The sequence below is a fragment of the Mesoplodon mirus genome, assembly GCF_964341445.2.
Source record: "Mesoplodon mirus genome assembly, chromosome: 2".
Lineage (NCBI taxonomy): Eukaryota > Metazoa > Chordata > Mammalia > Artiodactyla > Ziphiidae > Mesoplodon > Mesoplodon mirus.
Window position 1 is genome coordinate 46,339,307 of NC_138977.1, and position 144,179 is coordinate 46,483,485.

The window sequence follows — 144,179 nt, forward strand, 5'->3', positions numbered from 1 at the left end:
TCAGCTAGGGTAGCCCACACCAGAAACTGTTTCCTGTCATCATTTCTTCACGCCCTGTCTCACTCTACCCACCCCCTCACTGCTGCTTCCAACCAAATAATCGACCTGCACTAACAGCCTTATTCAGGCCTGCTTCCAGGTAAACGCAAACTGAAGTGCAGACAAGTCCACCCAGAGGGCTCAGCAAGATCAGAGAGCTGTTGGAGAAATACCAGACCTTTGTTTCTGTGGACATTTGGACTGAAGTTACTAGTCCAAAAGTTTAGATTACCTTTAAAACCTTTCCCATCCCAATAATATTGCAACTTATTTCTGAAGTCACAGCAAATCCAGGTCAATCATAAAATATTTAGTTCAGTGTTACAAATGTCCTTATGTATTAAGGACACTTGAACCTCAGCATAAGTACTTCCTAGGAATCCCAAATCTGCTTAACTGGCTCCTGTCATAGGAGAAGCTCCTTGTTTGCTCAGAAATGTAAACTTTCAGCTAAGTTTCATGATGCTCTGGGAACCTGACTCGGAGTTGAGGAAAGGCTTGCCCAAGGAAGTAACATTTAACTGAGACTGAAGAATCGGTGTTAATGAGGCAAAGCGAAGCATTTCAGACAGAGGTAGCAGGAGGTGCCCAGGAACATGTTACAAGCGACTGAGAAAATATTTGGCTGGGATTCAGAGAAGGAAGAAGAATAGTGGGAGATGAGGCTGAAGAGAAAGGCAGCCTTACTGAGCCATGTCAAAGGTTTTGGTCCTTTTGGCAAACGGGAAACCATTGAAGTATTGTGAACTGGGTTGTTGGTCAGTGTGTGTGTGCGTGTGTGTGTGTAGCGGGGGGTGGAATGGGAGATATGACAGGTTTGTTTAGAAAGACTCACTCTAGTTGCAGGGTGAATAAATTGGAAGACAGCGTGGATACAGGGAGGTCAGTTAGGAGCCTGTTGTGTTAGGTGGTTCCTTTAGGGTCCCCACTGGATCTTGTCTGGGTGTCATGCACCAGCCTGCAGGGTGAATTCCACAAAGCCACATACATAGCACAGGTCAAGTAATGGCTTTAATGGGGGAAAAAAATTCTGGAAAAAGGAAGGCACAGACCCTCCGTCTTCCTGTCATCCCATGGTGAGGCAAGCTGAGGGCCAGGGCACTGTTTGGTCTCAGTGCAGAGGGCATATTCCTTCTAGTCCACCTTTTTATAGGGCAAAGTATTGTCAATGGAGGAATACACAAGCGACTGAACAAGCGGCAGTTTCGACTTGGGCTGCCCATGGAACGTTGCAACCTCCACTGCTGGGGTGAAGAAGACACCAGTTACGTGGGACAAAAGGTTGGCTGCAGCCCCTTCCCCTCCCCTAGGAGAAGGGGGAACCCCCAGCCACAGCTAGCTCATTTGCCAGGCAACCTAGAATGAATCTTGCTCATTGCACTGTGGTAGTCTAGGTAGGAGCTGGCAAACTTGTTTTCTGTAAAGGGCCACTTAGAAAATAGTTTTGGCTTCGCAAGCCTCTCTGTCACAACTACTCAACTCTGTACTTGTAGCATGACAGCAGTCATAGACAACACGTAAGCAAATGCATATGTCTGTGTTCCAACAAAACTGTGTACAAAATAGGCAGCACCCCACATTCGGCTCATGCACTGTCTGCTGATGCCTGGCCTAGGCAGGAGATTACGGTAATTTGAATCAGGAAGATGGCAGTGGAAATGAAATATTTTAGAAATATTTAAAAGATAAAATATATAGGACTTGGAGATGAAAATGGGAAAGGCAAGGGAGAGAAACATGTCAAGGAAACCATTCATTCATTCCACAGTACTGAATAAGGGCCTATCATGTGGGTGGGCACTCTGCCAGCACCAGGGACACAGCCAGTAAATAAAGTTTGCTGCCCTCATGTAGCTAACATTAAATGGGGGCTGGGGGGCAGTAAATAGGTGGTGGTTATGCTAAGAATATTAAAGCAGCCAGTGCCAGGAGTGGGATGTGCAGTTTTAGAAAGGGTGATCAGGGATGGCTTCCTACTGAAGAAACAATCACCCATTCTTTTCCACCTGAGATCGTTCTCCCCTTCCACCCATAATTTCTGTGATTTGGCTTGGCTGCTGCTGCTTCTTTCTCGCAGGCTCTCTTGAGGGCTGTCTCCTGTGGTCTAATTACTGATGCTCAGCTGCATCTTCTCACTTGATCCTCTCTCCCTGACAATCTCATTGGCACCCAGACTTCAATTACACCCTAAACATGGGCCTCTCTGTTCCACCTCAGTCCCACATATCCAAGTGCCAGCTGGATATCCTCAGTCAGTTTGTCCTCAAATCCAGTAAGTAAAGAAAGGAACTCATTTTTTCTTGTCTCCCTCCCAAATTCCAATGGCATCACAGTGTACAAGCCAGGAACCAGGGACCCTTGCTAGACTCCTCTTTGCCTGCCTCTCCACACCCCATCAATCAAGTCCACCTGCTCCTCAGTCTTTATTCCTGCTGTCCTCATCCGTATATCAGCGTTCTCACTGGGACTTCTGCAATGACCACTACTAGCATTATTTAATTGTATGAGTAGGTAACCCATTTACATTTTCAAAAACTAAACGGGGTTTATACTGCAAAGTCCTCCTCCACCCATCTTCTTGCCACCCAATTCATCCTCTCAGAGGCAACCGATGTTATTCATTTAAAAAATGTATCTTTCAGGCTTCCCTGGTGGCACAGTGGTTGAGAATCCGCCTGCCGATGCAGGGGATACAGGTTCGTGCCCCGGTCCGAGAAGATCCCACGTGACGCGGAGCAGCTAGGCCCGTGAGCCATGGCCGCTGAGCCTGCGCGTCCGGAGCCTGTGCTCCGCAATGGGAGAGGCCACAACAGTGAGAGGCCCGCGTACCGCAAAAAAAAAAAAAAAAAAGTATCTTTCCAGGAATATTTCATACAAATGTATGTAATTACATATTCTAGCCCTCTTTTTTTCCCACCCAAATTGTAGCATACCATATAGTGTTCTGAATTGTGTTTATATAATTTACCTTTGAGATCTTTCTTTTCAGTACATAAAGAGCTTTACTTGGCTGAATAGTATTCCTTTGTATAAATGCAACTATTTAAGCAGAACACTGTTTCCAATCATTTGTTATTATGAATAATGCTGTAACCTATAACCTTGTATTCCATTAATTTTGCCAAATCATTTACAAGATAAATTCCTATTAGTAGCATTGCTAGGTCCAAAGAAAATTTTAATTTCGATAGACACAATGACTTTGTTTTTATTTTTATTAAAGTTACAGAAGCACATTGATTTAAGAAGCAAATAATTCTACAAAGCTTCTACCAAGAATTCTACAAAGCCAAAAACCTAAATGGACATCATTCTCAGAGGCACTTCTTTTAGCCTTCTTTTTTCTTTCTTTCTTTCTTCTTCTTTTCCCCACCATTACCCATGACTTTAAGGGACATGCTGCTTCGTGAATTTTCAGTTTTAGTGTTATCCACTGTCTCTCCACTATGGAGAATGAGGATTTAGCTTTCTTTCCTACCCTGTCTTCATTGGACACTGGTATTCAGCCTGCTGCACATCTTTTCCAAGGGGTCTCCCTAAAGCAAGTTTTTAAGGGCTCTCAGGCACCACGCCACGGCGAGCTTCCCAGAATCTCACATTGGTTGCGACACTCCACACCACGTGAAGCCACAGGCCCCCGGAAGCAAGCCCGGCCGGGGGCGTTCCCTCTCCACGCTCCACCCCCTACGCCTTTCAAGCGTTCCGGCTTCTTAGGCTAGGCCGGAAAAGAGGCGGAACTCCGAGATCCGGGGGTGGTTTCCCCACGGATCGAAGAGCGGCGTGCACCGAGTGCCGCGGGAGCGGCACCCTGGTCCGCTGCTCCCGCGACATGGCCTTCAACTTTGGGGCTCCCTCAGGCACCTCTGGTACCGCTGCAGCCACCGCGGCCCCCGCGGGTGAGTGAGTCCCCCGGGCCTTCTCCCGGGGAGGAGGGAAGGCCTTTGGTCCAGCCCTTCGGTCCGAGATTCTTCGGCTTGGGGATCCTGGGGTCTCCTGCCCGCGCGGAGACTTTAGGGGCTTCGGAAAAGGGCGGGCGGCAGCAGAGCGGGCGGAGGCGGCTCCTGAGGAGGCCGCGGGGAGAATGGAGGCCCAACCTGGAGCTCGCGCGCTGCGGTTGGGTCCCCGCAGGGCCCTCTCCTCCTAGGGCTCGTTTCCCGCCGCCCGGGAGTTGGACTCGGAGAGACCGGAGGCGGCTCCTCTCACCCTTTGCCGGAGACCCATCCTACCCTCCCCAACCCTACTCACCCCTCCCCACCTCAGCGTCCGGGACGGGCGCGAACGCTCGCTTGGTTCCCGCTGCTGGGCTCGGCGAGGACAGGGCTGGGGAGCCTTGGGCGCTGCTCTGCAGCTCCCTCGGCCCTGGCCCCTTCGGTTCTTGCTGCGGGACTACACGTTCCTGCTCCTGCTTCCCGTCCCCGCCTCCTCGGCTTTCTTAACTCGTGGAGCAAAGTCAGGGTTTGTCTTTGTTCACTTCTTTGAAACCTCCTGCAAACTCTTCCTTACCTTGCTTTCTTTTCTTTTTCTTCTTTCTTCTTCCCCCCTCCCCCTTTTAAAATTCTGTTTGTTTCTTTGCCTACACGCCTATCAGGATTTGGTGGGCTTGAGACTGCCAACTCCACCGCCAGTGGGTTTAATTTTGGGGGTTTCGGATTAACTGCTAATCCTGCAGTGAACTTTAATATTGGGAATTTCGGTGTTTCTACTACCTCGGCGACTCCGTTCAATTTTGGTAACAGTCTGGCAAGTGCAGGTAGATATGCGGGTCGTCTGTGTAACGAATGTTGGGAGCTGGAGTCCAAGAATATTTTGTGGTTCCAGAGTTTGGGAAAGAACAGCGACTTGTCTAACAAGGAAAGGAAATTCATTTCCTAATGTCGAATCAAAAACATTTGTACCAAGTTTTGACTCTCTTAAAAGATTTGGTTTGGGAAGTCTTGCAAGTTATAAAGTTCCTGTGTTAAATTTGCATTTAACTGAACAGAATATACCTTCCAAGTGATAAGTATCTGGAATGGATTTTTATTTTGAGTAGAATATGGCTTCCAAATTATTAGATATCTCTTTCGAAGTATAAGCTCAACAGTCAGGCCCATTTTCCTGGAATTCTTGGACTCCTGCGGTCATTTTTTTCCATTTTTCCTGCATCTTTCATTGGAATTTCATTTGATTGTCCTTGTGTTTCCTGAGAGAAACAAGTCTTATACGAACAGCAGCAACCTGTCTTGTTTTTTAACCTGTACAATAATAATAATGTGTTTCTTTGGCCAACTGAGCAGATTAGGATACATTTCTATAAGATAACGCAATTATAGAAAGAATCCCCAGTTCTTTACTGGATTTTTTGAGAAATGATCAGAGAGAGCAATTTAATTTATTGTCAGATAGTATTAGCTTCTAAAAGATAGGCTAGATGTCTCTGTACTCAAAAAGGTAATTATGAAGATTCTGGTATCTATATGGATTGTTTGAAGCTCGTTGGAAATTCTGCAAAACACAAACTAACGTGTGTGTGTGTGTGTGTGTGTGTGTGTATATATATATATATATATATAAATTTAAAATAGGTCTATATGTACCTTGCATACAGTGACCCTATAGAAAAGCCTTGTTCCTCAGCTGCTCGTATATGAATTTATTATTCATATTCTCTTACATATGCCGCTTATGCCCATGCCAATTATATGCATTTGGTAAGCATGATTTATTCCCTATGACATATTTGGGAAGTCTGGCATTTTGTGCAGTTACTTGTTACTGCAGTATGAATATGACCTTGGCAATCTGATTCGAAAACGTTTTGAAGAATACTCGAAATTCCAAAGATTAAACAATCCATTATCACTAAGGTATATTTAAAGTGATCACATACCACTGTTGTTTGGTATGTTTACTTTTCCCTGTTTGCTTAAAATTGGCACTGGGTAAAACAGAAACATTATTTTGAAGTTTGTGTTTCCGAACAAACCCACCCAGCTCATAATTCAACAGTAATAAATAAACCTGTTGGTATTTGCTTGATTTCATGTTCATTTGGAGTTATCACTGTGAAGTTTTGAGTTGTGACAATATAACTATTTTAACTACTTTTATGTATGTTTATGTATGTTGATCAACTTTGGCAAAAGGCTGATTGAAATTCTCGTTTACTTTTTTATTTTATATCCTTGCGGATCCATTTTTACTAATAAACATGTTCATATTATGGAGCATGTTAATATACCAATGTCTTTATTGTATAGCCAATTCAGAATATATCTTAGTTTTTCTGTGAAAATTAGAAGTAATGAAAAAGATTAGGAACAATGTTCAGTACTTTAGGTGATTTTTATCAAAATGTTTACAGTTTGCAGTACTGCAATAGAACCTACAAGTAAATAGAGTATTTGGTTGTGCCTGCATGCAGCATGTAGTCTATTCTTGAGTAATTTTCCAAGTCAGAGTCATATGATGACTGTCAGTGGGTTGGGTTTTTTTCCTTCTTATATCTTTTATGTTACAATATTGATGAATCTCTGTCTCTTATGCCAGAAATATATGAGACTAAAAGTTAGAATCCCAGAGAGTCTGCAGCATATTTCAGCACTAATCGTTCAAACATTTGTCTTAAAAGTCTTTTTTGACACCACATTGGTAATCAGGTAAAGACTGACAGTAAGGGGAAAAAAGCCCTTGTGTATTGGCCAGACTTCCATTCCATTCCTATGTCAGCTTCGATATGGTTAAGATTAATTTTGTCTCTCGACTTATCTAAAAGTGAACTTTGTGGACCTGTCAGTGTTGTGGCGCAGGGCCCTGTGATAGCTCTGCTCTCCTTGCTGGCCGCTGCTGCCTTGTGATTTTTTCCCCCTTATGTCTTCAAGAAACACATGCTTGTTTGCATACCAATATAAGGGTCAGTATATTGGTATGTTTCATTTGAAAAGTTGCTCAGTCTTGATGGAGACTAAGTAGAAATATAAGCTAAAGTAGAGTATAAATTAAATCACTGAAGCCAGGGTTGCACACTGGCAGCACAGTCTGCCAGTGTGATCTGTTTGTCACTGTTTTAAAAATATTTGAATTAGTTGCAAAAAAATCAATTGACTTCAGGTTTAAAATTGTGTAAATTTCACACAGAAAATCTAGATTTTCTATTTCTCGGGAAAAATGGGAATGTATAACACTACTAAACTACTGCTACTAAATTCTAAATTCTAAGGCCTGCGCACTACTAAATTCTCCTGCAGCAGTGATTTGCTGGAATTTAGGAACTACTGCCATTTAAAAAAAACTTCACACTGATCCGTTCTGGCAGTCAATAAACACCGTCTATTTCATTCATGAATGTTATCAGCCTGTATCTTGTAGGCATTTGAATTTGCAACCCCTGCTGTAAAAATACACAGTCATTTTAGCGTTAACACTATGGCAATAGGCTTATTAACATGTTTACTCAGCTGTAGCTTAATCACCTCTTTAGTTGAAAGGTATATATTGCGTTGTGGTATTTCTACTTTAAATACTTGGTGGCTCATTTCTTGCAACATATTGACTTCTTGATTAGTAGTATAGTTTTTTTAAAATTGACATTAAAGTAGAGAAAGGAAGAGTTAGACCAATATATTTTGTCTTTATATGGAGCAATTGCTTATTATGTAATTTGAAAAGGAGATTACCTCATATGTATACAAAAGATTCTTCCTTGCTATTTTATTTATCCTTTTTTAATTAGGTGGGTTTAGTGGATTTGGGACACCATCTACAACAGCAGGTTCTGCATTCAGCTTTTCTGCTCCAGCTAACACGGGCACTACCGGTAAGAGGACATCGTTGTTTTTTTTTTTTTTTTAATTTTATTTTTTATTTGGCTGTGTTGGGTCCTCGTTGCTGCGTGCAGCCTTTCTCTGGTTGTGGCGACCTGGGGCTACTCTTCGTTGCCGTGCGCGGGCTTCTTATCGCGGTGGCTTCTCTTGTTGCAGAGCACAAGCTCTAGAGCGCGGGCTCAATAGTTGTGGCTCGCGGGCTCTAGAGCGCAGGCTCAGTAGTTGTGGCTCACGGGCCCAGCCACTCTGCAGCATGTGGGATCTTCCCAGACTAGGGCTCGAACCTGTGTCCCCTGCATTGGCAGGTGGATTCTTAACCACTGCGCCACAAGGGAAGCCCAAGAGGACATCTTATATCATTTGTAGAAGCAAATGAACTACGAGTCAGCTTTTTTATGCCTTAAACAATTTAAATTTTTCATTCAAAGGACTCTTTGGTGGTGCTCAGAACAAAGGTTTTGGATTTGGCACTGGCTTTGGCACAACAGCTGGAACTAGTACTGGTTTAGGTACTGGTTTGGGAACTGGACTTGGATTTGGAGGATTTCATACACAGCAGCAGCAGCAGCAACAAACTAGTAAGTATAAGAGGTTTTCATTTTCAGATATAAAACCATAACAATGTAGGCAACATTGTTGAGTGCGCTGTTCAAAACACTTTTGTGGATATCTTTTTTTTTTTTTTGGAGGAATTATAAAGTATTCCAAAAGCTACTTCTTGTGTTTATATATGATGACAGCACCTGGGAAAGAGACAGGTTGGCATGATTCTGATTATAAGGCCTCTTGTGTTTAGTATCATTCCTTTAAAATTTTTGTTGTTGTTGAGAAAAATAACACAAATATAGAAAGCGGCACAAAAGTACAGCTTCGTGAATTGTATATAAGATGAACGCCATTGTAGCCACTGCCCATGTCAGGAGGTAGACCCTGGCCAGGCACTTCAGAAGCCCTCCACGTTTCCCTCCTAGTCACTTCCCCATCAGAGGAAATATAGTTTTGCCTTTTGTGTTGATCACTTCCTTACTTTTCTTTATGGTTTTGTCTTGTATTGTTTAGTTTCATTTGTCTTAAATCTCTGTAAGTTCCCCTTTTAGCTCTTTCTTTTTTATTTATTTTTCAATTTGTTGAAGAAATCAGATCATTTGTCCTGTAGAGGTTGTCAGTCAGAACTTTACTGATTGCATTCCTATTGTAGAGTTAGCATATCCCTTTGTATAGTTAGCATATCCCTTTGTCCTCTGTATTTCTTGTAAATTGGGTTGAATCTAGGGGCTTATTTATGTTGATAGTTCAGTTTTTTGTTTGTTTGCAAGACTACTTTATAGGTAGTGTTGTATTTTTATCAAGAGGCATATAATGTCTGATTCTCTCTATTTTTTGTGATGTTAGCAGCAGCCATTGGTGATCATTACCTAGATCCATTAATTCGTTAGGGGTGTAAAATGGTATTATTCCAACCGTCTGATTCCTTTGTCATTTATTTGTTGAAATACTTCTATAAAGAGAAACTTTACCTCATCCACTATTTGGTTGATTCTTTCCCTTTATTCTTAGCTTTCAAAATAAAGAGTTGGTTCCCTGTCATTCTCCAGAGGTAACCAATTTTTTTTTTTTATGTCAGGAATTCAAGTGTTTAAATTATTTGATATTTTTCAGTCCATTGCAGTTTTCCATATTGATGTTTAAATTGTTCCATCTTTGGCCAGTGTAAGCCTCTTTAGGTTGGTTCCCAGGTCCTTTCAGACAAGTGTAGAATTAGTCTTTGATAGCTTCCTTACTAGCTGGTCTGGCAGTATGTTCCAGGGTTATCTTGTACGGATTAGTTTATTTAATTATCACAAGAACTCTATGAAATAGAACTCTTGTTACCTCCATTTTATAGGTGAAGAGAGGTAACTGAGAAAATTGTGACATTTCCATATATCTTCCAAGATGTAGTATAGGAACATAAATTCAAGTTCCTCGACTTCCTTTGTAATGCTTCTTTTGCTTTTCCATAGTTTGCTACCTCTTAAAATCACTTTTGTTTCATTTTTCTTAGGTAAGTTGATTGATTGGCTGAAATTCACCCTACTCAGTCATTGAAGATTAGTAACATATTAAACATGAATTTCAAGAATTATCTAACCAATAGGATGAAGATAATAGAATTATTCTTTCTGGTATTACAATTATATCTTTCTTACTGTCCTCCTGCAACAATACAAAGTTTGATGGAAATCCAAGTAGTTAAGGAGAAGAAAGGAAAAGTGAAGTTTTTTCTTTGTTTCTTGACATAAAGTCTCTTCAACTATAAGTTATTATAGTTGTGCTTACTCTTGTTAGGAAAAATGGGAATTTGAATCTGGTGCTGTTCATTTTCAGAATGAAAAGGGCTCATTCTGCTGAGTTTCTGTTTTATGTCAGGCACTGGGTATATAAGGTATAGATACTGGGTATATAAGGTATAGGTACTGGGTATATAAGGTATATGTACTGGATATATAAGGTATATGTACTAGGTATATAAGGTATATGTACTGGGTATATAAGGTTGCTCATAGTCTATAAGGAGATAGAATAACAAACATCCAATTAGATAGAATAATAAACATTCAATTATAAAAAATATATATGTGTGAAAGCACTAAAATAGACCCATACAAGGTGCTTTGGAATGTAGAGAAAGAATTGAATCTTAAGGGAATTAGCCAGTTGGATAAAGTCAGGAAAGGGTATTCCAGGCAGAGGGAATAACAGTGACAAAGGCACGAATGCATGGCATGGCATGATGAATTTGGGACCTGCTGTTGAAAGGAGTTTGAGTTTAATCTGCAAAGATTGTGGAGCTTTTGCCTCATTTTTAAAAACTCCTGCTTATATGAGGTGCTTGCTGTCTGGTTACACCATCTCTGATATGTCTAATCTCTGTTATCTGCTGATTTCCTGGACAGTACCTTTTGTTCATTGAACACTTTGGCAGCTGGCTCTGAGTCCTGCTTTTCTTTCCAACTTGTACTATCAATCTGGGTTATTTTAGCATTCACATGGCTGTGTACTCAGACGGCCATACCATCTACCTTTTATTCCAAAGACCTTCTCCATTTCACTTTAGCCACACTTCTTACCTTGGACTTTGGCAACATCTGAAACTGTTCTAATTCCATAATCAATCAATAATCTAATTCCAATCATCAATAATAATCCATAATCAAACATCCCACAACCTATTGCTCTTTTAGCCTGCCTTTTCAACTACTTCCAACATAGCTGTTCTTAGACCTCATTAGGATCTTAGAGCACTGACACTTTCTGCTCTTCCATCAGCTCCTTCCTGTCTCACTGTCCTTTCTAATTAGCTTAGAGCCCTTGTCCTTCCATTTCAGTCACTCTTGCCAGTATGGTAAACTTCCTTACCCTTGTATCATGTCTGCTGGAAAAAACAACCCCAAGCCTCTGTAAGCCCAACTGTCTGTCTAGATACTGCTTGAGAAAATCATACAGTACAGAAGATTGAATCTCTAAATTCTTTTTTTTTTTTTTTTTTTTTTGCGGTACGCGGGCCTCTCACTGTTGCGGCCTCTCCCGCTGTGGAGCACAGGCTCCAGATGCGCAGGCTCAGCGGCCGTGGCTCACGGGCCCAGCCGCTCCGCGGCATGTGGGATCTTCCCGGACCGGTGCACGAACCCGTGTCCCCTGCATCGGCAGGCGGACTCTCAACCACTGCGCCGCCAGGGAAGCCCTGAATCTCTAAATTCTTAATCACCAACCCAAGTTGGGGCTCAACATTGCCTGGTAATCCTGTTAAGTTTTTATTTTCAAATTTTTCTCCCACTTTCTGTAAGTTATTTTAAACCTTTATTCTCTTCAAATCTCAAAGTTCTCTGTTCTCACTTTTAGTAGATGGCCTTGACCTCTGCTTCAAAGAGAAAATAGAATCCCTTATTGTAATTCCTTCAGTTGCCCACTACCGAATCTTATTTATCTACCTACCGCTGTAACCCATCCTTTTCTCTTTTCGCCTGTGCTCTGGATCTCATATCCTCCCACCTTCTGGGGCTCCTTGTGCTGTTGATTATTTTTCCCAGCAGACCCCAACCCCATTCCACCTCTCACCCCGCACCAAAAACAAAGTCTTCAGCTTCTCTATCCAAGGATTATTCTCATTCACATTTAAACGTCTGAAGTTTCTTTTTTCTTAAAACAGAAACAAAAAATAAAACTACTTTAATTTCACATCTCACTTCAGTTATCTCTTGCTATCACTCTCTTCTCCCCTTCATAAACTACTTGAAATAGATATAGAAGAATGGGATCCCCTGCTGCTGTCTTCTGTTACCTCTTAGCCCACACTAATCTGTTTTCTACTTTCTTTACCCAGTCAAATAGTTATGGTCATTAATCATCTCAAATCCAATGAACATCTACTGTTCTTTAATTGTGAAAAATTCTAACAGAAAAATAGTAAAATAACCCCATGTTGTACCAAATAGATTCAACAAAAGTCAGAACTTGCCACATTTGTTTTATCTATATCCTCCTTCCTCTCCCCCTCCTTTTTTTTCTGAATTGCTGAAGTATCAGTACTTTAAAGCAAATCCCAAACATGTTATTTCACCCTTACCTTACTGCTTTACTGTGCTTCTCTCTTTAAAAACATGGAGTCATTCCAACTCACAATTACTAATTCCTTGGTATCATCCTTAATCAGATTTCCCCATATGTCTCAGTAAAGTTTTCTTCAGTTGGTTTATTTGAATCATGATCTAAACAAGGTCCACACGTTATGTCTCTTAAGCTTCTTTTTAGTATAGAGAATTCCCTGCTTGGGTTTTTTTTACCCCACTCATGAATTGTTACAGAAACTGGACCAGTTGTCCTGTGAAATATCCCCCAATCTAGATTTGTTTCCTTGTAGAATCATTTGACTTTATGCCCCATATTTCTGGTAAATGAAGTTAGCTTTAGGTACTTTATTAGGTTTAAGTTTGACTTTTTGGCATGAATACTTTGCGGGTGGTGCTGTGTGCTTCCTATTGTATCATGTTATGAGGCCATCTCTTTGAGAGATGCAAAGATTGATCAGTGGGTTCAGGTGGTGAGAGCCAGTCTGTCTTGTAAAGTTCCCCATCAGTCTTTAACCTAATGGTTTCATTCATTGACGGTCATTGCCTCAATCAGTTATTTTATTAGGAGTTGTAAAATTAGGAGTTAGTGATTTTCTAATTCTGCCCTCTCTTCCACACTGAAAGTCTTCTGTAAAAGGAGTTTTTCTTCATTCCCCCCCAAGACTGCTTGGTCACCCTGAAATGAAATCTGTATAGGAAAGGCAGGATAAATTCTTTCTTTTTAACTGACAGTTTTTGTAAGAAGTTGTTGGTGGCCTGATTATTTCCAATGGTGTCCAAGGTGTTGAGATTTTTCTGAATTTTTGATTTTTACTTTTAAAAATTATCATTTTGAATGCATGAGATTTAATAAATTGAATGTGTTTGAGTTGGATGCATTCATTATTCTTTTTGATGCTCAAATTGTCACATTTTTGGCCAGTGTGAGCCCTCAACTTCAATCATAGTCTGGCCTTTTTTTTCTCTTACCCTGTTGTTTAGTACTCCATATTCCTTTTGCCAGCTCATCTTCCCCTCCTCTTTGACACAGAGATTTTGCACATGCTATTCTTCTTTGAAACTACCCCATGGCCTGGCTGACTACTTCCTTTAGACCTTAGCTGAAGTTCTTATGGGACAGCCTTCTCTTAACCTTCCTGCCCCAAGCTTGATTAGCTTCCTCATTTAGGACTCTCAGAGCCTGTACTTCGAGGCACTTATCACAACTGTTAATATTTGTTTGATATGCTCAGTTTGTTTAAAGAACCAGTCTCGTTTACCACTGTATCCTTAGTGTTTGCCTCTATGTCTGACACTTAAGGGGTACTCAGTAAATATTTGTTGAATGAATGCATGGTGAATGAATGAATGAAAATATGCATGTATGTATATATGTATGATATGTAAAACCAGGAGAGACTGTATTGTCAGGAAATCGAAGGGAGAAGAGTTTTTCAAGAAGGATGTGTATTCAGTGAAAGTTGAAGATTTTCTTTGAGGATTGAAGGAATGAATAATCAACAACATGAGGGCCTGAGAAGGTAGAAAGGTGTGAGAAATCTAATATGCTAAGGCTTTAAAAGCGTCTGTTGGATTTTGTTATTTGCGTTTCTCAAATGTCAGCTAGCGAGCTCTGAGTAGACTAGTGTGGTTGGAATCTAGTGTGAAGTGTAAATTAGTATAGATGATAGTTTTGTTAATCTTATTTAAAAGTTGAGGAAGATAAAACCTAGGAATTTCTTGTCGGAAGCTACAAAGTGAGCATGTAGCAAATCAGGATTCAAGTCTTCTGGCTTCTAATCCACTTCTTTACCATTTTCATAAATGCCCATTTGAGAATTAATAATACTCACGTTGAGGGTAATAGCAGCCCCTCTCTAGCCCTGTAGAAGCCGCATTGGCCTTGTGGTACTTGCAATCTTTAAAGCTGAAAGAAAACTTAAATATCATCTAATATAGTGGTCCTAAAACTCAGGTCATTTTGGTATTCATGATTTTTCTTTTATCTACATGCCATTTGTATTATTAGAGAATTTTCTTTAAATCAATTTACTTTTAAACATTAAATGTTTATTTTGAAAGGAAAATCCAAACTATTGCTATAAATGGAAAACCAGTATCACTTGCTATAGCTATTGTTTCTTTCTAAAGAAACAATAATTGAACTTAAGTCCACAGAAAATATAATAGTGTTAATAAATTCTAGCTAGATACCTTTGCTTTAAGCTCCTAGTCTTAGATTTGTTCTCCCCTTTGTTAAAAAGTGAGATAAGTGATGACACGAGGCATTAAAGGCATACTAGCACCAAACTGAGACTTTAAAAATATATATAATCAGATAATTAAATGAGAAGTTTTTGTCATATGATTTAGTCCATCTGGTGACTCAACTGTTGCTTGACAAAATAATTTCATGTACCAAGGTTATTTACTTATCTAGCACTTTGGAAATACTGATCTGATCTAACAACTCAGCCCTTCTTTTATTGGAGAAATTTTAACACAGAATAAGTAACTTGTCCAAAGTTACACAGCCAACTAAAGCTTTAGCTTAGGATTTGCCCATTTGTTGTTGTTTTTTTTTTTTTTCACTATATATTTCTTTGCACTAAGAGAAGGAAATTGTTTATTAAGCTGATATTGACATAACATTGGTATAATGATTCTTTTTGCTTATTTTGTATCCTCCAATTTGTATATATTACACAAATATAACAGTAGTAAAGGTTGTTTAAAAAAATAATTCTGCAACTTCACAGACTTTACCCTTTTTTTGGTGTGGGTCTGATATTAATATCATGGATCTAAATTGTTTAATTGTATTAAGATGATATCAGAAATGCAAGTTTAACATTATAAGGGTGGTTCTGGCGTATTACTTTCCTATTATTGCCATAACAAAGTGTCACAAACTTAGTCACTTAAAACATATTACCTTACAGTTCTGAAATCAGAAATCCAGAACTAAATTTCACTGAGCTAAAATCAAGGTGTTGATAGGACTGCGTTACTTCTGGAGGCTGTGGGGAGAATCCATCCCCTTGCCTTGTCCAGCTTCTAGAGTCTCCATTTCTTAGCTTATAGCTCCTTCCTCCATCTTCAAAGCCAGCAGCATAGCATCTTCAAATCTCACTTCGACTCTGACATCCCTCTTCCCCCCCCCCTTTTTTTTTTTTTTTCTGTCGATACACGGGCCTCTCACTGTTGTGGCCTCTCCCGTTGCGGAGCACAGACTCCGGACGCGCAGGCTCAGCGGCCATGGCTCACGGGCCCAGCCGCTCTGCAGCATGTGGGATCTTCCCGGACCAGGGCACGAACCCGTGTCCCGTGCATCGGCAGGCGGACTTTCAACCACTGCGCCACCAGGGAAGCCCCTCCCTCTTCCCTTTTAAAGAGCCCTTATATTATGTTGAACCCACTCTGATGATCCAGGATAATCTCAGTTTAGTTGATTTAATCACATCTGCAAAGTCCCTTTTGCTATACAAGGTAACATATTTACAGGTTCTGGGGATTAGGATGTGGATCTCTTGGGGCAGGGGATATTATTCTGCTTATCATATCTAGGACCTGAATTGATTGATTCTTTTTTTGAAAAACTAACTTTGGGGTACATTTTTAGCATTAGGTGGTCTCTTCAGCCAGCCTACACAAGCTCCTGCCCAGTCCAACCAACTGATAAATACTGCAAGTGCTCTTTCTGCTCCAACACTACTGGGAGATGAGAGAGATGCTATTTTGGCAAAATGGAATCAACTACAGGCCTTTTGGGGAACAGGAAAAGGATATTTCAACAGTAACATTCCACCTGTGGAATTCACACAAGAAAACCCATTTTGCCGTTTTAAGGTATTAATACTGCTTTTGATCTTCACTTGAAGAGTGTATGAGGAAATGTGATATTTGGATTAAAATAATACTAAGAAAACAATTGCTTGGTTTTTTAGTACTCCTTGAACATGGTACAATAACACTTTCGTTTTAAAAGTACAGAAACTATAAAATTGAAGTGATTTCTTACATATGTGTGTGATTGAGATGACTAGAATATGACTGAAGGAAGATGTGACTAGAATGTAATTTATAGCAGGAAAAAATGTTAACACATTTACCATTAACCAGAAATGGTCTGCTTGGCACCTATAAAGGGGAGACCCAAAACTAGAATTTAGTGGTTTTCATCTAATATTGTCCTGGAAAGTACAATAACCAGCATATCGGAGTAACTCTTCTGCTTGGCATGTATACTGTTGCCACTGTTATAGCTGACTGCCGAAGCCAGTACTACAGCAGCATAGTATGTTTTCTTTGCTCTGATTCCATGCCTACCAAAAAACTGTCTCATTTGAATTTAGCTTCTCAGAGATTCTGCTTATCAGCCAGTGAGATTTAGGTCAATTTGGTGATGTATTTTTCATAAAAAATTAACGCATTTCAATCCAGTTTATACGTCAGCCTCTTTTAAGTTTTGTTGGCCTATGTCAGTCTCTTAAACTTAATTAGTGTGTACATAGGCTGGTGTTTGGAGTTGCAAGGCTGAGGATCAGATCCTTGAACATGGTTAAACAACAGAAGGTGACCAACCCATCTTGTTAGGGAATATCTCTTTATCTCATCACGCTACAAAAAGAAAGTGTACCCTTTGAGTGTATACAGTTAAAATTTTAATGCTTTTGTGTAGGGACTAAGAGGTATATAGTAGACGTAGGTTGAATATAACAATTTAATTTTTTTCTTTTTTAATTGATATATTAACATACATATGGTAAAATGCGTAATGAACTAATACAGAGTGAATTTAAATTCTTTTTAAAAAATTGCATTATAAGTGGTGACAAAAGAGAAAAAAGGCTTCTGTCTAAAAGAGTAATTCTTTAGAAAGGTATAGTTTGTCATTTAATATATGTAAAAAACTAACCTGTTTCATAAAGTTTTATATTACATGAAACCATAAAATAATGTCGACATTGTTTATAGCATTTATAAGTTGACAGTGTTATTATGGTACTTTAAAAGTATTTATTTGGTAAACATTTCTTTATATATCTTTATATAAACTTCGCTTAAGATTCCATGAGTCAAATATATAATCAAGTAAATTACATTTTGGTCCATGACTTCTGCAGTCATTTTTATGGCATTCAGAGTTGTTTCCACAGTGTTCGGAAACACCCAACAATGATGGATATCAAAGTTTTTCAGAGGAGAAAGCTATTTAGTTACTCTGTGGAAGAGGAAATTTTAATTTCTCTCTCTAAGTTTATGTTATTCTTGGGTTAGAAAGTTTCTCTTTATAATTGTGTGACCTCCTAGGGCACAGAGTTGTGGAAAGAATCATTACATATTCCCTTCATTACCAGACATTAAGCTGTTTTAGCAGATGTTAAGCTGTTAATATTAAACACGTGATTTGAGATCTGTACATGTTTTTGATATTGTTTGTTTTGTCATTCCACAGGCAGTAGGTTACAGTTGTATGCCCAATAATAAAGATGAAGATGGGCTAGTGGTTTTAGTTTTCAACAAAAAAGAAACAGATGTTCGAAGCCAGCAACAGCAATTGGTAGAATCATTGCATAAAGTTTTGGGAGGAAACCAGACCCTTACTGTAAATGTAGAGGGTATTAAAACATTGCCAGATGATCAGTAAGTGTACATTAAATATACTATATATTTCTGTGTGCCTTGGTCCAAAGAGAGTAATCAACAGTGTTTTTGTTGCTAAAGCACAAATTAAATCTCAAAGCAGAATATTTCTCAGCTAGTGATTCTTCAGTATTTATAGAAGCATTTGTTTAAAAGCTTTTTTCTTAATCTTGGGTTTCTTGTTAGATGCTAGTAATTTCTTAGATTTCTCATTCAGAAACAGGAGGAAACTTAATTATGGCTGTGTGCAAATTAGGGGCCACAAAGACATTGGAATGTTTTAACTGATTACTGTACATGTTCATTCATGGATAAATATGATTAACTTCCCTTGTCCTATGTATAATTATCATGCTTAGTGGCAAGACATTTGCTTTAGGATATCTTGGGTTAGAAGAATTATTATCATCAGTGAGATATAATAACTGAAATCAGATTTTGCTTTTTGGACTAAATTGCAATGAAGCAACCCATAAACTTCAACAGAATCTCCAAAGTACTTCTCAATTCTGGGAAAAAAAAAAACATTTACATAGGACTTTGCAGCTAAGCATACCTTTTATAGATAATATCTTACTTACCTACCTCATTTTAACTTTATTTAGCACCCTTTAATTTAGAAGGGTGCTTCTGAATTCAGCTAGCACCCTTCTAAAATCACATGCTGCATTGATATTTGTGGCTGTGAGTTAATGTGCTCCATATTTTATAACTTGGTTATCTTTCCCCCAGGACAGAAGTTGTCATTTATGTTGTTGAGCGTTCTCCAAATGGTACTTCAAGAAGAGTTCCAGCTACAACATTATATGCCCATTTTGAACAAACCAATATAAAAACACAGTTGCAGCAACTTGGTGTAACCCTTTCTATGACTAGAACAGAACTTTCTCCTGCACAGATCAAACAGCTTTTACAGAATCCTCCTGCTGGTATGTTTCCAGAGTCATGGAGTTGAGGAAATGAAAAATTTAGAAATACACGCTTCCTCTATTTTGGGAGGTGTTGCTTGGTTATTAATATTAATAACACCAGTGTCAGCTTATTGTGTCTGCTTATTTGGGACATAGTTTTGAATGTTTTTATTGTATTCATTCATTTAGTTTTTTCTATTATGTAGCTAATATGTTTGTTAGAAATTTGGGCAATGATGAACTAAAGAAAAATAGTCCATACTCCATCTACCCAAAGACAATGTAATCTTAGTATTTTATTTTTGTCTAGCTTATCTTATTTTAACTAAGTATTCAAGTAAAACCTGAATGTGTTCTCACCATAAAAGTTTCTAGATTGACTGTGTGATAGATCTTTACCTCTCTTCCATAGAAGTAATTATTATCAATAATTTATTGAACTTTATTAATCCTTTATCTGTAATTTTAATGTAAGCATATGTATACTAAGTCCTTGAAAAAAGTATTCTGCACTATAGCCTTTTTACTTATAGTATTTCTTAGTATTTTCCGTGTCAGTACATAAAGATAAATCTTATTCTTTTTAAAAGCTGTGTGGAATACTGTGGATGTACCTTACTGAATTTAACCTCTAGGTTGTTTCTACCTTTTACTATTATAAACTGTGCAACAATTAACATCCTTGTAAATACGTCTTAGCACACATAGGCGTGTATTTTTTTAGAGTAATCTCTGGTACTGAAATTTTTGAGTCAAGATTATGTATACAGTCAGCCCTCTGTATCTGGGAGTTCCACATCTGCAGGTTCTGCATTTGCACATTCAACTAACCACAGCTCCAAAATAGGAGAAAAAAAAGATTTTAGGAAGTTCCAAAAAAACAAAATTTGAATTGCTGCGCCTTGGCAGCTATTTACAAAGCATTTACATTGTATTAGGTGTAAGTAACCTACAAATGATTTAAAGTGTATGGTAGGATGGCTGTAGATTATTTGCAAATACTACGCTATTTTTTACAAGGGACTTGAGCATCCCCAAGGAGTGGGGTGGGCCTGAACCCTATCCTCTGGATGCCAGAGGCATGACTGTACTTAACATATTGTTAGAACTGCCAAAAGGCTCTCCAGGGGAAGTTCTACCATTTACATTCATAACAGGAATGTGTTACTTTTCCTCATATTTAAAATTTTTCTAATGTTTTCTCATTCTGCTCTATTTTTGCCAACAATGGAGATTATCAGTCTTTAATTTTGCCATTCTGATGGCAAAAAATTAATACTTATTTTCATTTGCATTTCCCTGATTACTACTAAAGTTGACCAGCTTTTTGTATGTTTATTAGTCCCCTGTTTATAATTTTTGTGAATTACCTATTCATGTCATTTGCCCATTTTCTATTAAACTTTTTGTCTTTCTGATTTAGAGGGGCTCTTTCTATATTCTGGAGGTTAATCTATTACCCTATAGGTTATAGATACTTGCTTTCAAGTCACTTTTTTTTTTAGCTTTATCCTACAATTTTTTGTTGTTGTGGTCATATTTTTGGGGTTTTTTTTTTGTGGTACGTGGGCCTCTCACTACTGTGGCCTCTCCCGTTGCAGAGCACAGGCTCCGGACACGCAGGCTCAGCGGCCATGGCTCATGGGCCCAGCCGCTTCGCGGCATGTGGGATCTTCCCGGACTGGGGCACGAACCCGTGTCCCCTGCATCGGCAGGCGGACTCCCAACCACTGTGCCACCAGGGAAGCCCTTGTGGTCATATTTGACAATCATTTTTCATTGCAGCTTCTAGGTTTTGTGTCTTTCTTTAGCAGGGCTTTTCCCATACAAATATAAAAATGGAAAATAGTTCCTTTTAGAAAAAGTATTTCTTCTTTGTGGTAGGTGTTGATCCAATTATCTGGGAACAAGCCAAGGTGGATAACCCTGATTCTGAAAAGTAAGTGTATCTTCATCTTGCTTTCATATAAGAACTAATATATACTACCAAGGAAGCAAACAAATGCAAGCTGTTAACTATAATTCTTACATTCGAGGTGAGTTTATTTTTCTTTTCATTGCTTTTTAAAGAATGTTGATTATGGTAAAGCAGCACAGTGTGGTGAAAACATTAAAATCTGAGTACTAGTGCCCTAATTATATATTTGCATTTAATAATGCAGTTTTTGACCAAACTGTATTTCCTCATTTGTAAAATAAGGTTAGATGAAATCTCTGTGGTGTAACATTATTGATTTCATAGTCATAGATCTGCCTTTGAACCCTAGAAATATAGTGAAATTACATGAGTGTTATTATGAAAACCTTACCGTGTATTTTGTAATAATAGGTTTAGGTCTGAAAATTGACCACTTGTATTTCTTCAGGTTAATTCCTGTACCAATGGTGGGTTTCAGAGAACTTCTTCGAAGACTGAAGGTTCAAGATCAGATGACTAAGCAGCATCAGACCAGATTAGATGTAAGAATCTAGCTTCATTCTCTGGCCCTAGGAGTAGTATAAGGGTTACAGACCTTTATTTTTACCATGTGTTTTAGTTACTGTTCTGTCTTAGGGGAAACAATATAGTGTATACTGCAAATTAACAATTATACTTTTATATAGTTTCTTTATTATGGAGCCTCCAAAAACATGTAAATCTGATTTGATATATTTTAACAATGAATTTAGAATTGTTGGCTTTTTTATATAATATAAATTTATTTATTTATGTATTTATTTTTGGCTGCATTGGGTCTTGGTTGCTGTGTGTGGGCTTTCTCTAGTTGTGGCAAGTGGGGCTACTCTTCTTTGCGGTGCACGGTCTTCTCATTGCGGTGGCTTCTCTTGTTGCGGAGCACAGGCTCTAGGTGCACGGGCTTCAGTAGTTGTGGCTCGCGGGCTCTAGAACGCAGGCTCAGTAGCTGTGGCGCATGGACTTAGTTGCTCTATGGCATGTGGGATCTTCCCGGACCAGGGCTCGAATCTGTGTCCCCTGCATTGGCAGGCGGATTCTTAACCACTGCGCCACCAAGGAAGTCCCAGAATTGTTGGCTTTAACAGATTAATTAGACTGTTATTTTCAATTCCAACCAGAGAATGCATATTATTTTATTAAACACTTTTGAAAATGAAGGCTACAATTATGATTATGTTGTCATAGTGTATTATAATTTGTAGGTTAATGAAGCAAATTTAAATTATTGAATGCTTAAATCTACTTAATATTTTATGAAGTAGACTTTTGTAATCAAATGCCTAAAGGTGCTTAGACATCACCTCCATGTTCTCTTATATGGAATTCCTAATTAGATATTCATTTGGACTCTGTTTGAGTAATGAAAAGCTTACTGTTTTATGAAGCAACCCATTTCATTGTCAGCTCTAATTGATACAAGTTCTCTTTCTTACATTGACCCAGAATCTGCCTTGCTATAATTTACACCCGTTTTCTCTGGCATGTTTTGTAGGTAATCACTATGTTCCTATGATAGCCGTACAGATATTTGAACTTCATAATCGTTCTTCCTTTTTAGTATTATTTTCTCTGGCTAAAAATTCCAGCATGGTTTTTTAATGTGACATGATACCCAGGCCTTATTACCTTAGGCTGGATACACTGAATTTATTGGCATCACTTTTAAAATGAGTTGTCCATAGTACCATAAATGGGGTGTGACCAAAGTTCTTCAAAGTAAAGCCAAAGAAGCTATTATTTCTCTATATTTTTATCAGCCTCGCTAGAGGTTTGTCAATTTTATTGATCTTTTCAAAGAAGAAGTTCTTGGTTTTGTTGATTTTTTTCTTCTTCTGATTTTCTGTTTACAGTTTCATAAATTTTTACTCTTAACCATTTCCTTTATTCTGTTTGCTTTGGGTTTTTCTCTTCCTTTTCTAGTTTCTTAAGGTAGCAACTTAGGTTATTGAGACTTCTAATAAAGGCATTTGGTGCTGTTAATTGCCTTCTAAGCGCTGTTTTACCTGCATCCCCCAAATTTTGATAATGTTCTATTTGTCATCTTTGATTCATTAAAAATATTTACTAATTTCTCATGAGGGTTCTATTTGACTATTGGATTTTTTTGACTAATGGATTTTTTTTATTAGTTTCTGCTTTATAACAAAGTGAATCAGTTATACATATACATCTGTTCCCATATCCCTTCCCTCTTGCGTCTCCCTCCCTCCCACCCTCCCTATCCCACCCCTCCAGGCAGTCACAAAGCACCGAGCTGATCTCCCTGTGCTATGCGGCTGCTTCCCACTACCTATCTACCTTAAGTTTAGTAGTGTATATATGTCCATGCCTCTCTCTCGCTTTGTCACAGCTTACCCTTCCCCCTCCCCATATCCTCAAGTCCATTCTCAAGCAGGTCTGTGTCTTTATTCCTGTTTTACCCCTAGGTTCTTCATGACATTTTTTTTTTCTTAAATTCCATATATATGTGTTAGCATATGGTATTTGTCTTCCTCTTTCTGACTTCACTCTGTATGACAGACTCTAGGTCTAACCACCTCATTACAAATAGCTCAATTTCATTTCTTTTTATGGCTGAGTAATATTCCATTGTATATATGTGCCACATTTTCTTTATCCATTCAGTGGATGATGGACACTTAGGTTGTGTCCATCTCTGGGCTATTGTGAATAGAGCTGCAATGAACATTTTGGTACAGGTCTCTTTTTGAATTATGGTTTTCTCAGGGTATATGCCTAGTAGTGGGATTGCTGGGTCATATGATAGTTCTATTTGTAGTTTTTTAAGGAACCTCCATACCGTTCTCCATAGCGGCTGTACCAATTCACATTCCCCCCAGCAGTGCAAGAGTGTTCCCTTTTCTCCACACCCTCTCCAGCATTTATTGTTTCTAGATTTTTTGATGATGGCCATTCTGACTGGTGTGAGATGATATCTCATTGTAGTTTTGATTTGCATTTCTCTAATGATTAATGATGTTGAGCATTCTTTCATGTGTTTGTTGGCAGTCTGTATATCTTCTTTGGAGAAATGTCTATTTAGGTCTTCTGCCCATTTTTGGATTGGGTTGTTTGTTTTTTTGCTATTGAGCTGCATGAGCTGTTTATAAATTTTGGAGATTAATCCTTTGTCAGTTGCTTCATTTGCAAATATTTTCTCCCATTCTGAGGGTTGTCTTTTGGTCTTGTTTATGGTTTCCTTTGCTGTGCAAAAGCTTTGAAGTTTCATTAGGTCCCATGTGTTTATTTTTGTCTTTATTTCCATTTCTCTAGGAGGTGGGTCAAAAAGGATCTTGCTGTGATTTATGTCATAGAGTGTTCTGCCTATGTTTTCCTCTAAGAGTTTGATAGTGTCTGGCCTTACATTTAGGTCTTTAATCCATTTTGAGCTTATTTTTGTGTATGGTGTTAGGGAGTGATCTAATCTCATACTTTTACATGTCCCTATCCAGTTTTCCCAGCACCACTTATTGAAGAGACTGTCCTTTCTCCACTGTACATTCCTGCCTCCTTTATCAAAGATAAGTTGACCATATGTGCGTGGGTTTATCTCTGGGCTTTCTATCCTGTTCCATTGATCTATCTTTCTGTTTTTGTGCCAGTACCACACTGTCTTGATTACTGTAGCTTTGTAGTATAGTCTGAAATCAGGGAGCCTGATTCCTCCAGCTCCGTTTTTCGTTCTCAAGATTGCTTTGGCTATTTGGGGTCTTTTGTTTTTCCAAACAAATTTTGAAATGTTTTGTTCTAGTTCTGTGAAAAATGCCAGTGGTAATTTGATAGGGATTGCATTGAATCTATAGATTGCTTTGGGTAGTAGAGTCATTTTCACAATATTGATTCTTCCAATCCAAGAACATGGTATATCTCTCCATCTATTTGTATCATCTTTAATTTCTTTCATCAATGTCTTATAATTTTCTGCATACAGGTCTTTTGTCTCTTTAGGTAGGTTTATTCCTAGATATTTTATTCTTTTTGTTGCAATGGTAAATGGGAGTGTTTTCTTGATTTCATTTTCAGATTTTTCATCATTAGTGTACAGGAATGCCAGAGATTTCTGTGCATTATTTTTGTATCCTGCTACTTTACCAAATTTATTGATTAGCTCTAGTAGTTTTCTGGTAGCATCTTTAGGATTCTCTATGTATAGTATCATGTCATCTGCAAACAGTGACAGCTTTACTTCTTCTTTTCCGATTTGGATTCCTTTTATTTCCTTTTCTTCTCTGATTGCTGTGGCTAAAACTTCCAAAACTATGTTGAATAAGAGTGGTGAGAGTGGGCAGCCTTGTCTTCTTCCTGATCTTAGTGGAAATGGTTTCAGTTTTTCACCATCGAGGACGATGTTGGCTGTGGTTTTGTCATATATGGCCTTTATTATGTTGAGGAAAGTTCCCTCTATGCCTACTTTCTGCAGGGTTTTTATCATAAATGGGTGTTGAATTTTGTCTAAAGCTTTCTTTGCATCTATTGAGATGATCATATGGTTTTTCTCCTTCAATTTGTTAATATGGTGTATCACGTTGATTGATTTGCGTATATTGAAGAATCCTTGCATTCCTGGAATAAACCCCACTTGATCATGGTGTATGATCCTTTTAATGTGCTGTTGGATTCTGTTTCCTAGTATTTTGTTGAGGATTTTTGCATCTATGTTCATCAGTGATATTAGCCTGCAGTTTTCTTTCTTTGTGAGATCCTTCTCTGGTTTTGGTAACAGGGTGATGGTGGCCTCATAGAATGAGTTTGGGAGTGTTCCTCCCTCTGCTATATTTTGGAAGAGTTTGAGAAGGATAGGAGTTAGCTCTTCTCTAAATGTTTGATAGAATTCGCCTGTGAAGCCATCTGTTCCTGGGCTTTTGTTTGTTGGAAGATTTTTAATCACACTTTCAATTTCAGTGCTTGTGATTGTCCTGTTCATATTTTCTGTTTCTTCCTGATTCTTTGATTCAGTCTTGGAAGGTTGTGCATTTCTAAGAATTTGTCCATTTTTCCAGGTTGTCCATTTTATTGGCATAGAGTCGCTTGTAGTAATCTCTCATGAACCTTTGTATTTCTGCAGTGTCAGGTGTTACTTCTCCTTTTTCATTTCTAATTCTATTGATCTGAGTCTTCTCCCTTTTTTTCTTGATGAGTCTGGCTAAAGGTTTATCAATTTTGTTTATCTTCTCAAAGAACCAGCTTTTAGTTTTATTGATCTTTGCTATTGTTTCCTTCATTTGTTTTTCATTTATTTCTGATCTGATCTTTATGATTTCTTTCCTTCTGCTAACTTTGGGGTGTTTTTGTTCTTCTTTCTCTAATTGCTTTAGGTTCAAGGTTAGGTTGTTTATTCGAGATGTTTCCTGTTTCTTAAGGTGGGATTGTATTGCTATAAACTTCCCTCTTAGAACTGCTTTTGCTGCATGCCATAGGTTTTGGGTCGTCGTGTCTCCATTGTCATTTGTTTCTAGGTATTTTGTGATTTCCTCTTTGATTTGTTCAGTGATCACTTCGTTATTAAGTAGTGTATTGTTTAGCCTCCAAGTGTTAGTATTTTTTACAGATCTTTTCCTGTAATTGATATCTATTCTCATAGCATTGTGGACGGAAAAGATACTTGATACAATTTCATTTTTCTTAAATTTACCAAGGCTTGATTTGTGACCCAAGATATGATCTATCCTGGAGAATGTTCCATGAGCACTTGAGAAAAATGTATATTCTGTTGTTTTTGGATGGAATGTCCTAGAAATATCAATTAAGTCCATCTTGTTTAATATATCATTTAAAGCTTGTGTTTCCTTATTTATTTTCATTTTGGATGATCTGTCCATTGGTGAAAGTGGGGTGTTAAAGTTCCCTACTATGAATGTGTTGCTGTCAATTTCCCCTTTTATGGCTGTTAGTATTTGCCTTATGTATTGAGGTTGAGTGCATAAATATTTACAATTGTTATATCTTCTTCTTGGATTGATCCCTTGATCATTATGTAGTGTCCTTCTTTGTCTCTTCTAATAGTGTTTATTTTAAAGTCTATTTTGTCTGGTATGAGAATTGCTACTCCAGCTTTCTTTTGATTTCCATTTGCATGGAATATCTTTTTCCATCCCCTTACTTTCAATCTGTATGTGTCTCTAGGTCTGAAGTGGGTCTCTTGGAGACAGCATATATATGGGTCTTGTTTTTGTATCCATTCAGCCACTCTGTGTCTTTTGGTGGGAGCATTTTGTCCATTTACATTTAAGGTAATTATCGATATGTATGTTCCTATTCCCATTTTCTTAATTGTTTTGGGTTTGTTATTGTAGGTCTTTTCCTTCTCTTGTGTTTCTTGCCTAGAGAAGTTCCTTTAGCATTTGTTGTAAAGCTGGTTTGGTGGTGCTGAACTCTCTCAGCTTTTGCTTGTCTGTAAAGGTTTTAATTTCTCCATCAAATCTGAATGAGATCCTTGCTGGGTAGAGTAATCTTGGTTGCAGGTTTTTCTCCTTCATCACTTTAAATATGTCCTGCCACTCCCTTCTGGCTTGTAGAATTTCTGCTGAAAGATCAGCTGTTAACCTGATGGGGATTCCCTTGTGTGTTATATGTTGTTTTTCCCTTGCTGCTTTTAATATGTTTTATTTGTGTTTAATTTTTGACAGTTTGATTAATATGTGTCTTGGCGTATTTCTCTTTGGATTTATTCTGTATGGGACTCTCTGTGCCTCCTGGACTTGATTAACTATTTCCTTTCCCATATTAGGGAAGTTTTCAACTATAATCTCTTCAAATATTTTCTCAGTCCCTTTCTTTTTCTCTTCTTCTTCTGGAACCCCTATAATTCGAATGTTGGTGCGTTTAATGTTGTCCCAGAGGTCTCTGAGACTGTCCTCTGTTCTTTTTATTCTTTTTTCTTTATTCTGCTCTGCAGTAGTTATTTCCACTATTTTATCTTCCACCTCACTTATCCGTTCTTCTGCCTCAGTTATTCTGCTATTGATCCCATCTAGAGTATTTTTAATTTCATTTATTGTGTTTTTAATCGTTGCTTGATTCTTCTTTAGTTCTTCTAGTTCCTTGTTAACTGTTTCTTACATTTTCTCTATTCTATTTCCAAGATCTTGGATCATCTTTACTATCATTATTCTGAATTCTTTTTTAGTTAGACTGCCTATTTCCTCTTCATTTGTTAGGTCTGGTGGGTTTTTATCTTGCTCCTTCTGCTGTGTGTTTTTCTGTCTTCTCATTTTGCTTATCTTACTGTGTTTGGGGTCTCCTTTTTGCAGGCTGCAGGTTCATAGTTCCTGTTTTTTTTGGTGTCTGTCCCCGGTGGCTAAGGTTGTTTCAGTGGGTTGTGTAGGCTTCCTGTTGGAGGGGACTGGTGCCTGTGTTCTGGTGGATGAGGCTCGATCTTGTCTTTCTGGTGGACAGGTCCACGTCTGGTGGTGTGTTTTGGGGTGCCTGTGGCCTTATTATGTTTTTAGGCAGCCTCTCTGCTAATGGGCGGGGTTGTGTTCCTGTCTTGCTAGTTGTTTGGCATAGGGTGTCCAGCACTGTAGCTTGCTGGTCGTTGAGTGAAGCTTGGTGCTGGTGTTGAGATGGAGGTCTCTGGGAGATTTTCGCCATTTGATATTATGTGGAGCTGGGAGGTCTCTTGTGGATCCGTGTCCTGAAGTTGGCTCTCCCACCTCAGAGGCACAGCACTGACTCCTGGCTGCAGCACCAAGAGCCTTTCATACACCCGGCTCAGAATAAAGGGAGGAAAAAGTAGAACGGAAGAATTAGTAGAAGAAGAAAGAAAGAAAGAAAGGGAGGGAGGAAGGAAGGAAGAAAGAAAGAAAGGAGGGAGGGAGGAGGGAAGATAGGAAAAAGAGAAAGAGAGAAGATAAAATAGAATAAAGTATGATAATAGCGTTATTAAAATAAAAAATAATTATTAAAAATTGAAAAATAGAAAAAAAACGGACGGATAGAACCCTGGGAGAAATGGTGGAAGCAAAACTATATAGACAAATTCTCACACAGAAGCATATACATACACATTCACAAAAAGAGGAAACGGGGAAAAAATCGTAAATCTTGCTCTCAAAGTCCACCTCCTCAATTTGGGATGATTCGTCGTCTATTCATGTATTCCACAGATGCAGGGTACATCAAGTTGATTGTGGAGATTTAATCTGCTTCTGAGGCTGCTGGGAGAGATTTCCCTTTCTCTTCTTTATTCTCACAGCTCCCAGATCTCAGCTTTGGATTTGGCCCACCTCTGCGTGTAGGTCACCGGAGGGCGTCTGTTCTTTGCTCAGACAGGATGGGGTTTAAGGAGCAGCTGCTTCGGGGACTCTGGCTCACTCAGGCCGGGGGGAGGGAGGGGTACGGAGTGTGGGGCGAGCCTGCGGCGGCAGAGGCCAGCGTGACGTTGCACCAGCCCGAGGCGCGCCGTGCGCTCTCCCAGGAAAGCCGTCCCTGGATCCCCGGACCCCGGCAGTGGCGGGCTGCACAGGCTCCCCGGAAAGGGGGCGTGGACAGTGACCTGCGCTTGCACACAGGCCTCTTGGCGGCAGCAGCAGCCCCAGCGTCCCACGCCTGCCTCTGGGGTCCACGCTGATAGCTGCGGCTCGCTTCCGTCTCTGGAGCTCCTTTAAGCGGTGCTCTTAATCCCCTCTCCTCGTGCACCAGGAAACAAAGAGGCAAGAAAAAGTCTCTTGCCTCTTCGGCAGGTCCAGACTTTTTCCCGGACTCCCGGCCTGCCATGGTGCACTAATCCCTTCAGGCTGTGTTCACTTCCTGCGCTCCAACAGAAACCCAGCCTCAGCTCCCAGCACCGCCTGCCCCGGCTGCGGAGCAGACAAGCCTCTCGGGCTGGTGAGTGCCGGTCGGCACTGATCCTCTGTGCGGGAATCTCTCCGCTTTGCCCTCCGCACCCCTGTTGCTGCGCTCTCCTCCGCTACTCCGAAGCTTTCCCCCTCCGCCACCCGCAGTCTCCGCCCGCGAAGGGGCTTCTAGTGTGTGGAAACCTTTCCTCCTTCACGGCTCCCTCCCACTGGTGCAGGTCCCGTCCCTATCCTTTTGTCTCTGTTTATTCTTTTTTCTTTTGCCCCACCCAGGTACGTGGGGGAGTTTCTTGCCTTTGGGGGGGTCTGAGGTCTTCTGCCAGCGTTCAGTAGGTGTTCTGTAGGAGTTGTTCCAAGTGTAGATGAATTTCTGGTGTATCTCTGGGGAGGAAGGTGATCTCCGCGTCTTACTCTGCTGCCGTCTTCCCCCAGGGACCTAATGGATTATTTAAACTTGTTTCATATTCAAGTGTCTGGAGATTTTTCTGTTACTCTGTTGTTATCTAGTCTAATTCTGTATGGTCAGAGAACTTTGTATGATTTCAATTCTTTTAACTTTGTAAAGGGTTTTTTTTTTTTAATAAATAAATTTATTTATTTATTTATTTATTTTGGCTGCATTGGGTCTTTGTTGCTGCACACGGGCTTTCTCTAGTTGTGGCGAGCGGGGGCTACTCTTTGTTGCGGTGCGGTGGCTTCTCTTGTTGGGGAGCATGGGCTCTAGGTGTGCGGGCTTCAGTAGTTGTGGCACACGGGCTCAGTAGTTGTGGCTCGCGGGCTCTAGAGCACAGGCTCAGTAGTTGTGGTGCATGTGCTTAGTTGTTCCGTGGCATGTGGGATCTTCCAGGACCAGGGCTTGAACCCATGTCCCCTGAATTGTCAGGCAGATTCTTAACCACTGCGCCACCAGGGAAGTCCTTAACTTTGTAAAGGTTTTTAACCCACATGCCTATGAAAAGAATGTGGATTCTGCTATTCTTGGAGTTTTCTGTTAATGTGAGATCCATTTGATAGATTGTTCAGTTTTTCTATATTCTTACTGAATTTTCTGTCTACTAATTCTATTGTAAGAGGAGAGTTGAAGTCTCCAGCTACAATTATGCATTTGTCTTTTTCTCCTTTCATGTATTTTGAAGGTTTGCTGTTAAGTACCTAAGTATCTAGGATTGTTACATTTTTTTGGCATATATACTTTTTATTATTCCATAATGTTCCTCTTTATCCCTGGGAGTCCTCTTTGCTCGGAAGTCTACTTTCTCTGATATTAACATAAAGCTACTCTAGCTTTCTTTTGATTAGTGTTTGTATGGTATGTCTTCCTCCGTCCTTTTACTTTTAACCTTCGTTTATCATATTTGAAGTACGTTTTCTGTAGACAGCATAAAATTTAGATTTAGACCTACAATCTTATTAACTGTTCGCTCTGTTTTTCCTTCCTCTCTTTCCTCTTTTTTGCATTCTTCTGGGTTATTTGGACATTTTTTAGTATTGTTTTTAATTTATTGTCATTTCAACTATCAGTTTTTTTAGTGGTTGGTCGAGGGCAGTAGTTCTCATTGGGGGTTGTGGTGGTGGTGATTTTGTCCCCCAGGGCACATTTGGCAGTATCTGGAGACTTCTTTGGTTGTTACAGCTGGGGGGTTGGGGGATGCTACAGGCATCTAGTGGGTAGAAACCAGGATTCTGATAAGTATCCTACACTGTACAGAACAGTAGCACTCCAACGAAGAATTATCTGGCCTGAATTAATAGTGTTAAAACTGAGAAACTCTTTTCTAGATACCATAATGTATTTCCTTGCACTAGAGCTAGAGCTGGGTTTCAACACAGCCCAAAACTTCCAGGTTTGGGGCTGTGTTGAAACCAAACTTGGGGGGCTGCCAGAGAGGAAAATAATGGTAAACTCACCACTAGTTCAGTGGTACTTCAAATTCATGTCTTCTTCCTCCTGCCACTTTTCATTTTTCAGAGTCCTCAGGTAGTTGCCCATGCATTCTGTTCATTTTACGGCTGTCTTCAACAGGAGAGATAGAATGGCATGTACCTAGTCTATCTTGTCCAGTTTTTCTATTGAGCCTCATATCTTTCCTTTTTGAATTTCAGGAGCTCATCGTTTATTATAGATTTTAACCCCTAGTCTGTTTATAACATTTTAAATATCTCCTACTTTTCTCATCTCTCTGCTCTGTCTTTAGTGTCCATAGTTGAACAGCAAACCTTTATTTTGTTGTTGTTGTTGATTTACAATGCTGTGTTAATTTCTACTATACAGCAAAGTGATTCAGTGTTACATATATATATATATATATATATATATATTGTTTGTCGTATTCTTTTCCATTATGGTGTATCACAGGATATTGAATATAGTTCCCTGTGCTATACAGTAGGATCTTGTTGTTTATGAAAACCTTAATTTTAATGTAATGATATCCATCGGTTTGTTTTGGCCTTGTGTTTTCTTTTTTGGGAATTTGCTTAAGAAATCATTCCTCACCCAAGGTCTTAGAGTCTCCTACATTTTTTTTTTCTATTATTTTAGACTTTAACCTTTCACATTTGAGTCGTCTGTCCTCATGGAGTTCACTTTATATATACTAAGTGACATGAACCCAACTTTCTCTAAATTGTGGGTCAATTTTTCCAGTGTCATTCACAAAAAAACTATTTTCCTCAATGATTTATCAAAGCATTTATCAAACCAAGTTCCCATATATATGTGATGTAGTCTGTTCTTAAATCAGTTTCACATTATTTTACTCTTATGGCTTTGTAGTATATCTTAAATATGTGTGGTAGAGTGAATCTCCAATCTTCGTTCTTTTCAAATTTTTAAGCTCTTTATGGATCTTCATTCTTCTATAACAGTTTTAGAATGAGTTTGTCAAAATGCTAGAATTTTAATTGGAATTACATTAAATATATAATTTGTAGATAATTGAATCTTAATAATATTAAATTATTCCATCATGAACATGTTTCTTTACTCATTGAGGTCTCCTGTGTCCTTTGTAACAGATTTAAAATAACCTCTTTAAAAATCATAGGCATTTTTTCTTGGTTAATTCCTAGACTGTTTTAGTGTTTGTCAGTAAATACTGGGAGTGGTAACATTTCTATTTTTCTTAGTATTGCTGGTATAGAAGAATAATTACTTTTTTGTCTAGAAGCCCTGCCAACTTTGCAAAACTGAGATGGGGAGGGTGCCTGGGTTACATAATATAAAATATGGTCACCTAATTTTGCCCCTTCAACATGGCCTGGCATTGGAAAGTTTCCTTAAAAGGTGACATGTGTAGGTAGACATGCTAAAATATGTCTTGTACGATCTTCTTACCCTCTTACTTATAACATCTCAATATAAGCCAGTGTCACAGAATGATTAATTATGATAGGAACAATAATGGGGTTAATTTTGATTGGGAAGCTATAATAAAATAGGATTTTAACTCACTCTGTAAGGTTAAGACTTTCATAAGGTGGAACAGTAGGATTTCAGGCTAGGGAAAGAGCAAATCAAAGATCCAGAGACATAAAAATGTCTTCAGTTGTATAATTAATATCCTTCCTTTTCCCCTCCACTGTGAGCATATCCCTCCATAATATTCTGTTACAGTTGATATTGGACTATATACTATATTTTAGGCCCCTCCTGCATGTCACTTTATAGATCTTAACTTTTTCCATTAATGGCCTGGTTGTTGGCTCTGTTCTACAGTATTACTTCAAGTTCCTTAATTATTTCTGAAATATATTATTTTTCTATACACTTTGCCTCATCACTAAATTTTCTGGAGCTCTAAAGAAATTTTTGAATGGTACTTTCTAATTTTTAGATGTACAAAAGGGGAAAAAATATAAAAGGAGATTTAAAGAAAAAGCTTATATTTTGAAAGATGAATCTTAGGCTCATTTTTTGCATATAGGTAAACCTGATAAATAGTTGTGATACCTATATTTGATTTACCTTAAAAATTTTTTTTTAAAAACAGATCATATCTGAAGATATTGGTGAATTACAGAAGAATCAAACTACAACTATGGCCAAAATTGCACAATACAAGAGGAAACTCATGGACCTTTCCCATAGAACCTTACAGGTAGTAATTTGGACTTTTTTCCAATATTTATAAGACTGTATACATGATGGAAATGCTAAATATGGATTTTTGCAATAGAAAAAAACAGACTAAAAGGAAATAATAATAGTCTGAAACTGAAAGTACCAAACTTTCTCATTAAAACCTGGAAGTTGGAGGAGACATCTTACAGGACTGGGTGAAGAACGTGAAAATGTCCTAAAATTAGCATTTTATTGAGAGGGTGGTGGGAAAGCTGTGGAAAAAAAAAATCATCTTGGTGCAAGAAAAGTATGCATCAGATCATTAATATCTGGTTTTCATAAAAATAGTAGAAAAATACAGTTTTGATTTTGAGTGCTAGAAAAGGGAGTGTAACTGTTAATGAATGAAAAGCAATAGAACTTTAAATTAACAAGAGGAAGTAAAAGAATGAATAGCAACAAAAGTTGAAATTATCATGAAAACAAACATTATATAGCAGAATCAATGGGATACAGCAAAAGCTGCACTCAGAGGACAATTTATAACCTTAAAAAGTCTCCATTTTTAAAAGTACAAATGCAAAAAGTAAAGAACTTAGTACTGATCTTAAGTTAGAAAAATACTACTGCTAAGCCAACAGAAACCAATAAGAGAGAAATAAAGATAAAGTGAAATAAGTAAAACAAAAAAAATTAATCATAATAGAAAGATTAAATGGAAAAGCTGTTTCTTTGAAAAGACCATTAAGGGACTTCCCTGGTGGCCCAGGGGCTAAGACTTCCACACTCCCAATGCAGGGGGCCTGGGTTTGATCCCTGGTCAGGGAACTATATCCCATATGCTGCAGCTACGGGTTTGCATGCTGCAACTAAAGATCCTGCATGCTGCAACTAAAAGATCCCACAGGCTGCAACTAAAAGATTCTGCATGCTGCAACTAAGACCCGACGCAGCCAAATAAATAAATAAATAATTTAAGGAAGAAAAAAAGACCATTAAAACGGCGAAACATGAGTCTGAAGAAGGAAAAAAAGACTCATCTCATGAGCCTGAAGAAGGTAAAGAAAAATTAGAAGTGAGAAAGGAGACATTACCACAGATATACCCAAGAGAATAAGAAAATACTGCAATGGAATTCACAGCAGTAAACTGAGAAGTTAGAGAAAACATGATTTTCTAGCAAAATTGATCTACAGAGAAAAATCTTAAATAGACAAATACCATAGAAGCAATTGGGAAAGTTATTAAAGATCAACCATGGAAAAAGCACCAAGGTCAGATAGTTTCATTGCTGAATTTTGTCTAACCATTAGAGCTAATTCCAAAGTTACTTTATTTCAGACAAAATGAAAAGTATAGATTTTTTTTAAACAGTTTCATTGAGATATAATTCACATACCATACAATTCACCTATTCAATGTAATTCAGTGATTTTTAGTATATTCATAGTTTTGTACAACCATCACCACAGTCAGTTTTAGAACATTTTCATCACTCTAAAAACAAACTCCATACCCATTAGCAGCAACTCCCCATTTCATCCCAAACCCCCCCAGCCCTAAGCAACCACTTTTTGTTTGTATGGATTTGCCTCTTTTGGACACTTCATATAAATGAAATCATATGGTATGTGGTTGACTGGCTTTCTCTCACATAGCATAATATTTTCAAGGTTCATTCATGTTGTAGCATGTAACAGCACTTCATTCCTTTTTATTGATGAATAATATTTCATTGTATGACTATACAACATTTTAATTTATTCATCAATTGATAAACATTTTGGTTGTTTCCACTTTTTGGCTAATATGAATAATGTTGCTATTAATGCTTGTGTACAAGTGTTTGTGTGGATGTATGCTTTTACTTCTCTTGGATACATAAACCTAGAATGGGAATTGCTTGGTCATGTGGTAACTCGTATGTTCAACTTTTTGAAGAACTACCAAATTGTTTCTCAGAGCAGTGGCAGCATTTTACATCTCTGTTTTTAGTACCCCAAAACAAAAATGTATAAACAGATAATTCTAGTAGAGATGCAAATTACACTAAGCAAAAGAAGCCAGACTGAAAGGGCTACATATGGTATGATTCCATTTATATGATTCACGCAAAAGGTACAACTGGAGGTGGGAAACAGATCAGTAGTTGCTAGGAGCTGGAGGTAAGGGAGAGGAGGCTACAGGAGGCAGGAGGGAACTTTTTGGGGTGATGGAAATGTTCTGTATCTTGGCTGTGGTGATGGGAACTTGTTTGTCCAAATACATAGAACTGTCCACCTAAAAAGGGTCAATTTTGTTGTATGTGGATTATACCTCAATAAAGCTGACCAAAGAAAACAAATGCAGAAATTCTAAATGAAATACAAGTAAAGAGAATCCAGCTATTTATCAAATTCTAAAGGAATATACTTTGAGTAAGGTTTATTTCAGGAATGGAGGGTTGGTTTTGTAACAGGATATCTAGCAACGTAATTTATCATAGCAACATGTGGAAAATATATAAGTTTTCACAAATGTAATGAGCAGGGTAGTTAACTAGTATAAACATTGAAAAGAGATCATCTCTTTTTGCTGATGACATGATTGTATATCTAGAAAACCCAAGGAAATAAACTATAGAATTAATGTGGCAAGATGGCTCAATATGAGGTAAATGTACAAAAAATCAGTGTTTCTTTATACTATTAATGGAAATAGGAAAATATTTCATTCACTATTATGAAAAAACTGTAAAATACTTAGGAATAAATTTGAGGAAAATATACAATCTGAATTAAGGTTTTCACAAATAGACAGATAAACCATATTCTTAGATGAGAAGACAATATCTACTTTATAAAATTTAAAAATTAATTACAACTTTAAAAAAATTGATTAAAATCTGTCAGTTCATAAATAAAGATAACTGTTTTGAGAATAGCTTCTGGGGGGAAAAAGATAGTGAAGGGGACTTGCCTTATCAAATTTTAGAACCTATTTAAAGCTCTTGTAATCAAATCAGTATGGGTGAAGGATTGGATATAAAGATCCATAGAAAAGAATAGACAATTCAGAAATAGATGCACATGTATCTTAATATGACAAAGGTGGTATTTCAATTCAGTGGGTTTATTTAATAAGTAATGCTAGAGTAATTGGCTATCCATCTGGAAAATAAAATTAGACCACTGTATCACACCATATACAAAAATAAGGTGTATTACAGACTTAACTCTAAGAAATTTATGAGGCTGCATGTACAACCTAGGGACTGGAGAGACTTTTAGCTAGAAAGCCAGAAACTGTAAAACAAAATTGACTGTGTAAGAATTAGAAAATTTTGTATAGTAAAAGGTAACAGAAGCCATTTGTCAATAGTCAAGTGATTTCAGAAAAAGAAAAAATTGAATTTGCAAACAGCACTGATTTCAGTTGTAGTGTTTGTATTATACAGATATCCTATAATTTGACCTAAAAAAACCCCAAGTGAAATACGGGCAAAGAATGTATAAAGGCAGTTCACAGAAGAACAAATGCAAAGTAGTTCTTAACCGTTAAAAGACGATCCTTTAACATTCAAGGGGGGAATTCCTTGGTGGTCCAGTGATTATGACCCTGCGCTTCCACTGCAGAGGGCCCGGGTTTGATCCCTGGTCGGGGAACTAAGATCCTGCTAGCCGATCCCACAGGCCAAGTGGCACGGCCAAAAAAAAAAACAAAAAAACACACATTCAAGGGAATGCAGGTTTTTAAAAAAATTTGTGTGATCTCTTTAATACTCATCAGGAGGATCTTTGGGAAGGCAATCTAGCAGCTTCTAAAGACTGAACACACACACTTTTAAACCCAGCAATCTAATTCCTGGGGGTCTATACAAGTAAATAAAGTTATGTATACAAAAATGTTTATTACAGCATTGTTGATAGTGTCAAAACTAGAAATAAAATATATGCCCCTCAACATAAGAATACTTGAGTTTATTATTAATAATGCATGAAAATTATGTAGTCATTAAAAGTAACAAATTAATGTAACTTGCCTAATAAAAATGGGCAAACATAATTCAAATCTTGAACTGTTAATGATTCTAACTATTGTTAGTGTATTCATCTAATTTCTTTCAACAATTGATGTGTAATAAAATTACTTGCATAACTGAAAAGAGATGATTCTATCGTTATCGGTGGGTTTTCTTTGTATAGGTCCTAATCAAACAGGAAATTCAGAGGAAGAGTGGGTATGCCATCCAAGCTGATGAAGAGCAGTTGCGAGTTCAACTAGATACAATTCAGTGTGAACTAAATGCCCCTACTCAGTTTAAGGTAAGCACTTATAAGACCATAAAGCTAGAATTTGTTTCAGGTGGATCTGCAGAGAAATGTTACTTGGGTCTTCAAAAAGAGGAATTTTGTATACTTGTTTTTTATTAAGTATTTGTTCTCTTTAATCAAAACTTCCTTTTTAAAGTAGACTCTTAATCATGATGTTTTGGGCTTGTATTAGTGTTTCAAATAATGTACAGAGGGAGAATTGACACCTTTAATTATAGTAGTACCTATCCTTTTAAAATAAAACATTCTCTTTTAGAAATGGTTGCTGTTATGAGCAGTTGTAATTCAACTCAGTATTTTTATTTATTTATTTGGTTGTGCCGGGTCTTAGTTGTGGCAAGCAGGCTCCTTAGTTGCGGCTTGCCGGCTCCTTAGTTGCAGCAGGCGGGCTCCTTAGTTTTGGTATGCAAACTCTTAGTTGTGGCAAGCAGGCTCCTTAGTTGCGGCTTGCCGGCTCCTTAGTTGCAGCAGGCGGGCTCCTTAGTTTTGGTATGCAAACTCTTAGTTGCGGCATGCATGTGGGATCTAGTTCTCTGACCAGGGGTCGAACCCAGGCCCCCTGCATTGGGAGTGCCGAGTCCTATCCACCGTGACACCAGGGAAGTCCCTCAACTCTGTATTATTTTTAGGGCCGACTGAATGAACTGATGTCCCAAATCAGGATGCAGAATCATTTTGGAGCAGTCAAATCTGAAGAAAGATACTACATAGATGCAGATCTGTTACGAGAAATCAAGCAGGTAAGTGTTGCACTAGAGTCACCTTTTAAAAAGGTGAATTCACCACTTCACATCCATTAGGATGGCTATTATCCAAAAAAAAAAAAAAAAAAAAAAAAAACCCAGAAAATAACAAGGGTTTAGAAGATGTGAAGAAAATAGAACCCTCATGCATTGCTAGCGGCAATGTAAAAATGGTGCATGCAGGGCTTCCCTGGTGGCGCAGTGGTTGAGAGTCCGCCTGCCGATGCAGGGGATACGGGTTCATGCCCCGGTCTGGGAAGATCCCACATGCCGCGGAGAGGCTGGGCCCGTGAGCCATGGCCGCTGGGCCTGTGCGTCCGGAGCCTGTGCTCCGCAATGGGGGAGGCCACAACAGTGAGAGGCCCGCGTACAGCAAAAAAAAAAATGGTGCATGCAGCCACTGTGAAAAATGATTCCTCAAAAAATTAAACATAGAATTACAATATAGTCCAGCAGTTCTGCTTCTGGGTGCATACCTAAAAGAATTGAAAGTAGGAACTCAAACAGATTATTTGTATAGCCATGTTCATAGAAGCATTCACAGTAGCCAAAGTGGAAGCAATCCAAGTGTGCATAGATGGATGAATAAACAAAATATGGTATATATACAATGGAATATTAGCCTTAAAAAGGAAGGAAATTCTCACATGCACACACTACATGGGTGAATTTTGAAGACATTATGTGAAATAAGCCAGTTTAAAAGGACAAAAGTTGTATGATTCCACTTATATGGAGTACCTAGAGTAGTCCAATTCATAGAGAGTACAGTGGTAGTCGCCAGGGGCTGAGGGGAAGGGGAATGGGGAGCTAGTGTTTAACGGGTACAGAATTTCAGTTTGAGAAGATGAAAAAGTTCTACAGATAGATGGTAGTGATTGTTGCACAACGTGATTTACTCAGTGCTACAGGACTGGACATAAAATGGTTAAAATGGACATGTTATGTATATTTTCCCACCAAAAAAAAGTTAATCGTTCTCTTCCCCTGTCCCCCACATCGATGAATTCCGAGGTAATACAGACAACTGAAGTACCCTAGACCCTGCTGCTGTGTGTGGGCAGCAGCAGCAGCACCTGGGGGTCGTTAGAAATGCAGACGCTCAGTCCGTACTCCGGACGTCCGGAAGCTATATTTTTCAAGATCACAGAGTGATTTGTATGCACAGTTAAAGTTTGAGAAGTAACTGCTCTATATCACATATTCCCAACTTATATGATGCCACATATCAATTATAAATATGTAGAGTTACTGATCCTGTCAGCCCTCAGGGGACCTGGGTGTAGGCTGGGGTAGCCAAAACCTCCAACCACTTGTCTAAGGCTCACTTTCTATGAAGAAGTTGGGACATACTGCTCTAGCTTAGTTTCATTAGTATAAATATAGATTGGTTTAATAAAAGCTATCCAACCATCAACTGTGTCTAAAAATATATATTAAGATGGTAAACTTTGTGGAACATATTAGGTAGGATTAATTGGCGTGGCAGGTTGGTATGACCCTGAGGATCTTAGGTAGTTATAAATGTCATCAACAAATCTGATTTTATTATGTACTTTAGAATGGATATTGCCGTTACATGCAACTAAAAACTAGTTTGGCTTTTGGGTTCTCGAAAAGTATACATACACTTGATTATATTCATATTTACAATAAAATTAACTGAGAAAGATTCCAGCATATTGGAATAAAGAACTATATAAAAGAGTTTATGTATGCAGTAAAATTGGGAATAATATAAACACCTACCTAAAACGATGAAAAGCAGTATATTGTTTTGGAATTGAAGCATCATGGCTCATCACCTGTATCTCAGTTTCTTTATCTGTAGAGAAGAGGTAATAATGGTACCCCCAAAGTGTGTGCTCAAAGGGATTTTAAATGAGTTAATACCCATGAAACTCTTCAAGCTGCCTTAACCTCTGGGAAGGACTCTTCAAAATGCTAGCAATTGTAGTTATCACCATTATCATCAGTTTATACTTTGTACTTTAAAACATGGAAATCCTCAGTTTTCAGAATTATTATTTTGCTAGTCATCTATATTTGAGTACCTTCTTGCATTGTTTTAATATACCTTTGTTTTTAAAGGAACCTTTAAAACTGCATCTTTTGTAAAATTTCTGTTACAGATATTGTTCATTGTATATTTGATTTTATTGCTTTTTACAGTAGTATTTTACTGTATTTAGAAGTGTTAGCAAAAGATATAGTACAAATGTTTAAATATGCAGGTAATGAGAGCAGCCACTAAGTGCTGTGTTGATGGTAAAACAGTGAAAAACAGCCATTTTCCTGTGAGTAGCGTGCAGTTTAATAAATACATTGATATTTTTAAAATTCCTTCTAGCATTTGAAACAACAACAGGAAGGCCTTAGCCACTTGATTAGCATCATAAAAGATGATTTAGAAGATATCAAGTTGGTAGAACATGGATTGAATGAAACCATCCACATCAGAGGTGGTGCCTTCAGTTGACAGTTCACAATCTTGTGTTAAAGGTTTGTGAAATACGTTTTCTTGTTATATCAGACCTTCCTTAAGAATGAAACTGACCACGTGGAGGGAAAAAGAAAGAAAACAATCCTCTCTCCTGGCTTGGTTTTTGAGAAGGTTCCTGACAAATTATTATTCATCAAATCTGAAATAACTGTCACTTCACTGCTCTTCAGAGATAGCCTTTGAAAGATTTACATCTAAAAGCTGTAATTACTTTAAAAAAGAAGTACATAATTACCAAAAATATTTCCTATTGTATATTTTTACAACAGCATTCTTCTTAAAAATAATCATCAGTTGTTTAATGATTATTCTCCATTGAGCCTGTACTCTGCTCTCCATAGCAAGTAAATAGGAAATGTCTACTTTGCACATAACAAACTGTATAATTACTTGGCTGTTGGAGATTTGTACTTCAGAATGTAAATGTATGTCAATTTTTATATTTGTGAATTCATCTGTGGGAGGAGTAAAGAAAATCCAAGAGTATTTAATGATTAATGTGGTTTTCTTTTCATTCTATAAAGATTTGAAAATATATTTTTATATTATTTTACTTATTTGGAATTTACAGAACACACCTAAGCAATTAGGATATAACAAAATTACATTTTATCATTTTTACAACTTTTTTTTAAACCTTTTTATTTCTAAAAAAGATGAAAAGTTATAAATAAATTCTTGATTATAATTACTTTTTATATAATTCTGTCTGGTGCTTTATTTGGCTCTGGGAGAATGACCATTCATGTCCACACAAATATTAAATCATAATCACAGCTCAAGAATTTCAGTTTTAACCTGGATTTAAGTCTGACTTTACCCTCTAAGGAAAGTATATCAATACTGATATATTTTGACTAGGGTACAGCAAATAAAAATTACTTCCTATATCATCCAGGATAAAGAATTCTCTAATACATCATTAGTATCTGAAAACACTGGAAAATCTGAATTAGACATGATAATGTGCAACAGTGATTCTTAAACAACTAGATCATTTTAAACAATTCTTCTGACTACAAACTGCACACCTGGGCTGCATCATGTTGGCCCTCTTGGAGTGCTTTAACTGTGCATTTCTGCGTAATGCTTTGTCTTATGATGAGAGGTGTTAAAAGAAACAGCCCCATGAACCGTGCCACTGTGTTTATTATGAGGATGGCAAGGAGTGTGATGCACTGTATATTCAGAGGCCTCCCTCTGAGATCCCACTGAAGGAATCTGTCAAGATGCAGACTAGCTAGCTAACAGTTGTGTAGGAGACACAAACAAGGTTCACGGGGCTGTTTCTCATAACACCTCTCATCTTTCTCATCCATGTAGCCAAATGTGGAAGGAGTTTGCCCCTCTGCACACCCTCTCACTGTAGGAAGAGCTGGTGAGCTAATAATAGATGAGAACTGTTACTTACTGAGCCACATTCTCTGTTGGGCAGATGGCTAATCATGCATACCATACTTACTTCTCTAGCCTTTCATTTTTCGTCCTCTCGTATTGTTAGGTTTCTAATTTCACAAGCCCTAGATAGGGCTTGGGGTCTGCCTTTTAAAGACAGGCCCAGTTAGCCTCCTAAGTTTTGATCCTGCTGGTGACTACATGTGTAAGGCAAGACCTGTGGTCCTTGTTCATGTAGCTGGTTAGATAACTGGACTTGGTCTGTACCTGAGTTGTGTTCCAAGCAACTGATAACCAAGTTCTAGATCTGGGTGGAAATGAGAAGAAAAGACCAACTTTGGCCTCTGGACTAAGTTGTGTTCTCCAGCACAATTTATAGACGTTCTGTGAACTGGCTTATGGTTCTTGTGGTAAGTCCACTCAAAATTCTGAACATGAAGAGAGGTAAATGGTAGAATTAAAGCACACTGAACCCCTAACACCTAGTTGAGATTTCATGTAGTTTTTCTGAATCTCTGAAAGTGGCCTTAAGTCCTTTTTTGAAACACTGGCAGTGTAAACAAGTGTCAGTTACCAAAGCCCATGCCTAAATCAATTACTTTTCAACCACCATAATACCTGGGCTGGAAGACTACTGTACTGTACTCATTTTCCTTGCTTATTGAGCCCACATATTCATTCAGTACTGTCTGCCTTCCTGGGTTAACAGGAGGTTCAAGTTAGGGACTACGTATTTGACATACTTGGTAAACTGTTGTGTTTATAAAAATATAAGGTGTTCATATATAGAAGGAAAATGAGACTGAATACACTATTTGAAGTCAAAGTTTGATCCTTTAAAGATAAGTAGAACACCTTTAAATTCTAATTAGGAATTAAATTCATGTTAACCACTAGCATTACTGACATTTTAATATCTAGCAATTCTACTGAAATTATAGCTAATAATTTTAAAGTCATTGAATTAAACCAAAAGTATACAGTTTTTTGCAATCATAAGATTAACATAGAAATAAGTGAAAAATGAATTCTGTGACATCTGGGTCAGCTACCTGAATTTGCTAATTACATGAACAAATATGTAATTCTCATTTTATCAAATGACTTTGGCCAACAAGTGAAAAATACATCATTCCTTTTGATGATTTCTGTGGGATGCCTGTAGCATATTTCAAGTAATAAAAAATGTATCAAAAAGCTAGTCTGTCTTGAAACTTGTTTACCTTGAAATTATCAGAATCTCAGTGTTTGAAAGTATTGAAGCACAAACATCTCTGTACCGTTCTGTACTAAAGCACTCGAGTCTAATAAATAAATAAATCAGCGCCCCCCCCCCAAAAAAATTAAAAAGAATGTATCAGACTACAGAGTGACAGAGATTTATAGCAGAAACACTGATTAAAATGATGAATGTCCCAAACGGTAGAAGGAGCATTTTGCCAGAAGATGCAGGGGTATGGGTTTTGGGACCTGGAACTGGACCTGGAGCTGGAGCTGGAGCTGTTAATGAGAAGACATAGTCATTGACACATGTCATTTTTAGTATCAAGTGTCATCCACCTACACCATATATCCTGAATATGTGAACATTCAGGTTCAGTTTTACATGAAGTAATTCTAACCAGGACAACTTTAAAATAAATATAGTTCATTACAGATTTGGGGCTATATTTTCATATGCATCATCAGGGTGTGCTGATCTAGGTTTTATCTAAGATTTCACAGGCTTTTTAGTATCTTTGTAGACAAGGTAGTTTTTTGTTCAAGTTCTCTAGAATTTCTTGGCAATTTAAAATTTTCATTTTCTGTATATGCAAGTTTAATTCTGTGTCTTTTCTATTTCAAGATAGTCTATTTCATTTGCATATTCTACCAATATACAGTGTAATATTTTACAGTGTAAAAAATTGCATTGCATTTTTTAAACAGCCCTGCAAGCTGATAAATTTTTTTCCCTCTATACATAAAACACTACTCTGGAGAAAACTGCTTCCCTTTCACCTGAACTGGTGGAGAGAGGTACAGTGGAGTCCAGCCATCTCAGGATGGTCTGTTTCACACTGCCCTTAACTCAGATATCTGACTTCTGGCTGTGTTTTGGTTTAGACTGTACAAGGGAAGACTGATTGGAAATTTCCAAATGGGATCACCACTCACATAAGTGAAACCAAGAGAAACAGCTAGTAAATGTTATAAAAACCTTCAACTCATAAATTTACTTGCCGTAATTATAAACGTGCAGTTATATGTATACAGGTGGGGAAAACGGACAAGCAGATGCACTCATACATTGGTTTGTTACTAGAGAGCAGTGGTTCTCAAGGGGGCTGCACTGCCCCCCTAAGGCAGTTTGGAAATTTGTCGGAGTATATTTTTGATTGTCACAGCACTGGAAGTAGAGGGCTAGTATCCTGCAGTGCTCTCGAGAGTCTTGCACAATGAACAATCCACCCACTTGCACATAAATTTCAAATGCACTGCTAGACATACACATGTTAAAAACCTGTTTATCATGCTCAAACCCAGAACCTAAGTGTTACATATATGCAAAATATGTTTGGATAGTTTTAATAAGCATTGGTTTCTATTCTAGTGCTCAGGGTATTTCTTCACTTTCATTTTCTTATATTTGTATAGAATAGCTTCCAGTCCTCTCTCTTACATCCAGATTTCTCTGTGTAAATAAAAACAATCTACTTCATGACGTCTTCTAGAATAATCTAGGCATTTACGTATTGAAATGTATATAATTTTGTTACATAGTTGTTAGGACATTGATTTTTTTATGGTGCAAGTGGGACTTATTTATGAATCTTATTTCAGGATACCTTTATAAAATAAATATTATAAAATATTTGTTCTAAAAAGACAGAATTGGGTTGCAGGGTTGAGAACCATTGCTCGAAAAAGTACAGTCTATATACACAGTTGAAAATGAGTGCTTAAGAAGCAAAATCAAGTTGCCCCCCCCATTTGCAAATACAAGCATTTGGATATGACATTCTACTCTGTTATGATGCTTTAAACTCTTGAGATTTTGTTCCTTTTATTGAGAGAAAATAAATTTCTCAGTTTTTCTGTATTGCAGAAACAGACATTTATCAACTAAGGAAATGAGATATTTCTTACCAGGACTGTCCATATCTTGACTTTTGTCTTCTAAAATATAAACAGATTTTGAGTTAACTGCATTGTACACAGATTTATCCCAAAGAAAAAAATCTGGTTAAATGATTAAGCTAACTTGGTTATCTCTGCGTGTGGGACTGAGGGGCAGGGCATTAGTTTTAGAGGTATAGGTGGGACTGGGGGAAGGGTTCAGTGTTTACAGGTTTGCATGCTTTGAAATTTTTTACCATGTGTGTGTGTTTCCATTAAAAGAAAGGTTAAACTTTGTTAGAAAAGGTTAAACTTTGTTAAAAAAGAAAAGTCTTTTTTCTACATATTGAACTCAGATTCCCAAGCACAACCGTAACGCTAATCATTTATTGAATGCTTACTGTGTGTCACACATTGACCAAATGCTTTATGTACATTATTACCTTTACTTGTTACACTCCTAGTAGGTAGTAGAGTTATCCATATTATACAGAAGTTCCCCAAAACTTGCATAAAATCACAGAGGTAATCAGTGGTAGGAATGCCTGCTTTCAAACCCTCTGCTCTTACTTACTACGCGATTCTAACTCCAAGTATGTTAGCATTGAAATATTACAATATTGCCATATTCTGACGGCTTTGAAGCCAAATGCCAATTCTAGGAGCCCAGGTTAGGTGTATTTTCTATAACTACATCTAGCTGGAAGACAAGTGTCATGTGACAGAAAATGAACAAAACTTGAAAAGTTTGGGTCTTGACTGTCTCATTCTAGCCTTTGACAGGTTCTGTAACTTCCCGTATTCCATGTTTCCATCTCTCAAACGGTGATAACAATATTTCTTTTATTGGATTATATGAGATCCTGTGGAAATGGTTTGACACCACTTTTTAAAAAGCCTGCACTGCACACAGCTTTCTAGGAGAGGGCACAACACAAAACAGTCCCAGCAAAACTGAGTGGCCTATTTGTTGGAGGACATGGAGGAGATAAGGGGCACAGAATGGATGGTCCTACACTGTACGGTTCTCACACACACCTCTTTGATGATGCTATTCCTGTAACTACAGATTCTCTCACGGTAACCTGCGCACCCTGGGAAGCCTCCTGTCCCATTCTGGAATAGACAGGCGCAGCGGGAAGCCAACTGTCCCAGTTTCAGGTCAACTGCCTTTTTCTCTGCCTGACCCAGGGAGCCATAATAACAGTCTGATGCACACACTGAAGGGAGTTCTCAACATTTCCCCGTCTGGCTTGCAGCCTGGGGTGTCAGAAGCTGTGCAGCTCAAGTGCCCTCTCCCCATCCCCCTTAAGATGGAGCTAACTGAACGATTATGGTAAAGGACTCAGAACCCCGTGGTGCCTCCACCCCCAGAAAAGAATCTATTACCAGGTTTTTCACCCGGTTGTAACATTTTTATTCCTAAATGAAAAACAGATTTTCAGATACTAATAAAGGCATCTACCATTTACTACTATTTTAAAGCACCATTCATTTTGCCAGTACTTTTATCTCATTAGGATGTTCATCAGTCTTGCAAGACAGAAATTTTCTCCCTTGTACAGACGTGGGAGCAGAGGGGCAGGAAAGTGAACTCACGTGACCTCTACACAAAGCTGCCCAGAGGAACACGGCAGAGGACAGGCTTCATGACGTTGGGTCTGTCTGTCCACACAGACCAGACCGTGGTCATCCTCCACATGCCGCTCAGCAGCTGCCTTTCAGGCCGCCGGGGCGCCTAGTAAGGTGCCAGCGAGAGTACTATGCAAACTCAGGTCCAGCGAGCGGAAGAGTGTAGACACACAAAGTGTGTCATCAGTGTCATTAGAGGTTCACTTCAAAGTCGCGGCCAAATAAGTCCAACAGTTCAAATCTGGGTGAATATAAAAGTATTGCTGGAACCTCTCTCTCTGAGTCTGTCAGTGCTTTAGATCATGAACTGGGAATGGCTGTTTCTGTACACAGCACACAATATCCAAAGGCAGCACTGTGAGGCAAAGCTCAGTACTGTGCGGATGGATGTCATTTAGCAGATGCCAACAATCTAATTTCCTTAACAGATGATCATTCCATAATAACAAAACCTAACAAATTATTTTCAAAACACATGAACTCGGAAGCAGGACTGAACCATTAGATAGGGGCTTGTGCCCTGAGATTTTGTGTTTATATAGTCCTTACAGATACCCCTATAAGGTAACATGACATGTGTTAGCCACCTTTGAAAGATGACAATTCTGAGGCCTAGAGAAGTCTTATTACTGTCCATAGCTCTCTGGTAAAATATTAGATAATGTCCACTTTTTTTTTTTAACTTCTCCTTGTCTCAGGAAAAGAATTAAGTTTGAGGGCCGTTTCATTTTTTTCCTCCCTTGTAAGCGTGAGTTCTGAGGCCCTTTTGACTTGACAGGAGTCATACTGTTCAGTTTCTCTGACCACAGAAACTCAAGGCCCCACACTCAGCAACAGCCTCATACTTTTTGAATACCTGCTTTCATGGTTATATCTTGAAGGTAGGTTAAATGTGTCATGATAAGTATACTGGAAAAACACTAGAGGAACCACAAGTTTTAAGAAACAGGTACTTAGTCATAAGGTAAGAGACCTGGGTCCTTCACTCACTCACGTGATCTTGCTGTGCAAAGTACGTAGCCTCCCTTGCGTATCTAATGGTGACAATTATATCTATACTCCCCAGATTGGCAGCTTCCCCTCCAGCATGCCTAACATTGCTTACCAGGTAGTGAAAAAGGTTCTGGAGTTTTCATTCCTACGTGAGAAAGAAATTTTCAGTGGTTTGCAGTTTGTTCCAGTGAGTACAATTTCCAAACTCCTTCTCGTCTCATGAACTCGAGATACAAGCACCACAGGTCCCACTGCACTGTGGTTTCTGGCTTTTTACTTGAAAGCTCTGGCTACACGAACCTTCACTGTGCAAATCCATGCCAAACTCAGAGAAGCCTTCTGCCCCGGCGCCTCATTAAGTCTGCCTCTATACCAGGAGAGTACTATGCTTAGGTACCTGGCAGTCCTAGATGCTGAGATGTTATTAGCCAAAGCTAACAGTTAGCTCCTGCATGAAGTTGAAGTTCCTCTTGAGTACCTTTAGCTATAGAATCTAAGGCTGGACTGCATGCATCCAGGTCCCAGAAGCCTTGCCTTCAGCCATGCCCCCGGCAGAGCTAACTTTCCTGTTCCAGGAAGGCATGAACACTAGGGAGGAAAGGTACTTTTCTACTCTCTTCCCCAGCTAAATCTTTGTAGAATGACTGGCAGGTAGCTGTAAGCGAAATATTAATGAATAATAATCTCATGACAATATTCTCTTTAATACACGGGGGGATCCTTCTCTTCTCATACTTTGGCCAAGAAAGTAAATAAAGCTGTCTTACCAGGTATTTGGGTGGCTTCTTGGCTCTTCACACCTGAAGACAGAAATGAATATTGGTTAGTGTTCATCAACTATCTTGCATTGTTAATGCTCCCTTTGGTCTATACCTCCCCCATCTTCAACCCCACCCCCACCCCCCAAAAAAGGAAAAAGAAAACAGTAACAAAAACACCTTTCAATTGCTCTTCATTCTCTAACTGGACAAAGCCCAAACTCCTATGGTGGAGTTCAAGAACTTCATTATCTGGCCAACCTTATCTTCATAAGGCAGTCAGTCCTAGTACATCGGTTTTTAAATGAAATAGTACTGGGTCTAAGACTCTGCTTGGTTTAGCTCTATTGTCATTATAGTTATTAGCTTTATGATTGGGCAGGCTTAATCCCTCTGACCTTCGTTTCCTTATTTAGGCAAAAGAAATACCTTGTAGGTTTGTAGTAAGTGGTGATTAAAGGTGATACATTATAAAACTGCTTAGTACATTACTGCATGGAACATAATCTCTCAATAACTAGAGTCCCTCTGTTTTGACTTAACTTATTCCTCAAACTCTCCATGTCCAGTAACGTCCTTAGTTCTAGGAGTCCTCATGCCTCCTTCTAACCTTGTAGCTGGTCTCTGAGAGTAAGTAAAAGATCACTTACCAGGTAAGACTGTGGGCTCCTGGCTTTTCTTTCCTGAAGATGAGAATAGGAAATATTTAGTGATAAACGCAGTAAGCTTGAAATTTTAACCTTATATTTATATAGCTATTTACAGTGGAAAACTCTAAAAGCTTTGAGAGATGACCCACTCTCAAAGCTTTTAGAGTTTTGGGTAAAAGGGAAAGAGATTTAACCCACTGGTGCCTAACTTACTGTGAGAACTATGGCTAGTGATCCAGGCACTCTCCTAGATTAAGCAAAATATCTCTTGTTGATTCTTTTTTAGACTCTGACCTACATTTGTCATGATTTATTTTTAAAAATGAAACTTCTTGATTATGTAAGTAATATAATTACAGATACTTTGGAAAAATATAGGAAATTATTAAAAATTACTCATAATCCCAGATATCAGAGCTATTCAATCTTAACATTTTGGTATATTTCCTGTCTCTTTGCTATATATATATATGTACATGCTCATATACATTTTTTACTATTTTTCTCAGTTTTATTGAGATATAATTGACATAAAACACTATATAAGTTTATGGTATACAGCATAATGACTTGAGTTACATATATTGTGACAGGATTACCACAATAAGTTTAGTTAACATCCGTCATCTCATACAGGTACAAAAAAAAAAAAAGGAAAAAATGGTTTTCCTTGTGATGAGAACTCTTAGGATCTATTCTCTTAACAGCTTTCAAATACACCACACAGCTGTTAACTATAGTCATGTTGCACATTACATCCTCTGTACTTATTTATCTTATAACTGGAAGTTTGTACCTTTTGACATTTTAAAATAAATTTGATAGTATACTCCATATGCTGTTTTTATCCTATCTTCTAAAAAATTTTTATTGGAGTATAGTTGATTTACAATGTGTTAGTTTCAGGTGTACAGCAAAGTGAATCTGTTATATATATACATATATCCACTCTTTTTTAGATTCTTTTCCCATATAGGCCATTACAGAGTATTGAGTAGAGTTTGTTTTTATCCTATTTTTATTGTCACTGTATTATAAGTACTTTCTCATATCTTTAGATATTTTTCAAAAACATGGTTTTTAAATTGGTTAGTGTTTCATAGTATGGATATAACTTATTTAACAATACCCAACTGTTGGATACTAAGGTTATTTATAAATTTTGGCTACCATAACACTGCATAAACATTTCTGTACATATTTTGTACACAAATTTTTATGTTTATTTCCTTAGGACAAATATCTAAAAGTGTTATAGCTAGGTTAAAAGGTATGGACATTTTTAAGGCTAGTGATACATACTATTGAAATTGTCCTCCAGAAAAATTCCAACTTATAATCTCACCAGTAATTTATGAGAGTGTTTCTGTCCCAGCACCCTTGAGGAATATCATTTTTAAGAAAGACAAAAAAAATTGGGAATGAGTCATACTTTGGAATATACTAAATAATCAAATGGATATAGCTAATAGCATTTGTTACTCAGATTGCTAGAAAGAGAAATATATACACATATATAAAATCATTTTAATTTAGGAAAAAATGCCATTTTTTATGCTCCTGATGAACACCCTATGTTACAGAGTTTGTGGAATAATTAGTCACACCTTCCTCTATCCATGTAACAGCTAGCCTAAAGCAGAAAATAGTAAATTCTCTAGAACTAGTTTCTTATGTCATGTCTCTAACTGCTCCGCTGGGATGACCTATGGATTGTTAGATAGGAGACAGACAGGGCTGCTGGGTGGTCCTTATGAAGAAGGATATCTGGAACTCAGGAGCGTCTCTTATATACCAAACTAGTAAGCTAATGTGGGTTCTGCCTTCTTCCCACTTTTCCTTACCATGCCATGCCCACCTGCTCCCACCCCTAAGGAAGCTGTCTTACAAACGTAAGCCCCTAGAGTTTATGAAAATGTCTTACCAGGGTCTCCAAGTTTCTGGTTTTTCTCACTTAAGTTACAAAAAGAAACTTACCTGTTTTAATGATAGAACAAAGTAATTGGGAGTTACCACAGTTGGAGCAGAACTATTTTCAGGTAATTATGGCCATAAAGATCCACTTGATATATCCAGTAAGCTAATGCTACTAAATTTAAGTGTCAGCCACAGTCTAAATGCACCTTGGCTAATTGGGCTGGAACGTTCCTCTGGACCCTCCTACTAAGAGAAACTGTTATACACAGTAAGTCTCCTAGCGATCTCCACAAGCTAGAAAAATGTCTGTCTTGAAGAGTTAGCTGAAGTCCCTGTGAAGTGACCAGTAAAACTTGTGGCTGCCCTGCCAATAAGAAGTGTTACTAAGCAAGTCCTCAGAGGCATGAAATGTTTCACACAAGGACAGGAAATATCTTCCAAACGTCAGGTAAACTGCATACTTAAGGAAAGGCCAGATACTTTTCTCTCTTCAATAAAGAAAAACTTATTGTAGCTACATGGGCCAAATACATAACAAGGAACTTAAATGCAAAGAAGTGATTTGGGCCATATCACCATAAGTGGAAACTTAGGGGCTGGGGAAAGCGTCTAATCACTCAGATGTTTTAGTCAAATGATAACAAACATCACCTTACTTGAAAAAGGCAAATGACTGACTTTTTCTACTTTCATCTGGATGTTTGGTGTCACACAGGCTAATCTCAACGGCTGAGAATAGAGCTATACATAAGAGGCCTCAGACCTGTCAAGAGTGCCTAGCTCTTCAGGTCTGCCCAGCCTTATTCCCCAGAATGGTTCCATATTGTTCAGATCTCCAGAGAGCCAACTCTCTCATTTGCAAGGAGGTAAATTTCCCCAGAATGGATTCTTTTTTTTCTGCCTCATATCTGCCAGGTTACTCCTTCATATGTGCAAAGTACTCTTTTTTGTCAGCTAAGAACTGAATTTGCTGAACAGGAAAGAGCTATTAAACATCCATGTAGCTAATAAACATCCATTATTTTTAAAAATAGAGCATACTTACCAGAGTTGTAGACACTGATGTGTTGAAAATATTCTGAAATACAAACATGTTTTCATTACATAGTACTACACTTAGATGTGAATGTCAGGTTCGGTCAAGATACATGCAAAATATGGCAATATGAGAAATATAAAATTTCAGTCTCAAAAATAAATGGATATAAATTCATTTTAATTACTTTAAGAAGAATTCAAAGAAAAACTAGCCAGGAAGACAGCTAGAAATGGACCCTTATTTTCAAACTATTTAAATAAAACTTCAAAAGGATCCACCCAAAGCATGCATCAGTCCAAGGCATTTCCTGTCAACTTTGGTTCAGATCTGTTGAGCCTAATTTGATAAAGTTGTTCCTGAATACTCTTAGAATTCCTGTTTACCTTCCCAAATCTTTTCCATGGTCCTCTAAGAGAGACTATTTTTGTTATATTCTCCATTTTTCCCTGAGGAAGAGGAAACAGACCACATTACTGTTCTGTCCCCCCAGTCTTTCCCCTGATGAAGGAAGGAATCCTTCATCAGTCTCCCAAATATTACTTCCCAAGATGTCAAAACAAAGGAATACAAGTATAACTCTGTGCATAGGAGTCATGTAGGAGTATTCAGGAGTCAAAATCCTGTAATGATAGGCTAGGGTCAGAGTGGCATGGTCCCTGCATGCCCAAGGCAAATGCAATGCTTGAGAGAACCGCCACAGGCAAGGCTGGGATAGGCTTAGGGTGGAGTAGCAGTAGCACAACCCAGCCTTGAGGAGACAATGGCTGACAGTATGACAGTGCAGTGGGGTGGCTCTGACCTATTCCTGTGAGAAATAACACTGATAAAATTCCCATTACAGAGAGAATACTCTAGAGCATATCTTACCCATGTTCTCAACACAATTTGCAGTTTTTAGTCCTGAAACATAAAGATAAAGTTTTATTAGTTAGACCCAGTCTACCTTAGTAAAGATTTCAAATTGGTCTGTGCCTACTGGTAATCTAATCTGTCAGCTCCTAGTCTATCAGACTCATAATTTAGTGGGAAGCAAATTACATTTTTCCATTCATAATACAGTCACCAAAGAACAGTAGCTCTAGATAAAACATCTAACTTTTCTGGAATTCAGTTCCCTTGTGTGTATCTTTTATTGGGAGGTTGCTTCAAATGACCTCCAGAGTCCCATCCAAAGCTAACAATTTATTTATTTATGCATTTATTTTTAATAGATCTTTATTGGAGTATAATTGCTTCACAATACTGTGTTGGTTTCTGCTGTATAACAAAGTGAATAAGCTATATGTATACACATGTCCCCATATCCCCTCCCTCTTGCATCTCCCTCCCATCCTCCCTATCCCACCCCTCTAGGTGGTCACAGAGCACCGAGCTGATCTCCCTGTGCTATGCTGCTGCTTCTCACTAACTAACTATTTTACATTCAGTAGTGTATATATGTCAGTGCTACTCTCACTTCACCCCAGCTTCCCCCCTCACCCCATGTCCTCAAGTCCATTCTCTATGTCTACATCTTTATTCCTGCTCTGCAACTAGGTTCACCAGTACCAATTTTTTTTGGATTCCATGCGTATGTGTTAGCATACGATATTTGTTTTTCTCTTTCTGACTTACTTCACTCTGTATGACAGACTATAGGTCTATCCATCTCACTACAAATAACTCAATTTCCCTCCTTTTTATGACTGAGTAACATTCCATTGTATATATGTGCCATATCTTCTTTATCTGTTCATCTGTCGATGGACACTTAGGTTGCTTCCATGTCCTGGCTATTGTAAATAGTGCTGCAATGAACATTGTGGTACATGTCTTTTTGAATTACGGTTTTCTCAGGGTATATGCCCAGTAATGGGATTGCTGGGTCACATGGTAGTTCTATTTTTAGTTTTTTAAGGAACCTCCATACTGTTTTCTAGTAGGTTTCTGGTGGCATCTTTAGGATTCTCTATGCATAGTATCATGTCATCTGCAAACAGTGACAGTTTGCTACTTCTTTTCCAATTTGTATTCTTTTACTTCTTTTTCTTCTCTGATGGCTGTGGCTAGGACTTCCAAAACTATGTTGAATAAGAGTGGCGAGAGTGGACATCCTTGTCTTGCTCCTGATCTTAGTGGAAATGCTTTCAGTTTTTCACCATTGAGTATGATGCTTGCTGTGGATTTGTCATATATGGCCTTTTTTATGTTGAGGTAGGTTCCCTCTATGCCCATTTTCTGGAGAGCTTTTATCATAAATGGGTGTTGAATTTTGTCAAAGGCATTTTCTGCATCTATTGAGATGATCATATGGTTTTTATTCCTTAATTTGTTAAGGTGGTGTATCACGTTGATTTATTTGCATATATTGAAGAATCCTTGCATCCCTGGGATAAATTCCACTTGATCATGGTGTATGATCCTTTTAATATGTTGTTGGATTCTGTTTGCTAGCATTTTGCTCAGGACTTTTGCATCTATGTTCACCAGTGATATTGGTCTATAATTTTCTTCTTTTGTGATATCTTTTTCTGGTTTGGGTATCAGGGTGATGGTGACTTCGTAGAATGAATTTGGGAGTGTTTCTCTCTCTGCAATTTTTTGGAAGAGTTTGAGAAGGATCAAACTCTTGAGAAGGGTCAGTGTTAGCTCTTCTCTAAATGTTTGATAGAATTCACCTGTGAAGCCATCTGTTCCTGGACTTTTGTTTGTTGAAAGAGTTTTAATTACCATTTCAATTTCATTACTTGTGATTGGTCTGTTTATGTTTTCTAATTCTTCCTGGTTCAGTCTTGGAAAATTGTATCTTTCCAAGAATTTGTCCACTGCTTCATGGTTGTCCATTTTATTGGCATATAGTTGTTTGTAGTAGTCTCTTATAATCCTTTGTATTTCTGCAGTGTCAGTTGTGGTTTCTGCTTTTTCATTTCTAATTTTATTGACATGCATCCTCTTTTTTTCTTGATGAGGCTGGCTAAGGGTTTATCAATTTTGTGTATCTTCTCAAAGATTTTAGATTTTAGTTTTATGGATCTTTGTTATTGTTTTCTTCATTTCTATTTCATTTATTTCTGCTCTGATCTTTATGATTTATTTCCTTCTACTGACTTTGGGTTTTCTTTGTTCTTCTTTCTCTAGATGTTTTAAGTGTAGGGTTAGATTGTTTATTTGAGATTTTTCTTGTTTCTTGAGGTGAGATTGAATTGTTATAAACTTCCTTCTTAGAACTGCTTTTGCTGTGTCCTATAGGTTTTGGGTCATCATATTTTCGTTGTCATTTGATTCTATGTATTTTTTTATTCCTTCTTTGACTTCTTCACTGATCTCTTGGTTGTTTAGCTTCCATGTATTTGTGTTTTTTACAGTTTTTTTCCTGTAATTGATTTCCAATCTCATAGCGTTGTGGTCAGAAAAGATGCTTGATACAATTTCAATTTTCTTAAATTTACGGAGGCTTGATTTGTGACCCAAGATGTGATCTATCCTGGAGAATGTTCCATGAGCACTTGAGAAGAACGTGTATTCTGTTGTTTTTGGATGGAATGTCCTATAAATATCAGTTAAGTCCATTTTGTCTAATGTGTTATTTAAAGCTTGTGTTTCCTTACTTATTTTCTGTTTGGATGATCTGTCCACTGGTGTAAGTGGCATGTTAAAGTCCCCTACTATTATTGTGTTACTGTTGATTTCTCCTTTCATGGTTGTTAGCATTTGCCTCATGTATTGAAGTGCTCCTATGTTGGGTGAATAAACATTTACAATTGTTATATCTTCTTCTTGGATTGATCCTTTGACTGTTATGTAGTGTCCCTCCTTATCTCTTGTAACAGTCTTTATTTTAAAGTCTATTTTATCTGATACGAGTACTGCTACTCCAGCTTTCTTTCGATTTCCATTTGCATGGAATATCTTTTCCCATCCCTTCACTTTCAGTCTGTATGTGTCCCTAGGTCTGAAGTGGGTCTCTTGCAGACAGCATATATACGGGTCTTGTTTTTGTATCCATTCAGCCAGTCTTTGTCTTTTGGTTGGGGCATTTAATCCATTTACATTCAAGGTTATTATCAATATGTATGTTCCTATTACCATTTTCTTAATTGTTCTGGGTTTGGTTTTGTGGGTCTTTTTCTTCTCTTGTGTTTCCCGCCTAGAGAAGTTTCTTTGGTGGTGCTGAATTCTCTTAGCTTTTGCTTGTCTGAAAAGCTTTTGATTTCTCCTTTGAATCTGAATGAGATCCTTGCTGGGTAGAGTAATCTTGGTTGTAGGTTTTTCTCTTTCATCACTTTAAGTATATCCTGCCACTCCCTCTGGCCTGTAGAGTTTCTGCTGAAAAATCAGCTGATAACCTTATGGGGATTCCTTTGTATGTTATTTTTTGTTTTTCCCTTGCTGCTTTTAATATTTTTTCTTTGAATTTAATTTTTGTTAGTTTGATTAATATGTGTCTTGGTGTGCTTCTCCTAGGGTTCATCCTGTATGGGACTCTCTGTGGCTTCCTGGACTTGGGTGACTATTTACTTTCCCATGTTAGGGAAGTTTTCCACTATAATTTCTTCAAATATTTTCTCAGACCCTTTCTTTTTCTTTTCTTCTTCTGGGACCCCTATAATTCGAATGTTGGTGTGTTTAGTGTTATCTCAGAGGTCTCCGAGATTGTCTTCAATTCTTTTCATTCTTTGTTCTTTATTCTGCTCTTTGGTAGTTATTTCCACCGCTTTGTCTTCCAGCTCACTTATTCATTCTTCTGCCTCAGTTATTCTGTTATTGATTCCTTCTAGTGTATTTTTCATTTCAGTTACTGTGTTGTTCATCTCTGTTTGTTTGTTCTTTAGTTCTTCTAGATCTTTGTTAAACATTTCTTGTATTTTCTCAATCCATGCCTCCATTCTATTTCCGAGATTCTGGATCATCTTTACTATCATTACTCTGAATTATTTTTCAAGTAGATGCCTATTTCCTCTTCATTTATTTAGTCTTGTAGGTTTTTACCTTGATCCTTCATCTGTGACTATTTTTTGCCATCTCTTTTTTTTTTTTTCTTTTAATGAGTGTGATTGTGTTCCTGTCTTACTGGTTGTATGGCCTGAGGCTTCCAACACTGGAGTTTGTAGGCTGTTGCATAGATCTGGGTCTTGGTGCTGAGATGAGGACCTCCATGAGACCTCACTCTGATGAATATTCTCTGAGGTGTCTGAGGTTCTCTGTTAGCCCAGTGGTTAGGACTCAGAGCTCCCACCACAGGAGCTGTCGCTCACCCCCCAGCTCGTGAACCAAGATCCCACAAGCCACGTGGGGTGGCAAAAAAAAAAAAGAGAACAATAGCAAAGTAAAAAATAAAATTAGACTGGGAAACTAACAGATACGTTAGAAAGAATATAAAAATTAAAATATAGATGAAACAACAACCAGAAGGTACAACAGTACCACAACAGTAAAAGAGGGGAGGAGAGAAAAGAAGAAAAAAGCAAAAAAAAAAAAGGGGTGGGGTAAACACCTTGGCTCTGGAGGGTGGGGCCTAAGCAAGGGCAAGGTTTGGGCATTGGGCAAGGCCAGTGCTCAGGACCCACAGGGCTGGAAAAGGCCCTGGGGGCTGTAGGAGGTGGGGCTTAGGCTCAATGGAACAGAAGGGGCCCAGGCATGCCCCCCACCCCTAGTCTCAGAGGGTGGAGGACCTCACCTGGGAGCCCAGCAGGCTTCCTAGGCTTGAGTGAGAGGGGCAAATGCCTTCCTCTCCCGCTCCTCTGGTCCTGGAGGGCTCCTCCAGCCTGCCTCTCCTTATCTCCCCTGCCTCCTTCCTATGTCCCCAGGACCAATGCGGCTGGGGTTGGGGGGGCCTTAGAGGGCAGGGGACTGGCCTGGGAGGTCAGCAGGCTCCCCGGGCTTGAGTGGGTGGGCAATTGCCCTCTGCTACTCTCCCAATCCTCCTGGAGGGCCCCTCTGCCTGCCTTTCCTGATCTCCCTGGCCTCAGGGGCGCCAATCTGGCCTCCACTTCTCCTCTCCCCTCAGTCCCCCCACATCCTACCAGTTCGTTTGGGGGTTCTTCCCATCTCCTTGGCCGTCAGGGTCCCCCATCAGCAGCCAGCAGGCGCCCTAGTTGTGGGGAGGCCTAATTCAGCATCCTCCCACACTGCCATCTTGACTCTGCCCCTGCAAGCTAACACTTTATGATTATATGACTAGTCTGAAAAAATTAGGAGAAAATTTATCTGTCTGTTTAACTAATTCTCTCTTCAGATACTAAATGTCCTTCTCAACAGTTAACCTAACGTTTTACTATGGCTTGCTAGCAATCAGGGTGGAGAGAGGCTGGTGCTGACAGCTTCCACCTTGCTGCACTTCCCAGCCTGAAAGGCCTGCTGGGTGGGGCTGCTAGTATTTGCAGTGGCTAGGCACTGAAACTCAGGGAGATGGACCCTGGGAGAGGACTCTGTGTAGCTGTGCAGAAACAGCCCGGAGGGCCTGGGGTGTGATCTGGGCCAAACCAGAGCTCACTGTCAGCGTGCATGGCAGGGCTTGGCTCCAGCAGTTGTCTCTGTTGGTGTGCACAGTAGGTGACAGGCAGCATCAGAGAATCACACGTGAGGAGTACTCAGATGTTCCTTTCCTGGCAGAAGGGCTCCAGTTCTGCCCACCTCACACAGCAGCTTGGAGCCGGATTTGGGGCAGACAGGTCCTGGGAGAGCCCTACCATAGAGGTAGCCCCAGTCCCAGGTGGCAACGCAATCACCTTGATTCCTGCAGTCACAACACCCCAGCCCCCAGCACCAGCCTAGCACTAGGCAAGAAAGGGATGGGACTCCATGGAACAAAGAGGAGGCCCCACCCAAATCCAGTGCAGGCTCTGGTCACCACAACACCAATCACATGCCCTATCAAGGGGATAACGCTCTGAGGAAACATGTGACTAGCATCCATACCAAAAGTAGCCATTGCACCAAAATTATTGGACTCATACAGTCTACTCAGGAATGCTTCCACATAAAAACCAGCCCTTCAAGACAACAGTAGATAACTGTTCCTCCTAAATTTATAGAGACATAAATTTAAGTAAAATTTAAAAATCACAGGAACTGCTCCCAGTTTAAAGAACAAGAGAGGGGCTTCCCTGGTGGCGCAGCGGTTAAGAATCCACCTGCCAACGCAGGGGACACAGGTTCGAGCCCTGGTCCAGGAAGATCCCACGTGTGGCGGAGCAACTAAGTCCGTGCACCACAACTACTGAGCCTGCGCTCTAGAGCCCACGAACCGCAATTACTGAGCCAGTGCATCACTACTACTGAAGCCCACGCACCTAGAGCCCATGCTCAGCAACAAGAGAAGCCACCACAATGAGAAGCCCACACACTGCAATGAACAGTAGGCCCTGCTCACTGCAACTAGAGAAAGCCTGCGTGCAGCAATGAAGACCCAATGCAGCCAACAATAAATAAATTAAATAAATAAATATTTTAAAGTTATAAAAAATTTTTTTTAAATAAATTAAAAAACGAGAGAAATCCTCTGAAAGAACAATGAAACAGACCCCTCCACTCTACTTGACCCTGAGTTCAAAAAGGAGGTAATAAATATGCTAAATGAATTAAGAACAATTATTGATAGAAATGCAGAATCACTGTAACGAGGAATTAGAAACTATAAAGAGGAGCCAATCAAAAACAACTCAATTACCAAGATAAAAACCAATCTAGAAGCAATGAATAGCAGACTAAATAATGTAGCAGAACAAATAAGTGATCTGGAAGATAGAATAATGGAAATCACCCAATCAGAACAAAAGACAGAAAGACAAATGAAAAAAAAATGAAAGCAATATACGAGGTCTATGGGATGATATAAAACGTGCCAAACTTAAGGTCCCACAAGCTGCATGGCAAGGCCAAAATATATATATATATATATATATGAAGAAATTATGGCTGAAACCTTCCCAAACCTAAAGAAGGAAAAAGATATCTAGGTACAGGAAGCACAGAGGGTCCCAAATAAGATGAACCTAAACAAACCAACACCAAGACATATTATAATTAAAATGGAAAAAGTTCAAGATAAAGAGAGGAATCTAAAGGCAGCAAAAGAGAAACAAAGAGTCAGTTACAAAGGAATCCCCATAAAGCTCTTAGCTAATTTCTCTGCAGAAACACTGTCAAACAAAGTCATGAAAGGGAAAAATCTGCAACCTAGGATACTCTACCCAGCAAGACTATCCTTTAGGCTAGAAGAAGAGATAAAGGATGTCTCAGACAAGCAAAAACTACAAGAATACAGCAATACTAAACCTAACCTAAAAGAAATATTGAAAGGTCCTCTCTAAATAGAAAAGAATCAAAAATCTATAGGAAAGGGAAAGTCACAATAGGAATGGCAAATGTATAAAAGGATTGAAGACCACTTAAATAAGCCAGTACACAGATTAAAAAACAATCAGAAAAATTCTGTAAAAGTGTTTATAACTACTAATAACTATACTATAACTAATTAACAGCAAAAACATAAACATTAAGATGTAAAACAGGACATCAAAATCATGAAATATGGGGGAGGGGATTAAAATTGTAGATCTTTTAGAATGTGTTTGAACTTATATGACTACCAGTCTAAAGCAAGTAGATACAGTTATGGGTTAACATACTTGAAAACAAGGGCAACCACAAGTCAAAACCATATGATAGATTCACCAAAAAAAAGAGAAAGCAATTCAAGCATAATACAAAAGAAAACCATCAAACCATAAAAAAAAACAAAAAGAAGAAATGAACAAGGAAGAACTACAAAATCACCTTGAAAACAAGGTTTAAAATGGCAATAAATACATACTTGTCAATAATTACTTTAAATGTCAATGGACTAAATGCTCCAATCAAAAGACACAGAATGGCAGATTAAAAAAAAAAGAACCTACAATACGCTGCTTACAAGAGACTCACTTTAGGACAAAAGACATACATAGATTGAAAGTGAGGGGATCGAAAAAGGTATTTCATAGATTGGAAGTGAGGGGATGGAAAAAGGTATTTCATGCAAATGAAAACAACAAGAAAGCGGGGGTAACAATATCCATATCAGACAATACAGACTAAAACAAAGTCCATAAGGAAAAACAAAGAAGGACACCATATAATGATAAAGGGATCAATACAAGAAGAGGATATTACACTCATTAACATATTCACCCAGTATAGAAGCACCTAGATATATAAAACAAATACGAACAGACATAGAAGGAGAAACTGACAGGAATACCGTAATAGTAAGAGACTAACATTCTACTGACGTCAATAGACAAATATTCCAGATGAAATCAATAAGGCAACAAAGATTCTAAAAGACAGAATAGACCAGTTGGATTTAATTGATATCTACAGGACATTACATCCAAAAAAAACCAGAATGCACATTCTTTTCAAGGGTGCATGGACCATTCTCTAGAATAGACCACATACTAGGACACAAAACAAGCCTCAACAATTTTAAGAGGATAGAAGTTATTTCAAGCATCTTTTCTGACCACCACAGTATGAAACTAGAAATCAACCACGAAAAGAAAAAAAAGGTAGAAACCAATCACATGGAGACTAAACAACATGCTACTAAAAAAAAACAATGGGTTGATGATGAATTCAAAGAGGAAATCAGAGAACACCTTGAAACAAATGACAATGAAAATACAGCCTTACAAAATCTATGGGATATAGCAAAAGCAGTTCTAAGAGAGAAGGTCATAGCAATACAGGCCTTCCTTAAGAAACAAGTCTCAAATAAACAAACTGTCACCTAAAAGAATTAGGAAAAGACCAAACAAAACCCAAAGTCAGCAGAAGGAGGAAATAATAAAGATCAGAGAGGAACTAAATAAAAATAGAGATAAAAAACAATAGAAAAAAATCAATAAAACCAAGAGTTGGTTTTTTTAAAAGATAAACAAAATCGACAAACCTCTAGCCAGGCTCACCAAGAAGAAAAGAAAGAGGACCCAAATAAACAAAATAAGAAATGAAAGAGGAGAAATAACAACCAATAGTGCAGAAATACAAAAAAATCATAAGAGAATACTATGAACGGTTATATGCCAACAAATTGGACAACTCAGAAGAAATGGAAAAGTTTCTAGAAACATATAGCCTGCCAAAATTGAGTCAAACAGAAACAGATAATTTGAACAAACCAATCATTAGAAGTGAAATAAAATCCATAATTTAAAAATTCCCTGCAAACAAAAGTCTAGGAATGGATGGCTTCAATGGGGAATTCTACCAAACATATAAAGAAGAACTTATACCTATCTTTCTCAAACTATTCCAAGAGACTGAAGAGGAGGGAACGCTCCCAAATTCTTATGAAGCCACCATCACCCTGATACCAAAACCAGACAAAAACACTACAAAAAATGAAAATTACAGGCCAATATCTTTGATGAATATAGATCAAAAATCCTCAATAAAATATTAGCAAGCCTAATCTAACAATACCTAAAAAAGGTCATGCAGAATGTTTAAGTTGGATTCATTCCAGGGTCACAAGGATGGTTCAAATAAGTAAATCAATCAATGTGATACACCACATCAACAAAAGAAAAGACAAAACCACATGACCATCTCAATAGATGCAGAAAAAGCATTTGATAAAATTCAACATCCATTCAAGAAAAAAACTCTCACCGAAGTGGGTATAGAGGGAACATAACTCAACACAATAAAAGCCATTTACAACAAACCCACAGCCAACATCATACTCAAAAGAAAAAGCTGAAAGCCTTCCTGCTAAATTCAGGAATAAGACAAGGCTTCTCACTCTCACCACTTCTATTCAACACAGTATTAGAAATCCTAGCACAGCAATCAGACAAGAAAAACAAAAGGTATCCAAATTTGAAGGGAAGAGGTAAAACTGTCACTATTTGCAGATGACATGATACTCTATATAGAGAACTCTAAAGACTCCACACAAAAACTATTAGAACTAATAAATGAACTCAGCAAGGTAGCAGGATATAAGATTGATATACAGAAATCTGTTGTATTTCTTTACACTAACAATGAAATATCAGAAAGTAAAAGAAAAAAAAATCCCGTTTAAAATCATGTCAAAAAAAAAAACTAGGAAAAAAACTTTTAAGCAAGGAGGTGAAAGACCTATACATTGAAAACTATAAAACACTGATAAAGAGACTGAAGATGATTCAAAGAAATGGAAAGGTATCCCATGCTCTTGGATTAGAAAAATTAATATTATTAAAATGGTCATACTACCCGAAGCAATCTACAGATTTAATGTAATCCCTGTCAAAATATCCATTCCATTTTCACAATACTAGAACTAATAATCCTAAAATTTATATGGAACCATGGAAGACCCAGAATTGCCAAAGCAATTCTGAGGAAAAAGAACAAAGCTGGAGGCATAACCCTCCCAAGACTTCAGACAATACTACAAAGCTACAGTAATCAAAATAGCGTGGAATTGGCACAAAAACAAATAGATCAATGGAACAGAATAGAGAGTCCAGAAATAAACCAACACACCTATGGTCAATTAATCTACAACAAAGGAGGCAAGAACATACAATGGAGAAAAGACAGTCTCTTCAACAAGTGGTGCTGGGAAAGCTGGACAGCTACATAAAAAAATCAATGAAATTAGAACACTCTCCCATAGCATATACAAAAATAAACTCAAATGGTTTAAAGACCTAAATATAAGACATAATTCCATATAATTCCTAGAAGAGAACACAGGCAAAACATTCTCTGACATAAATTGTAGCAGTATTTTCTTAGATCAGTCTCCCAAGGCACAAAAAAAAAGAAAAGAAAAAATTAAAGCAAAAATAAGCAAATGGGACCTAAACAAACATAAACGCTTTTGCGCAGCAAAGGAAACAATCAACAACAAAAAAAGACAACCTACGGAATGCAACTGACAGGAGTTAATATCCAAAGTATACAAACAGCTCATACAACTCAACAGCAAATAAACAAACAATCCAAACAAAAAATAGAAAGAAAACTTGAATAGATATTTTTCCAAAGAAGACATACAGATGGCCAACAGGCACATGAAAAGATGCTCAACATCATAATTATTAGAGACAAGTAAATCAAAACTACAATGAGATATCACCTCACACCTATCAGAATGTCTATCATCAAAAAGTCTGCAAACAATAAATGCTGGAGAGCGTGTAGAGAAAAGGAAACCCTCCTACACTGTTGGTGGGAATGTAAATTGGTGCAGCCACTATGGAAAACAGTATGGAGGTTCCTTAAGAAACTAAAAATAGAGCTACCATATGATCCAGCAATCCCACTCCTGAGCATATATCCAGAAAAGATGAAAAACCTAATTCAAAAAGATACATACACCTCAATGTTCATAGCAGCACTACTTAGAATAGCCAAGACATGGAAACAACCTAAGTGCCCATCAATAGATGATTGGCTTAAGAAAATGTGGTATATATATCTATATACCACATATATGTATTATAATATATTATATATATAATATTCCATTGTGTATGTATATGTATAAACACAATGGAATATTAGCCATAAAAAAGAATGAAATATTGTCATTTGCGGCAACGTGGATGGACCTAGAGAACATCATACTAAGTGAAGTAAGTCAAACAGAGAAATACAAATATTATATCTCTTATATGTAGAAACTAAAAAATAATACAAATGAATCTATATACAAAACAAACAGATTCACAGACACAGAAAACAAACTTATGGTTACCAAAGGGGAAAGGGAGGAGGGGGTAGGGATAAATTAGGAATATGTGATTAACAGATACAAACTACTATATATAAAATAGATAAGCAATAAGGATTTACTGTATAACATGAGGAACTATATTCATAATGTCCTGTATAACCTATAATGGAAAATAATCTGAAAAAATATATATATATATAACTGAATCACTTTGCTGTACACCTGAACCTAACATAATATTGTAAATCAACTATACTTCAATTAAAAAAAAGTAGGAGGGTTAAAAATGGGTAAGAGATTGATCCAGAAATAAATGGGAGAAGACACAAATATATATAGGGATTGAAAAGGGGAATATAACCATGGATTCAGCAGGTGTAAAAAGACCTGAGATTACTGTGACTAGCTTTATGCCAATAAATTTGAAATGTAAGACAAATGGACAATTCCTAGAAAAATGTAACTTATCAAAAATAACTCAAGAATAAACAGAAAACTCACATGGTATTATAACTATTAAGCAGTTTAAACTTTTTCCACAATGAAAAATACCAGGATAGTTTAGTTTTTACAGAGTACTAAAGAGAAAGGAGCTGCACAGAGAACCCCAGAGATCTTCCAAGGGTTTCCAGTACTCAGCAAAGTACTGATCAGTTTATACTTGTCTAAGGAAACTACCCAAGGCCAGGGAAAGAACTCAAAGGATGAAGAACAGTGACTATTCCTACCAGCCACACTGGAAAACCTTATAAGTTGTTATTTTAGCAGGGAGCTCTACAGTAAGAAGCCTTGGAAGCAGTTCAGACAACAGTAAATAAAGCCCTCCCAGGAGTTCCTATCTCCTTCAGACCTCAAGAAATTACAGATGTCTGTGACCAAACTCATAGCTGACTGGAATTTCTGGCAACAAGACTACAGCAGTATTTGCTGGCCACTGCACTTTGGGACACAAGGACCCCTCCCTTTGTAGGCCCTGCTACTGCTAGCCTGTTACTGGGCCTAATGAGACAGATGGTCTCACCAAAAGAAAAGTCATGATTCTCCAACCTAATAACTTATCGTGCAATGGGTTCTCTTTGAACTAAATTCCCATGAAGTAGGACAAACTCCCAAAAGTTCCACTGTCACATGGAAATTTTACCTCCAATTAAGGGCCAAACCTGGCTCCTAAAGCCTTAGCCACTTCCGCAAATAAATGGCTGCCCATCCATTAGACCTGCAGTTTCCAAACAGTGGTAGAGGTGTCCCTGCACGCTCTAGCAAATTCACAGGGGTACCAAGGGATATTTTAAAATTTCAAGACAAACACAGCCCGACTTGATATCTTTCAGACACTGCATGAACTACTAGCTTTAGATAGAACACAGTTTCAAAGTCAGGTTACATTCTATTCGATAACATCATATATTTGCAAAGCTGAGTTTTTAGCAATGGTTGTGATAAAAAGCAAGTACATGTGAAAAATCAATGTGGATCAGGAAATAAGATGGTATCTAATCTGATACCAAGGTTTGAGAAGCTGTGCAGTCAGCGTCCAATAGGTACATACATCCCATTAGCAAGTCACTGTGGTTAAAAATGAAATAATAGTTCTTAAAACTTTTTATATATATTACTTCTTAAAAACAGCTACTAAGATATTAGGACATAAATACTTATTGAGTTGTTTGAGTTTACTTAATAAATGGAATTTTTAGGCATTTATTTTAGCCTAGGGACACTGAAAAAAATTATGACAACACTAAGGACACCATGAACCAAGAAAGTCTGAGAACCTCTGCATTAAACAGTACAAAGCCTCACCTACTACTTTATCCAAACTATTGGCTCAATGGGGGCCTTACCTGTAAGATTTCACACCTGCAAAGACAGCTGCCATGCTGTGAGACAGTCTATGGAGAGGCCTATGTAGTTAGGAACAAGGGAGGCCCCCAGCCAACAGCTCATGAGCAACTAAGGCCTTAGTCAACAACCCACTAGGAACTGAATCTTGCCATCAATCATGTGACTGAGCTGGGAAGCACATCTTCCCCAGTCAAGTATTATGATGACTGCAGCCTTGTGAGAGATCCCGAGTCAAAAGACCGAGGTACACTGAACCCAGATTCCTGACACAGCAACTATGAGACAATAAATGTTTTTAGCCACTAAATTTTGGAGTAATTTGTTATGCAGTGATGGATAACTAATACAGGTGTGAGGGTCAGTTTTATGTATCAACTTGTCTAGGATACAGTCCCTAGTTATTCAATCAAACATTAATCTAAATTGTTGCCTTGAAGGTATTTTGTAGATGGGATTAAAATCTATAATTAGTTACCTTTATATAAGGGAGATTATCCAAGATAATCTGGTGGGCCTGATACAATGGGTAGAAAGGCCTTAAGCACTTAGGCTTCCCAAAAGAAGAAATGCTGCCTGTGGGCACAGCTTCAGCTCATACCCAAGAGTTCCAGCCTGCCCTTCCTGACAGCCTGACCTATGGATTTCAGACTTGTCTTGCTAGCCCATACAATCATGTAAGCCAATTCCTTACAACTGATTCTGTTTCTCTGGTTGGAAACCTTGACTGATATACTCAGCATGAACAAGTCTGGTGGGTGAAAGTCTGCAGGGGGTTGGTAACGAAGAGTTCTCCCTTTTCCTATAAATATGGAATAAACAGTCTGAACAGCCTTCCAAATGTTCTAGGCACTGATTCATAATGTGAATTTCTCGAGGTGATGGATATGTGATATGTCACTTCCTATCTGGTTTATCTATACGGAATCTTGTTGAATCCCCAATCCCAGACAACAACACAGAAACTTCTACTTCCAGGGAAGGCTAAAAGAGTGTCCATCAGAACCAATGAAGGTACTTATATTTGATGAACCCTCAAGTGCTAGGGGTGGATTTATAAAAAATAAATCTGGATAGCTCTGTAGGTTCATCTTCTTTCCCCCTTTTGATGGCTTAGCAGAGAGTTGCCTCAAAAGGTCTGAGTAAGCTCAACAAAATAGACTAACACCAGCCACTGGAGTTCAGGGCCTCTTCCTTTCTAACAAGATTACTTTTGCAGTCAGGGAACACTGATATTCCCTGCCCCCATGACTCTATTAACATGTAAAATATATTTACATATATACCGTCTGGTCCCTCTCCATGGAAATACTGTCCAAAATACCAGATGATCTATGACCAGCCTGTTCAGTAAAATGATGAGAGTTCAGGGGATGAGGTATACTCTACTATTTCTCTGCTTATAAGTTTTCTTCCAATAAATCATATTATATCTACACTGTAAGGTGCATGAAATCTCAAAGCTATGGCTTCCTACCAGGTATTTATAATTCATCTATAGTCCTCCCAATCCAAGTGCAGTTTTCAGATGGGGTCATTTTAAACGATGAGGAATGTAGCCTGATTACACAGCTGACATTCTACTTTTATCAAGTTTTCTAGAAAAACAGTATAAAAGAAGGTTAACCTGTGGTAATTTTCCCATAAGGACGGATCAAGGGTTTTGTTACCATTTACTTACTCCCATTATCTTGGATTAATACGAGTATCTTTGACCACCAGGAATTATCCTCTCCATTTCCTAACCAACTGAACTATTTTCTTTAGCTAACTAGTTTTTGTAAGGCCCACATACATTTTTATCTTGAAAATCACAAGCAAGTTTAAAGTAACAGCACAGGACTGTGTTAGCACAGTAAAGTTAGCACAGTATAATTTTTTAATCACTTTCATAAATGCTGCCTTTTTACATCCAGAGGTATATTCAGTCACAATGGAACAAGGTTCTGATTATATCCTCCTGGCTTGAGCTTTTAAAACCCCTGGTTATTATCCTTCATAGTGTTTCAAACAGCCTAGCTTTAATGATCACTTCAGGGTGTTTTTGATCCTGAGTTCCCATTTGTTATCTCCAGATGGCAGCAGAGGACATTGGTCAGACTCCAGTTTAGAGGTAAAGCAACACAATCAAGTGCAGTGGCCTGACTCTGCCAGAGCTCTCCAAACAAATAGTACAGGTGAGCCTCCACGGAGGTTTTCCCTTGTGGCTGGTCTGGAAATTAACCTGCTGCGTAGCCTCTGCCTGACTTTCTGGGCAGGCCCACAGAAGTCTGCCCACTCTCCTCCCCTTTCCTCACACTGGGCTCATAACACACTTCCCCATGTAGGTCTGGGACTTGGCTCATTCTGAATCAACCCAGTGGCTCCACCCCTTTTGTTTATCGTAATGCTACTCACAAACATGAACTCTGTGGGCTCCACTGCCCACCTCTGTTCATCAACCAGATACGAGTGACTGATCTGGCCTACTGCAGCTACCGTAGCCAGGGTTTCTGCAGAACCAATGCCTCCACAAATAGCATTTGGCTGAGTGCATTAGAAGCACCAAAAGTGGTATCATTTTGTCAGCCCAGCTGCAACTGGGTTTCTGGCTATAATGTGCTGGTAAAATTGAACAGGTTCTGGGGTGGAGAATGGGGGTTCTGATTTGTAGGGTTTGCTGATGTCCATGGTATAACTCTCATCCACGGCCAATTTCAAGCCGTCGTGACGTATGAGGAATTGCCAAGAGATATATGCCCACAGTCAGCTCCCGTAAGCTGGCATGAACTGACTCCAACTGGCTTCGGTTTTGGTCAGGTCCAGTGTATGGTTGGGCGAGGGAAATGGGCACTCTTCCTCTCAACATAAATTTGCTCACTTCAGTCTTCGTCTGCCCCCTCAGGGAGAACAGTTGGTCTAACTTCCAACTCAGGGCCAGGACTAAGGTGAGGCAAATGAGGTGTTTAGAGTGCAAAATTTAAGGACGCGTGCACTCTTAGGATCATGCAGGTGCAGGTTGTGCAAGTATATGACCCTTTTTGTGCCCCAGGGATCTCAATGGCCACATAGCTTCTGCCATTAAATCAAAAGTGGACCACCTCCCCTCCCCACTCCATCTCACAGGTATAATCTCATCAGCACTTCTCTACCTGTTCTTTTTTATCTCATAATGCGCTGGCACATTTGAGTCAAGGTCTAAAAGTCTATCCCACTTCCAAGGCCCTACTTCAATACTCGCTCTGCTTGACCAGCAGCTACAGTTTTGGGTTCAGCTAGACAATCCTACTCATAAGACTCCAAAAGGCATCCCCTCACCAGTTTACTCAGTTTTTCAGAAGAATGCAAGGCAGGGAACACAGCATACCTATTAAAGGGTAGCATGAGTGATACACCTTCAATGCAAGTCCTCACAGCAGTCCAGGGCTGTCCTTCAGTCCCCAGAATGACATCTCAAATACAAGAAAACAAGGTTACGCAGATGGGTGCAGGAACTATCCTAGCTTAGTAGCCTCATGCCACACATAGAAGACAACATCTCTTATATCAATCACGCCATGAGTATACTCCAGGACTCAGCAAGAAGAATACCTCAGTATGTCACACCACATTCAGGAATGCCCAAAGCTATGGCTTCCCTCCAGTATTTATACTTCATTTACAACCTCCCAGCTCAGATGCACTGTAACAATCAACGGTTATGTTTACCATTAGGCAGTGTTGTATGATTATACAGTTGTCATTCCACCTTTAGTAGATTACAGAGAAATAGTGCTAGAAGAAGATCAACAAGAGGCCATTTTCATAAGAGGAAGGAGAAAGGGTTTTGTTAACCCTTTACTCATATAACCCAAAGCACAATACCATAAAATTTCAGAACACTGGCGATAAAGAAAATATCCTAAAACCTCCCAGAGGGAAAAACAAGTCTCATTCAAAGTTTTAGTAATTAGAATGGCTTCACACTTTTTTTTTTTTTCGATACGCAGGCCTCTCCCTTTGTGGAGCACAGGCTCCAGACGCGCAGGCTCAGCGGCCATGGCTCATGGGCCCAGCCGCTCCATGGCATGTGGGATCTTCCTGGACTGGGGCACGAACCTGTGTCCCCTGCATCAGCAGGCGGACTCTCAACCACTGCGCCACCAGGGAAGCCCGGCTTCACACTTTTTAACAGCAGTATCAGAAACTAAAAGACAATGAAGGAACATCTCCAAAATTCCAAGGAAAATAATTTCTAAGACAAAAATACAAATCTACAAACTATTATTCAAGGTCTCAAAGATAGATTTTTCAGGTATACAAAGTCTCAGAAAATTTGCCTCAATATCTCTTTTCTCAGAAAACTTCTGAAGAATCCCTACCCCTTCCAAACTAAGGAGTAATTCAAGAAAGAGAAGGAAATCCAAGATATAGGGGATTCCTCATAGGGCAGAAGCAAAAGAAAGTCTCAGAATGGTAGTGAGGAGAGATTTCAGGATATTTTCATAAAGTAAGGTGATGGAATCCAGGAGTATATCCAGAAAGAAAAAAAAAAGAGAGAGAGAGAATCTGATATACCTAAATGTATTAAGAGGAGATTTATATTTCTAAGGATTCAGGGGGTGAATTATTGATGGGATATAAAAAGCTAAGGAAACAGAAAATCATACAACTAATAACTCTGAGGTAAAAGTAGTACTTAAAAACAAAACGGTACCAGTCTTTACTACACTGCGAGAATGGGAAGGGGAAATGCACAAATGTTGAGGAGGGTGGTGGTGATCAGATTCTTCTAATTCCCTTCTCCCCTGCCTCCCCACACGACAGAGTCTGGAAAAGCTAATTACCCTCTTTTCAAGATTTTCTTGTAGTTACAGACGATCAAGTAGCTGTTCTGGTAATGATATGCAACCAGAAGTCTACTCGGAATTTCTGGGAAAGCTTTTACTCTCCTGATTAAACAGGCAGATTTGGCTGGATCCTCCTATCCTTTTCTTTTTGTCTTGAACATGGATTGATGCCTACAGCTGCCAACAGTCACACTGAAAACATGAATCAACAAACCAACATGCTAAAATTGGTGGATGACAAAGAGTCTGAGTTACTCATGATGTAGCTGAGCCCCTGTACCAACTCTGGACAGCCCACCTCCAATTAAATGAGAGCCGCCAGGCAGGTTTTGTTCCTTGGCCTATACCCACTAGATGCTAGCAGCAACTAAAGATAGTCGTGACAATTAAAAATGTTTCCAGTTATGGTCAACTGACCCTAGTGGGCAAAACTTCTAGTTGAGAACCATTACCTTATATTAGTATTTCGTTTTTTTAACTTTCAATAATACCGTAAATGTATTATTTTGATACAATTAAATTATGAAAAAAAGAAACTAACAGTATGAAAAGAGCTAGACGAGAGACCACCAATGTTTTGTCTCCTTTTAAAACCTCCCAATTTTCTTCCTGACCTCTCCCTGGGCCTAAGAGTCTCACTCCTTCTTTCCCAGACAAGCACAGACAGAACAGACACTTACCACCTAGAAATGCACACTCATAATGGCTGCAGGTCTTGTTTGTGCTTTGAAGGATAAGGTTATTGCCAGCCCCATCCTGTGACACATGAAAAACCTCATTCAGAGGTATTAAAATAATTCTTTCACTTTCTTTATCAAAAAATTTTTCAACAGCAATTCCAAAGCATGTGTTGATGGTTAACAGAACGTCTTGGTCATTAGCAACTTGAGGTTTGGTTGAATATGCCAAGGTGAAATGGCCAAATCGGACTTGGTTTAGTCCTCCAAATGTAAATAAAGTAGTCTGCCTTACGCTATACACCACATTTTTGTAACTGTTCTCACAAGATCTTCTCAGCAACTGCAGAGCTTTTGTCAGGTAAAAATGAAAAGCTTTGAACTGGAAGCCATAGACATAATCTTTTCGAGACTTGCCAGCCATTTTCCCAGCTTCATTGAACAGATGGTAAAAGGAAGTTTGCTCTTGAGCTTCAGAAATATATGCCATCAGGGCTATTCCATGGTTATCCTTAAAACCCATAGGGAGAAGGAGCTGAGTCTTCCGAGCTTCCCACTTGGCTTCTGCATTTTCCCACACATCTTCCAAGAGCTGGAGGCTTGCTTTTTCCTCCTTGAGCAACTGGGGAACATATTTGATTTCCATCCTGTCAGTGCATTTCAGGTATTCATCATCAAATGCATTAGCTGCCATATCTAACATTTCAGCTTGTACCTTCAAAGGAAAAGGGCATTAATACTCTTGAAATAAAGATATTTGGTGTACATCATTTCTCTCAATTTATCGCATCCACCCCCTCATGCCAAGACTCTCTCCCTTGCTTACAATGAACTTTGGATATGTTTTTATGTAGGAAGTATCTTCCACTGCTAATGATAACTTTTCTCACATATTTGTATGGAAGAGTAAATGACCATGCCTACAACTCATTCGTTTGAACCCTGTGGTACAGAGGAAAGAACAATGAGGGTGAAACTGAAGAAAACAGGTGGCAGTCCTGGCTTTGAACAATATTCTTAGCTAATTTCCTCAACCACTCAAGACTGTTGAGTGAATTTGAAATACCTTGTGTGAAACACTTTACATGAAGGATAGATATATAAAGGCAAATATTACCCCTTCTGCTTTGAGGATGCCCCCTCCCCCTTGTCTGTGTGGTTCGGCTAGGACTGATTCTGCATCTTCAGCCCCTATGATAAGCAACAATGCAGGCTTAAAAACCAGAGCACTCCCAGGAAAACAAAAGGCTTTCTTTCCCTATAACCATAAGCTCTAAGGATAATACTGGCTTGCAGCAGCCAATAGTTATCCATTTAGTCCCATGGAGAATCCTGTCTACAAATAAAGCCAACAAAGGGAGGTTTGCAGAGCTGAGAGGTGAAGAGAGAGATGAGGCCCTGATAACATTACTTAAGGCCTGAGTCTAGCTTTACCTGGAAATGTATTTTACTTCAGTCATAAGAATCAGTAAATTCCCTATTTATCTGAGCTAGTTTGAATTGTCTTTCCGTTACAAGTAACTGGAAAAGGACTAAGCATCTTTAAATGACACACATAACGTAAGAAGCAGGGCAGTGTAGTGTAACGAACACCACTAGCTTTGAATCAGATAGATCTGGGTTCAAATTCCATTTCTGTTACTAACTAGGTACTAATTACTTATGGGAAAGTTACTTGACATTTCTGAGCTTCAATTTTTTTCATCTAAAAAATGGGGATAACATGAGGAAATAATATCTTAATTGCAGGATTGTTGTGAGGATTAAATGATATAATGAATATATGCAAAGTCCTTAGCCCCATGCCTGGCACATATCAAGCCTTCAACAAGCTGTGGTTATTCTTATCATTTTGTAATAGGAATATATGTACAGTCTTCCCTCAGTATCCATGGGGGATTGGTTCCAGGAGCCCCTGAAAACACCAAAATCCACAAATGCTCAAGTTCCTTATAAAACGGGCATAGTACAGCCTTCCCCGGTGGTCCAGTGGTTAAGGCTCCGTGCTTGCACAAAGCAGGGGTGCTGGTTTGAACCCTGGTCGGGGAACTAAGATCCTGCATGCCATGTGGTGCAGCCAAAAAAAAAAAAAAAAAGGCACAGTACAATGAATACAGTGGGCCCTCTCTATCTGTGGGGTCATGTATGTATGGATATGGAGGGCAGACTGTATTATACTGTAAGTTCCTCAAGGGCACAATATGTATCATATTTATCTTCTGAATTCCAAGCATCTAGCATAGCAACTGGCAAAATATTTAGTTCAAGTGAACTAAGTAAGAACCCTGTGCTCAGGCCTACGGATCAAAACACAGGATGAGCACATCTGCCCAGAGACACCATCTAAGGGTTTCTACAAGTAAAAGGGTAATGCCCTCCATATCATTGTCTCTTTCCACTACTCTATACTTGTATGGTACACTGACTGCATAAGTTGCAACCTCAGTTGGAGACTTTATAGAAACACTTAGCCAGGCTCTGTTAAAGTTGCAGGCTCCATGTGAATGATTCTTAAAGTGTGTGAGTGTGTGTGTGGAAAGGAAGAGGCGATGCAGGGAACCAACTTAAGAAAGCAAAATATAACTTGATTCCATATCCCACACTATCTCCTTCTCACTATCTTCTCCCCTCATAGTCAAACTTCTTCAAAAAGACATCTATCTTTGCCATCTCCGTTTCATTTCCACTCATATCCCAACCCTCTTCAATCCGGTCTCCCACCCCCATTCCTCCATCCAAACAGCTCTCACTAAGGAAACATTTCTTCTTAGACTCCTTTGCAGATCTAGCACATTTTAGCTGGCCATTAAATGCTGGTGTTTCTCAAGGCTACTTATTTTCCAACTCTCAATTCTACCCTTAGGCAATTATATAAGACCCATAGTTTCAGTTATCATCTAAATACCTCTGACCTGTCCTGTAAGTGCAAGATCTGTACAGCAACTGCCTACTTAATAACTCCACTTGAATTGCTCAAAGACCCTTCAAACAAAACAATCTAAGACCAAGACAAAATTTATAATCTTACTGCCTACAACTACCATGAACCTAGTCCTTATATAAAACCATCTATTCATTTGTGAAATTTTCTTAGATTTCTCCTTCTCAGTCACCCCTGTGGCCACTTCATCATTAAGGCCTAACAAACTTCTCCAGAGTGCTTTCTGTATGTGAAGCACTAAGTGTTCATATATATTAATTCATTTAATCTTCATGGTAACCCTGTGAGGTAGGTAGGTACTATTATTTGTTCCTTTTTTAAGGATGAGGAAACTAAGGCACAGAGAGATTAACTTGTTTGGAATTGATATTTGAACCCAGGCAATCTGGCTCCAGAGTCCGTTCTCTTAACCAAAGTGTTGTGTTTCTGATGATGAAGATCACTGACATTTATGTAGCACTTTTTTAAAAAAAAGTTTAATTTTGTCCTCTTAACAACCCTTATGAAAGGCTGGGCAGACAATTTACAACACCTTTTTACCAATGTAGGAATTGTGCTGGCGTCAGAAATTGTCTTGATTACCAGCCACAGAATATTCTGGGGACGTCACTGAGACCCCTGAACTCCTGGGTCTGTAGGTCACTTTCTTGAAGTGGAAATTTGAGCTTCATGAGATCAAATCATTGCCATCTCCTAGCCAAGAAATGCACTTTCCTCCACAGCACAGAATGTACCAGAGTGCATCTTGGGTGCCAATGCCTAATTTATCTTCAAGACTTCAACATCTTATAAGACATCACACCCTGAAACCACCACCCCACATTCCTCACATCATATCAAGGGTTGATCCAATATGATCCTGTCTTTCCCCCTGTGCCTCTAACCAGTCTCTGCATGTCTAATTTTAGACATCAAGTCTTTCTGGCCAAAGGCCACCATTGATTGTGTGTTCTGTATAGTGAGTACCTTGAGCACTAAAAAAGCCCACAAATGCCACCACAATTCAGGGGAAACTGAATGGACAAGGAACAGGTACAAAGGCTAGGTGAACACACTGATTATATTTTCTTCCTCTGAGTTATCCATTGAAACAAAAGCCTATATGGATGAAATTCAATTACCATAAGTTTATTACAAAAATGTAAAAATGACCTAAATGGTTAAAAAAGAAATTGGTTAAACCAATTATGAAACATTCATAAAACAAACACATCAAATTTATGTTGCAGAAGAATATTAAAAAGGCAAATCAAAACCACAGTGAGGGCCTCCCTGGGGGCGCAGTGGTTGAGAGTCCGCCTGCCGATGCAGGGGATACGGGTTCGTGCCCCGGTCTGGGAGGATCCCATATGCCGCGGAGCGGCTGGGCCCGTGAGCCATGGCCGCTGGGCCTGCGCATCCGGAGCCTGTGCTCCGCAACGGGAGAGGCCACAACAGTGAGAGGCCCGCATATCGCAAAAAGAAAAAAAAAAAAAAAAAAAAAAAACCACAGTGAGATACCACCTCACACCCATTAGGATGGCTATAAAGATAAGGAAGAAAAAGGAAAACAGGGACTTCCCTGGCGGCACAGTGGTTAAGAATCTGCCTGCCAAGGCAGGAGACAAGAAACACAGGTTCGACCTCTGGTCTGGGAAGATCCCACATACCTCGGAACAACTAAGCCCGTGCGTCACAACTACTGAGCTTGCGTTCCACAACTACCGAAGCTCACGTGCCTAGAGCCCGTGCTCCGCAACAAGAGAAGCCACCGCAATGAGAAGCCTGTGCACCGCAACAAAGAGTAGCCCCCACTCACTGCAACTAGAGAAAGCCTGCGCGCAGCAACAAAGAGCCAACACAGCCAAAAAAACGGAAAATAGCAAGTGTCAGCAAGGATGCAGAGAAATAGAACCCTCATACCCTGCTGTATAAGTAATTAAAATGGTACAGCCACTGTGGAAAAGTTTGGGGCACTTAGTCAAAATATTAAACATAGAGTCACATGACCCAGCAATTCTACTCCTGGGTATATACCCAAGAGAACTGAAAATATATGTTCCCACAAACAAAAACCTTTGCATGAAAGTTTGTGGCAGGACTATTCATTCATAAGAACAAAAAAGTGGGGCCAACCCAAATGTCCATCAATTAATGAATGGATAAAAAAAAATGTGGCATAACCATGCAATGGAATATTATTAAACTATAAAAAAGAAGGATGTGCCAATATACACTGCAACATGGATGAATCTTGAAAATGTTATGCTAAGTAAAAGAAGCCACACAAAAGGCCAGATATTGTATGATTCCATTCAGATAAAATGTCCAGAATATGCAAATCCATAGAGACAAAGTGCATCCCAGGGGATGCAGGGAAGAGGGAATTGGGCTGACTGCTAATAGCTACAGGATTTCTTTTTGGCATGATGGGAATGTCCTAAAATGAGATAGTGGTGATGGTTGCACAGCATAGTGAATATATGAAAATCACTGAACTGTACACTTTAAAATGGTATATTTTGGGGACTTGCCTGGTGGAGCAGCGGTTAAGAATCCGCCTGCCAATGCAGGGGACACGGATTCGATCCCTGGGCCAGGAAGATCCCACATGCCGCAGAGCAACTAAGCCCGTGCGCCACAACTACTGAGACTGCACTCTAGAGCCCACAAGCCACAACTACTGAGCCCGTGTGCCACAACTACTGAAGCCCGTGCGCCTAGAGCCCGTGCTCTGCAACGAGAAGCTACCACATTGAGAAGCCTGCACACCGCAACAAAGAGTATCCCCCACTTGCTGCAACTATAGAAAGCCCACGCGCAGCAACGAAGATCCAACACAGCCAAAATAAATAAATTTAAAAAAATTTTTTTTAAGTAAAATGGTATATTTTTATACGTGAATTATACTTCAATTTTTAAAAAGTCACACTGCAGACCAGGTAACAGAATATACAGTGATTCTATAAACAATATATCAGAATATTAAATTTAAAAATGGGTAAAATTTTAAGAATTTAACACATTTTAAAGAATGTACTTCAAGTCAGTGGACAAACACTCATTCAGTAGTGATGTGAGAGCTAACAATGTGGTGGGAAATATCAAGTGAGATACCTGGCTCATATTTTACATAAAAATATGATACAGAATGTTTAAAGATTCAATTGTAAAAAATAAAATCATAAACTCTCTATCAGAAAAAAAAAGAATACTGAATGTGGGAAAATAGTCGCTATATAGTTTAACGGAAAACATGTAGATAAACATTGCAGTGTCATCTTATCTGAAGAAGAATACATATTTTTAGAATATCTGATGCCATGGACAGACGTCTGTAGCACAATATTAACTTAAAAAGGTAAAAAAATACTATATATAGCTATATATAGCTATATAGTTATATATAGCTATATATATTTTTTAGCTATATATAGCTATATATAGCTATATTTTTTTACTATATATATAAAGATACCATATATATATATATATATATATATATATAGTGTGAATCCATTTTTGTAAATTACAAACATAAACACATAGAAGAAAGCTGAGAAGAATACACACCAACAGATTGAGTCTTTCCCTCTGGGTGGAACATTGTGGATGATTTTTACTTTCCTCTTTTTGATTAATTTTAATTTTTCAATTTTCTACAGTTAACACATATCAGTGTGTAACAGATAAGATCTACTTGTAAAAAACTAATTTACCTACTGTCTCTGTTCTCATTTCTATCATCAACCCACACAAATGCCTCAGGCAACCTTATATCAAGAGTTCCCATTCCAGTGACCACATGCTTCCCATTCCTAACATTACCTGGAAGATGTCCATTAGAATCATAGGTGCCAGCAGCATGGTGACCATTTCAAAATGTCCTGCCTTCATTTTTCTCTTCTAAATTAAAAAGAAAAAATTCCAATTTAGTAGACTTAAAGACAAGGTTTAGGGAAGTAGAACATGATGACACACTATATATATTTTTTCATTCTGGGTAAGAGTGGGTATCATAATGGTTAGGAAGTGATTATTAATAAATTTCCAATGGCTGGAAGGGTCATTAGACTTTGTCCGGTGGTCTAACACCCTCATTCTACAGATGAGGAAACCAAAGCTCAGAGAACTTCAGCAGTTTGCTCAAGATTAAATCTGTCCATTTCCATTCTCTTTTAGACATGTCGTCTCTCCCACCATAGTCACTGGTAGTCATTTTTTCTTCCTATCTCTAAATCTCCCCTCAGCATACAAAGGGAATCACAAACTAAAAAACAACCATTTCAAATTGGTCCCCTAGCTCCCAGTCTCCAAGAATTCTCCAGGAGTTAGTATCCACGCATGTCATCCATTCTTTGATCCTCTTTGCAAACCAAGTCATGCCCATTTGGCTAGGATGGAGGGCCAGTAGTGGTAAAAACCAGAAGGTTATCCGAGGCAGTCTGCTTCTCCCAAATATTCACATTTAAGAGAAGCCAAGGATAAAACAAGTGTTTTGCATAACTTTCTGAAGGCAGGAATAAGAAGGAAATGGGTAGGAAGCAATTCTAGTAAGATTATATAATTCTATTGGCTGAATGCCCAATATTCATCCCAAAGTTCATGAGACAGGAGCAGGTAAACAGGAGGGTAAGAGGCCATCAAGGGCTGAAGCTGTCCCAGAGCCATTAACTGATTCAATTAAAGACTGGTTTATAGTTCCTTCCACATACCTACAACAAAGTTGACATGGCTGGAACTGAACTGAAATCTCTTTTTTTATCCTACCAATCACCATATTATGGCATCTGAAAATGGGGAAGAACAGCACAAGGGAAAGAAGATAGTCTTCCCTTTGGCCCCAGATCCCCATATTTATTCAGGAGCAGTTTCTTTCACTAAAGATATCAAAAGATAGTACAAACATGCCACTTTTGTGTGAAGCTTCCCTTTAAAAGAAGATTTGGAAAATAATACTTGACAGATAACTGTCACAAGGCAGTATGTACCAAGCAAGGTCTGAATCAGGATTTTCTTGAAAATTCTTCACTTCCATAGTCTGAGTGTAAATAAGTCAAAACGTTTACCTGGCTTTTCTGCCTGTGGAGGTTTAAATGATGCTAGGTCTCAAACTGTTTCCCCAGTCTCTCAGTGGTGGTGAGCGTGTCTTCAGGATAGGAGGCTGTTGACACTGAGAGCTGAGAAGGGAATGCTTTTCTTTTTATAAACATCCCCAGCAATAGCTTGGCAGTGGCACATTACCTCATTTGTGTTCTGCTATTTATACCTGTCCCCCAGACTATCCCTTGGAATCATTACTGTTAACACATGAAATCTCCAAGAGGCTTGTAAAGCCACAGCAATTCCCTCTAACCCCACAGCATGTTCAGCTCTGAGCCCTCAGTTCTGGGTTTCTCAGAGAGTGATCACTTCCCATTCCTAACCCTTTGAAACTTTGACCCTTTGACTCTGAGATGTCAGACTAAAGCAAGGATTTTACCCTAGCTAAATGGTTCACATAACTCAGGGGGACTTGCTGTGTTAATCACTGGCAATGGTGATGGCTATCACCATTCACTCAACCAGCTTACTGTATTTTAGGTACTATGCCAGTGCTGGGACACACAAGTAAGTAAAATAAAGCTGAAAAGCACTCAGACTAACAAAAGACATGAGTATGCATACTTAACCAGAATACATGTCAAGAATCTTACTTACAGGCAAAGCCCAGTGAGAACACTAAGAAGGGAAGGATTTGGTAATATCTACAACTATAGCTCTCATCTGAGTAAAGTACACCTAGTAAATATATTGACTGCAGTGCTGAAGAATACTTAAGAATTCACGGACTATGGATATAAAACCGTGAAATGTCCTAGGAAATTCACGCATATGTGTATCAAAATTAATTAATAGAATATTTAGAAAGTAGCACTATTCATAAAAGCCCCAAACTGCAAACCATCCAAATGCCTATAAATAGTAAAATGGATAAATTGTGGTGTATTTATACCATGGAATTTTGTATAGTATTGAAAATTAATAAACTCTTAACTATATGTATGTGCATAAATACCACAAATTTTAAACCTATGAACAGATACAAACATCTACACACTGAATGATTTAATTAGTATAGAGTACAAAATCAGGCAAAACACTTCTATGGCATCAGATGTCAGAATAGTACCCTGAGTGGGAGGTAGTAACTGGAAGAGGCACAAGGGGAGCACCTGGGATGCTGGTTAGGTTCTGTTTTTGGTTCTGGGTCTCGATTACACTGATATATTGTTTATGAAAATTCACCAAGCTATTACACACTTAAATGTATTTTTCTCTCTGTGTGTGTACATACATATTTACTCAATGAAACATTTTAAACTGTCATGAAGTGAACCTACTTTTACAAAACCCATCTCTCCTCCTCAGACTCTTCCAGATGTCTAGCCTCTACCCACCTCACTGGCTAAGCAATTTAAGATTAAATACACTGAACAGGCTCTCAGTAATTGTATCATTTAAAAAAAAAGAGTTTAGTTACAAAGGAAAAAGTTTGCACATGTTTTCAGTCCTTAGGCTCACAATGACCGGCATTTTAGGCCCAGGCATGTGGGCCTACAGGGAATGAAGTAGTGGGATTTTCCTGTATTTGGCCCCCTAAAGCTTATCAGATTCATCAATAAATCACACAAAAGACTAAGTCTACCAAAAAGAGCATAACAAACACTGCATGAAGTTCAAGGCAAGTTTGACCTTATTTATTCCCAGTATGCTTTTGCTCCATTCTTGTTTTCTTTCAAGAAAATAGTGACTTGATATTTGTATATACTGTGATATGATCACCACAATTAAGTCTAATTAACATCCATTACCATACACAGTTACAAAATATTTTTTTGTGTGATGAGAACTTTTAGGATTTAGTCTCTTGGCAACTCGCAAATGTGCAATATAGTATTATGAACTCTAGTTGCCAATTAGATCCCCATGACTTACTTACTTTGTAACTGGAAGTTTGTGCATTTTGACTCTCTTCACCCATTCTGCTCAACCCCCACCCCCCGTCTCTGGCAGCCACCAATCTGTTCTCTGTATCTATGAGCTTGGTGGTTGCTTTTGTTTTTAGATTCCACATATAAGTGAGATCATACGTTATTTGTTTTTCTCCATCTGACTTATTTCACTTGGCAAAATGCCCTCAAGATCCATCCATGTTGTTGCAAATGACATTATTTCATTCTTTTTATGTCTGAGTAATATTCCATTGTATATAGGTGCTACATCTTCTTTATCCATTCATCTGTCGATGGACACTTAGGTGGCTTCCATACCTTGGCTGTAAATAATTCCACAAAGAACATGGAGATGCGGAAATCTTTCCAACTGTTTTCATTTTCTTTGGGTAAATACCCGGAAGTGAAATTGTTGGATCATACAGAAGTTCTATTTTTAATTTTTTGAGGAACCCTCATACTGTTTTTCATAGTGACTGCACCAATTTACATTCTCACCAGTAGTGTACAAAGGTTTCCTTCTTCATATCCTAACATCTGTTATTTCTTGTCTTTTTGATAATAGCCATTCTAACAGGTGTGAGGTGATATCTCATTGTGGTTTTTTTAAATTTTTTTTTTCTTGGCGGCACTGCACAGCATGTGGGATCTCAGTTCCCTGACCAGGGATTGAACCCATGCCCCCTGCAGTGGAAGTGCAGAGTCCTAACCACTGGACAGCCAGGGAAGTCCTTCTCATTGTGATTTTGATTTGCATTTTCTTGATGATTAGTGATGTTGATCTTTCCATGTGTCTGCCGGCCATCTGTATATCTTATTTGAAAAACTATCTATTCAGGTCTTTGCCCATTTTTTATATAGATTGTATTTTTCCTATTGAGTTGTATGAGTTCTTTATATATTTTGGATATTAACCCTTTATGATATGTATGATTTGCATATTACCTCCCAATCAGGCTGTATTTTCATTTTTTTTTCTTTTAACCAGGTAAGTACCTGGGGGCCTTTTTAAAAAATTAATTAATTTATTTATATCATTTATTTTTGGCTGCAGTGGGTCTTCATTGCTGCATGCAGGCTTTTCTCTAGTTGCGGTGTGTGGGTGCTACTCTTTGTTGCGGTGCACGGCCTTCTCATTGTGGTGGCTTCTCCTGTTGCGGAGCAGGGGCTCTAGGCATGGGGGCTTCAGCAGTTGTGGCTCACGGGCTCTAGAGAGCAGGCTCAGTAGCTGTGATGTATGGGCTTAGTTGCTCCACGGCATGTGGGATCTTCCCGGACCAGGGCTCGAGTCCATTGGTAGGTGGACTCCTAACCACTGTGCCACCAGGAAAGTCCCCTGTATTTTCGATTTTAGACGGTTTCCTTTGCTGTGCAGAAACTTCTTAGTTTGTTATAGTCCCACTTGATTTTTGCTTTTGTTGCTTTTGCTTTTGGTGTCATATCCAAAAAATCACTGCCAAGACCAATGTCAAGGTGCTTACCACTTATGTTTCCTCTAGGAGTTTTATGGTTCAGGTCTTATGAGTTGGCCAAAAAGTTCACTCAGGTTTTCCCATGTTATGGAAAAACCCAAACAAACTTTTTGGCCAACCAATACATTCAAGTCTTTAATACATTTTGAGTTAATTCTTAGGTATGATGTAAGATAGTGGTCCAGTTTCATTCTTTTGCCTGTGGCTGTTCAGTTTTCCAAACACCATTTACTAAAGAGACTGTCCTTTCCCCATTGTATACTGGCTCCTTTGTCATCAGTTAATTGACCATATACACATGAGTTTATTTCTGGGCTTGCATTCTATTTCACTGATCTATGTGTCTGTTTTTATGCCAATACCATACTGTTTTGATTACTATAGCTTTATAATATAGTTTGAAATCATGGAGCACAATGCCTTCAGCTTTGTTCTTCTTTCTCAAGATTGCTTGGGGGTTTTTGTGGTTCCATACAAGTTTTAGGATTTTTTTTTTGGTCCTATTTCTGTGAAAAGTGCCATTGGAATTTTGAAAGGGATTGCACTGACTATGTAGATTGCTTTGGGTAGTATGGACATTTTAACAATATGGATTCTTCCAGTCCAAGAGCATGGGCTATCCTTCTATTCATCTGAGTCTTCTTCACCTTTTTTCATCAATGTCTACAGTTTTCAGCATACAGGTTTTTCACCTCCTTGGTTAAATTTATTCACAGGTATTTTTTTATTTTTGGTGCAATTATAAATGGGGTTATTTTCTTTATTTCTCTTTCTGATAATTCATTATCAGTGTATAGAAACACAACAGATTTCTGTGTATTGATTTTGCAGCCTGCAAATTCACTGAATTTATTAGTTCTGGTTTTGGGAGGAGTCTTCAGGGTTTTCTGTATATAATATCATGTCATCTGCAAATGACAGTTTTACTTCTTCCTTTCCAATTCAGATGCCTTAATTTATTTTCCTTGCTGGATTGCTCTGGCTAGGACTTCTAATACTATGTTGAACAGAAGTGATAAGAGTAGCCATCCTTGTTTGAACATGATTTTAGAGGAAAAGCTTTTGGCTTTTCACCACTGAGCATATTAGCTGTGGGCTCTCATAGATAGCCTTTACTATGTCGAGGCACATTCCCTCTATAATGACTTTGTTGAAAATTTTTTATCAAAAATGTCTGTTAAAATTTTGTCAAGCGCTTTTTCTGCATCTTTTGTGATGATCACATGATTTTTATCCTTCATTTCGTTAATCTGGAGTATCTCACTGATTGATTTGTGAATATCGAACCATCTTTGCATCCCTGGAATAAATCCCAATTGATCATGGTATATAATCCTTTCAATGTATTGTTGAACTCAGTTTGCTAACATTTTAAGGATTTTTGCATCTATGTTCCTCAGGGATACTGGCCTGTAATTCTCATTTTTGTTGTGTCTTTGTCTGGTTTTGGTATCAGGATAATGCTGGCCATAAACTGAGTTGTGAGCTCAGAAGTGTTCACTCCTCTTCTATTTCTTGGAAGAGTTTGAAAAGGATTGGTGTTAATTCTTTTCAAATGTTTAGTAGAATTTGCCAGTGACACCATCTGGACTTTTATTTGGGGGAAGTTTTTAATTACTGATTCAATCTACTTACTAATAATCAGTCTGTTCAGATTTTCTGTTTCTTCCTGATTCACTCCTGGAAGGTTGTTTGTTTCTAGGAATTTATCCATTTCTTCTAGGTTGCCCAATTTTTTGGCATATACTTTATTTGTAGTAGTCTCTTATGATCCTTTATATTTCTGTGGTATCATTTGTAATGTTTTCTCTTTCATTTCTGATTTTATTTATTTGAGTCCTCTCTTCTTAGTGAGTCTAGCTAAAGGTTTGTTGATTTTGTTTATTTAAAAATAACAGCTCTGAGGACCCTGGGAAGATGGCGGAAGAGTAAGATGCGGAGATCACCTTCCTCCCCACAGATACATCAGAAATTCATCTACACGTGGAACAACTCCTACAGAACACCTACTGAACGCTGACAGAAGACCTCAGACCCCCCAAAAGGCAAGAAACTCCCCACATACCTGGATAGGGCAAAAGAAAAAAGAATAAACAGAGACAAAAGGATAGGGACGGGACCTGCACCAGTGGGAGGGAGCCGTGAAGGAGGAAAGGTTTCCACACACTACAAGCCCCTTCACAGGCGGAGACTGCAGGTGGCGGAGGGGGAAAGCTTCGGAGTAGCGGAGGAGAGCACAGCAACAGGGGTGTGGAGGGCAAAGCAGAGAGATTCCGGCACAGAGGATCGGTGCCCTCAGGCACACACCAGCCCGAGAGGGCGGGCGGGGCTGGGAGCTGAGGCTCGGGTATCGGCTTTCAGTCGGAGCGCAGGGAGAGGACTGGGGCTGGCGGCAGGAAGAGAGCCTGAAGGGGTTAGTGCACCACGGCTAGCCCGGAGGGAGTCCGGGGAAAGGGTCTGGAGCTGCCGAAGAGGCAAGAGGCTTTTTCTTCCCTTTTGTTTCCTGGTGCGCGAGGAGAGGGCATTAAGAGGGCTGCTTTGGGAAGCGCCGGAGACGGGCGCGAGCCGCGGCTAAAGGCGCGGACCCCGGAGACGGGCGTGGGACGCGGGGGCTGCTGCTGCTGCCGCCGCCGCGGGGCCTGTGTGCGAGCGCGGGTCACTGTCCGCCCCGTCTTCCGGGGGGGCCTGTGCACCCCGCCACTGCCGAGGTCCCGGAACCCGGGGACGGCTTTCCCGGGAAAGCGCACGGAGCGCCACGGGCTGCTGCAACGTCACGCCGGCCTCTGCCGCCGCAGGCCCGCCCCACTCTGCGCGCCCCTCCCTCCCCTCTGCCTGAGTGAGCCAGAGCCCCCGAATCAGCGGCTCCTTTAAACCCGTCCTGTCTGAGCGAAGAACGGACGCCCTCCGGCGACCTACGCGCAGAGGCGGGGCCAGGTCCAAGGCTGAGACCCGGGAGCTGTGAGAGCAGAGAAGAGACAGGGAAATCTCTCTGTGCAGCCTCGGAGGCAGCGGATTAAAGCTCCACGGTCCACTTGATGTGCCCTGCGTCTGTGGAGTGCATGAATGGACAGCGAATCATCCCAAATTGAGGAAGTGGACTTTGAGGACAAGATTTAAGACTTTCCCCCCTTTTCCTCTTTTTACAACGAATTTTCCCAAATTAAGGAGGTGGACTTAGCAAGATTTCAGACTTCTCGCCCTTTTCCTCTTTTTACAACGAAGTATCCCAAATTGAGGAGGTGGACTTGGAGAGCAAGATTTTTGATTTTTCCCCCTGCTCTCTTTTTGTGAATGTGTATGTGTATTCTTCTGTGTAAGATTCTCTCTGTATAGCTTTGCTTCCACCATATGTCCCAGGGTTCTATCGGTCCGTTTTTTTTTCAATAATTACTTTTTAATTTTAATAACGCTACTGTATTTCATACTTTATTCTATTTTACTTTACCTGCTCTTTCTTTTTTTCCTACCTTCCCTTCCTCCCTCCCTCCCTCCGCCCCTCCTTTCCTTCTTTCTCTCTTTCTTTCTTCCTCCCTCCCTCCCTTCTTCCTTTCACTCTCTTTTTCTTTCCTTCCTCCCTCCCTCCCTCCTTTCTTTCCTTCCTCCCTCCCTCCCACCCCTCTTCCTTTCACTTTCTTTTTCTTTCCTTCCTCCCTCCCTCCCTCCTGTCTTTCTTTCCTTCCTCCATCCCTCCCTTCTTCCATTCACTCTTCCTTTTTCTTTCTTTCCTCCCTCTCCCTCCTTTCTTTCTTTCTTTCTTTCCATCCTTCCTCCCTCCCTCCCTCCTTTCTTCCTTCCTTCCTTCCTTTCTTTCCTTCTTCCTTTCTTTCTCTCTCTCTTTCTTTCTTCTACTAATTCTTTCTTTCTACTTTTTCTCCCTTTTATTCTGAGCCAGGTAGATGAAAGGCTCTTGGTGCTGCAGCCAGGAGTCAGTGCTGTGCCTCTGAAGGGGGAGAGCCAACCTCAGGACACAGGTCCACAAGAGACCTCCCAGCTCCACATAATATCAAACGCCGAAAATCTCCCAGAGATCTCCATCTCAACACCAGCACCCAGCTTCAGTCAACGACCAGCAAATTACAGTGCTGGTCACCCTATGCCAAGCAACTAGCAAGGCAGGAACACAACCCCACCCATTAACAGAGAGGCTGCCTAAAAACATAATAAGGCCACAGGCACCCCAAAACACACCACCAGACGTGGACCTGTCCACCAGAAAGACAAGATTGAGCCTCAACCACCAGAACACAGGCTCTAGTCCCCCCAACCAGGAAGCCTACACAACCTACTGAAACAACCTTAGCCACTGGGGACAGACACCAAAAACAATGGGAACTACGAATCTGCAGCCTGCAAAAAGGAGACCCCAAACACAGTAACATAAGCAAAATGAGAAGACAGAAAAACACACAGCAGGAGAAGGAGCAAGATAAAAACCCACCAGACCTAACAAATGAAGAGGTAATAGGCAGTCTACCTGAAAAAGAATTCAGAATAATGATGGTAAAGATGATCCAAGATTCTATTTCTAAGATCCAAAATCTAGGAAATAGAATAGACAAAATGCAAGAAACAGTTAACAAGGACCTAGAAGAACTAAAGATGAATCAAGCATCGATTAAAAACACAATAAATGAAATGAAAAATACTCTAGATGGGATCAATAGCAGAATAACTGAGGCAGAAGAACGGATAAGTGACGTGGAAGATAAAATAGTGGAAATAACTGCTGCAGAGCAAAATAAAGAAAAAAGAATGAAAAGAACAGAGGACAGTCTCAGAGACCTCTGGGACAACATTAAACGCACCAACATTCGAATTATAGGGGTTCCAGAAGAAGAAGAGAAAAAGAAAGGGACTGAGAAAATATTTGAAGAGATTATAGTTGAAAACTTCCCTAATATGGGAAAGGAAATAGTTAATCAAGTCCAGGAGGCACAGAGAGTCCCATACAGAATAAATCCAAGGAGAAATATGCCAAGATACATATTAATCAAACTGTCAAAAATTAAACACAAAGAAATCATATTAAAAGCAGCAAGGGAAAAAAAACAAATAACACACAAGGGAATCCCCATCAGGTTAACAGCTGATCTCTCAGCAGAAACTCTACAAGCCAGAAGGGAGTGGCAGGACATAATTAAAGTGATGAAGGAGAGAAACCTGCAACCAAGATTACTCTACCTGGCAAGGATCTCATTCAGATTTGATGGAGAAATTAAAACATTTAAAGACAAGCAAAAGCTGGGAGAGTTCAGCACCACCAAACCAGCTTTACAACAAATGCTAAAGGAACTTCTCTAGGCAAGAAACACAAGAGAAGGAATATACCTACAATAACGAACCCAAAGCAATTAAGGAAATGGGAATAGGAACATACATATCAATAATTACCTTAAATGTAAATGGACTAAATGCTCCCACCAAAAGACACAGATTGGCTGAATGGATACAAAAACAAGACCCATATATATGCTGTCTCCAAGAGACCCACTTCAGACCTAGAGACACATACAGATTGAAAGTAAGGGGATGGAAAAAGATATTCCATGCAAATGGAAATCAAAAGAAAGCTGGAGTAGCAATTCTTATATCAGACAAAATAGACTTTAAAATAAAGACTATTAGAAGAGACAAAGAAGGACACTACATAATGATAAAGGGATCGATCCAAGAAGAAGATATAACAATTGTAAATATTTATGCACCCAACATAGGAGCACCGCAATACATAAGGCAAATACTAAGAGCCATAAAAGGAGAAATCGACAGTAACACAATCATAGTAGGGGACTTTAACACCCCACTTTCACCAATGGACAGATCATCCAAAATGAAAATAAATAAGGAAACACAAGCTTTAGATGATACATTAAACAAGATGGACTTAATTGATATTTATAGGACATTCCATCCAAAAACAACAGAATACACATTTTTCTCAAGTGCTCATGGAACATTCTCCAGGATAGATCATATCTTGGGTCACAAATCAAGCCTTGGTAAATTTAAGAAAATTGAAATTGTATCAAGTATCTTTACCGACCACAATGCTATGAGACTAGACATCAATTACAGGAAAAGATCTGTAAAAAATACAGAGGCTAAACAATACACTACTCAATAATTGAGTGATCACTGAAGAAATCAAAGAGGAAATTAAAAAATACCTAGAAACAAATGACAATGGAGACACGACGACCCAAAACCTATGGGACGCAGCAAAAGCAGTTCTAAGGGGGAAGTTTATAGCAATACAATCCCACCTTAAGAAACAGGAAACATCTTGAGCAAACAACCTGACCCTGCACCTAAAGCAATTAGAGAAAGAAGAACAAAAAACCCCCAAAGCTAGCAGAAGGAAAGAAATCATAAAGATCAGATCGGAAATAAATGAAAAAGAAATGAAGGAAACGATAGCAAAGATCAATAAAACTAAAAGCTGGTTCTTTGAGAAGATAAACAAAATAGACAAACCATTAACCAGACTCATCAAGAAAAAAAGGGAGAAGACTCAAATCAATAGAATTAGAAATGAAAAAGGAGAAGTAACAACTGACACTGCAGAAATACAAAAGATCATGAGAGATTACTACAAGCAACTCTATGCCAATAAAATGGACAACCTGGAAGAAATGGACAAATTCTTAGAAATGCACAACCTGCCAAGACTAAATCAGGAAGAAATAGAAAATATGAATAGACCAATCACAAGCACTGAAATTGAAACTGTGATTAAAAATCTTCCAACAAACAAAAGCCCAGGACCAGATGGCTTCACAAGCGAATTCTATCAAACATTTGGAGAAGAGCTAACACCCATCCTTCTCAAACTCTTCCAAACAATTTCAGAGGAAGGAACCCTCCCAAACTCATTCTATGAGGCCACCATCACCTTGATACCAAAACCAGGCAAGGATGTCACAAAGAAAGAAAACTACAGGCCAATATCACTGATGAACATAGATACAAAAATCCTCAACAAAATACTAGCAAACAGAATCCAACAGCACATTAAAAGGATCATACACCATGATCAAGTGGGGTTTATTCCAGGAATGCAAGGATTCTTCAATATACGCAAATCAATCAATGTGATACACCATATTAACAAGTTGAAGGAGAAAAACCATATGATCATCTCAATAGATGCAGAGAAAGCTTTCGACAAAATTCAACACCCATTTATGATAAAAACCCTGCAGAAAGTAGGCATAGAGGGAACTTTCCTCAACATAATAAAGGCCATATATGACAAACCCACAGCCAACATTGTCCTCAATGGTGAAAAACTGAAACCATTTCCACTAAGATCAGGAACAAGACAAGGCTGCCCACTCTCACCACTCTTATTCAACTTAGTTTTGGAAGTTTTAGCCACAGCAATCAGAGAAGAAAAGGAAATAAAAGGAATCCAAATCGGAAAAGAAGAAGTAAAGCTGTCACTGTTTGCAGATGACATGATACTATACATAGAAAATCCTAAAGATGCTACCAGAAAACTACTAGAGCTAATCAATGAATTTGGTAAAGTAGCAGGATACAAAATTAATGCACAGAAATCTCTGGCATTCCTGTACACTAATGATGAAAAATCTGAAAATGAAATCAAGAAAACACTCCCACTTACCATTGCAACAAAAAGAATAAAATATCTAGGAATAAACCTACCTAAAGAGACAAAAGACCTGTATGCAGAAAATTATAAGACACTGATGAAAGAAATTAAAGATGATACAAATAGGTGGAAAGATATACCATGCTCCTGGTTTGGAAGAATCAATATTGTCAAAATGACTCTACTACCCAAAGCAATCTACAGATTCAATGCAATCCCTATCAAACTACCACTGGCATTTTTCACAGAACTAGAACAAAAAATTTCAAAATTTGTTTGGAGAAACAAAAGACCCCGAATAGCCAAAGCAATCTTGAGAACGAAAAACGGAGCTGGAGGAATCAGGCTCCCTGTCTTCAGACTATACTACAAAGCTACAGTAATCAAGACAGTGTGGTACTGGCACAAAAACAGAAAGATAGATCAATGGAACAGGATAGAAAGCCCAGAGATAAACCCACGCACATATGGTCAACTTATCTTTGATAAAGGAGGCAGGAATGTACAGTGGAGAAAGGACCGCCTCTTCAATAAGTGGTGCTGGGAAAACTGGACAGGGACATGTAAAAGTATGAGATTAGATCATTCCCTAACACCATACACAAAAATAAGCTCAAAATGGATTAAAGACCTAAACGTAAGGCCAGAAACTATCAAACTCTTAGAGGAAAACATAGGCAGAACACTCTATGACATAAATCACAGCAAGATCCTTTTGGACCTACCTCCTAGAGAAATGGAAATAAAAACAAAGATAAACACATGGGACCTAATGAAACTGAAAAGCTTTTGCACAGCAAAGGAAACCATAAACAAGACCAAAAGACAACCCTCAGAATGGGAGAAAATATTTGCAAATGAAGCAACTGACAAAGGATTAATCTCCAAAATTTATAAACAGCTCATGCTGCTCAATAGCAAAAAAACAAACAACCCAATCCAAAAATTGGCAGAAGACTTAAATAGGCATTTCTCCAAAGAAGATATACAGACTGCCAACAAACACATGAAAGAATGCTCAACATCTTTACTCATTAGAGAAATGCAAATCAAAACTACAATGAGATATCATCTCACACCAGTCAGAATGGCCATCATCAAGAAATCTAGAAACAATAAATGCTGGAGAGGGTATGGAGAAAAGGGAACACTCTTGCACTGCTGGTGGGAATGTGAATTGGTACAGCCACTATGGAGAACAGTATGGAGGTTCCTTAAAAAACTACAAATAGAACTACCATATGATCCAGCAATCCCACTACTAGGCATATACCCTGAGAAAACCATAATTCAAAAAGAGACATGTACCAAAATGTTCATTGCAGCTCTATTCACGATAGCCCGGAGCTGGAAACAACCTAAGTGTCCATCATCGGATGAATGGATAAAGAAGATGTGGCACATATATACAATGGAATATTACTCAGCCATAAAAAGAAACGAAACTGAGCTATTTGTAATGAGGTGGATAGACCTAGAGTCTGTCATACAGAGTGAAGTAAGTCAGAAAGAGAAAGACAAATACCGTATGCTAACACATATATATGGAATTTAAAAAAAATGTCATGAAGAACCTAGGCGTAAAACAGGAATAAAGACACAGACCTACTTGAGAATGGACTCGAGGATACGGGGAGGGGGAAGGGTAAGCTGTGACAAAGCGAAAGAGAGGCATGGACATATATACACTACCAAACGTAAGGTAGATAGATAGTGGGAAGCAGCTGCAGAGCACAGGGAGATCAGCTTGGTGCTTTGTGACCGCCTGGAGGGGTGGGATGGGGAGGGTGGGAGGGAGGGAGATGCATGAGGGAAGGGATGTGGGAACAGATGTATATGTATGACTGATTCACTTTGTTATAAAGCAGAAACTAATAAAATAATAATAATAAAAAAAATAACAGCTCTTGGTTTCATTGATCTTCTCTATTCTTTGTTTCTTTTCATTTATGTCTACTATGATCTTGGTTATTTCTTTCCTTCTACTAACTTCAGGCTTTATTTAGTCTTCTCTTTCTAGTTCTTTGAGGTATAAAGTTAGGTTGTTTATTTGAGATTTTTCTTGTTTCTTGCAGTAGGCATTTATCACTATGAACTTTCCTCTTAGAACTGCTTTTACTGCAGCCCATGAATTTTGGTATGTTATATTTCCATTTTTGTTTGTCTCAAGGTATTTTTTGATTTTGCTTTCAGTTTTTTCTTTGACCTATTGGCTGTACAGGAGCATGCTGTTTAATATTCACATATTTATGAATTTTCAGTTTTCTCCTTATAATTGATTTCTAGTTTTATGCCACTGTGATTGGAAAAGGTGCTTGATATGATTTCAATTTTATTAAACTTGTTAAGACCTGTTTTGTGGCCTAACGTATGATCTATCCTAGAGAATGTTCCATGTGTACTTGAGAAGAATGTGTATCCTATTGAGTTTGGATGGAATGTCCTGTATATTTCTGTTAAGTCCATCTGGTCTAATGTGTCATTTAAGGCCAATGTTTCCTTATTTATTATCTGGATGATCTATCCACTGATGTAAGTGGGGTATTAAAGTCCCCTACTATTGTTGTACTGTTGTCTATTTCTCCCTTTAGGTCTGTTAATATTTGCTTTATATATTTAGGTGCTCCTATATTGGATGCATAAACATTTACAAATGTTACATCATCTTGTTGGACTGACCCCTTTATCACTGTATAATCCCCTTCTTTGTCCCTTATCACAGTCTTTGTTTTAAAGTATATTTTGTCTGATATAAGTGTTACCAAATGCAACTCTGTGTGCTTGACGCACACTGAGGCCAAACAATACCAGAACGTCAGATACATAGGGGCTCCAGATGGAAGTGGTGCCAGGCCCCAGGCCAGGGCTCTGCTGCAAGCCTGGCAGGTGGCTGGATATGAACCGTGGCTTTGTGCACCACATCCGATTGAGCCAGCTTGCCCAGTGCTGCCCCACCTCATGCCACTGCGGCTGCCCCCAGCCTGGCCTGGCCTGGCAGTCCCTGACTCCTGCTGGACTCCCTGCTGGGACGACTATGACAGGAAGGTGAAGCAGGCAGCCAGGAAGAGGGGAAGGAGGTGGCACATGCCTGTGCCCACTTGGCCGTGAGAACCTGACCTGCAGATGTACCTGCCGCTGTAACAGGGGCAGGGCAGGCACACAGCCGTTAGCTCATGACCATTAGCACATGGCAGTTAGAGGTCCAGCTCCACCAACAGTCAGCCGAAGAGTGGTCCTGGGGCAGAGAGTGTGGTGAGAAGCAGATCACAGCCTTCTCCAGGCCCTCCAGGTCTGCTGGCCTCAGGCTGAGGGCTGTGTCCTGCAGACCTCCAGAGCCCTCGCTACAGCCGCCCACTGGCCGGCCCCAGGCCTTGAAGCAGCAGTGAACCTCTCCTCCATCCGCACCTCTGCAACCTAATGGTGGCAGCAGTCTCCATGGGTTGCAGCCCAGGGAGCCCTCAGCAACTGGAATATACAGACACTGCCATTAAGGTAACAGCAGTCTCCATGGGTTGCAGGCCATGGAGGCCTCAGAGCCTCTCCAGTTTAAATGAAAAGCCTGAGAGCTGGCTGGATCCTGGGCGCCTTGCTCCCTTAGTGATGATGGCTGGGCAGGGTTTGGGAACCTGGCCCTGAGGGTGCCGCCAGCTGAGATCTGCCTCTTCAGCTGGGCCTGGGCACTGGTGGGAGGACCCAGGCTGGGTGCTGGATGAATGCTCCCGGGCAGGGTAACCCACCTGTGTAGGGATCCCCTTTTCTTAGCCAGGACCTGGAACTTGGTGGGTGAAAGTTGAGACTTGACACCTTGCCCTTTCTTGTTAGAACAGAGAATAACATTTGTTTTGGTGGTTTATAGGAACATTGTGACCTGACCATGACCTGACCTCAAGAACAAAGGATCTGACACCAAGAAGTCTGCAACAACTAACCATGCCCCTCCCTCACCTTTCCTATAAAAGGGCTTTGCTGAAAGTTTTGGGGGAGTTTGTGTTTTTTTCAGGCATGAGCCACCCATCTCCTTGCATGGCCCTGCAATAAACCAAACTCTGACGTTTTGGTATTATTTGGCCTCACTGTGCATCAGGCACATAGACTTGCGTTCGTAATGTAAGTATAGCTACCCCAGCTTTCTTTTGGTTTCTATTTGCATGGAATATCTTTTTCCATCCCTTTACTTTCTTTTTTTTTTTAAGTTTTTTTTTGATGTGGACCATTTTTAAAGTCTTTATTGATTTGTTACAATATTTCTTCTGTTTTATGTTTTGGTTTTTGGCCATGAGGCATGTGGGATCTTAGCTCCCCAACCAGGAATGGAACCCACACCCACTGCACTGGAAGGCAGAGTCTTAACCACTGGACTGCCAGGGAAGTCCCCATCCCTTCACTTTCAACCTGTGTGTGTCCTTAAGTCTGAAGTGAGTCTTCTGTAGGCAGCATATAGATGGGTCTTGTTTTTGTCACTCAATCATTTTATATCTTTTGATTGGAAAATTTAGTTCATTTTACATTTAAAGTGATTATTGAAAGGTATGTTCTTATTGCCATTTTGTTCATTGTTTTCTGGCTGCTTTGTAGTTCCTCTGTTCCTTTCTTCTTCTCTTGGTCTCTTCCTTTGTGGCTGATGATTTTTTTAGTGCTATCTCATATTCCTTTCTCATTTCCTTTTGTGTATCTAATATAGGTTTTTGCTTTGTGGTTATCGTGAAGCTTACATATAACAGCTTGTAGTAGTCTATTTTAAGACGATAACAACTTAACTTTAAATGCATTCTAAAGTTCTACATTTTTATTCTCCCATCCCCCACAACTTATGTTTTTGATGTCATATTTTACATCTTTTAATAGTGTGTATTCCTTAACTAATTATGGTAGTTACGGTTACTTTTACTACTTTGTCTTTTAACCTTCATACTAGCTTTAAAAGTGACTAATCTACTATCTTTACCATACAGGAATACCTTATTTTATTGTACTTCATTGTGCTCCATAAATATTACATTTTTTTTTTTACAAATCAAAGGTTTGTGGCAACCTTGCCCTGACCAGTTCTGTAGGTGCTATTTTTCCAACAGCATTTGCTCACTTCATGTCTCTCTGTTATATTTTGGTAATTCTTGAAAAATTTCAAACTTTTAAATTATTATGTCATGGTGATCTGTGATCTTTGATGGTACTACTATACAGCTTGCTGAAGGCTCAGATAATGGTTAGCATTTTTTAGCAATAAAGTATTTTTAAATTAAGGTATGCATACTGGTTTTTTAGGCATATGCTATTGCATACTTAATAGTCTATAGTACAGAATAAACATAAATTTTATATGCATTGGGAAACCAAAAAATTCATGTGACTTGCTTTATTGTGATATTCACGTTTTTGTGGTGGTCTGGAACCAAGCCACCATATCTCTGAAGTATGCTCATATATTTATCTTTAGCAGTGAGTTTTATACTTTCATGTGGTTTGTTGTTACTAATTAGTGTCCTTTCTTTTCAGCTTAAATATGTCCCTTTAACATTTCTTGTAATGACAGTTTAGTGGTGATGCACTCCTTTAGCTTTTGCTTGTCTGGAAACTCTTATCTCTCCTTCAGTTCTGAATGATAACTTTGCAGGTAGAGTACTCTTGGTGGTAGGTTTTTTTCCTTGCCTTGCCACTCCCTTCTGGTCTGCAAAGTTTCTGCTGAAAAATCTGCTGCTGGTCTTATGGGGGTTCCCCTATAAATAACAAGTTGTTTTTCTCTGTTTTAAGATTCCCTCCTTGTCTTTAACTTTTGACATTTTAATTATAATGAGTTTTATTGTGGGTCTCTTTAGGTTCATCTTATTTGGAACTCTCTGGGTTTCCTGGATCTGGATGTCTGTTTCCTTCCCCAGGTTAGGGAAGTTTCAACCATCATTTATTCAAATAAATTTTCTCCCCCTTCTCTCTCTCCTGTCCTTCTGGGACTCCTATAATACAAACGTTAGTCCACTTGATGTTGCCCCATAAGTTCCTTATGCTATCTTCACTTTTTTGCATTCTTTTTTCTTTTTCTGCTACTCTGATTTGGTGAGTTCTTCTACCCTGTCTTTGAGTTCACTGACCCTTTCTTCTGTTTCATCTAGTCTGCTGTTGATCCACTAGTGTATTTTTCAGTTCAGTTACCATATTCTTTGCTCTGTGACTTCTGTTCACAACTTTTAAATATTTTCTATGTCTTTGTTGAAGTTCTCACTGTGTTCATCCATTCCTCTTCTGAGTTCAGTGAGCATTTTTTTTCAAATTATTGTTTTTTTGTTTTTAGCACCTTTATTGGAGTGTAATTTCTTTACAATGGTGTGTTAGTTTCTGCTTTATAACAAAGTGAATCAGCTATACATATACATACATCCCCATATCTCCTCCCTCTTGCGCAGTGAGCATTTTTATGACCACTACCTTTGAACACTTTATCGGGTTAATTACTTATCTCTATTTTATTGATTTTTTCCTGAGGTTTTATCTTGTTCTTTCATTTGGAACACACTCCTCTGTTTCTTCACTTTGCTTGACTCTCTATGTTGGTTTCTATGCATTAGATGAAAGAGCTGCTTCTCCCAGTTCTGAAAGGTTGGCCCTGTGTAGGACACAAACCTTATCATTCAACCCTGCCCTAGCACTCTTGGTTGTTTCTCAACATGTTTGTGATTATCCAAGCAGCCTATTTTATATTTAATAGCTCCCAGTAGCTGAGGGTGTGCTAAGACTAGTTAGTGTCCCAAAGGGAAGGATCTCACTCAGCATCTAGTTCAGGCTGATTACAAGCCAGACCCTCAGGCAGCAGCTTTTAAAAATATAAAATAAACAGTTTTTTCAGACCACAAGTGCAAGCCCTGCTGGCCCCCAGAGCCAAGTGATCTGGAGGTATCCCCTGGGCAGCAATCATAAAAATCAGGGCTCCAGATTAGTGTGTAAGCTCCTTTCTGGGAGATACCAGTAAGCTGTCACAAGGCAGAGGGAGGGCAAAAAGATGGTATTCCCCAGCCTACATTCCCTGAGAGCACCTCTGTAGCCTCTGAACATGTTTCATACCTGAGGCCTGTCCCTGTGGCCAAGGTTCCAGGACTAGCAAGTAGGCATCTTTCACAGAAAGACTAGGGGAGTGTTTTAGTCCACTGTCTGTGCAGTGCCCTGGGGATGGTAGCCTTCCAAGAACTAATTGTTACAATCCTGTGGGACCTAGGAACGTCATCCCCCCCAACCACCAGAGTTAGGCAATCAAGGGATACTCCCTGGGCAGCAGCTGCAAAAAACAGGGCACCAGATGCAAAAACTGGGACCCCAGACACTTATAAGAGCTCCCTTTCAAGAGATGCTGACACTCTGGGGTACAGCAGGAGAAGGGGAAGATAATGCCTGCCCTCCGAGTTCTCAGGAAAGGTTTACAGTCAGCCCTTAGCTGTGTGTTTAATTAGAAGCCCGCCCCTCATGTTGCAGCAATAATGATAAGCTAATAGGCATTTTTCACAAAAACATTGAGCTCCTGAGTCTGTTACCTCCTGCTGTGCCCTGGGGGTAGTTGCTGTTTAAGAATTCTTTCTCGGGCCTCCCTGGTGGCGCAGTGGTTGAGAGTCCGCCTGCCGATGCAGGGGATACGGGTTCGTGCCCCGGTCTGGGAGGATCCCATATGCCGCGGAGCGGCTGGGCCCGTGAGCCATGGCCGCTGGGCCTGCGCATCCGGAGCCTGTGCTCCGCAACGGGGGAGGCCACAACAGTGAGAGGCCCGCATACCGCAAAAAAAAAAAAAAAAAAAAAAAAAAAAAAAGAATTCTTTCTCGTTGGTTATAGTCTCGTGGGGCCCACAAGCTAAACCTGGCTGGCCACCAGAGCCAAGTGATGCAGAGGTGTCCCCTGGTAGCATCTGCAAAAATCAGGGCACCAGAGAAGGGTATAAGCTCCTTTCTGGAAGATAGCAGCGAGCTGGAATAAAGCAGAGGGAGAGCGCAAAGACGGAGCCTACCTGCCTCCATTCCCTGAGAGCAGCTCTATAAGCCCCTATAAGTATGCCAAACCAGAAGTCTGTCCCTCAGGCCAAAGCGCCCAGACAAGCAAATAGGTCTCTTCCTCAGAAAGACTAGAAGTGTGTTTTAGTCTGCTTTCTGTGCAGTGCCCTAGGAGTGGTAGTCTGCCAAGAACTGAATCTCTGATTGTTACAGTCCCATGAAACCCAAGAGCACAAGTCCTCTTGGCCTCCAAAGCCAGGTGATCCCCCAGGTGGTAGCTGCAAAAACTGGGTCACCAAATATGAAAACCAGGGCACCGGATGTATACAGAAGCTCCTCTCTGAGAAATACGAGTGTTCTGGAGTGCAGCAGGGAGAGAGCACAAAATGGCACCTACTGGCTAGAGGGAGGTGGGTGGGGGGAGGGTGTGCCAAAATGGCACCTGCCAAAAAAAGGAAAAATAAAGAAACAAATTTTTTAAAAGTCGGGGGAGATGGCTCCCACTGGTTTCAGCAAGACAGAAAGGAATTGTGAAAAATGGCACCCACCGACTGGAGCATAAAGATGACACCCAAGGGGGAAAAAAGAAATAAGAATAAAAGATGGCACCCATGGGCTTTAGCAAAGGAGAGGGAGGGCATGATGACAGCGCCCACTAGCCTCCGTCCCAGGAGAATATTCCAGCAGGCCCCTGCTCCTCAGACCAATTGCTTTAAAATTAGCAAATGAGTCTTCTACATATAAGTCTGGGCGATTTTCAAGGGCTGCTTCTGCGCTGCACCCTAGAGCAGGTGAGTCTGCACACGGTCCCTTTACGAACTGCACCTCGGTTTGCCTCAGCCCCATAGGTCTTGTGTATGTGAGCCCTGTTGGTCTTTAGACCCAGGTGTTTTGAGGGCTTGTCTCTCAGGTGACTGTCTTTCAAGTTGGGGTGCCCAGTGTGCAGTAAGAACCCTTTACTCCTCAAAGCAAAGCTCCAAGTTCTGAGCTACCTTCCAATTGTGGGTCGCAGCATCAGAGGTGGAATTTATGGCAAGATTGTGCCTCAGCCTTTCCTACCCACTTAAATGTGGTTTCCTTCCCATTTGTCTAATGTGAAGGATTGCTCCACCTGTTTTTAGCTTTTACCCAGAGGAAACTGTTCCATATATGGCTGTAGATTTGGTATGCCCATGGGAGGAGGTGAGTTCAGGATCTTTTTAGGTCGCTATCTTGAACTGGAACCTCCAGTTTTTAACTCTTCATTTCATTCATCCATCCATTCATTCAACAAATATATGAGTCCTCACAATGTTCCAGGAACTGTTTTAGGTACTGGAGGTATATCAGTGAACAAAATAAACATCTTGCCCTTGTTAAATGCATTTTGTGGGAGGGGGGCAGTCAAATAACAACTAAAATAAATAAGTAAATTATATAAGTATGTTAGAATATAGTAAGGTTACGTTTTTTAAAAAGTAATACAAGAGAGACTGGGAGTACATGGAGAGTTTGTCATTTAAATTGGATGGTTGGGGGAATCCCTGAAAACGTGATATATAAGCAAAGACTTGAAGGAGATGAGGGAGATCAGCCATGTGGTGGAAGAGTGGTCAGGCAGAAGGAATAGAAGAGGCTGATATGGCTGGAACAGAAGAGTCATTAAGTAAGGGAAGAGTTGTAGGAGATAAGGTCAGCAAGGTAAGGGTGGTAGTAGGAAGATAAGTCTTTGTAGGCTATTTTAAGAATCTAGGATTTTACTCTAAGAGAAAGGGAGCAAATCACAAGGTTTGAATGGAATCATGAAAAGATTTGACTTATTTTTTAAGATGATGACCCTGGCTGTTATGCTGAGAATAGTCTATAGAGTGAAAGTCAACCAGTTTACAGGTTATTATGATAATGCAAGCAGAGATTATGGTGGCTTGAACTAAGATGGCAGCAATAAAGGCGGTGAGGTTGTGACTGGGTTCTTAGCATAACGCTTTGAAATCTACCCATGTTGTTGCACGCATCAATAGTTCTAAAACTAACTACAGTGATGGTTTCAAAATTCTTTGAATGTACCAAAGACCAATGAATTGTATACTTTATTTATTTTTGGGGCTGTGCTGCACAGTTTGCAGGATGTTAGTTCCCCGACTGGGGATTGAACCTGGGCCCTCGGCAGTGAGAGGGCAGAGTCCTAACCACCGGACCACCAGCGAATTCCCTGAATCATATACTTTAAATATGTGAATTACATGGTATCTGAATTAAATCTCAGTAAAGCTGTTTTTTAAAAGAGGAATGAACTGCTGATACAAATAACATGGATGAATCCGAAAAGCATTACACTAGTATGATAATGTTGGGTTGGCCAAAAAGTTCGTTTGGGTTTTTCCATAACACCGTACAGAAACTTTGTCATTCTAGAACTTTGACATTCCAGAAAAGACAAAAATGTAGTGACAGAAAGCAGATCAGTGACTGCCAGGGCCTTGGATGGAGGGAGGAGACTGACTACAAACCTTTTGGGGTGACAAAATGTTTTATATTATGATTGTATTGGTAGTTACATGATGATACACATTTGTTAAGGGTCATAGAATTGTACACTTAAAGTTGATGAATTTTATTTATATAAATCATAAATACAGTTAATTTTTAAAAATAACAATAACAACAACAACCTTGCCCACATACTCCCTGGAATGTTTTCATGACCTCCAGACTTATATGTATCCCAGTTTGAAGGCTACTATTGGAAAGCATCTGTAATGTTGCAATGGCCAAAGGAAGAGGCTTGAAAGAGAGCTAGGAAATCCAAAGGAGCTCAGGGTTGTGATCAGATAATGCAAAGGACATGTTATCTTAGAGACTGGAGCCCAAGGCAGGATATTAAGCAGAGAAAGTAAATTACAGATTACCATCATCCAAAGACCAGCAGGATCAGACACTTCAGTGAAGGCCAGAGACCACTAGAGGTCAGCACCAGAACAAGTTACCTCTCACCACAATGGCAGGACTTAGCTTGCTGTTGGGAAGGACAAAGAGAAGAGGAGAAAATAATTCCGAATTTAACTAAATTTTTGCCTAAAGAAGACTGCTTCAACTCAGAATTAACTTAATTTTAATTGGCAAGATTAATGTTCTACCATTAGTGGACATGAGAGTTTGTGAATTATGTTTATTTCCAATATAGACAAATACGGTTTCCTTTTTGCACATGGTTCCCCATCTACATTGTGGCACTCTGCTGTTGGGGAAAACTGTACTGTGTTCTCTGCTGGCTCTAGCTGTTGGTATGGTCTCCAGCAATGGTGACATTTAATTGCTGGTTTAATGACTTAGTATTTTCTACAGCTTGTTGGGTGACCTGTCGGTCAATGCCCCCACCAGTAAATCCCCCCATTACAGCCTCCTGGCCCTGGGGATTCTAAAGAACAATTTCTATGTCCTCTCACCTGTATTGGGTGGTCCTCCCACAAACTCTAGATGAGCTACCTTGGTCTTGCTGGGCATCTTCTTACAGAAGATTATAGCTGGTCTGAGCCCCAGTTACCTTCATAGGCCCAAAGGGAAACCTAGGACTTCCACCATAACACCTTGATTTTGCAGAAAACTGGAGAGAAGGAACCTTTGTCTGCTCCCAACTCATTCTGTTACCTTGCTATTTCCAAATTATTGCTTGGGTGGTCTCAGGTTATACAGGATGGTTTTCTAAGAGACCTTGAAAATGGCCCAGTTTGCCCAAGGAGAGGCAAAAGAAAACAATCACTACTGTGCCAGGAGCCCCTGAAACAGGTTGTTTCTCAACTCCTACACCAGCCCTTTCCAGAGTTTCGGTTGGAGGAGCCAGGACACAGGAGTCCGATCTTCCCCTTTTCCTTTTCTTTCTGTTTCACTCTTCTACTCCCAGTTCCTGTAGGGGACTTCCGACATGCTATTTCCTCCTCCTCTAGCCTATGAACCTCCTTGTTCTGCATTTTCTACCTTTTCCTTCCCTTGGACTACTAATGACTTAATCTTTTTTTTTTTTTTTTTTTTTTTTGCGGTACCCGGGCCTCTCACTGTTGTGGCCTCGCCCATTGCGGAGCACAGGCTCCGGACGCACAGGCTCAGCGGCCATGGCTGACGGGCCCAGCCGCTCCGCGGCATGCGGGATCTTCCCAGACTGGGGCACGAACTCATGTCCCCTGCATCGGCAGGCAGACTCTCAACCACTGCGCCACCAGGGAAGCCCTAATGACTTAATCTTAAAGGTGTTTGGAGAACAGACAGAACAGAATCTACAGAGGGAATGAGAGCATATTTATTTAGTATTTTCAAAATAATCCAGAATATTACCCCTATAACATTCAATATACAATGATTAAAATATATTATTATATTTGTAGATATGTTTCTGTTGGTAAATTTTAAGTCTCTAGGCTTTAATCCTCAACTTTTTTTTCTACTACAACTAGAGACACATTCTTATCTAGGACAATGGATCTCTATGGCAATGATTTAAAAGTGTTTATGTGTATGAGTGGAGTGGGTTATAATACAGTGTGAGAGACACAGTATTTTTTTTAAATGCCTTCAGATATTTGTCACATGTCCTTCATGACATATGTTAACTTATCTTTGAATCTCCTAGAATTCTCCTTAGTATATGTCTTTTACACTATGAGAGCTTCAAAAATGTTTATGAAACAAGGAAAGGGAGGGAAGGAGAGAGAGAGGAAAGAAAGCCTTACTAAGCTTAATGAGATTTCCAGGATGAACATTAGCAGTAACAGTATCAACATCTTCAGACACTAAGGCAAACTATTTAGTTTTTGTAACTAGATCTAATGTGCCTACTTTGGGGAAGATGCTTTACTCATAGGGACTTCCCAGTAAAAGTATTAATTTGTCCTGGTTTTGGTTACCTGGACTTACAATTTAGGCTTCAATGAACACTTAGATGAACTATGACTTGAAACCATATACTTCAGCAGTCTTGTACTATTCGGAGCACAGGCTCCGGACGCGCAGGCTCAGCGGCCATGGCTCACGGGCCCAGCCGCTCCGCGGCATGTGGGATCCTCCCGGACCGGGGCACGAACCCGTGTCCCCTGCATCGGCAGGTGGACTCCCAACCACTGCGCCACCAGGGAAGCCCTTGTACTATTTATTTATACCTATTACACACACAGACACACTCGGTCGCAAGTTCACATATAACACTATGTTCCAGGCCACAGAGTTCAATGTCAGTGCTCTAATATTTGCAAATTAACTTTATTTTCTTCACCACTGTGATAGGAGCACTTGCAAGTGGGAAGCACTAAGCTATCTGGTGAGTATTTTCCTATATGATGGAAGGAGACTAAAGCCAAGTGAACTGTGACTGTACTTAGCTAACCTGTTATGGTCTTACAAATCTCTTTTGCAGTACTAGGAATCACCCCAGGAATATTTTTTAGTACACTGAAATCTACAGGCAGCCTTTATTTGATTATTTAAATCAGATAATTTGGCTGGTTGTCAAGAAATCTAGACCAAGATCATGAAGTTATTAGCAATTGTCTTTTTTGCAGAGTAAAACTCCAGAGTCCAACCCACAAACAATCACCATGGAAAAAGAGTAACTGAGACTACTGTGGCATAAGTTTTAAAAAAAACTATTTAGAGAATCGTTTTACTGAGCACCCAAAATGTCGTAGGCAGACATCACTCAACCAAGTATGAATGAACCCATGGTAACTGCTGAGGATTTGGTTTCTCATATACTAATCACTGACTTGGATAGTAAAGCACCTCCGAGGAAAAGAAATAAGGGCGTATGACAATTCCCCCTTGCATTCCATGCTTTCAGAAGACCTCTAAAACTTGCAAACCAAGATTCTGGGACAATGGACTGTAAATAGAACTTCTGACTGAGAACAATATTTATACTAAAGTAGAAAAGCAAAAAATGAAATATGACATTAGTAAAATTAGAGATTCCTTTGAGCTCATGAAGTACTTTAAAAGAATGAGAAAAGGTATCAATAATCTAGGAGATGACACTTAAAAGAGACTCTGTAGAAAAGGGAGATGCAAGAACACAGTACACAGGAGTCAACTACATCAGAATTCTTCTCCAGGCAAGGGCCCATTCCTGAGTGACTGACTGATTACACAGGTAACTCCAGAGATTATATTTTTGTGGGATTCTCTGTATCCATATGATTCAGCAAAGGTAATCATTCATTTATTCATTTGTTCATTCACTCAAATACTTAATCAAAAAAAAAACCACTTGAGGTGTCTACTATATGCCAGACTATAGTGTTCAATGTCAATGTTCTAATATTTGTAAATTAACTTAATTTTCTTCACCACTGTGATAGAAACACTTGTCAATGGGAAGCACTGAGTTATCTGTTAAGTATTCTCCTAGGTGCTGGATGGAAACTAAGGCCAAGTGGATGTGACACCTCTATACCTCACTCTGCCTCTGAATAGGGTAATCTGAACCTTAAGTGCATACAAAGTTTACACAAACAAGCAACTTAAATATTTATTGAGTACTATGTGTTAAGTCAGGTGAAGGATACTAAAAATTTTAAGAGAGTTCTTGGCCTCAAGATACCATCTGGTGATGGTAACAGATTTAAGATGAAGAAGTTTAGGATCATAATATCACTAGGAAGGAACAGAGAAGTCTTGCTAAGAAGAATTTTTCTTTCTTACAGATATATAATTTGGTTTTCCTCCAAAGGATATTGCCTTATAATGATCCTCTCTTCTGAATACATCAATTTCAAAGTGTCTATTATCCAAGGCCTCATAAAGTTAACTTTTTAAGTTAAATTTTATACAAGTAATACATATAGCTTAAACATCAAATATTTCAGAGGCTGTATAGATGATAAACAATAGCCAGTGCTCCATTTGTTCCCAGAAATAATCACTTCTATTTCAAGTTCTTCTGTTTATCCTACTAGTATATCAACTTGAAAATGAATCTACTGACTTCTTACTATTATAGACAAAATTTTTACACTATTCCAACTCCCTTCTTCCTCCCAATACTGATAATTTTAAAAGTAGTTTTAGTATATTTAAAAGAATCAGCTTTCAACATTCTCTTTCTGGAACTCATTTTATAATAGGAGGACATTAGCACTCCTATCCTTCCCTTCATCTCTTTACTGCCTTCTACCTTCCAATTCTTGTCAGTAATTCTTTTATCTTTACATTGTTAAAATTCAATAATATTTGCTTTCTATTCTACAGCCATAATAAAATCTTCCATATTTTGATTATAGGTCTATTCTAAAATTTAAAAAAAAATCCATCTATGTGCTTGCAAGAGACTCACTTCAGAGCTAAAGACACAGAGACTGAAATGAGGGGATGGGAAAAGATATTTCATTCAAATGGAAATGACAAGAAAGTGGGGTAGCAATACTCAGATCAGACAAAATAGACCCTAAACAAACTCTATAACAAAAGACAAAGGAAGGGCACTATGTAACAACAAAAGGGTCAATACAAGAAGAGGATATTACACTCATTATATTGGGTTGGCCAAAAGGTTCATTCAGTTTTTTCCGTAAGATGGCTCTAGTAGCACTTAGTTATCTTTAACTTCATTTGAAACAATTTTGTTAGACTGTATGTGACAACTGTCATATCGGCATGCATTTAAAAAAAGACATCAAAATTGGTTAATTTTTGTGTATCCATTTTAATATGGAAGATGGAAGAAAAAAAGCAACATTTTCAGCATATTATGCTTTATTATTTCAAGGAAGATAAAAACGCAACTGAAACACAAAAAAAGATTTGTGCAGTGTATGGAGAAAGTGCTGTGACTGATGGAACATGTCAAAAGCGGTTTGCGAAGTTTTGTGCTGGAGTTTTCTTGCTGGATGATGCTCCACAGTTGGGTAGACCAGTTGAAGTTGATAGTGATCAAATCAAGACATTAATTGAGAACAATCGACATTACACCATGCAGGAGATAGCCGACATACTCAAGATATCCAAATCAAGTGCTGAAAATCATTTGCACCAGCTTGGTTATGTGACTCGCTTTGCCATTTGGGTTCCACACCAGTGAAAAAAACCTCTTGACTTTATTTCCGCATGTGATTCTCTACTTAAATGTAATGAAAACGTTCTGCTTTTAAACAAATTGTGACGGGCGATGAGAAGTGAATATTGTACAATAATGTGGAATGGAAGAGATTGTGGGGCAAGCAAAATGAACCACCACCAACCACAGCAAAGGCCAGTCTTCATCTAAAGATGGTGATGGTGGGATTGGAAGGGAGTCCTCTATTATGAGCTCCTTCCGGAAAACCAAACGATTAATTCCAAGTACTGCTCCCAGTGAGACCAACTGAAAGCAGCACTCGATGAAAAGTGTCCAGAATTAGTCAACAGAAAACGAATAATCTTCCATCAGAATGACACAAGACAGCATGTTTCTTTGATGACCAGACAAAAACTGTTACAGCTTGGCTGGGAAGTTCTGATTCAACCGCTGTATTCACCAGACATTGCACCTTCGGATTTCCATTTATTTCGGTCTTTACAAAATTCTCTTAGTGGAAAAAATTTCAATTCCCTGGAAGACTGTAAAAGGCACCCAGAACAGTTCTTTGCTCAAAAAGATAAAAAGTTTTAGGAAGGTGGAATTATGAAGTTGCCTGAAAAATGGCAGAAGGTAGGGGAACAAAAGGGTGAATACATTGTTCAATAAAGTTCTTGGTGAAAATGAAAAATGTGTCCTTTATTTTTACTTAAAAACGGAAAGCACATTTTGGCCAACCCAATATATTATTAACCCAATACAGGAACAGCTAAACATATAAAGCAAACATTAACAGACATAAATGGAGAAACTGACAATAATATAATAAAAATAAGGGACTTTAACAGCCCACTTATATCAATGGAGAGATCATTCAGACAGAAAATCAATAAGGCAACAGTATTCTTAAATGACACAATAGAGCAGTTGGATTTAATAGATATCTACAGGATATTCCATCCAAAAACAGCAGAATACATATTCTTTTCAAGTGCACATGGAACATTCTCCAGGATAGATGCTAGGCCACAAAATAAGTCTCAACAAATTTAAGAGGATAGAAATCGTATCAAGCATTTTCTCTGACAGCAACAATATAACTAGAAATCAATTACAGGAAGAAAAATGGAAAAGCACAAACACATGGAGACTAAATAACATGCTACTAAAAAACCAATGTGTCAATAAAGAAATCAAAGAGGAAACCAGAAAATACCTTGAGACAAATGAAAATGAAAACACAACTTTCAAAATCTATGGGATGCAGCAAAAGCAGTTCTGAGGGAAGTTTACAGCAATACAGGTTTATCTCAAAAAACAAGAAAAATCTCAAATTAAAAACCTAACCTACCATCTAAAGGAATTTGAAAAAAAACAAAATCCAAATTCAGCAGAAGGAAAGAAATAATAATGATAAAAGAGGAAATAGACAAAAAATAGAAAGAAAGAAAAGAGAAGATCAATGAAACCAAGAGCTGGTTTTTGGAAAAGATAAACAGAATTGATACAGCTTTAGCCTCACTCATTAAGAAAAAAAGAGAGAGGACCCAGATAAATTAAGTAAGAAATGAAAGAAGAGAAATCACACCTAACACCATAGAAATACAAAAAAACTCATAGAGAACACTACAAAACAGTTATATGCCAACCAAATGACAACCTAGAAAAAACTGACAAATTCCTAGAAACATACAATCTGCCAAGACTGAATAAAAAGAAATAGACAAGCTGAACTGACTATTCCCTAGGAGTGAAACTGAATTTATAATTTAAAAATTCCCAGCAAACAAAAATCCAAGACTGCATGACTTCATTGGGGAATTCTACTGAACATATAAACAAGAGCTAATACCTATCCTTCTCAAACTTATTCCAAAAAATTAAAGAGAAAGGAATACTCCCAAATTCATTCTATGAAGCTACCTTTACCCTGATACCAAAACTAGACAAAGACACTACAAAGAAAGAAAATTACAGGCCAATATCTCTGATGAATGTAGATGTAAAACTCCTCAACAAAATATTAGCAAATGAAATTCAACAGTATATAAAAAGGAACATACACCATTCTCAAGAGCAATTTATTTCAGGGATGCAAAGAGAGTTCAATATTTGCAAATCAATCAACGTGATACACCACATTAACCAAAGGAAGGATAAAAATCACATGATAATCTCAAGAGACACAGAAAAAAGCATTTGACAAAATTAAACACCCATTTATGATAAAAACTCTCATCAAAATTGGTAAAGAGGGAACATACTTCAACATAATAAACACCATTTATGACAAACTAACAGCTAACATCATACTCAATGATGAAAAGCTGAAAACCTTTCCTCTAAAATCAGGAACAAGACAAGGTACCTACTCTTGCCACTTCCACTTAACACAGTATTGCAAGTCCTAGCCACAGCAGACAAAAAAACAAACAAAAAATAAATAAATAAATAAAAGGCACCCAAACTGGAAGGGAAGAAGTAATCTTCAGATCTGCAGATGACATGATACTACATATAGAAAACCCAAAGTTTCCACCAAAAACTATTAGAATAAATGAATTCAGTAATTTTCAGGATATAAGATTAATGCACAGAAATCCACTGCTTTTCTATACACTAACAATGAATCAACAGAGAATTCAAGAAAACAATCCCATTTACAATTACATCAAAGAGAACAAAATACCTAGGAATAAACTTAAACGAAGAGGTGAAAGACCTATACTCTGAAAACTATAAAACACTGATGAAGGAATGTGAAAATGATACAAAGAAATAGAAAGATATTCTATGTTCTTGGATTGGAAGGATTAATGTTACTAAAATGTCCATACTAACCAAGGCAATCTACAGATTTAACACAATCCTCATCAAAATACCTATGGCATTTTTCATAGAACTACAACAAATAATCCTAAAATTTATATGGAACCCCAAAAGACCCCTAATTGCCAAAGCAATCTTGAGAAAAAAGAACAAAGCTGGTGGTATCACCCTCCCTGACTTCAGACTACACTACAAAACTACAGTAATGAAAACAGCATGGTACTGGCAAAAAACAGACACATAGATCAATGGAACAGAACAGAGAGCCCAGAAATAAACCCATGCACTTATAGTCAATTAATCTACAAAAAGGAGTCAAGAATATACAATGGAGAAAAGACTCATCAATAAGTGGTGCTGGGAAAACTGGCAGATACATGTAAAAGAGTTAGATTAGAACATTTCCTCACACCATATACAAAACCAAACTCAAAATGGATTACAGGTATCAGTGTAAGACTGGAAACCATAAAGCTAGGAAGAAAACATAGGCAGAACAGTCTCTGACATAAATTGTAGCAATATTTTTTTGGATCTGTCTCCTAAGGCAAAAGAAATAAAAGCAAAAGTAGACAAACAGGACCTAATTAAACATACAACTTTTGCATAGCAAAGAAAATCATCAACAAAAGAAAAAACATCCTAAAAAATGGGAGAAAATATTTGCAAATGATATCACCAATAAGGGGTTGATATCCAAAATATATAAAGAGCTCATACAACTCAATATCAAAAGAAACCCATAACCAAATGGGCAGAAGACCTAAATAGACAATTCTCCAAAGAAGACATACAGGGCTTCCCTGGTGGCGCAGTGGTTGAGAGTCCGCCTGCCAATGCAGGGGACATGGGTTCATGCCCTGGTCCAGGAAGATCCCACATGCCACAAAGCGGCTGGACCCGTGATCCATGGCCACTGAGCCTGCGCGTCCGGAGCCTGTGCTCCGCAACAGGAGAGGTGACAACAGTGAGAGGCCCGCATACCGAAAAAAAAAAAAAAAGAAGACATACAGATGGCCAAGAGGCACATGAAAAGATGCTCCACAACACTAATCATCAGAGAAATGCAAATCAAAACCATGATGAGATATCTCTTCACACCTGTCAGAATGGCTACAGCAAGAAGTCTACAAATAACAAATGCTGATGAGGATGTACATAAAAAAGAATCCTTGTAACTGTTGATGGGAATGTAAGTTGGTGAAGCCGCTGTGGAAAAAAGTACAGCAGGTCTTCAAAACACTAAAAATAGAACTACCATATTATTCAGCAATTCCACTCCTGGGTCTACATCCAAAGAAAACAAAAACACTAATTTGAAAAGATAAATGCACCCCAATGTTCAGAGCAGCATTATTTACAACAGCCAAGATATGAAAGCAAACCTAAGTGTCCATGAACAGATGAATGGGTAAAGAAGATATGGTATACATAGACAATGGAATATTACTCAGTCATTAAAAAGAATGATATTCTGCCATTTGCAACAATGTGGATGGACCCTCAGATTATTAGCGAAATACGCCAGATAAAGACAAATACTCTATCACTTATATGTGGAATCTAAAAAATAAACAAATATATATAACAGAAACAGATTCACAGACATAGAGGACAAATTAGTGGTTACCAGGGGTAGAGGCATGATAGGGGTATGAGATTAAGAGATACAAACTACTATGTATAAAATAGATAAGCAACAAGGATATATTGTATAGCACAGTGGAAGTAAGCCATTATTTTCTAGTAACTTTAAATGGAATATAATCTATAAAAATATTGAATCACTATGTCATACACCTGAAACTAATACTGTAAATCAACTATACTTCAATAGAAACAACAAAACCCAAAAATATTGTTTATAACATTGCAACCACATAAATATTCTTTAGGATAAAGCCAAGAAACACCTAGGATTGTACTTCCATCTCTGCTGTTCTGTTCCAATGTCAAGATCACTATCACACACAAAGTAAAGCATTTTAGTGTTAAGATCAAAGGAAAAATCCTTTCTAGTGGAATATACTCCACTAATCACTTGAAATCATGCCCCATTTTGGTCTGTTTCATATTTGGATCATTACAATTTTTTTATTTTTCCTTGAGTTTCCCAGGGACTTTGATGTTGCTCTTAGGAGAAACAATGCCTCCATCATATCTCTAATGTATTTCTGTTTCCAATTTTATTGAATGAAATCTATTCTGTGCTTGTTCTTGAAGTCTAATTTTAGTCTTCCCCCATGTCTTTTCAAAGCATGATAACTCATTTCTTTTTAGGGAGGAATATTCCATTGTCTGGATGTACCCCAGTTTATTTATCCATTCACCTACTGAAGGACATCTTGGTTGCTTCCCAGTTCTGGCAGTTATGGTTAAAGCTGCTATAAATATCCATGTACAGGTTTCTGTGTGGACCTGAGTTTTCAATTCATTTGGGTAAATACCAAGGAGTGTGACTGATGGACCATGTTGTATATTTAGTTTTGTAAGAACCCTCCAAACTGTCTTCCAAAGTGGTTGCATAATTTTGCATTTCCATCAGCAATTAATGAGAGTTTCTGTTGCTCCACATTTTTGCACCAGCATTTGTTGTCATCAGTCTTCCAGATTTGGCCATTCTAATAGGTGTCTAATATTTCATAGTTGTGTTAATTTGCATCTGATGAGAGATGATGTGGAGCATCTTTTCATGTGCTTTATTTGCCATTTGTATATCTTCTATAGTGAGATTTCTATTAAGGTCTTTGGCCCATTTTTAATCAGGTTTTTTGTTTTCTTATTGTTGAGTTTTAAGATTTCTTTGTATATTTTGGGTAACAATCCTTTATCAGATGTGTCTCTGCAAATATTTTCTCCCAGTCTGTGGCTTTTCTTCTTATTCTCTTAACATTATCCCTCACAGAGCAGAACTTTTTAATTTTAACTAAGTCCAACTTAACAATTATTTCTTTCATGGATTGTGCCCTTTAGTGTTATAGCCAAAAAATCATCACCATACCCAAGGCTATCTAGGTTTTTCCTTATGTTATCTTCTAGTTTTATAGTTTTCCATTTCATATTTAGGTCTGTGATATATTTTGAGTTAATTTTTGTGAATGGTGTAAGGTCTGAGACTAGATTCATTCTTTTGCATGTCTACGTCTAGTTGTTCCAGCAACATTTCTTTAAAAGATTATTTTTGCCAAATTCAATTTTTAGAACTGAAATTATTCTCTCTGTCATTGTTCTATCTAGTTTTCAAGTGTAGGTTTTATAATACTTTTAGTTTTTCTATTTGTTGTGTTCAAGTCTTGTCAAATGATAAACACATAAATATATATATATAAATATATATTGAGAAATTCTCAAAGGAATATAAGCAGCACAACTAGAGGCACCATATTTCAAGTCAATTCTCTAATGTTTGCAGCAGAATGCATTATTTTTCATATTTTCTCTTTTTTGTGAATCAACTTTCCTAACTAGATTATAAACTTCTTTTGTACTCATTTCTCTTCCCACGACTCCCAGATTAAAACCATATAAGGTACAAAGAATGCATTCAAGATATATTTAAGCAGAATTTGGTCAATAATGCTTTTTAACTCTGTCTGAATTATATCTAGAACCTAATATGTATTTATTAATAATTTCAACAAGTTTTTATAATGATTCATTCATTGAATAGATTTGATCTAAATGTTTATTGAGTACCTGTTATAGGCTAAGCACTATTCTAGGTATTGGGATATATCAGTGAACATAACAAAGATCTCTGCCTTCAGGAAGCTTCCATCTAGCAAGTAGTAGAAGAAAGGGAGGGAAGCAACTGACAATGAAAATAATAAATTAGCAATTATACAAGAGAGATGAAGTAGGGTGGAGTACGGCAAATTAGAAGTATGGAGTATGGTGAGTTATGGGCACATTGTAGTATTAAGTAGAATGGTTGGCAGGCCTCACTGAGAAGGTGAGATTTGAGAAAATCTTAAGGAGGGAAGGGAGTTAACCAAGCCGTTATCTGTAGGAAAGCATTCTTTACAGAGAGAGAATAGTTAGAACTGCACTGTCCAGTAACAACTATGCCTACTGAACACTTGAAATGTGACTTGGTGGCTAAGGAACTGAATTGTTTTTACTGTGTTTCAACTTATTTAATTTAAACTTAAAAGCTGATAATGGATTTATTTGAAAAAATTTAAGTTATGTTTAGAATAACTAGGATATGTGATTCTATGCTTCAACTGTAAACTTTATAAAATCTAAATACAGATCAAGTATCTCTGATGAAAATTCAGTGTCCAAGTGAAATGTGCTGTCAGTGTAAAATACAGATTTCAAACACAAAGTAGGAGAAAAAACAGTAAAACTTCTTATTTAGATATATTGGGTTAAATAATTCATTAATAAAATTAATTTCACTTGCTTCTTTTAATCTTTTTTAATGGTGCTGCTAGAAATTTTAATTTATCTATTTACTTCCTTTTTTTTTTTTTTTTTTTTTTTTTTTTTTTTTTTGGCCACACTGTGCGGCATGAGGGATCTTAGTTCCCCAACCAGGGAGTGAACCCATGCCCCGTGCACTGGAAACGTGGAGTCTTAACCACTGGACTGCCAGGAACGTCCCCCTTGCTGCTAGAAAATGTTAACTTGCACATGTGGTTTGCTTTATATTTCTTTTGGACAACACTGAGCTAGAAGAGGCAGCCTTCCTCCTATGTCTGAGGAAAGGTAATTGTGGCTGGCTGATGGTGAGTGAGTGAAAAGTACAGCAGATGATGAGGTCAGAGAGGTAAAGGGTCCATATCATGTAGGTGCTCATATACCTTTTAAACCTAGGGAAAGGATCCCTGATCCAGGGCAGCACTCACCCTCTCTCTCCCTGAAGAAATGGGAACCTCCCATTTTGTTCAGTCCTTCTCCTCAGGGTGGGAGACTGGGGGGGAGGGGGGGCTTATTAAGACTTTTTTATTAAAAAAATTTCAAGAGCAGCTGAAGCAATAGCCATATCTTCATCTGCATTTTTTCTCCATACAATACAAAATTGATTAATTAATATAGATTTAGAGAGAAAAAAAGCTTTTTAAATCAGATGGAAAATAAGCTATTTTCATTCACTTATCAGCTATAAGATGTCCAAAATTGTGTGGGATCTTGTGGACTGAGGATACAAAATAAGGGTAAACAGGATCTGATTTACTGGTTGGAAAATCCTGTGGAAGTTACGCATTCCTAAATAAGAAGGGGAAAATAGGAAGAATAATGTTTACTTTCAAGCCTGTACATTGTTTAAAATGCATAGGAACATTATTAAAAAGGTGAGCATTTTATATAACATGAAGAATAGAGAAAAATTCTGTCCCTAGGCATGGCTAATGTTGTAATCAAGAGTTTAGTTATTAACTTTTTTGTCAAAGCTGGAAACCCCCATGAAGCAACTACTGTTGGAACATCATTCAAACTTAAAAGAAAACTGAAGATAACCTAATGCTTTTCAAATTAAGCTTACTCTCTTCTGGAACAGAAAATCTTAGCTTTTAAAAAAAGGGAAGCAAAACTAAAAGGGGTGGTCCCTTAAGGGGATGAGAGAAGTTAATGATTACATGAACAGGTCTGGTAGCTTTCTTATATGTGACTCGACATCCTTTCTAGAGGCTCTAGGGGAGAATCCATTTCTTTTCTCATTCAGGTTTTTGGTAGATTTCTGTTCCTTGTAGATAGATGTAGGACTGAAATCCCTATTTCTTTCCTGGCTGTCGGCTGAGAGCTATTCCCAGTTTCTATAGGACACCACATTCCTTGGTTTCTGGCCCCTTTCCTCCCTCTTCAAAGCCAACAACAGCAGGTGGAGTCCCTCTCACACTCAAGTCCCCCCTTCCTCTTCTTTTGCTGTATCTCTCTAACTATTCTGTCTTCCTCTTTTACTCTTAAGCACCCATGTGATTACATTGATTCCACTTAATATATGTATGTGTATATTTTAAGGTGCATAACCTTAGCTCCAACTGCAAGGTTCCTTTTGCCATATTCACAGCTTCAAAAGAGTAGAGCATGGACATCCGGGGGGCAGGCATTATTCTGCCTCTCGTATCAGACAAATGGTGTGGTAGACTTGAATCAGGGGATAATGCCCTGGAAAACACTGGTACTTAGGTGTAGCTGGAAACAAGGTTCAAGATGGAAATTAAGAAGGAGACTAAGCAGAAGTTTCAAGAAGAGAGATTTTTTAGAGCTACCAGCAATCCCACTCCTGGGCACATATCTGGAAAAGATGAAAACTCTAATTCAGAAAGATACATGCACCCCAATGTTCACAGCAGCACTATTTACAATAGCCAAGACATGGAAGGAACATAAGTGGCCATCAACAGATGAATGGATAAAGAAGATGTGCATAAAAAGAATGAAATACTGCCATAAAAAAGAATGAAATATTGTCATTTGCAGCAACATGGAAGACCTAGAGAATATCATACTAAGTGAAGTCAGTCAGACAAAGACAAATATTATATGATATCACTTACATGTGGAATCTAAAAAATAATACAGGGAATTCCTTGGTGGTCCAGTGGTTGAGACTCTGTTCTTCCACTGAGAGGGGCACAGGTCTGATCCCTAGTCAGGGAACTAAGATCCCGCATGCTGCATGGCCAAAAAAATAAAATAAAAATTTTAAAATACAAAATAATACAAATGAATCTATTTACAAAATAGAAACAGACTCACAGACATAGAAAACTAACTTATGGTTACCAAAGGGAAAAGGTAGGAGGGGGAGGGACAAACTAGGAACGTGGGATTAACAGATACACACTACTATATATAAAATACACAGGCAATAAGGATTTACTATGTAACACAGGGAACAATATTCAATAACTTATAACAACCTATAATGGAAAATAATCTGAAAATATATATACATAACTGAATCACTTTGCTGTACACCCGAAACTAACAAAATATTGTAAAACAACCATACTTCAATAAAAAAAAGAAGAGAGATTTTATGAGGGAGGAAAAGTTGACTTTCAAGGACCACAAAGTCAAGCTATATAAGACACAAAAAGAGTATTTTGAACTTGGTTATATACGAATAACCAGTAACTTATGACAGTTCCACAACAGAAGCAATTCTGACATCCGTAGCTTAAGGGGAAAATGGGAGAAAGGATGGGATCCTTGCTGGAGGGCTGGGATGATGATGGTGGCGGTGGTAGTGCTGGCGGTGGTGTTAGCTCACTCGTCTGCCATAACGAACAGCACACACTGGGTGGCTCAAACAACAGAAATTTATTTTCTCCCAGGCCTGGAGGCTGCAAGTCCAAGATCAAGGTGCCAACAGGTTTTGTTTCTCTTGAGGCCTCTCTCCTTGGCCTGCAGATGGCCACCTTTTCTCCATATCCTCACAGGGCCTTTTTCTTTGTGCACATGCCCCTGATGCCTCTTCCTTTTCTTGCAAGGACACTGTTCCTATTGGATTAGGGCCTCCAGTCTTATAACCACATTTAACCTCAATTATCTCCTTAAAGGCCCGATCTCCAAATACAGTCACAATGGGTTTTAGGGCTTCAAGCTATAAATTATGAGAGGACACAACTCAGCTTATAACTATGATGATGACGATGATGACAATAATGATCGCTGCTAACGTTTATGGAGTGCTTACTGTATGCCAGGCATAGTGCTAAACATTTCACATGTATTGTCATTTGATCCTCAAAGCAAACCTATAAAGAACCATTATTTCTCTCATTTTATCATTTGAAAAGCTGAAGCAAAATCATACATCTACAAGTGGCACTGAATCCTGGTCTTTTAGCTTAAGCCCATGTTTTCAAACACAATGCTATCTCTACTTTTTAAATAGCTGTAATGGAACAGAAACAAATAAGACAGCAGCCAGGTGAGAATATGAAGATGAGGAAGGTTTTTTGTTCTTTCCTTTGCTTTTGTCTTGTTTTTACTAGTCCAAAGCTAAGAATGGCTTGAACAAGATAATACGCTAAATACGAAAAAGCTCAGAGAAAGGGAGAGGTTGAAGATTGATTCTACTGTTCCACTTTTAGCTTCTGCCCTGATCTTGATGAAAACTGAAAAATAAAAGTTACAATGCACAGCTATTTAAGTCATTCCCTCTACAAATAATTCTTAACTACTTATCATGTGACAGGCACTATACAAGAATCTTATAACAGTGAGCAAAAACCAGAAACTGTCCTTGCCCTTATAGTACTTACAGTCTAGTGGGGGAGGCAGGACTAATTAAATAATCAGGAAGGATTATGTAATAATAAACTGAGATAAGTGCTATGAAAGAAAAGAACATACTTCTAAGAGAACACTTAATAAAGGAACCTGATCTAGATTGGGGGTGGTCAGGGAAGACTACTCTAAAAGGAAGTTACTACCGAGCTCAAAACAGAAGAACGAGTGATATGTGCAATGGGGAAGGGGATGGGTCATATTCTGGGCACAAGGAAGAGCAAGGCACATACCCTGTGGGAGGTGTGGGAGGGCTATGGCATACGTGAGGAAATGAAAGAAGGTTAGTGTGGTTGGTGTTGAAATAACAAAGCACAGAATGGTGGAAGATGAAGCTGGGGAGGCAGGCAGGGCCATGATAATGCATTTGGTCTTAATCTAAAAGGCTGTGGGAATATTTTAAGAGTATCACAGAGACACAAGATTAGATCTGCCTTAAAAAAAATCCCTCTGGCTCCACTGTAGAGACTAGACTAGGGGGAAAACAGAACAGATGCGGGTTGATCTATTGAGAGACTACGGCAGACTCCCATGTTTCTGGCTTGCACAACTGGTTGTAACTGATGGGTGATGGTGCCATACACTCAGATTAGGTACACTGTAGAGGGAAAGATTTTATGAGTTTGGTTTTGGGTATGTTGAGTTTGAGGTGTCTCTTAACTACTCAAATAGGGATGCTGAGTAAGCAGTTTATACACAGGTCTAGAACTCAGAGAAGAGGTCTAGATTGGAAATATAATTTGGGAACCACTGACATATATACATAATTACTGAAGTACGATCATTGACTACTCTGTCTAAGATATAGCTAGTGTTATAGGATGGAAGATATAGGATAGAAAGTGATAAAAGACTGCCTAGGCCTAAATCTTGAAAATATACACAGCATTTAATTATCAGGGAGAGGAAGATGAGCCTGCAAAGAAGGAAGAGCAAGAGAGGCAGGAGGAAAACCATGAGTATCACAGACACCAAAGGAAGAGAATTTCAAGGAGGAAGGGTTCAAAAGTATAAAATGCTGCTGATAGACACCAATTCACAGACTATCAGAGTTTAAAGGGAACTGAGACATCATCCAGTGCCCCATTATTTCCCAAATTATGGAATTAGGATTCAGGTAATACACTAGTTAACTAGTAGAATCTAGATTAAACCCATAATTCCCAATACATAGGTCAATACTCTTTTCATACACTCAATTGCCTGATGACAATTACTTGACTCCGCTTTTCCTTTCTAATTAAATCACCTCTACTACTTTAGTCTTTCATCAAACCTCTGGCTATTTTAATGCCATACTTCTGAAGGTTCTCCAAGTCCTTAAATCATAATCCATTCTAAGAGAAGCCTTCACTAAACCCTAAATTAGGTTGTTGATTGTTCTGGCTCTTGCAACCAGAAAATAAGTTGCCACCCCCAGCCAACCCCCACCCCCACCCCGCCGCCCCTACTAAAGCTGTTATGCATCAGTATCTCAGCACAGCATCCTACACTTCATATTCAAAGGAAAGACTGCTTAACTGGGAAACAATTGGAAGAAAGACCTGGAACCTAACTCTCTGTCAAGTTGACATACTCAGTCATCCTCTCTTGCCCAGGTAAAATGAAAAGTTCAGCCCCACAGAGATAAAGGGAAGGAGAAATAAAGGAAGGAGAGGTGGAAGGACTGCAGGAAGATGGGACACAGTCTCTTTCCTCCCCTTTTATTCAGTGATTTTACATGACAGAGACAATTGAGGCAATTATTATGAGTACCATATAGCCAATTCTAAATTATCTTTTGAATGAAGGGAAACATATTCCACAGACAATCAATTTGACAGTGGATAATTCAAAACTCATTTGTTTTTAGAATATATTTCATTTTCAAAGTATCTTAACATCTGAATTTGGTTTATGACTGATAACCAGGAGCCCAAAATACTTTAAAATAAAGAACAATCCTGTCAAAACACATCTCAAGATGGGCTGGAAAGATTGTTTTAGTGTCTGTCCCAAACCCTGCTCCTCGCTCCATGCTATTAAAGAATAGCATCACCTTTTAAACTGATGCATTGTCTCAACGCAGCTGCTGGGTTTTTTGATTTCTGTTTACATTTATAGACACCCTAGTTGTTTCACACTGTCAATACCAGTCTCTGAAGTAGATGGTTAATCAATTTTTTTTAATGTAAGAGGCTTCCTTCCTAAACTTATATAGGATTAGAATGAATGAAGACCTTTTGTGTATCCATGAAAGCCTTAGAATATATGACAATGCTAATAAGTTTTGGAAATAGATATTTGATTCTGTAACACAGGATTCCCACGTGGGTTAATCCTAATGCACCTAATTAGCATAACTGATTATTATGGTACATCCTTTACATACCACCTCAGCATCAGTAGACTGGTTGACAAACCAGAAAGGTTCTGTTTTCCAACCCAGAAACACAGCACGGGATTCTGAGGTTTCCCGCTTCTTCACACCTCCCCTTCTCTATCCATTGCATATAATAGGTTTTCCTGAGATCAAAATTGTCCCAATTTACTCTTTCTTGCCCTAGGCTAGGTGCGGGTACAGGTATGCAGTGGCTAGTGGCCAGAAAAAGGACGTAAGGCGAGAGGGAAGTTGTGGCAACACCTTACAACAACTTCCAAAGACATTATTATTATATAATGGTTAAGTTCTATAGTACTTTTGGGCTTGAATTTAAAAGTACTTTAAAAGTTAACTACATTTTGGAGGCCAAGGATTACATAAATATATTTATTAAGCCTTTACTTGATCTCAATTATATGTGGAATCTAAAAAAACCAAGCTCATAGATACAAAGAATAGACTGGCTGCCCGGGGGAGGGGGGGTGCAGGGAGGGGGCAGGGGGGGAGAATGGGCAAAATGCGTGAAGAGAGTCTAAATATACAAACTTCCAGTTATAAAATAAATAAGTCCCAGGGATCTAATTCACAGCATGGTGACTATAGTTAATAATAATACTGTATGGCATATTTGAAAGTTCCTGAGAGAGTAGATCTTAAAATTTTTCATCAGAAGAAAAATATTCTGTAATTATTGTATGGTGACAGATGTTCACTAAACTTACTGTGGTGATCATTTTGCAGTATATACAAAAATCAAATCATTATGTTTTACACCTGAAATCTCAATTATTTATACACACACACACTTTACTTTATGCAAGGCAAATAAATAGGAGATAAAAAATAAATCAGACAAGGTTCCTGCCCTGGAAGGACCTCTCAAGTTTAACAATCACCACCATCATTTTAACATCTATAGGAAAGTAGGTTCTGATTTCCTAACCAGTATCTCACAGATATCTTGAATATCACCCCATCAACAACCCTTTTCCTAATTTTATAAATGTTAGTGATGCACATTTAACTCATATTTAGCTAATGGTTTATTTTGGTGAGAGATGAATGGTGTCCTTCATCTCTCTTTGTCATACATGCACAAATATAGTAGTTCTCCAGCTCATATTTCTATAGTCTACTCTCTTAATTCCCTTGCCCTTAATGCTACTGCACTTCACACTTATTCATTTCTCTAAATAGTCAGTCACTTAGTAGTCTAATTTAGTTATTCACACAATTTGGAATGGCCTGAATATGTAATGAGTACTGAGCCGCAAGTAAAAGACATTTCTTTTTCCCTAAAAGGGGAAAAATCAATTGAGAACAATTGAGAATATAAGTAAAAAGCCACTTAATTCAAGTTTTTAGAGAAATAAGAAAGGTTCAACTCACAACCTTTTAAATTTAAAACACAGAAATAACTTTTTTTCAAGAAATAACTTTTTTAAAAATAAATTTTACAGATATTTTTAAAAATTTAATTCCATATTACAATCAATTAAAAAGTAAGGATGAAGAAAGATAGAGATATGAATAAATTTTGAAATAAAAGTAAGAGAAAGGGAAGGAAAGACACTAAGAAAATTAAAAGAACTTTGACCTTTGGATTTTCCAAAGCAAATATCTGCTATGAGATTCATCCCCTGCACCATGAATACAAAGCTAACAGGAAAGAAGTCACTATTGCTGCTGTTTACAAATTTAATTCAAAACATAGGAAAAAATGCCCTAACCATGGAAAGAAAGACAAACACTAGTTGCTTCTGCAGCAAAGACTATATGTACATAAATAGGCAGGAAATTCCTACTCTTTTTATCACCTTTTAAATAACTAGTTTCTCTTCTTTTTGGCCAAGATGAAAGGTAGAAATGAATTTCTTTAAACATATGCATCAGCAATGATTAATTCCTAGAATTATAAAGCTCAGTGAGTCAGTAAGTGTTAATATATGTATTTTATCAACTTTCTATTTCACTCAAAGATAAAATCTTTCTTCAGAGTAATATGTTCTTTGTGAAACCCTGTACCTCTAGCCATTACAGGAAGCTCAGGTTCAGTCTCTACCTTATCTGGTAACCAGACTCAAGTAATTCATGCAGACTCCCAAAGGGCCTATCTACAGTATTCCATATATAATAATCTTTCTTTATTTTCAAAGAATACAAACAAAGCTATTGTTACAATGGCTACCAAGTTGGGGTTTTTAAAATATAAATAAATAATCTCAATACTAAGATAAAAAAGACATTTATACTAATTAAAGCATTCATGAGAGCGACAGCAGAACTTCTTGGCTAAATTCTGAACTAAGTCTGGTTCTACTTAATCTTATCATACAGAATGCACCTTGTAGTTATGAGTAATTAGCACCTTATTCATAAAGGTTTCCTGTCCAACCATCTCAGAAGGGATTCCCTGAGTTTCCAATACAGTTGCTATCTCTAATAGTCAGCATACCACAAGAAGCTTCTGAAGAGAGAACAAAACACTGAGACAGCGCAACTCTGAATATTATGGATAAAAACCAAAATGGGCTACTATCAATGTTCAAGAGTAAATTCTTCTCTGAAGGTTTCAAACAAACAACAACGAAAACCTTAGTAACAGAGATTGCCTCAGGGGAAGGTAGACCTGTTTTCTGTATGTCTAAATTATTTTTAAACTGTGTGTGTGTGTGTGCATACACACACACACATATCACAATGAAAGCCAGTATAACATAATGGATTTCTGGATCCAGAATGCCTCAGTTCAAATCCCAACTCAGCCACTTTCTAGCTATGTGATCACTTAATAACTATGTGACAATGGACGTGTTTCTTACTTCTCTGTATCCAGTTTCCTCATCTGTCAATGGTGATAATAATAGTTCCCCTCACTGGGTTGAGAAGAATCAAAGAGTTAATAGATATAGAGTCTGGCACACAGTAGGCACTATGTAAATATTAGATATCATTATGTTAATTTTTAACTTTCTGAGTTAATTTTAGACCTATAGAAAGTTGCAAAAATAGTACAGGTATCCTTATCTCCATCACTTCCCTTCCCCTAATGTTAACATCTTATATTACCATAGCACAATTATCAAGAACAGGAAATGAACATTGGTACAATATTGTTAACCACTAACATTTTTTTTCTAAGATCCTATACAGGACCCATATTGTATTCCTACTTAGTCTCCAAATGTGATCGTTTTTCCTTGCAGATACAAACTTAACCAAATGATCAAAGTAAATATCACTAGTCATAAGACATATCAACAATATAAGTTCCTTGATATGATACACTAAAAAGGACATAACAGCATTTGGTTGTTTTCTTGCCAAAAATGCATAACCTCATTCCAATTATGAGAAAACATAAGTTAAGCCAAAATTGAGGCACATTCTACAAAATAACTGATCAGTACTCTTCAAAAGTATCACTATCATTTTTTAACTTTTTAAAAATTAAGAGTAAATTATATTTTTAATGAATATCTGTACACCATGATAACACCTCAAAATTTGGCTAACTTTAATTCTAATTTACAGGTAGTTCCCCACTTATCAATGGAACCTAATTCAAAAGTTCATTTGAAGAACCATTATTTTCCACCAAGATGATTTTTTTCATGACAGAGCCTATATTTCAAGTTCATTATGAGGTAACTCTATCTTAGCAGGCTAGCCTAGAAATCTAACTAACCTAATATATATTATTTTTCTAGAGAGAAGGGTATTATGGGTCTCAACTAGAGATGTCAGGAATACATCTCTTTCTCTTATTTACTCTGTCCCCAACCTAATGAGCAACAGGAACTCTGCCTCTTTCCTGGTCTATCTAAACACATGCAACACCCCATTACTCTGCTGCTGTTAAACAATAATGCTGGTTCTTGGTAATTCCCAGCATGGCTCCCCTTTTACTCTAGAACTACTTCTCTTTTCCCTTTCCCAAACTCTTGGATTCCTGGCAATTTGAGACCTATTTCTGGAGCCCTCAGTTTTGGCAATATGTTCACATGCCTCTTTCCTGAGGCTTCCCAGACTCAGCTCTGGACTCTTCACATTCTTCAGGTTTTGAGAAGACTCCACAGGTATAAGTAAAAGTCTCCCTCCACTAGTTTAACTCTTACAGAACTCCATCTACTAGCTGGGCTGATCCTTGGCATCCTTCCAAATATGTAAATTCAAACTTAGAGGGTTCCAGAAGGGACCTGGGATGAGGAGAGGTAGCAACTAGTACTCTAGAAAGGATTTAGAATGTAGGCTAGAGAAAAAATGTTAGTGGAATGGAGGAATGAGAATAAGGGGGCAGCACTGCAATAATTAGGGCTAATGTCCTAAAGTAGTTTCCTTGCCTCCTACTCTATCCTTCCCTGTTTTCCCTGGAAGAATCTAATGCCTTCATCTGGTATAAATTCACAGGGACAGGGACTGCTGGCTGCCTAGTGCAGTGAAATCAACTACTGCCTCTGACCAGACTTTCTGTCCATCTCAGCTAATTGTAGAAAAGAATACAGTCTTCTTCCCTTTTTCTCTCTCCCTGGAATAAGCAAAGTTTTCTAATGGTTATGACTACTAGTCATGACGGGGAAATAGAGTATAAACATGACTAACAAAGGGCAAGTTTTAAGTCACAATAACCGTTCTCCTGGTATTCAATGAAATATAAATTAAATGGGGCTCTACACTTTCTCAAGCTTTTCTGACTGATCTCTCTCACCAAAAACCTCAGATTCTGTTTATCCCAAATTGTTCCGTACTTGGTCCTCTACTTCAATATTCTGAGCTTTCTATTTTCTGGGGAGGTTTGGGTCTGGAATTATACAAACCTCTGAGGTTCCCTTTCACTCCCCTGTTTCATCACAGAAGAAGGGAACTCAAGTAGGCTTTTTCATTGCTCTTGTCCTCTGACTCTAGTACTTATTAAATGTATTAAATGACTTGGGGAAGAGTTACATAATCTTGTGAAGCCTCATTTTCTTCTTCTTTAAAAAGAGGATACCAGTGCTCTTTCCTACAGAATTATTGTAAAGACTAGTGAGACATTATGTACAATACCTGGCACATGGCAGGCATCCAACAGATGATCGCAAATATTATGGTCTCCATCACCCATCCTGCTACCACCAACTGGCACAGATGCAAGGTGAGAAGTAGGAGACCACAGCTGAGGAGTAAGCCATGTTTCCCTGACCACACCTCTTACTGCTCAGCTACCCACACATTAAAATTAAAAGACTAAGGGGGGTCTTCAAGATGGCAGAGGAATAAGATGTGGAGATCACCTTCCTCCCCACAAATACATCAAAAATACATCTACACGTGGAACAACTCCTACAGAACACCTACTGAATGCTGGCAGAAGACCTCAGACCTCCCAAAAGGCAAGAAATTCCCCACGCACCTGGGTAGGGCAAAAGAAAAAAGAATAAACAGAGACAAAAGGACAGGGACGGGACCTGCACCAGTGGGAGGGAGCCGTGAAGGAGGAAAGGTTTCCACACACTAGAAGCCCCTTCGCGGGCGGAGACTGCAGGTGGCGGAGGGGGAAAGCTTCGGAGTAGCGGAGGAGAGCACAGCAACAGGGGTGCGGAGGGCAAAGTGGAGAGATTCCCGCACAGAGGATCGGTGCCGACCAGCACTCACCAGCCCGAGAGGCTTCTCTGCTCACCCGCCGGGGGTGGCGGGGGCTGAGAGCTGAGGCTCAGGCTTTGGAGATCAGACCCCAGGGAGAGGACTGGGGTTGGCTGCATGAAGACAGCCTGAAGGGGGCTACTGCACCACAGCTAGCCAGGAGGAGTTCAGGAAAAAGTCTGGAACTGCTGAAGAGGCAAGAGACCACTGTTTTGGGGTGCACGAGGAGAGGGGATTCCTTCCCAGTGTGCCCACAGAAGGCAGAGCACCACCTAAGCCAGCTCCAGAGATGGGTATAAGCCGCAGCTATGAATTCGGACCCCAGAGACAGGCATGGAACGCTAATGTTGCTGCCACTGCCACTAAGAAGCCTGTGTGCAAGCACAGCTCACTACCCACACCCCACCCCGGGAGCCTGTGCAGCCCGCCACTGCCAGGCTCCCAAGATCCAGGGACAACTTCCCTGGGAGAACACACAGCATGCCTCAGGCTGGTGCAACGTCACTCCAGCATCTGCCACCACAGGCTCGCCCCACGTTCCAATTATGACTACCGTACCCCTCCCTCTCCCCAGCCTGAGAAAGCAAGAGAGCCTTAATCAGCCTCTGCTTTAACCCCCTCCTGTCTGGGTGGGGAACAGACGCCCTCAGGTGACCTACACGCAGATGCGGGGCCAAATCCAAAGCTGAACCCCAGGAGCTGTGAGAACAAAGAAGAGAAAGGGAAATTACTCTCAGCAACCTCAGGAGCAGCGGATTAAATCCCCACAGTCAACCTGATGAACCCTGCATCTGTGGAATACCTGAACAGACAACAAATGTTCTCAAAATTGAGGTGGTGGACTTTGGGAGCAACTGTAGACTTGAGGTGTGATGTCTGCAATTGATTTGTTTCTGATTTTTATGTTTATCTTAGTTTTTAGTGCTTGTGATCATTGGTGGATTTGTTTATTGGTTTGGTTGCTCTTTTATTTATTTATTTTTATTATTTTTTATTTTATCACTTTTGAATTCTTTTAGTTTGTTTTATTTGCTTTCTTTTTTTACTCCTTTTTCTTCTGAGCCATGTGGCTGACAGGGTCTTGGGGCTCTGGCCGGGTGTCAGGCCTGAGCCTCCGAGGCAGGAGAGCCAAGTCCAGGACATTGGACCACCAGAGACCTCCCAGCTCCATGTAATATCAATTGGCAAGGGTTCTCCCAGAGATCTCTGTCTCAACACTAAGACCCAGCTCCACCCAACGGCCAGCAAGCTCCAGTGCTGGATGCCCCATGCCAAACAAGTGGCAAGACAGGGACACAATGCCACTCATTAGCAGAGAGTTTGCCTAAAATCGTACTAAGTTCACAGACACCCCAAACAGACGCAGCCCTGCCCACAAGAAAGACAAGATCCAGTCACACCCACCAGAACACAGGCACCAGTCTCCTCCACCAGGAAGCCTACACAACCCCCTGAACCAACCACATCAGTGGATGCAGACACAAAAAACAACAGGAACTATGAACCTGTAGCCTGTGAAAAGGAGACCCCAAACACAGTAAGTTAAACAAAATGAGAAGACAGAGAAATATGCAGCAGATGAAGGAACAAGGTAAAAATCCACCATACCAAACAGATGAAGAGGAAATAGGCAGTCTACCTGAATAAGAATTAAGAATAATGATAGTAAAGATGATCCAAAATCTTGGAAATAGAATGGAGAACATATAAGAAACATTTAACAAGGACTTAGAAGAACTGAAGAGAAAACAAACAATGATGAACAATACAATAAATGAAATTAAAAATTCTCTAGAAGGAATTAATAGCAGAATAACTGAGGCAGAAGAATGGATAAGTGACCTGGAAGACACAATAGTGGAAATAACTACTGCAGAGCAGAATAAAGAATAAAGAATAAAAAGAATTGAGGACAGTCTCAGAGACCTCTGGGACAACATTAAACACACCGACATTCGAATTATAGGGGTCCCAGAAGAAGAAGAGGAAAGTAAGGGTCTGAGAAAATATTTGAAGAGATTATAGTTGAAAACTTCCCTAACATGGGAAAGGAAATACTCAGTCGAGTTCAGGAGGCACAGAGAATCCCATACAGGAAAAATTCAAGGAGAAACATGCCAAGACACATATTACTCAAACTATCAAGAATTAAATACAAAGAAAAAATATTAAAAGCAGCAAGGGAAAAGCAACAAATAACATACAAGGGAATCCCCATAAGGTTAACAGCGATCTTTCAGCAGAAACTCTGTAAGCCAGAAGGGAGTGCCAGGACATATTTAAAGTGATGAAAGGGAAAAACCAAAAACCAAGATTACTCTACCCAGCAAGGATCTCATTCAGATTTGACAGAGAAATTAAAACCTTTACAGGAAAGCAAAAGTTAAGAGAATTCAGCACCACCAAAGCAGCTTTACAACAAATGCTAAAGGAACTTCTCTAGGCAGGAGACACAAGAGAAAGAAGAGACTTACAAAAGCAAACCAAAAACAATTAAGAAAATGGAAATAGGAACATACATATCAATAATTACCTTAAATGTAAATGGATTAAATGCTCCAACCAAAAGACATAGACTGGCTGAATGGATACAAAAACAAGACCCATATATATGCTGTCTACAAGAGACCCACTTTAGACCTAGGGACACTTACAGACTGAGGGTGAGGGGATGTAAAAAAAAATTCCATGCAAATGGATATCAGAAGAGAGCTGGAGTAGCCATTCTCATATCAGATATAATTGACTTTAAAATAAACACTATTAGAAGAGACAAAGAAGGACACTACATAAGGATCAAGGGATCAATCCAAGAAGAACATATAACAATTGTAAATATTTATGCACCCAACATAGGAGCACCTTAATACATAAGGCAAATACTAACAGCCATAAAAGGGGAAACCGACAGTAACACAATAATAGTAGGGGACTGGGCTTCCCTGGTGGCGCAGTGGTTGAGAGTCTGCCTGCCGATGCAGGGGACACGGGTTCGTGCCCCGGTCCGGGAAGATCCCACATGCCGTGGAGCGTCTGGGCCCGTGAGCCATGGCCGCTGAGCCTGCGTGTCCGGAGCCTGTGCTCCACAATGGGAGAGGCCACAGCAGTGAGAGGCCCGCGTACCGCAAAAAAAAAAAAAAAAAAAAAAAAAATAGTAGGGGACTTTAACACCCCACTTTCACCAATGGACAGATCATCCAAAATGAAAATAAGTAAGAAAACACAAGCTTTAAATAACACATCAGACAAAATGGACTTAACTGATATTTATAGGACATTCCATCCAAAAACAACAGAATACACGTTCTTCTCAAGTGCTCATGGAACATTCTCCAGGATAGATCATATCTTGGGTCATAAATCAAGCCTTGGTAAATTTAAGAAAACTGAAATCATATCATGAATTTTTTCTGACCACAATGCTATGAAACTAGATATCAATTACAGGAAAAAAACTGTAAAAAATATAAACACATGGTGACTAAACAATACACTATTAAATAACCAAGAGATTACTGAAGAAATCAAAGAGGAAATCAAAAAATGCTGAGAAAAAAATGACAATGAAAACACAACAACCCAAAACCTATGGGATGCAACAAAAGCAGTTCTAAGAGGGAAGTTTATAGCAATACAATTCTACCTCAAGAAACAAGAAAAATCTCACCGAAACAACCTAACCTTACACCTAAAGCAAATAGAGAAAGAAGAACAAAAAACCCCTAAGTAAGCAGAAGGAAAGAAATCATAAAGATCAGATCAGAAATAAATGAAAAAGAAATGAAGGAAACAATAGCAAAGACCAATAAGACTAAAAGCTGGTTCTTTGAGAAGATAAACAAAATTGATAAACCATTAGCCAGACTCATCAAGAAAAAAAGGGAGAAAACTCAAATCAACAGAATTAGAAATGAAAAAGGAGAAGTAACAACTCACACTGCATAAATACAAAGGATCGTGAGAGATTACTATAAGCAACTATATGCCAATAAAATGGACAACCTGGAAGAAATGGACGAATTCTCAGAAAAGCACAACATTCCAAGACTGAACCAGGAAGAAATAGAAAATATGAACAGACCAATCGCAAGCACTGATATTGAAACTGTGATTAAGAATCTTCCAACAAACAAAAGCCCAGGACCAGATGGCTTCACAGGTGAATTCCATCAAACATTTAGAGAAGAGCTAACACCTATCCTTCTCAAACTCTTCCAAAACAGAGCAGAGGGAGGAATACTCCCAAACTTATTCTACAAGGCCATCATCATCCTGACACCAAAACCAAAGATGTCACAAAAAAAGAAAACTACAGGCCAATATCACTGATGAACATAGATGCAAAAATCCTCAATGAGATACAAGCAAACAGAATCCAACAACACATTAAAAGGATCACACACCATGATCAAGTGCGATTTATCCCAGGGATGCAAGGATTCTTCAGTATATGCAAATCAATCTATGTGATACACCATATTAACAAATTGAAGGATAAAGACCATATGATCATCTCAATAGATGCAGAGAAAGCTTTCAACAAAATTCAACACCCATTTATGATGAAAACTCTCCAGAAAGTAGGCATAGAGGGAAACTACCTCAACATAATAAAGGCCATATATGACAAACCCACAGCCAATATCGTTCTCAATGGTGAAAAACTGAAACCATTTCCTCTAAGATCAGGAACAAGACAAGGTTGCCCACTCTCACCACTATTATTCAACTTAGTCTTGGAAGCTTTAGCCCTGGCAATTAGAGAAGAAAAAGAAATAAAAGGAATCCAAATCAGAAAAGAAGAAGGAAAACTGTCACTGCTTGCAGATGACATGATACTATACATAGAGAATCCTAAAGAGGCTACCAGAAAACTACTAGAGCTAATCAATGATTTTGGTAGAGTAGCAGGATACAAAATTAATGCACAGAAATCTCTTGCATTCCTACACACTAATGATGACAAATCTGAAAGAGAAATGAAGGAAACACTCCCACTTACCCCTGCAACAAAAAGAATAAAATACCTACGAATAAACCTACCTAAGGAGACAAAAGACCTGTATGCAGAAAACTATGACACTGATGAAAGAAATTAAAGATGATACAAACAGATGGAGAGATATACCATGTTCTTGGATTGGAAGAATCAATATTGTGAAAATGACTAAAGTACCCAAAGTAATCTACAGATTCAATGCAATCCCTATGAAAATACCAATGGCATTCTTCAAAGAAGTAGAAGAAAAAATTTCACAATTTGTATGGAAACACAAAAGACCCCGAATAGCCAAAGCAAACTTGAGAGAAAAAAAAACAGAGCTGAAGGAATCAGGCTCCTGGACTTCAGACTATACTACAAAGCTACAGTAATTAAGAAAGTATGGTACTGGCACAAAAACAGAAATATAGATCAATGGAACAGGATAGAAATCCTGAGATAAACCCACGCACATATGGTCACCTTATCTTTGATAAAGGAGGCAAGAATATACAATGGAGAAAAGACAGCCTCTTCAATAAGTGGTGCTGGGAAAACTGGACAGTTACATGTAAGAAAATGAAATTAGAGCACTTCCTAACACCATATACAAAAACAAACTCAAAATGGATTAAAGACCTAAATGTAAGGCCAGACACTATCAAACTCTTAGAGGAAACATAAGCAGAACACTGTATGACATAAATCACAGCAAGATCATTTTTGACCCACCTCCTAGAGAAATGGAAATAAAAACATAAGTAAACAAATGTGACCTAATGAAACTTAAAAGCTTTTGCACAGCAAAGGAGACCATAAACAAGACAAAAAGACAACCCTCAGAATGGGAGAAAATATTTGCAAATGAAGCAACTGACAAAGGATTCATCTCCAAAATTTACAAGCAGCTCATGCAGCTCAATATCAAAAAAACAAACAACCCAATCCAAAAATGCACAGAAGACCTAAATAGACATTTCTCCAAAGAAGGTATACAGATGGCCAACAAACACTTGAAAGGATTCTCAACATCACTAATCATTAGAGAAATGCAAATTAAAACTACAATGAGGTGTCACCTCACAACTGTCAGAATGGCCATCATCAAAAAATCTACAAACAATAAATGCTGGCGAGGGGGTGGAGAAAAGGGAACCCTCTTGCACTGTTGGTTGGAATGTGAATTTATACAGCCACTATGGAAAACAGTATGGAGGGTCCTTAAAAAACTAAAAATAGAACTACCATATGACCTAGCAATCCCACTACTGGGCATATACCCTGAGAAAACCATAATTCAAAAAGAGACATGTACCAAAATGCTCATTGCAGCACTGTTTACAATACTCAGGTCATGGAAGAAACCTAAGTGTCCACCAACAGATGAATGGATAAAGAAGATGTGGCACATATATACAATGGAATATTACTCAGCTATAAAAAAGAAATGCAATTGAGTTATTTGTAGTGAGGTGGATGGACCTAGAGTCTGTCATACAGAGTGAAGTAAGTCAGATAGAGAAAAACAAATACTGAATGCTAACACATATATATGGAATCTAAAAAAAAATATGGTTCTTATGAACCTAGAGGCAGGAGTGGAATAAAGAGGCACACATAGAGAATGGAATTTAGGTCACAGGGAGGGAGAAAGGTAAGCTGGGACAAAGTGAGAGTAGCACTGACATGTATACACTACCAAATGCAAAATAGATAGCTAGTGGGAAGCAGCTGCATAACATAGGGAGATTAGCTCCGTGCTTCGTGACCACCTAGAGGGGTGGGATAGGGAGGGTGGGAGGGAGACGCAAAAGGGAGGGGATATGGGGATATATGTATACATATATCTGACTCACTTTGTTATACAGCAGAAACTAACACAACATTGTTAAGCAATTATACTCCAATAAAGATGTTAAAAAATAAGTAAATTAGGTTAAAGACTAGAGAAGCAAGAAACATGGAAAGTAAGCTAGATTATGTATGCTTCTAAGGTGAAACCAATAACCAGAAAATCTTAGAAATAGTAAAAAGACAAGAACGTTTTGTTGGCTTTTTATCAAAAAGGGAAATAGCATTCAGCATAATCTATAAAATAAAAATAATACACAGCCTATCTAAATATTTTAAAGAGTCGTTCTTGTTTTGAATCCAAAAGACATTCATTTATTATAAGTATCAAGATAATATAAGAAATAAAATTTTGTAACAAAAGAGTCCTTCCAGTTCTTTTTTTCACATTCCTGACTGTATCTCCTATTTAAAACATTACATTTAGTTAAAGTTCATATTGTCAAACCATGTGTACTGAAATGCTCGTTATAAATCACCATTTATCCTATTTTTTAAAAATACAAATAAATCCAATGCAACTTCATACCTTACATACATAGTGCCTCTAACATTCACATGCAGTACTCATCTCTCCAGGCAAGATCCTTTTGTGCATTACCCTCTTTTCAACTAGCCCTGAAATACTATCTGCCAGATCTATTTTTCCCTCTCCTTCAGCTTCTCTGAGTAGCAGAAAAAATAGAGTAATGATAAGGGAGGCTACTGCAAAATTTTCCTTCCTCATATTGAATTAAGCTTCTTTCAGTTAGTTGTTTGTAAAGTTGCTCATTGCTAATCTCTCACATGTTTCTATCACCTAACAATAAGCATGTTGTTTCCCAACTTGGAAAATTAACATGAACATCTACATTGACCTGGCAGTTGCAGATTGCAGTCATTTTCCAGGCAAGCAATTTAAGGCCATGCACAGGGCTGCCTTTGTTGTGAGAAAAATGATTTCTTTGAAGTTTATGGTGATGTTGAAGCTGCTTTATACAACCCACTGCTACTGGCTCAAATACATGCAAATAGCAGCAAACATTCTGTGAGGAGTATAGAGGACATGGAAAAGAGGGTTAATCTATTCAGTGAGATAACAGAACTTGACTAATTTTAACACATGAGGTCTTAAATTTTTACCTAAAATTCTAGAGGAAAGTAATTCATTTTTAAACCCATGTGGTTTTTTTTTCCTTCTGAATTACTGTGAAAACGAATCAAGTAGCTTCTCTTTGACACTTGTTAATTACACTCTAATAAAATCAACTTGGTAAAAAGTAATATTCCAAGGCAAGTAAGTTTGATTCTACATAAAACAAACAGGTTACAAAAAAAAAAAAAAAAAAAAGGTAATATACAATAGCCGGGACATGGAAGCAACCTAAGTGTCCATCAACAGATGAATGGATAAAGAAGGTGTGGCACATGGGAGATCAGCTCAGTGCTTTGTGACCACCTAGAGGGGTGGGATAGGGAAAGTGGGAGGGAGACGCAAGAGGGAGGGGATATGGGGATATATGTATATGTATAGCTGATTCACTTTGTTATAAAGCAGAAACTAACACAACATTGTAAAGCAATCATACCCCAATAAAGATGTTAAAAAAAAATGTGGCACATATATACAATGGAATATTACTCAGCCATAAAAAGAAATATAATTGAGTTATTTGTAGTGAGGTGGATGGACCTAGAATCTGTCATACAGAGTGAAGTAAGTCAGAAAGACGAAAACAAATACCGTATGCTAACACATATATATGGAATCTAAAAAAAAAAAAATGGTTCTGATGAACCTAGGGGCAGGACAGGAATAAAGACACAGACGTAGAGAAGAGACTTGAGGACACGGGGAGGGGGAAGGGTAAGCTGGGACAAAGTGAGAGAGTAGCATTGCCATATATACACTACCAAATGTAAAACAGATAGCTAGTGGGAAGCAGTTGCATTGCACAGGGAGATCAGCTCGTGCTTTGTGCCCATCTAGAGGGGTGGGAGGGAGACGCAAAAGGGAGGGGATATGGGGATATATGTATACATATAGCTGATTCACTTTGTTATACAGCAGAAACTAACACAACATTGTAAAGCAATTATACTCCAATTATGATGTTAGAAAACAAAAGCAAATAATGATTATTTGATAACTCTCCTTCCAAAAAGGTAAAAACATTAAGTTTCTTTTCAGAAGAAGAATGGTAGATTGAAATTGTAATCAACTTATTTCCCAGAAAATGAAAGAGTTATAGTTCAATAAATCACCTGTAGCTTAGCTGTTCCAGGAAACCCTCTCCTTTGCAATAAATTTAATTAAGATAATGGAAAGCCATTCAACTCCAGGAACAAGATACAGATAGCCTGTGTCTGACCAGCATGAAAAGGCATAGTTAAAAAGCAAAGTAAACTGAACTGTCAGTAACTTTCAAATTTTCAATCACTGAAAGCTAAAAGGTCATTTTTCTTTTTGTGTTCATCCTTCAGAGTACAGATAACTGTCTCTCCTTTAACATCAGAAATTTGGTAGAATTCAGTAATCTTTGATGCAAGATGTATCAGGTTCTGATTCCATTCCTTCTGTCATTCTGAAAAGGAGAGGAAAGGTAGATGGCTAGCAGTTGGTCAGTACGGTGATGGAGGCCCCTGAAAATTGGTTCTTCTTTTGTGTGTGCATTTGAGACTGCAATGTTTGGGGTAGCACATATCACGGATAAAGTCGCCCTTATGAAATGTGAGCTTTTGTACATCTCATTCTCAAATACCAGATTACATTACTGGGTTACAGCTTTTGAAAATGTCTTCTTATGTCAGTCCCAGAAAGAGATTAAGTATAGGCTCAGAAACATCCTTATTCAAAATTCACTGTCTCTGTGGAATGATTTCAAACAGCAATAAAATATGCACTATTCCATAGTGCCTTAATGATTTTTTTTATTGTTTATACAATTTTTTCCCAAAAATTTTTTTGGAAAAATAACAGCCTTGCCCAGTGCCTAATAACTGCCTTGAATACAGTCTGTAGGATCTTTCTGATTTCTGGGAAAAGTATTTTAATAATGTTATAAGAAAATCACAGAAGTAGTATTCCACTAAGGGTTTCTGAAAAAATCCACTGGCAGCTCCTTATATGCCTTAATCCCTTTATAAAAGAGCATTCAGGTTTTGTACTACTATACTTTTTTTCTTTTTTTTTTTTTTTTGGTACGCGGGCCTCTCACTGTTGTGGCCTCTCCCGTTGCGGAGCACAGGCTCTGGACGCGCAGGCTCAGCGGCCATGGCTCACGGGCCTAGCCGCTCTGCGGCATGTGGGATCTTCCCGGACGGGGGCACAAACCTGTGTCCCCTGCATCGGCAGGCGGACTCTCAACCACTGCGCCACCAGGGAAGCCCTGTACTACTATACTTTTAAGAGTTAAGAACTCTATGTCAATCTGTTCCATCTATTCATTATTTTAGGTGCCTATCACACGTGTGGCAACATCTTTCCTAGGAGTGATAAGCTCAGAACAACACGATTCTGTTACATTATACTGATTTATAATAAATGGGAACGGTTCCATTCCTAACCCATTTTTCACTAATTTAACTGGCAAAAGAGTCTCAATTACTTTTCTCTGCAAGCAATATATTATTCAAAAACTTAGTGAATGGTGGGTCGGGAATTATCTTTAAATGCCTTGCACTAATCTCTTCCTGCTTGAAAACATTTTAAAATTCTACATTAACTGCATAATTGGGGATCATAACTAAAACTTCATATGAATCACAGATTATAGAAATGTTAAGCTGGAAAGGGTTTTGGTTATTAATTATAAAAACTACGTTCGTTTCCTGAGATTCTCCTTCAAATTCAAGGGGAAACTTGTTTGAGTGGATGAACTTAGAATAGTCCAATTCCAGAAACAACCAAAAGATGGCAAACACTATGAAAAAGAGAGAGAATACAGTATAATCTTTGTCCTGCTTAATCAAAAAGAAAGAGCAATAAGATATAATGACTTAGTGAAGAGAGAAAGAACAAAAGGACTAGGAAGATTTAGAAAAGTTTCTAAAACAAACCAAAAAAAAAAAGCACAGTATCTCTCCTTCTTTCCATACCCATTTTTATTTAAAATTTAGTATCAAGGTAGTAGAATATGCTAACTGAATAACTAGACATGTACTGTCCAATATGGTCATCTCTAAACACATGTGGCTACTAAGCATCTGAAATGTGGCTAGTCTAATTTGAAGATGTAGTACTAAAAAAATTAAAATCTCTTAATGCTTTTATAATGATTACACTTTGAAATAACTTCTTCCTGTTTCATAAAATATATTATTAAAATTAATTTTACCTGTTTCTCTTTACTTTTTAAATGTGGCCACTAGAGGTAATTCCCTGGCGGTCCAGTGGTTAGGACTCCGCAATTCCACTGCAGGGAGCACGGGCTTGATACCTGGCTGGAGAACAAGGATCCCACAAGCCGTGCAGCATGGCCAAAAAAATAAAAATAAAAAACGTTTAAAAATGTGGGGCTTCCCTGGTGGCGCAGTGGTTGAGAGTCCGCCTGCCGATGCAGGGGCCATGGGTTCGTGCCCCGGTCCGGGAGGATCCCGCATGCCGCAGAGCGGCTGGGCCCGTGAGCCATGGCCGCTGGGCCTGCGCATCCGGAGCCTGTGCTCCGCAACGGGAGAGGCCACGGCAGTGAGAGGCCCGCGTACGGAAAAAAAAAAAATGTGGTTACTAGAATATTTAAAATTAAGTAGGTGGCCATTATATTTCTTCTGGATAAAGCTAGACAAGACAGTAAGTGCTCTAAAGCCAGGAGAAGAAATCACTATGTATTGAAGAAAACTTTATGAAGATATCAAAACTTAAAAGAAGGAAAGGATACAGGAAAGCTGAGGAAAGTGCTAAAGGAACCATAACATATGAATAGAAATTAATCCTCCTCATGTGATAATAGAAAGTATTTAGGTCAGAAGAAGTCATAGTCTTAAAGACACACATCTACAGGACCAATAGAAATTAGGCAGACTGCCTTCTACAACAGGACACTGTAAAACTTGAAAGACACAAAAATGAACTTGGTTGATTTTTTCACTGCTCTATTTTCAAATCTCAAAAGAGTGCCAGGCATGTAATAGACACCTAAGATAAATATTTGTTTTATGAATGAATGAGCAATGAACTACTGTAGAATGGGGTGGTGCTTTCCAGTAAACTTTAAGGCAGGGACTCTGGGAGGAAGAGGCAGGAAAAAGGGAGAGAGTGTTCAGGAAAGAGAGAGCATCCATATTAGCACCTGCCAGAGCCTAATTAGGCTTACTTTTTGTATGTTTCAAATAAAGAAGTAAAAAGGTTAAAGCACAAAACCACCTCCTGTCCCAACTCTGCATAATTTTGGATGTACGTATTACCTGAGAACTTGAAGTGAAGAAAAAATAATGGATAAGGATTTGTGAAATCCAAGAACATATTCCTTTTATTGATACTTTACCAGTTTTCCTGTGAGAAAATTTGCCTTGAATCATATATGTTAAATGAATGAATGAATGAATGAGAAAGAGAAATAATATCCAGCTACTTTGAGATTAATTAAAATAAAGACAAAGAGGTTTTAAAGACTTGTAGTGTTTGATAAAATAATTTAAATGTAGGATATGTCTAAATAAATATATAATTTCAGAATAAAATGTAATCATAATTCTCAGAAAAGAAGTTGAGCAATGTGAAATAATCATCTGAAAATAGCAAACTAGCTATGAACCCCAGATTATACCAACAAAACTAGGAAATAGGAAGAAATGTTTGAAAGAAAGTTACAGTGATTCTTCTCATCTTACAAAGGGAGGAACCAGAAGATTCTATCATGGTTGATGTAAATTATTTAAAAAATTTTTAACCTGGCTTTTTCTAAGATTACTAGCAAAACACAAAACAATGTATTTTGTTCAAATCACATAAGAAAATATTAAAGAAAATATATGTAAAGTTAGAAAGAAATCAAAGAAAACAAAGACAGAAAAGATACATGAAGGAAGCATTTTAAAAAGCTTACAGATTACCAATCACACGGAAAATAATTAAATTCACCTATTAAAAATTCCCTTTGAGGCTTCCCTGGTGGCGCAGTGGTTGAGAGTCTGCCTGCCAATGCAGGGGACATGGGTTCATGCCCTGGTCTGGGAAGATCCCACATGCCGCGGAGCGGCTAGGCCCGTGAGCCATGGCTGCTGAGCCTGCACGTCCGGAGCCTGTGCTCCACAACGGGTGAGGCCACAACAGTGAGAGGCCTGCGTACCACAAAAAAAAAAAAAAAAAAGTTCCCTTTGATATGATTTTTTAAGTGTTTGCAAGTGACATATTTAAAATAAACAGATTTAGAAAGCTTAAGAGGGAAAGGTTAAAAAAAAAAGAAAACAGGGGTTACATGGAAGTAGAATCCAAGAAATAAAAACATCACATTAGAAAAGACAATCATTTTTTAAAAATCCACAACTGATACAACTTTATGTACTAAATAACAGTGCTTGAGACGTATATATATATGTAAAAATTGTTAAACATGCAAAAAGAAATGTATATAAATTCAGAAGTATAGCTGTTTAGGAGACTTCTTCAGACATGCAATTATAGTCAGAAAAATATAAATAAGGTGAAATAAAAGGTCGTTTGATGTCAAATAAAATAGGCCTTACATGTAAGAGTTTGGACTTAAAAGCAAAAGAAAAAGTATATATATATTTTTTACTTTAGTTATTTATTTATTTTTTTGGCTGTGTTGGGTCTTCATTGCTGCACGCAGGTTTTCTCTAGTTGCAGTGAGTGGGAGTTACTCTTTGTTGTGGTGCACGGGCTTCTCATTGCGTGGCTTCTCTTGTTGCGGAGCATGGGCTCTAGAGAATGCAGGCTTCAGTAGTTGTGGCGCACAGGCTCAGCAGTTGTGGTTCGCGGGCTCTAGAGCACAGACTCAGTAGTTGTCAAGCACGGGCTTAGTTGCTCCGCGGCATGTGGGGTCTTCCTGGACCAGGAATCGAACCCGTGTCCCCTGCATTGGCAGGTTGATTCTTAACCACTGTGCCACCAGGGAAGTCCAAAAAATTACAATTTTTTAAAAGAATGTTCTTTTATATAGTTATGTGCAGGATGGAGAGTGAAAGGACTGAATATAGGAAGACAATCTTCCTGAATGGAAGAATGAATGGCAATCAGAATTTCACTGTCCAGGGTAGTCCAATAATTAAATACATTTCTAGGAAATGCTACCTTAAGGCTGGTTCCCATGTGGGTGTACTCTATTCTATATTTATACAGCACTTTACTATCTACAAAGCACTTTCACATTCGTATTACTTTCAACCCTGTGACAAAAGGAAGGGACAGTAATATTTAGATGAGAACAAAATAGAAACTATTGGAAGAAAGGAACATGACTCAAGGAGGGAAATTCCTATTGCTGTAAGAGGATTGCTGGTGTATAAAATGCCTTATATATGCCAATTAAGACCTCTCTTCCATGATCAGCATTTCTACTCCCTCCAAGAAGAGTATCAAAGCCAAAGCAGCAGCAACAGACAAACATGAATATGAAGGGCATGGCTACAGTCCTGGCTGTGATATTCTGTGCTACAATTGTTCAAGGTATATGGTACTTTTTACTTCTCAATCTATAAATTTCTTTTCTAATGCTTCAAATGTCTTTTTCTTCCACTTTTATCCTAAAAGATACAGTAAATTTTTATTTAACCTCACACATTAGAAGTTACTATGGGTTTGGCAGAGAATATTGGAAATGTTTAAAATACTAGAGATGATTATTTAAACTAGAGATGATAAATTTAATAGAATATCTTATTTGGCTGCAAAATCTGGCAAGAGCCTTTAGCAATAGTTCTAAATGTCTGCTAAGAAGATTTTATATGAGATAATGTTATTAGCTTTCTGGAAAAATTCTTGAGCATAAAAGCAAGAGGCAAATAAGCTTGATCTCCAAAAAACGTCTTTCATTCTTCCCCTTATTCTTTAATAGTTTGCTTACAAATTTAAAGAGAAGATCATCAACTTCTTCCTAAGCTCCTTTCCCAGTAACAGCAGTGTTGAGTGCTATTTGACAAATTACTATCTTTAGCCTTAATGAAAACCTGGCCCACATTCTTCAATCAAGGTTATACATAAATCATAGCTATATGATTGCAATCAGATGTATTAGTAACTGATGCTATGATCTGTTCTAGGCTTCCCCATGTTCAAAGGGGGACGGTGTCTTTGCACAGACCCTGGAGTAAAAGCAGTGAAAGTGGCAAATATTGAGAAAGTCTCCATAATTTACCCAAGTAATAACTGTGATAAAACAGAAGTGATGTAAGTAATGGACTCACTGAAGATAACAATGGTGGTGGCTTTTTTGCTTTCTTTTTCTTATGTTTTTCCATCCAAAATTTAAGACTGTTTTGGATCTTCCCTTAACAGTATCACCCTGAAAACACATAAAGGACAAAGATGCCTAAATACCAAGTCAAAGCAAGCAAAAGTTATAATCAAGGTAGGTTACCAGATTACTTCCATTTTATAATCTGTATTATCCAAGACAAATCTTTCGAAAAAATAAAATTGACAACTGCAGAATTGTTCTGCTATGATCCTGTGTAAATGTTTTGATAAGGGGTCTCTGGTTATAATTAGATTCCCTTTCCTGCTGTATGTTTTTGCATGTCAACTCCTAAATCACTGGGAAACAAGAACAGCACAAGGTGGTAAAACTCTCCTCTTGTCATTACAGAAAGCTGAAAGAATGAATTTTTTAAAATATCAAAAAGTATGAAGTCCTGGAAAGGAGGACTTGAAACTCTAGAACAAGTGTCACTGACTACTGACATGATAAGAATTCTGCAATAGGAAAGTGACTTTCTCCTGCCTGTTGTAATGAACATTCATGCATTTCTAGGTTAGGAAACTTTCTAGGAGATTTGATGCTTGTAACTATTCTGCTGTGGCTATGAAAACGTTTCTGTCTCTAAAAATTATCTGTCTGTATTTGACCTATATTTTATATTACAATATGTATTATTACTGAAATCAAGACCATGACTCATAAGTCAAAAGCATCCATGAACATTCCCTAAATACTTTTTATGCAAATCCACATTCCTTTCCCTAAAAATTGGAAAAAGTCCTTAAACACCATCTTGTTTTATAAAAAAGGCTGTAATTCATGAAATGTACTATGAAGACAATTATAAGCTAAGGGTAACTGGTAAGAGTGCAAATATTTCATAACAGAATTAGTAGCTCTGGTCTTGACTTGATTTTTTTAAAATTTATTTTATTTATTTATTTTTGGCTGCATTGGGTCTTCGTTGCTGCGTGCAGGCTTTCTCTAGCTGCGGCGAGCAGGGGCTACTCTTCGTTGTGGTGCACGGGCTTCTCGTTGTGGTGACTTCTCTTGTTGCGGAGCATGGGCTCTAGGCGCATGGGCTTCAGTAGTTGCGGCACGCGGGCTTCAGTAGTTGTGGCTCGTGGGCTCTAGAGCGCAGGCTCAGTAGTTGTGGCGCACGGGCTTAGCTGTTCCGTGGCATGTGGGATCTTCCCAGATCAGGGCTCGAACCCGTGTGCCCTGCATTGGCAGGCAGATCCTTAACCACCACTCCACCAGGGAAGCCCTTGATTTTTTTAACAACCTTTTTTTTCATTGAGATATTTTCAAGCAATTAGGATGTATGTGTTTACCATGAATTTTGGGTTTATCTACTGTTATAAATTATACTAATATTTTGAACACATTTAAAATATGAAATGCTTTTTTCTACCAAAGAAAAATGTTGAAATAAGTATATGTGCGTATCTGGCAATCATCTTTACTTTCTGTGATTCTTTTTCTTAGAAAAATACATATCTAATCTATTTTAGTCATGCCTGTACTACAAAATTTAGAGATATCTATGACAGTTTCACTTTGAAAAGAAAATAATTGTTCTCTAATAAACTACCACAACCCTTCTTAAAACAGAAACAATTATATGTTTTCAAGAAATGTGAGATGCCTTGAACAATTTTACCTTGTATTTCAAGAGGCATACAGCTACCTGTCATCACACAGAATTGTTTTGAAATATATTTTAGTGAGTAGTTGTGAAGGGCAGCTATCGCTTTTTAAAGGGTCTTCCTAGGCTCAAACTCCCTTCTTACTCAGGGCAAATTTCTTATTATGTGAGTTTTGGTGGGAAGCCAAAAGGTAGAAGCCAAAGGAAGAAGTTCCTCCCTGGCAGCCAGAACAAGGTCTCAGCCAGACCACTCCTACCCTAGACTCTGAACTCCAGCTAGCACCACAAAGATGCTCTCAGTAAGAAATATTTAAACTGGCAGTAGTAACAGTGTAAGTCTGACAGTAGAGGCTTCCTAACACGTTCCTGTAGCATGACTTTGGCTATAGTCCTTCCTGCCACCTAGCACCCTTAGGTTTTGTATATTTTGC

General features: G+C 38.7%; 3 protein-coding genes across 3 annotated transcripts; 2 read left to right on the plus strand and 1 right to left on the minus strand.

Moving 5' to 3' along the window:
- Positions 1–3,781: 3,781 nt before the first annotated feature.
- Positions 3,782–43,949, plus strand: NUP54 (nucleoporin 54). The gene is made up of 12 exons (XM_082611420.1): positions 3,782–3,935; positions 7,751–7,834; positions 8,270–8,419; positions 16,053–16,279; positions 17,889–18,076; positions 18,809–19,005; positions 20,872–20,926; positions 21,354–21,447; positions 33,732–33,839; positions 37,987–38,106; positions 38,745–38,855; positions 41,209–43,949. The coding sequence occupies exons 1-12, from the start codon at positions 3,869–3,871 to the stop codon at positions 41,335–41,337; spliced, it is 1,530 nt and encodes a 509-aa protein (XP_082467546.1). The 5' UTR covers positions 3,782–3,868; the 3' UTR covers positions 41,338–43,949.
- A 164-nt stretch (positions 43,950–44,113) lies between these two features.
- On the minus strand, positions 44,114–79,694 carry ART3 (ADP-ribosyltransferase 3 (inactive); the record flags this gene model as incomplete). The annotated part of the gene is made up of 8 exons (XM_082642767.1): positions 79,617–79,694; positions 72,872–73,583; positions 53,712–53,744; positions 49,889–49,921; positions 49,248–49,280; positions 48,593–48,625; positions 47,245–47,277; positions 44,114–44,256 (listed from the first exon to the last, which is right to left on the minus strand). Exons 1-8 carry the CDS (start codon positions 79,683–79,685, stop codon positions 44,114–44,116), a joined length of 1,089 nt encoding a protein of 362 aa, XP_082498893.1. The 5' UTR covers positions 79,686–79,694.
- Positions 79,695–141,288: 61,594 nt separating this feature from the next.
- On the plus strand, positions 141,289–142,529 carry CXCL11 (C-X-C motif chemokine ligand 11; the record flags this gene model as incomplete). Its single annotated transcript, XM_082601990.1, has 4 exons — positions 141,289–141,349; positions 141,943–142,069; positions 142,178–142,250; positions 142,488–142,529. 4 exons carry the CDS (start codon positions 141,289–141,291, stop codon positions 142,527–142,529), a joined length of 303 nt encoding a protein of 100 aa, XP_082458116.1.
- Positions 142,530–144,179: the final 1,650 nt, after the last annotated feature.

Coding starts and splice junctions, on each gene's coding strand:
- NUP54 (XM_082611420.1), top strand. CDS start 3,869: ATGGCCTTCAACTTTGGGGCTCCCTCAGGCACCTCTGGTACCGCTGCA. Junction 3,936..7,750: donor AGCCACCGCGGCCCCCGCGG/GTGAGTGAGTCC, acceptor TTTTTTAATTAG/GTGGGTTTAGTGGATTTGGG. Junction 38,856..41,208: donor TGTTACGAGAAATCAAGCAG/GTAAGTGTTGCA, acceptor AATTCCTTCTAG/CATTTGAAACAACAACAGGA.